The sequence below is a fragment of the Staurois parvus genome, unplaced genomic scaffold (genome assembly GCF_062004578.1).
Source record: "Staurois parvus isolate SC_StPar_1 unplaced genomic scaffold, SC_StPar_1.0 ptg000192l, whole genome shotgun sequence".
In the NCBI taxonomy this organism is placed as follows: Eukaryota; Metazoa; Chordata; class Amphibia; order Anura; family Ranidae; genus Staurois; species Staurois parvus.
In genome coordinates, this window is record NW_028317988.1 from 5,770,616 (window position 1) to 5,914,794 (window position 144,179).

Consider the following 144,179-nt stretch of genomic DNA (forward strand, 5'->3'; position numbering starts at 1 on the left):
GCCTTGAAACATTGCACCCGCACTTATTGTGATGTGTTGTTATTAATCTTGGATGCAAGGGTCTCCTTAGATAGGACCATATGTCCTCCAGCACACCTTGGATCCATAGTCAATAGTCCAAACATCAACCTTCTGTCAGGCATGTGATGATGAGGAGACCTTAAACCCTTTGCACGTGCACTTATCGTGATGTATTGTGATCACCTTGGATCCACAGTCAATAGTCCAAACATTTATTTAATGTGATAACATCACGTCATTCGATACTTGGGGGTACAAATTTCTCCTTCACCCACTGGCTACATATCCTATAATATCAAACCCCTGTTTGCCCTAATTAAACATACCTCTGGAGTCATCTTCCCTTGGGAATTATGGGAAGAATTAACCTAATTAAAATTATTCTGCTCCCAAAAATACTGTATTTGCTTTGGCACACCCCTGTAGTCCCCTTTAAATTCTTTTGCCTTATATACTCCATCCTAATTCCTTCGTTTGAGGATCCAACTGCCATAAACTAGCCTGGCGAGCATTAAAACACAGATTCCCTTGGAAAGGCGGCTATACCTGGCTTTAATTTATTCTATTTAGCCTCCCAGCTTTCCCATTTGTTCTATCTCGACAAGCAGGACAAACAGCGATTCTTGGCATTGGCAAGTTCCTATACGACCTGTTTTGATACCCATCCCTTACAGGTTATAGTTTGGGTAGTGCGCAAACCCTATGACTGACATAGCATGACCTACCACCATATGAAAATTTGCAACCTTAGGGTACGCATAACAAGGGGGCCTGCTGTCCATGCCCATGGACGCTCAACTATCTGAACTCTTAATTATCCTATCTTTGGGTTTCCAGGGGCATCTTATATCTTTCCCAAGTGTTCACAGGAGCTGATCTCAAGTCCTTTCAGGTGTTGAAGGAGGAGTTTTCCCTTCCTAAACCCATGCTTTTCAGATGCCTATAATTACGGCATGCCCTACAAGCCCAGTTGCCAAGTCCCCCTCCTCAACTCTAGACTCTCCCCATACTGACCATGACCTTTGAAGTGTGGTATCCATTGTGATGTGAACACATTAAGTAAATGTTTGGACTGTTGACTATGGATCCAAAAGTGTGCTGGTTCTTATTTTTGGAGACCCTTGCATAAGGTTGTATTTGGGGCCCCAATTTCAATGCTAACTCCTGAGTCCTCCGGGAAATAAGCCCTACCCGAGTCATTCAATCGTACACCACGTCACATTATTGATTCCAATCTGATTAGCTACAGGATCACTATAAACTGTAGGGCAAATACTCACCTGCTTCCACCTTCCGCTTCTTTGCTGGCTGGATGATTCAGACATCACTCCCTTGCTCTGCTGCTGAATAAGTTGCCAGCAAGGAAGCTGAGTCCCACTAATCCAGCAAGTGGGGTAGCTGGAAACAGGTATTTCTCTACCTCTTAGCCCAGTATACCAATCCTGGTGTGATGTTGTCCTAAAATATCACAACTGTGATGGACACTGGAGGCTTTGGCATTCAGCCATTGATGTAGCGGGGAGTGAGTATCATTCTCAACATGGTGAAACGTAGAGGCTGTACAATCGGGTCCAAGAATCCAAAGAGCTCCACAGGGGTCAAATTAAAGTGACACCAGTATTTATAGACATAATAAGGTGCCTCGGCTTCTGTACTGTTATTACCTTAAAGTGTTACTAAACCCACAAAAGTAAAATCAGTCTGTATATGCAGTAAAGCATGCTTGTTATACTATAATGGGTTAATTCTCCTCATTGTGTAAAAGGATGTTTGATCCTGTCTTCTTTGATCCTCCCCTTCTTCTACAGTCCCTAATCCATCTGCTGATAGAACAGAGCCTGGGGGGCAAGATGCACATGCTCAGTTTGGTGTGTATTGCTAGAAAGGTTTTTTTCTTGATCGCCACAGGGCCAATCAGCACTGTTCAGGCAGAGGTCAGGGGTTATGCAGCCTCATCAGGACAATCGGGAGAATAAAAATTCCTCCTGCAAGCTTTAACCAATGCTCTGCTGGACACTGATAGAAGTTACAATACTGCTGTATACTTCTCATGATAGATATTTAGCAGTTTATATTTAATAAAATAATTGCATTTTCATTTTGTGTGTACTGTGGGAGACCAGATATAGTGAATGCAGGGTCCGCGGAGACCAGATATAGTGAATGCAGGGTCCGGGGAGACCGGATATAGTGAATGCAGGGTCCGGGGAGACCAGATATAGTGAATGCAGGGTCCGGGGAGACCGGATATAGTGAATGCAGGGTCCTGGGTTTAGTAACACTTTTAGTAACATTTTAGACCAGGTCAGGTTCACATTAATTGTGCAGCTCCACAAACAGAACATGGAAATTCTCACTATTAACAGTGTCATTGGCTCTCATATACAACATTTTAGCACTTTCTGCAAAGCCTATTACATTCAGTTTAAAAAAATACATAAATAAAATCTGCATTTCAGGACCTGGATCACCTGCTGGTGGCACTGTGCCTCCCAGAGCAAAAGGTTGTAGCTCTGGTGTCCACCAGCAGGTGTCTCCCAGCAGCAAGCATCAGGTGGAAACTGATTACAGGGATCTGCTGGCTGCTGGGAGACATCCTGTGGTGGACACCAGAACTACAACCTTCAGTGCCACCAGCAGGTGATCCAGGTCCTGACACTGCACTTCTGGGTTGTTTTCCAATGTTCATAGTAGCTAAATAATGCTGCAAGCATTGGCAGGTCTTGTTAGCAGGGCATAGGGTTTCTAACCAGGGAAGCATTGTATGCCCCTGCTCTGGAGGTGCAAAGACTCCTATCTGCTACAAACAATACTTTTCGTTCTCTTCATAAAACACTCTAATATTTTTCATCCATTAAAAATGTAATTTGAGCCCCTTTTCTATCCATTAGTTTTTAGTTTGTATTTTTAACTTTTATTTCTTTTTTTCATTCTGCATTACAGCACTGAGGTCTCACTTTGTACACAACAATTTCATTTATTAACCCGGAAAAGTTCTGCTTGTGGATGATTAGCCCGGAGCTCCTCTCCAATATACCAAGCTCTGAGAATTGAGAATGTATTTTATGATAAAATGAGCCTGTTTTGTGGTTGTATTTAATAGTTGTGTTATTTTACAGTGATAAGGTGTAAATATATATATTTTTTACGTTTTTGGACTGTAAATTGTATTGAAACCCGAAATAGCCATATGTATAGTTCTATAAGAAGAAATGTTAATTACTGCCTTTGTAGTGGGATGAATTTTGGTTCTCTTTTGTCGGCCACAACGTGTACAGTTTGTTTTGTGTCATCTTCTTTTTTCTATTGTACAATACAAGCTGTATTTCTACCCAAAGCCTCGCCTGACTTTCAGAAGTGCACTTTGTACAAAGCCAAGCCTTATTAAACTAGATTGACCAGAAGAGGACGGTATTTGTTGTCCGGTTTGTAATGAAAATGTACACAATAAAAGACAATTTTGTTTCTAACAAGACTGATTTTATTTAGATTCGTCATTATTTGGCTTCTCGTGATTATTAAGCTGGTGAAAACTCCAAAGCAAAGCTCTCGATTACATAAACTGGAATGCTTGGTTCAGCCTGGTGTTCATGGCTATATCTTTGCAGGGTTGAGCAGACACAGACACACACACACTCCTGTGTCAGGAGAACAACCAACTCCGAAAAGATTGGAACATACAGTTGTGCTCAAAAATTTGCATACCTTGGCAGAAATCATGAAATTTTGTCATTGATATTGAAACAACCACAACGACTTTTTACAGAGGAGCCTGTATTTCTCCTGAGGTTACCTGTGGGTTTTTTCTTTGTATCCTGAACAATTCTTCTGGCAGTTATTGCTGCAATCTTTCTTGGTCTACATGACCTTGGCTTGGTATCAAGAGATCCCCGAACTTCCCACCTTTTAATTGATTAAAAAGTACTGACTGGCCAGGGGCGGACTGACAACTCATGGGGCCCCCGGGCAATAGGGGATCATGGGGCCCCTGTGTCCTTGCCCAAATTCAAAAAAGCCTATGAAAAAGGTACCTGGGGCATCTCATGGGGCCCCCTACTTATCCTGGGCCCTCGGGCAGTGCCCGAGTTTCCAAATGGTCAGTCCGCCCCTGTGACTGGCATATTCAAGGCTTTGAATACATTTTTAGATTCTTTACCATCTTTATAAATTTCCATTACCTTGTTATTCAGGTCTTTTTTGCTCCCTAGTATCTAGCCTGCTCAGTGCATCCTTGTGAGAGCTAACAAACTCATTGACTACACACAGGCACTAATTTCAATTTAAAAAGCCACAGGTATGGGTAGGAAATTAACCTCTAATTGCCCTTTTAACCCGTGTGTGTCACCTTGTGTGTCTGTACCAAGGCCAAACATTCCAGGGGATGGAAACTTTTTATCAGGGCCATTTGGGTGATTCCTGTTATCATGATTTAAAAAGGAGCCAAACAAATATGTGATGATAAATGGCTTGATATGATCACTATCCCTAAATAAAAGACAGTTTTAGGTATGATCTTTCATATTTTCAATATATACACACATGGTAGAAAAATATATTTGAAATATATTTTAAAAATATTCTTCCCAAATAAATTGACATATATTTGAAATGCTACACTTTTGGCCATATTCAATATATTTCAAAATATATATATTTTAAATATATTCTTCAGATTTTTTTAACATATAACAAAGTAATTTTAACATTTTTACATATATTTATAAACGCATTCCAAAAATGTAGATTTGTATTTTTAAAGACATACAGTATATTTAAAATGTATTCTTTTAAATCTTTTGTAATAAAAATGCATTTCAACATGCAGTGTGTGGGTGTGTGTATATATATATATATATATATATATATATATATATATATATATACACACACACATAATAGAAAAAAAAATATATATATATACATACACACACATATATATTTATTGAAATATATTTTGAAATATATTGAGTATGGCCAAAATTGTAGCATTTCAAAAATATTTGAAAAATAATTTTCAAAATATTCTTCCCAAATATATTGACATATATTTTTCTTCCATACGGCTATATGCCTACATTTCATGATTTCTGCCAGGGAATGCAAACTTTTGAGCACAGCTTTAATCCATTTATGGAAGGGAGATCGCATTGTTGGATTATCCAAGACCCTGGTGCCTACCCAGCGATGCGACCCTTTGGTATGTCTTGTGTGGCCCTTGGACCCCAGGAGCCTGTAGTGGAAAAATTGATCTGTAGGGCACCATTCACAATGGTGTATTACCACGCTACTACAACTAATCTACTGATTCCTGCTGCTGAGATTGACAGCTGCGTGCAGATAGCAGAGGCTGCCAATCCCGTACACTGCAATAGTAGGCTGCTGGTGGCCACAGCTATTTGTACCTGGATCTCGGCTGGATGCACAAAATGAAAAAAAAATAAATGAAAGTTATTTTCTGAATGGTGACAGTGCCAAGCAAGCGATCCCGTGTGGATACTATACAAAAGGGCAGCTGCTCGGCACAGAAGACTGCGATCCCTGTAGTTGCACAGACTACTACAGTGATGTACGGATTCCACAGGAATCAGACAGGTATACCTCAGGCATACATACATTGGTCCAAGCTGAACCTATGTAACTAACCTATAAAAGTCATACCTAACCTTCAGCTATAGGTCCCATGCACACAGGTGTTTCTTAGCTCCAATGTCTTCAGGCATAAAATCCCTTGCACTTTCCCACGCTCGAGCGGCCACAGGTGCCTTGTAAGGACGCCAATACAAGTGAATGACTGTACACAGCCCTACGCATGTAAATGGTGAACGCTCCTGCCTTGGCATTTACCCATGCATGTGCTTATGGTGCACTTCCCCAAACGTGCCATTTAGAGAAGCACCAGGTGTGACAATTTCCTTGTAGCACTATGGTGGCGAGTCACACGGCCATTCATTTTTTATTGGTAAAATATGAAAGTGCAGCGCTAACTTAAACAATGATTACACATAAGATAGATCCCATTTGAATGTGGATCGGCAAAAAAAGACGGCGTCAGTTCATCAGATGTGCTAAATACGTATACAGTCTCCAACACTTGAAGAGCCAGGGATAGTAGATATCAGAAATGATAAAGAAAAGCCAAGTAATGCACTGACCAGATAGCGCAAGTTAAAGCGCATGGGACATTTAAGACCTGTCCCTGGTACTCAGCCACTGTATCACTGGAGCAAGGCGGTGTCATCTATAGGGTGACCACTAGATGTCATCTGTCCGGATGGAAGCTGTGTTCAGCCACTGTGTTGATGGATCAGGTGGGTGTTGTCTGTAGGGTGACCACTAGATGTCATCGGTTCCAGGGGAAACTGTATCACGGATCCAGGGACGTCACTGCAGATGTGTTCTTGTTAGGCACAATCCCAGGACCTACTGGATTTACAGGCTCCCCAGAAATAAAGAGCCCGTGGAAAAAGGCCTCAAATAGTGTGATAACGTTTATTTAAAATTGAACAATCAGAAAAGAACTTACTTAGCAAAGGTACAGCTGCTTATAAACGGCCAGACCGGAGGTACATGTACAGAAGATAAACATAGCTTGGCACTTCCCTAACGCGTATCGTGTAAGTACACATCATCAGAGGGGCCCTCTGATGATGTGTACTTCAATTTTAAATAAACGTTATCACACTATTTGAGGCCTTTTTCCACGGGCTCTTTATTTCTGGGGAGCCTGTAAATCCAGTAGGTCCTGGGATTGTGCCTAACAAGAACACATCTGCAGTGACATCCCTGGATCCGTGATACAGTTTCCCCTGGAACCGATGACATCTAGTGGTCACCCTACAGACAACACCCACCTGATCCATCAACACAGTGGCTGAACACAGCTTCCATCCGGACAGATGACATCTAGTGGTCACCCTATAGATGACACCGCCTTGCTCCAGTGATACAGTGGCTGAGTACCAGGGACAGGTCTTAAATGTCCCATGCGCTTTAACTTGCGCTATCTGGTCAGTGCATTACTTGGCTTTTCTTTATCATTTCTGATATCTACTATCCCTGGCTCTTCAAGTGTTGGAGACTGTATACGTATTTAGCACATCTGATGAACTGACGCCGTCTTTTTTTGCCGATCCACATTCAAATGGGATCTATCTTATGTGTAATCATTGTTTAAGTTAGCGCTGCACTTTCATATTTTACCATTACTCTGGAGGTTCACGAGGTGCCTTTTGTGCCAGCAGCTACCCTATCTACATCCTCATACTGCGCTCGATTTTATATATATATTTATATATAAGTTTATTTTATCTATTCATTTTTTATTACAGTTCATTCCGGGAATTAAATTGTCACACCTCATACACTGCATGTATGCGCAAGCTAACTATGCTGCAGATTCACTCATAATGGTGGCTGTATGCAGCGCCTGCTGTGCCCTGGGTACAAGAAAGAGCTGGGAAATTTAAGTTTGAGGATTTTGAAGGTAATAAATGTCCATGTGCTTGAGGCTTTAAGGTGGGATTATACCCCAAAACAAGATGTAACATTATATATATTACAAGCTTGCCAATTCCTAGATGTGGTGGCAGCATTGGTTTTCTTGCTTTAAGTATTTTTTCCATTTTCATGTGGCGATCAGCCAGTAAGTCTGTTATTTTCCATTTTCCTTTAAAGTGTTACTAAACCCACAACAGTAAAATCTGTTTTTATATGCAGTAAAGCATGCTTGTTATACTTACTGTGGAACCTAAGCAGTTAATCCTCCACATTCTGTAAAAAGGCTGTTTGATCCTGTCATCTTTGATCTTCCCCTTCTTCTACTGTCCCCAATCCATAGGCTGATCGTACAGAGCCCTAGGAGGCACTCTGGACATGCTCTGTTTGGTGAGTATCGCTAAAGAGTTTTTCTTTGTTTGGGAGGGTGCATTTGATCAGCACAGGGCCAATCAGCACTGTCTAGACAGAGAGTAAGGGGTCATGCAGCTTCACAGGACAGTCAGAGGAGAATGAACCCCCCCTTCAAGATTAACCAGTGCTTGGCTGGACACTAATATAAGTCACAAGACTGCTCTTACTGCTGATGAGAAAAGGTATTTAGCAGTTTATGTTTACTAAAATAATTGCATTTCCATGTTGTGTGTACTGTGGGAGACCAGATATTGTAAATGCAGGGTCCTGGGTTTAGTAACACTTTAAAAGACCAAGCTGTCCAGTAAAGGTGGCAGTGAGAGGGTTGAAAAAAAACGTTTACCACTGACAGGGGTGCTTATAATTAGTTACATAGTTAGTCTGGCTGAAAAAGGACAAAAGTCCATCCAGTTCAACCAAAAAAAAAAGTTATAACACACAGTTGACCAGAGCAAAACAAAAAAACCCAGCAAAGCACGATCCAATTGCTCCTGCAGGGGAAAAAATTCCTTCCTGATCCCCAGAGAGGCAATCGGATATTCCCTGGATCAACTTTACCTATAAATGTTATATCCAGTTATATTCTGTGTATCCAAGAAAGAATCCAGGACTTTTTTAAAGCAATCCACTGAGCTGGCCAGAACCAACTCTTGAGGGAATCTATTCCACATTTTCACAGCTCTCGCTGTGAAGAAACCTTTCTGTGTTTGGAAATTAAATTTCTTTTCCTCCAGACATAACGTGTGCCCCCTTGTCCTCTGTGAAGACCTCAGGGGGAATAACTCTACGAGTTCACTATATGAACCACTGATGTATTTATACATGTTGATCATATCCCCCCTTATGTATTATACATGTTGATCATATCCCCCTTAATCTCCTCTTCTCAAGAGAGAATAAATTCAGTTCCTCTTTCCTCATAGCTGAGCTCCTCCATGCCTCTTATCAGTTTAGTTGCCCTTCTCTGTACTTTCTCCAGTTCCCCAATGTTCTTTTTGTGAATTGGTGCCCAAAACTGAACTGCATAGTCTAGATGAGGTATTACTCCAACACTGAACCTTGGGGTACACAAGTGACAACCCTAGACCATTCAGATTATGAATCATTAACCACTACTGAATACGATCTTTTAGGCAGTTTTCTATCCATTTACATTCAGATTTTTCCAAGCCTGTAGACTTTACCTTACACTTTAGCAAAATCCAAGTATACCACGTCCACCACCACCCCTCTTTCCAAGTATACCACATCCACCACCACCCCTCTGTCCAAGGTTTTGCTCACCATCTCATAAAAAGAAATCATATTTATTTGACAACTTCTGTCTTTCATGAATCCATGCTGTCTGTTGCTTAAAATATTTTTTTCCAGCAAGAACTCCTCTATGTGGTCTTTTATTAAACTGTCCAATATCTTCCCAACTATAGAAGTTAAACTAACAGGTCTATAATTTCTTGATAAAGATTTTGACCCCTTTTTAAATATTGGCACCACATTGGCCTTACACCAATTCAGTGGTACTATGCCAGTCATTAAAGAGTTCCTAAAAATTATAAACAATAACTTTGAAATGACAGAGCTCAATTCTTTAAGGACCCGTGGGTGTATGCCATCTGGTCCAGGTGCTTTATTCACCTTTATTCTGTCTAAATATTTTTGGATCATATCAGTTGTGAGCCAATGTGGATCATCTGGAGCTGTGTCAATACCATGCCCATTATGGACAAGAGCTCCCCCATGCTCCTTTGTATACACAGAACTGAAAAGGGATTTAATAAATTTGTCTTCTCTTTGTCCCTAGTCACCCCCTTTTTGTAAAGGGCCTACATACTCGGACCAAACCTTTTTACTATTAATATATTTGAAGAATTTTTGGGGGTTGGTCCTGCTATCTTTTGCAATCTGTTGTTCGTTTTCAATTTTTGCGGCCTTGATTTCACTTTTACATATTCTGTTATATTCTTTGTAATGTTTAAACAATGATAGCGTTCCTTAATTTTTATAATTAATAAAAGCTCTTTTCTTATTATCTATCTTTTTTAACTTTGGCCGTAAGCCACATAGGTTTGATTTTTAGTCTTTTAAACTTGTTGCCCATGGGAATATGTTTTGCAGTGTGGTCACATACAGTCTTTTTGAAGGACTCCCATTTCTGTGTTGTGTTCATTGATGCCAATATTCCCTCCCAGTCTAAATCTTGGAGAGCAGCTCTCAGCCTTGGAAAATTAGCTCTCTTAAAGTTGAGCGGTTTTATTTTTCCCGTATGTGCTTGCTGTTTACAGCTAACAATAAATGAAATCATGTTATGCTCACTGCTGCCCAGATATTCTTTTATATGGACATTTGTAATAAGCTTTGCATGGTTTGAGATTACCAGGTCAAGCAGAGCATCATTCCTAGTTGGGGCCTCTATGAACTGTACCATAAAATTGTCCTGTAGTAGGTTTATACATTTTTGCCCTTTAACTGTTCCTGCAGTACCATTACTCCAGTCAATTTCCGGGTAGTTAAAATCCCCCATTATTATCACTGTCCCAGCCCTTGCAACCCTTTCAATCTGTGCAAGGTGCTGTGTCTCCACCTCATTAACACTGGGAGGCCTACAACAAACTCCAATGATTACCTTTGTAGTACGCACCCCCATGTGCAGCTCCACTCTTAATGCTTCAGCCTCATCACACTCTCCATCAACTAGGTCCTCTTTCACACTCACTCTGAGATCACTTCCCACAAAGAGACAGATGACACCACCTTTCCTATTTACCCTGTATCTCCAAAAGAGAACATAGCCAGGAATATTAATGGCCCAGTCATGTAAAGAATGAAGCCAAGATTCAGCAATACCAATTAAATCATAGTTCTCTTCATGTAACAAAGCTTCTGGCACCAGGGAGACAGCAAACCATTCGTTCGTGGCGATCCTGGCAACAAATTATTCTATCAAATAAAGTCAGAAGTGGTGTTGCGCTCCACTACCAATTGCAAAACTGTGAATAAATATTAAATAAATAACAGTCCAGCTTCGAAAGAGTGCATAATGATATGTCTGCAATTATATTACTGCTGCAAACACATCCTTATTAAATCCTTGACCTTGACACTTCTTCCAGTGCTGTGATACAAAATAATAACTGTGCAGTTCACCAATCATAAAAAATGTTATACACTTTGGTTGTGCTCTCACCTGGTGTACGTATATGACCAGACCATTAAGTGAGGTCATAAAAGGCTTGTGTCCCTTTAATAGGTCTAAGTGGTGAATGGATGGGATCATCCCTTTTCCCTGGGATGGATGGATGGACAGAGTGTTCCCTCTTTCCAGCAAGGGGTCTACTCTCTTCCGTATGGATTTTCCTGGAGCTGGATAGATGGACGGGAATATCCCTCTTCCCACTAGGGGGTCTCCTTGCTTTCTTAAGGATTTTTCTCTATAGGTGTAATGGCCATGGAATGTAATATAGTGCCTTATACTGTTTAAAACATAATTTATTAAATATAGTAGTGCACTCACATGGGTCACGTGGCTGATGAAGCCCCGTGACACGGTGGCGTAACTCATAGGGGAGGGGCTCTGACGTCAGGACGCTTAAAGCAACATACAGCAAGTATTTAACAATATTGGAAAACTTTACTGTGGATTCAAATCTCAACATTTTAATGCGGTTTTAACTTGTAATACATGTGAGTGCACTACTATATTTAATAAATTATATTAAGCCATTTTTGCGTTTTTGTACTTGTGTTTTTGATGCATTGTGCTTTTTTTTTCTTTTGTTTTTTCTTTTTCTTGTTGCTAGGCAGATTTAAAAATGCATCAAAAATGCGGCAAAATGCAATACATGCTTTTCTGCAGCATTTCCATTGAAGTTTATAGAAACAAAAAGGCAACTTTTTGTGTTTAAAAAAATCTCTGATCCGTTCCAAAAAACGCACCAGGTGAAAATGCACAGGTGTGAACATGTCCCATAGGAAATCATGTTAAATGGACTGTACTGCATTTCTGCAAAATGCTGCAGAAAACGCTTAGGTGTGAACCTAGGGTAAGACAAGAAGGGGGAGATTTACTAAAACTGGAGCACTCCGAATCTAGTGCAGCTGTGCATGGTAGCCAATCTGCTTCTAATTGTTCACTTAAGTTTGGTGCTAAAACCTGGAAGCTGATTGGTTTCTCTGCAGAAGCAAACCTGATTTCGCACTCTCTAGCTTTAGTAAATAATCCCTGAAGTGTGTTACTGGCCAGATCACCAGGTGAAAATAAAGAGAAAAAAGCCTAAAAAAAAAAAAGAAACATGCAGCCACCACATCTAAGAATTTGTAAACTGCAATATATTACATGTTTCAAAGTGGTTGTAAACCTCAGACATGCAATTTGAACAAAGCACATGCAGTATTTCTATAGTGCTTACTTGCCTGACATCAAGAGCTAAAAAGGTGATGGGAGTGAGCTCCAGCACACAGCCTGTGACTGACAGCCTTAGCTCTGTTCCTGTGTACTGTATGAAGGGGGGTGTCCCTTTCCTCCAATCAGCTCTCAGAGCTCTTGTACTCTGTGTAACTGCAGCTCCCTGCCCCCTGCTTTGTGAGTCTGTGAAAAACGTTTTTATCTCTGAGTTTTACAAGGATGTACAGGACAAATAGCTACAGATACACAGGTACAACTTACTATATGTAAGAGGAGTTGTTTCATCTCTGTGTATCACAGTCTCTTCACTGGGTATACAGTCAGGTCCATAAATATTGGGACATCGACACAATTCTAACATTTTTGGCTCTATACACCACCACAATGGATTTGAAATGAAGCAAACAAGATGTGCTTTAACTGCAGACTGTCAGCTTTAATTTGAGGGTATTTACATCCAAATCAGGTGAACGGTGTAGGAATTACAACAGTTTGCATATGTGCCTCCCACTTGTTAAGGGACCAAAAGTAGTGGGACAGAATAATAATCATAAATCAAACTTTCACTTTTTAATACTTGGTTGAAAATCCTTTGCAGTCAATTACAGCCTGAAGTCTGGAACGCATAGACATCACCAGACGCTGGGATTCATCCCTGGTGATGCTCTGCCAGGCCTCTACTGCAACTGTCTTCAGTTCCTGCTTGTTCTTGGGGCATTTTCCCTTCAGTTTTGTCTTCAGCAAATGAAATGCATGTTCAATCGGATTCAGGTCAGGTGATTGACTTGGCCATTGCATAACATTCCACTTCTTTCCCTTAAAAAACTCTTTGGTTGCTTTTGCAGTATGCTTTGGGTCATTGTCCATCTGCACTGTGAAGCGGCGTCCAATGAGTTCTGAAGCATTTGGCTGAATATGAGCAGATAATATTGCCCGAAACACTTCAGAATTCATCCTGCTGCTTTTGTCAGCAGTCACATCATCAATAAATACAAGAGAACCAGTTCCATTGGCAGCCATACATGCCCACGCCATGACACTACCACCACCATGCTTCACTGATGAGGTGGTATGCTTAGGATCATGAGCAGTTCCTTTCCTTCTCCATACTCTTCTCTTCCCATCACTCTGGTACAAGTTGATCTTGGTCTCCTCTGTCCATAGGATGTTGTTCCAGAACTGTGAAGGCTTTTTTAGATGTCGTTTGGCAAACTCTAATCTGGCCTTCCTGTTTTTGAGGCTCACCAATGGTTTACATCTTGTGGTGAACCCTCTGTATTCACTCTGGTGAAGTCTTCTCTTGATTGGTGACTTTGACACACATACACCTACCTCCTGGAGAGTGTTCTTGATCTGGCCAACTGTTGTGAAGGGTGTTTTCTTCACCAGGGAAAGAATTCTTCGGTCATCCACCACAGTTGTTTTCCGTGGTCTTGCGGTCTTTTGGTGTTGCTGAGCTCACCGGTGCGTTCCTTCTTTTTAAGAATGTTCCAAACAGTTGTTTTGACCACGCCTAATGTTTTTGCTATCTCTCTGATGTTATTGTTTTGTTTTTTCAGCCTAATGATGGCTTGCTTCACTGATAGTGACAGCTCTTTGGATCTCATCTTGAGAGTTGACAGCAACAGATTCCAAATGCAAATAGCACACTTGAAATGATCTCTGGACCTTTTATCTGCTCATTGTAATTGGGATAATGAGGGAATAACACACACCTGGCCATGGAACAGCTGAGAAGCCAATTGTCCCATTACTTTTGGTCCCTTAACAAGTGGGAGGCACATATGCAAACTGTTGTAATTCCTACACCGTTCACCTGATTTGGATGTAAATACCCTCAAATTAAAGCTGACAGTCTGCAGTTAAAGCACATCTTGTTCATTTCATTTTAAATCCATTGTGGTGGAGTATAGAGCCAAAAATGTTAGAATTGTGTCGATGTCCCAATATTTATGGATCTTGACTGTATGTACTGGTGTACAACTGCTTTAAGCTTGTCAAGCTGTCACCAGTTCTCTTTATAGGTTTCTTCCTCTGGAAATTGCTGAGATTGTCCCTAATGTGATACATAAATGAACCCCAACACAACGCAAACAGCAAAAATACACAAGAGGTCTCTCTGCTCAATCAAGACACACACCATGGAAGAGTTTGCCCAAGTCTTTGGTTGTATTGCAGTGATCATTTTAATGTGTATTTTACAGCCAAACAGCTCTAACCATGGATGTAACAATGTATTTACAACTTGCTTCTTTTAAACACTATTTACTCAACATAACAAAATAAACCGCAATTTGTTATAGGTTTCATGGTGGGTTTTTTTTTATACAAAACATTTTATAAATATTTTTTTTTTTTTATTACAAAATGTGTACACAGCAAGTCATGAAAGAATCTATACAAACAAAGGCCTATCTGTAAAAATGAAAGTCAGTCATATGCAGTAAATAAAAGATACGCAAAGCGTCCGTCTTCTACTTCAGATCTATTGTATTTCTCCAGGTAAAGCTGCTGAGAAAAAAAATGTCAGTTTTAAATGTTTCCTATAAGTAATGGCTATACAGGAGTTTAAAGGGATTTTCCTCCTTCCACCAACAGAGGAGAAACCCCTCTTATCTTCTGGACCACTTAGAACTGATGGGGTATGACATCACTCAGTCCTCAGCCAATCAAATGTTCTCCTCATTTTACAGTTTTTCCTTGAGTGCTTAAAGGATAAGTTCACCTTTATACCAAAAAAAAAAAAATCTAATTTTTTTGCAGGTAAAGGTTTCTGCAGATCTGTCAGTATATCTGCTTGCCCATACGGGATGTACAGGCAAGCAGATATACTGACAGGAAGACTCAATGAACTACTATGACGCTCCACAGCACTGTGGTAGTTCATTGAGAGGTACAAGCTTGTAGTTTCCCATTCACAGAACAGAGTGAATGAGTGACGCGGACGGGCAGGCGGAGCGCCGCACAGCCATACTTTTTTAAAATTTGACAGCAAGCAGGGAGGAGAAAATCCCCAGCTAGCTGTCAAAGTAGGGAAGCGGGGGCCAGTCTGATGATAACATGTTATATGTTACACCCTGAATATGGGTGTAACATATAACATGTTATGAAAGGTGAACTTATCCTTTAAAGCTGGCGGTTTGTTGGCAGAATTCAGCTCTGCCCCAGAAAATGACTTAAAGCAGAATTCCAGGCAATTTTTTTTTTTTGCCCATGCAGTGAGGGCTGTGCCCTGCAAAAGACCGGTGTAGTATGTTATATTAACTCCCAAAAAATATTAACTCCCCAGTCATTTTTATATATGTAATAATACCTCCCAAACAGAAAAAGGCGCAAGTTATCTAAAATAAATTAAATTTTTTAATTAAATGTTTATTATTAAACAGATGAGTGCATCTATAATATTTGGTGCTTTAAAGAATTGATCCTCCAAATAATTAATGATAACTTTCAATAATTAAAACCTGTTAACAGTCTTGCGTATATATTAACAGATAAGGCATATTAATTTAAGCTCTTACTTTCAACTTTTATGTCATTTAGCTTCTTCAAAAATAGGGGAGTTATTATTACATATATAAAAATGACTGGGGAGTTATTATTATTTGGGAGTTAATATAACATACTACACCGGTCCTTTCAGCTCCCGCCCTCCTGCGGTCCAGCAGTCTTGTAAATGGACTGTTCCTTACGTCAGGACGTTCAATGCACGCTCCATAGACATGAACAGTCCACTGCTGGATCACTGGGGAGCGTGGTTTTCCAGAGGATTGGATAGTCAGGTGAGTATGAGCTTTGTCCTTACCCCTAGAAAAAAGTCAGCAGCTAATCCATGCCGTGGGGCTGTGGCAAAAAAATGATAAGAATTCTGCTTAAAGTACTTTGAGAAAAAAAGAAAGGTTACTTCTTATTATATTTGTTGCATTCTGTTCCCTAGGGGACAAATCACATGTAATACTTGGTCCCATCTTCCTATGTGCTGTCTAAGGCTAGCTGTGAGTTTGGACAGGGCACCCCCCTCCAGGGGCAGACTGACCATTTGGAAATTCGGGCACTGCCCGAGGGCCCTGGGTCAGTAGGGGGCCTCATGAGATGCCCCTGGTACCTTTCATAGGCTTTTTTGGGTGTGGTTTGAGTGTGGGCAAGGACACAGGGGCCCCATGAGCCCCTATTGCCCGGGGGCCCCATGAGTTTTCAGTCCGCCCCTGACCCCCTCCATCAATGGCTGTCTAGCAACACCGCTAGCAAGGAGATGGATGCCTTGACAAATGGCTCTTTTCTTCATCTCCAAGCACTTGCCCGAGACAAGCATCTTACAAGGAATGCAAGGAAAGGGGGGGGGGGGGTCATCGGCTACAATGTTCCAGGCAAGCGAGCAAGTGCTTGGAGACAGAGAAGGGTGTCATCTGTTAGAGCAGCAATCTCCTTGCTAGCTCCATTTTCGAACAGCCTTGGGGGTATGAGGGGCGCCATGAGCCCCTATTGCCCGGGGGGCCCCATGCGTTTTCAGTCCGCCCCCCTCCATCAATGGCTGTCTAGCAACGCCGCTAGCAAGGAGATGGATGCCTTGACAAATGGCTCTTTTCTTCATCTCCAAGCACTTGCCTGAGACAAGCATCTTACAAGGAATGCAAGGAAAGGGGGGGGGGGGTCATCGGCTACAATGTTCCAGGCAAGCGAGCAAGTGCTTGGAGACAGAGAAGGGTGTCATCTGTTAGAGCAGCCATCTCCTTGCTAGCTCCGTTTTCGAACAGCCTTGGGGGTATGTGGGGCGCCGTGTCCATGAACAAAGGTAGCCTTTGTCAGCACATAGGAAGATAGAACACTACTAGAAGTACTAAAAGTCCTCTACCTCCTGAGAAATAGAACACGGTAACACAAATCTTTAGGCTACTTTCACACTGCTCCCTTTTTCCGAGTTCCATAGGATTTAATGGTCATGCATTTTTCTTCCGCTTTTTTAATGCAAAAATGGAAGAAGAAAAGATCATTGTGAAAGCAGCCTAAGAGTTCATTCACACCACAATGTGTGCATTGAGTGCAGGTAAACCCATGTGCCTTGACGTGTGTTGGCATCTTGCATTGTGTTATCACAAGCGCTTTTCTCCTCGCTTCGTGGAACACGCGAAGAGTGTATGACATAGCAGAGGAACCAAACATGCGCTGGCCTGCTGTTTTTCATGTGCGTTGCGTTGCACTGAAAAAAGTAGGGCTTGCTCTACTTTTTTCCACTGAAAACCAGAGCAATGCACTAGTATGAATGGCTACCATTCACATAGCTTATTGCAGGGCCTTGTGTTGGCATGCATTGAGCAAATGTGCCTGGTGTGAATGGACCCTAGAACCTTAAGTGGGTAACATTTAATTTTTCAGCTTTTTTGCATCTCAGTGCTGCTGATTTCCTCCAGCCCCTTTCTGCAACTTCCGGTATAAATCACTTTGCTCCGGCATCAGTTGCGCTGGGCTGGATTCCTAATAGTAACAATGGCAGACCATGCATTCAATGTGTGTTGGCAAGACTGTTTGTGGTCTCAAGCAGGGGCAAGTGACATGTGACAACACACACAATTGGCATCCAATACCAGAAAGTGCCTTAAAGCTCTGGGATTTATACAAATTGTAACCTTGCAGAGAGTGTGGGGTAGGAGATCCTCTTTAACATGAAATATAAGAAACATTAAACAAGATAACATTTAATAGGGAAGAAGTACAAAAACACTTTAAAGTTAATTAAACAAATTTCGGAAGACAAAAACAATTATGATCATAGAATTCTGTACTGCTTTATATGAAAACATACATTTGAATAGAAAAGGAACTTGCTTGAAGGGGTTTTACAACTGATGGTAGCATTAAACAGAAAAAAATGGCTGCGCTAATGTAAAAAAAATTACATCACACATAAATCATAATGAATCAATTAAAATATAGAGTCCATATCAAAAAGGTCATAAAAGTTCCAGTGCTGTGCCACCACCTTAGTCACAAAGAGAACTCTTACCAAAATGAATTGACTCTAAATGAAAAAAAGAATTACATGTGCTTGAATTACTATGCTGGATGAGCATGGCAACATCATAAGTGATGGATCCTTCCTACACGTTTCGTCATAATTGATGTCATCGGGAGCACGGAGATGACAACACTTATGATGAAACGCATAGGAAGAAACCATCGCTTGTGACGTCACCATACTCATCATGATCAGGAAGTATTTGAACTGCATCCCGGGACCAGAGTTTTTTTTATAATAACCGCTTTATCTATGTGAGTGGTTAGCACTTTTTATAAACAGTGTTTTTATGGTTTTACGCAATGTGGTTGTCCTTGGCTTTTTTTCCATGTGCCTGTAGGATGTTTTCTCTCGCTGAATGAGATGCCATGGATATTAAACATGCTAATCTGAAATCTGTGGGCACTCTCTAGATAAGTCTTTACAGGCCAGTAATTCAAGCACATGTGACTCTTTTTTTATTATGAGTTCACTCATTTTGGTAAACTCATCCATCCTGCAGGGATCGTCAGCTTGCTTTACAACTTACCTTTTGGTGGAGCGGGTCCAGTGTCAAACCCGTGCGGTCGGTGTCACCCGGTGCCGACCACACCCCCCGCACTTGCCTAGGGACGCCACTGTGTGTCACCAACCATTCACATAAATGGCTTACTAGAGAGATATGACTCCCTGTTAAGAGTGGTCAATCTCGCTTTGTTGTATAACAACCTGGGAGGCTGGAAAGCTGAATCTTCCTCTGGATCCCCAAGGGAGAAATGCCAAAGATCCTCCTACAATGATCCCTAGTTAGGGTAGCTATACCGCTCCGAATGGGACCCAAACACGTGGTATAAAACATGCAAAAGAAGATTGCTCCACATAGTGTAAGATCCTTAGAGTAACATTTATTTCAAATATGGTTGCACGCACATGATAGTAGACATAAATGAGCATATACAAACGAAAGATCAAATTCCTCCAGCATCCAAAATGGTTGCTGGCCGGTTGTGCATGCAAGGTAGCATGAGTATGTGGCTCTGCCCTGCGTGTTTCGTCATAAATGACATCATCAGGGGCATGCCCACATGCCTTTCCACGTTCATTATATAGGACCTGAAGCTCCAGAGGATCACAGTGATTGGCCACAAATTGCAGAAGAGAGCAGGAGATACACCTGCAGGCTAATTAATTATGTCCTACTGTCATCTTTAGGGGTGCAGGGAATCTTAGGAATAAAGTAGCACCAAATGTACAGATCCACCCATTAGGCCAGTATTTTTTACCAACTTGGAGGGTTATCATCTTTGCAGAAAGTGCAAAACTTGCCAAATAAACTCCTTTAGAGGTAGAAAAATGACTGAATTTACTGGCACAACATAGAAGACATGAGCGTTCATATCATGTGCGACTACACATGAAGTTTACATGCTGAAATGTCCATGTGGTTTTCAATATGTAGGGCGTACAACACGCGCCCTCCATGTTTGTTTACATGAACATATCGCTAACATAAAGAAGGGCTTCAAGGAACACAGTGTATCTAAGCACTATGCTTTGAAACATAATAATAACCCTGAGGGTACCACCTTTATTGCCTTAGAGAAATATATCCCAGACTGGCGAGGTAGTAATACAAAAATAACTATTTCTAGAGCTGAAACTAGCTGGATATATTGGCTTAAGAGTTATGCACCGTGGGGTCTTCATACTGAGTAGGACAATAACTGTTTCATTAACAATAGTTGAAGTTCCAGTTTGTTGTACTTTATTATTATCCTTTTTGTCTAACTTTGATCTTTAGTCACAGAGGATTGCTATCTATTTAATGGGTTTTTGAATTTTTTACACATTTATGGTTTTCAATATTGAGTCATCATGATTCATATAGGTGCCAGTGAATGTGGCGCATTTTTTAACCATTAATATATTTATAATTACATATGTTTAATTTTAAATATTTTTTATTAATCATAATAGTTTTTATTTCACAATTTTATTCTATTTTATTTGTTATCATTGAAGTACTTGTTTTTCAACACTATATAGCGCCATCATGTAGTGTTAGTCAGCTTTAGTAGGCCGGCTGATTAGTGAATATACATTTAACACTTGTTCTTTAGTTTGTAACCACTGGGTGGAGCTACAATTTGGTTCTTTATGCCCATAGTTGTTCTTTATATTTTTTATTTGTTTTTTTCAACATTAGATGGCGCTATCTTTGTTTTTTATTGATTGACCAATTAATTAGCTTGCAGATGTATCTCCTGCTCTCTTCTGCAATTTGTGGCCAATCATTGTGATCCTCTGGGGCTTCAGGTCCTATATAATGAATGTGGAAAGGCATGTGGGCATGCCCCTGATGACGTCATTTGTGACAAAACGCATAAGATGGAGCCACTTACACACACTACCGCGCATGCACAACCTGCTGGAGAAATTCGATCTTTCTGCTTGTATACACTCATTTATTTCTACTATCATGTGAGTGCAACCATATTTGAAATAAATGTTACTCTAAGGATTTTACACTATGTGAAGCAATCTTCTTTTGCATGTTTTATACTCTATCTTTGTTTTTTAATTGATTGACCGATTAATTAGCTTGCAGGTGTATCTTCTGCTCTGTTCTGCAATTTGTGGCCAATCATTGTGATCCTCTGGGGCTTCAGGTCCTATATAATAAATGTGGAAAGGCGTGTGGGCGTGTCCCTGGTGATGTCATTTATGCAGAAGGTCATCCTTGGATTTTTCCTGTTTCATCACGGCCTTTGGGGACTTTTCTCTTTATTTGAAATGATATGATGGACATTTTGTTCACTAATTTTTATCATTGCTGTATGCAATTTTGTTAAGTGCTGCACTTTATATGTACACTATTTTGATTGCCTGGTATCGAGGTGTAGTGTTCAGCTGCTATTTATTTGCACTTTATATTTTTAGCGCAGATTTTCTATTTCTTTAATTTATTCACATTAGCGCGGCAATTTTTTCGGTGTAATGTTTACTATACAATTTTGGTTTAATTGTTATTGCTGCACCACCACACCGCAACCACGGTAGTACTGCCAAACACAGCAGGGGGTAGAGTTTTTGCTGCGGCCATGAAGCAAAGCATTTGGTTGCACCATGTGTATAACCCTAAATTGTAACAATATCTCTTCTGCATTAAGATTTAGCTCCAGTCCTAATGAAGAGGCTCTCTCTAAATTCCAGGCATCTCCAACATGCAACCCAGGTCACGGTCCTCTAGTATCCACTTGGCCTTGCTGCCAACCTCTGGTTGGGGGATCCATAAGCACTATACACATTGAAGAACAAAAGAGGGCACACTGGCCTTGGGAATTAACCAAGACACCTTTTATTTGACAAAAAGTATTATACTCACAAAACATGAAGAATCTTAAACCCAATTAAAGTTTCCAACAAGTCAACCAGAACTGGTAGCACTTCTCCAGATGGACCAAAAAGATGCCCCAGAGTTCTGCAGAAATATACATTTCAAGGGTGCCCCTCGTCATCAGAAAGAGTGAAGATGGGGCACTCTCAAAACACATAAGCGTTTGCAGAACTCTGGGTCATCGTTTTGGTCAATCTGAAGGAGTGCTACCAGTTCTGGTTGTCTTGTTGGAAACTTGTGTTGGGCTTGAGGCTCTTCATGTTTTGTGAGTATAATACTTTTTATTGTCAAATAAAAACTTTTTTGTTTAATTGCCAAGGCCAGAGCGCCCACTTTTGTTCTTCAATGTGTATAGTGCTTATGGATCCCACAACCAGAGGTGGACAACAAGGCCAAGTGCATACTAGAAGACTGAGACCTGGGTTGCATGCTGGAGATGCCTGGAATTTAGAGAGAGCCTCTTCATTAGGACTGGAGCTAAATCTTAGTGCATAAGTGATATTGTTACAATTTGTGACATTTAGGGTTATACACATGGTGCAACCAAATGCTTTGCATGTTTTGTGAGTATAATACATCTTATTGTCAAATAAAAAGTTTTTTGTGTAATTGCCAAGGCCAGAGCGCCCTCTTTTGTTCTTCTACGTGTATAACCCCATCCAGCTGCCTTTCCAGCTTAAGGGGGTGGTCGGGAGGGGGATAAAAATGCAGCTCAACCACCTGTTTTTACTGGTCATTGACCACAAGGTAAATGAGCCCTTAGAAACACTAAGGGATCCAGAGCTACCTCCAAGCAATACAGTCGTGTCTGGGGAACTTTTGGGTAATATTGGTTTTGGATAAAGGGGGGAAGTATTTTATCCTCTGTTGGACTGTTATGGTTGTCTCTGTCAAAATTTTCTTTCGGGACCCATTCAGACCAATTTGATGACATGCAATATGCTGTGCATCAAGTTAAAGCAGCCTATTCTAAACAAATGGGCTGCAAACACATCAAAAATGGTGCATGCAACATTTTTGGCAGTGCACCTGTTGCCCTGTTTTGCAATGCACATCCGTGAGCAAGATGAATTGGGGTGCCTTTCAGAATGACTGGCACTATGCACCATTGCAAGTAACATGCATTGCGGTGAGCAACACTATGCAATAGTGTGGATGGACCAAAACTGCTTACATGAAGACATGAAGAGAGTGGAGATCTCTCTAAAGGGAAGATCAGGAAGCTGCATTGTTGGCCACATTCTGAGTATGTTCAATACCTGTCTGTTATGTTGATCCTGTGATTTCCGTACTTAATGGGTCACTGAGCTGGAAAAAGTATGCAGATCAGGAGTTAGGATTTTGATTGTTGCATACTTGTTTGGCCTCATTCACATGGACGTATTTAAGCGTACATCTGTGCAAAGGGACATGTTTTCTCTCATGGGATGTACAGATGTTCCATGCATCTGTGTATGTGCAGGCAGTCCCATTCATGTCTACTGGGACACAGCTGCTGGTGTCAACTTGACAGCCATGCAGGTGCAGGTATGTACCCCAAATGCAGATAGTGTGATGAACTGCAATACACATGCGCTGAAGTGCGTTTCAGGATGTGTTGCAGTAATTGTGCTTGTTGTGATAACACATGGTAACATGCAGTTTTTACCAGGTTATCACAAATTTAAAAATTAATTATTATAATATTTATAGTTTTTTATTATTTTTGTGTAGATTTCTCTTCACTAGAAATACTCACATTAGTACTGTATTGTTGCTTATTGGTCCTATATTGTAATTGTACAAATCCCAACTCTGCTAATAGAGACTAACTACTGCATTAATAAACTCTGAATTCTGACTTTGAAACTCCGAATTCAGACTTTTAATCTCAAAAGTATGAATTTTAATTTCAAAAGTATGAATTTTAATCTCAAAATTCTGACTTTAGCTTCAGAATTCTGACTTTGAAACTCAGAATTCTGATTTTTAATCTCAGAATTCTGACTTTGAAACTCAGAATTCTGACTTTTAGTTTCAAAAGTGTGAATTTTAATCTAAAAAATTCAGATTTTTAATCTCAAAATTCTGACTTCCGCTCCCGAATTCTGACTTTGAAACTCCGAATTCTGACTTTTAATCTCAAAAGTATGAATTTTAATCTCAAAAGTATGAATTTTAATCTCAAAATTCTGACTTCAGCTCCTGAATTCTGACTTTGAAACTCAGAATTCTGACCTTTAATCTCAGAATTCTGACCTTTAATCTCAGAATTCTGACTTTGAAATTCAAAATTCTGACTTTGAAATTCAGAATTCTGACTTTGGAACTCAGAATTCTGATTTAACCCAACAGGTCACATGAATGGACTGAATACGTCTGGCAAAAGGTAAGTATATACAAAAAAGCATAACAAAAAAAAAAGCCTAAGGGTCCGTTCACACCCTCTATTTGCAGTAACACGCTATTTAATTATTTATTGTCAGTAAGATGCATTCATAATAGCACCCCGATGCACCTACAAATCCACAAGTGTTGCAGCTCAAAGCAGTGTGTGGAAACACATTAACATGCATTGTGGTGTGGTGCATGCTAACAAATAGAACACACACTATTTTTTTGACAATGATTCACAGCACATGGTAGCGAGGTCCAAGCATTGCTCTGCAACGTACCTCCCTTGGCAAGTTCAGAATGAATGGCACTGCACTGCACCAACACACCCAATTTGTTAGACCTGAAATAGATGGTATAAATGGCATCCAAATATTTATTGTTCATAACAACCAATCAGCTTCTCCTTTTCACCATTCCAAACTGAACAGGAAACATCAAAGGTGAACCTAGTCACCATCAGGTATACTTTCAATAACATGACACCATCCGCCCTCGTTTTAACCACACACTTCTCCAAGCCCATAGAGATAGTATAGCCCATTGATGTAAGCACAAGAAAGTACAACAATGTAACTTCTTTAAAGTCAATTTAAAACTGACATTTTTACTTAGTTTGGAATGTTGTATTACAATGAGTTTACCGTTTCCTAAAATTGGCACTAAACAAAAAAAAAAACACATGGCAATGAGAATGTACAAACAGAGAGAAAGTATCCCCAAAACGAACAATTACACAGAGTTTTAACGCTTACATTCCTATTGCTGTGGCTGTCCTAGAGCCGTCATTGTAACATCGTTAATGTCTGGTAGAATTGCCAAGGTTTATGCCAATACAAAAAAAGACTGTGAAAGACATTAATTCTCTAAATAAATTATTCTCTATGAAGTATTCAATGCAACTAGAAAAAGGCAGCATATGATTAAAAATAAATGACAGATTAAGGGATTATATGTATAAAGCAATGAATATGACTTTCACCTAACATTCACTGCAGACGAATCTTCCAGGTTATTGTGTTTTAAATTATAGCGATTGATTTGCTACCAGTGAAGGTCACATTCACTGCTTTATAAATATGCTCCTGATATTATGGAGCTGAAGTGCAACCAAAACTGATTTTACGGTTAGGTGGTGCTGATGGGTTTTATGTCCACTATCTTTTATATCCATTAAGGACTCCAACAGCAAGGTCTCCAATGCCCAAATTCCTGTGGCCATAACAAGCTGAGCTTTGCTTGGTTATAACAAACAAAAATACCCTTTGCTGCTGGACTTTCCAGATTTGGTCATACCTTTCTTGGCTATAATAAGCTGAACCTACCCACGATGATGGACTTTCCAGATGTGGCCATCCTTTATTTGGCTATAACAAGCTGAGCCTACCCTTGATGATGGACTTTCCAGATGTGGCCATCCTTTGCTTGGCTATAACAAGCTGAGCCTACCCTTGATGATGGGCTTTCCAGATGTAGCCATCCTTTGCTTGGCTATAACAAGCTGAGCCTACCCTTGATGATGGACTTTCCAGATGTGGACAGCCTTTGTTTGGCTATAACAAACGGAGCCTATGCTTGCTGCTGGAACTCCAGATACTGCTGGAGTTTTAAAATGTGGTCATACTTTGCTTGACTACAGCAATCTGAGCCTTACCTCCTTACCTTGCTGCTGGATTTTCCAGATGAGGTCATCCTTTGCTTGGCTATAACAAGCTGAGCCTACCCTTGCTTCTGAACCTTCCAGGTGTGGTCATCCTTTGCTTGGCTATAACAAGCTGAGCCTACCCTTGCTGATGGACTTTCTAGATGTGGCTCTCCTTTGCTTGGCTATAACAAGCTGAGCCTACCCTAGCTAAAGAATTTTCAAAATGTGGTCATCTTTTGCTTGGCTATAACAAGCCATGCTTACCTTTGGTGACAGACTTTTTAAATTTTGCTATACAGGCTGAGCCTACCCTTGCTGATTGACTTTCTAGATGTGGCTATCCTTTGCTTGACAAAAACAAGCTGAACCTACTTCTGCTAATGGGCTTTCCAGGTGTGGTCATCCTTTGCTTGGCTCTGTAATGGCCACAGTAAAAAGAAGGTGGTGGTATCAGTTTTCTCAGCTTTCTGATGGAGTCCTCAAAAATATAAGCAGAAAGGGACTAATTCTACCCCACTGAGTCCTCACAAAGCTGATATATATATATATATATAGATATACAGATAGATATATATATATATCTATATATATATCTATTAGTTTATCAGGTGTTGCTGGACTCACCATTAAAGGGCCACTAAACCTAAAACACTACTGATGCACTCAGTGTGGGATAATTCACTCGATAATATAATGATCAAGGGGTAACAAAGCCCAAAAAATGTCAGGATCACTGTGTATTAACACCTACCATCATCGGGAGGAACAGTGAATGTCTGTTAATGAGGATGTCCAGGAAAGAGTTAAACTATCTATATGAAGGCTGTTCAGTGATGTACGGATTTTTAAAGGAATATACTTCAGCTTGCCATAGATGGATTGAACAGAGAAAATAAATCGATCCTGCAATCCAGGCTAACAGCATATTGTAATCAGGCAGCAGATGCAGTCACTATTGTGCAGCACCACTGTATTCAGTCAGGTGCCACAGCTTGAATACAATAGCTGGCAGTGTAGATTCCTTTATCCATCGAGCTGTCTATGACCAGTTTTAGACTGTCTCAGCACTGCTGCTTACAGAGTCGTGACTGGACCTTATACAGCCCTCAAGCCACCCATAGAAGGTCTGAGATTTGTAAATCCCTGAACAGCTTCACTTGGACCATTTAAAAGCAATTTATTTTCATACTGGACCAGTTTGCATTTTAGGTTTATTGACCCTTTTTTATATTAGTATATTTTATGCTCATGTAAACAACAGCACTGACAAAGGCAAAATTATGTTTTTTTATACTGACCATCTGCAAACATCGTACACATTACAAGGACAATACAGAACATTTTGGGTGTTAATAGAGGTGGACAAATTAGTGTGACACACAAATCCTTCTTGACACTATGACTCATATCAGCAAAATTGTATATTGACATTTTGTAGGAACTGGCAGATATTGGGATGGGGGGGGGGGGGGTGCAGAGTTTAAAAGTGAATGGCAGTTTGCCTTTAGTAAACACAAACAAAATAGAAAAATGTTTTAGAATCAAATAAATGTTTAAGTGTCTGTAGACAGAAGCTGCAACTGATAAAACAGCCAGGACAGGAGTCAGTTGGACACCTTGGGGGAGATTTACTAAAACTGGAGCACTTAGAATCTGGTGCAGCTGTGTATGGCAGCCAATCAGCTTCTAACTTCAGCTTGTTCAGTTAAGCTTTGACAATAAAACCTGGAAGCTGGTTGGTTTCTATGCACCAGTTTTTGCATTCTCCAGTTTTAGTACATCTTTTTTAATGGTAGCATTGACAGGAGCTAGGGCTGCAGCATCAAAATGGACCAACTTTGTGGTCCCATAAATATTTCATATACTTCGGGAAGTCAAACCAATTTGAGTACAGAACCCATACACCAAGCAGTTGGGAGAATTTGATGTTAACCAGCTCCTTCCTTAGATGCTTTTAATTACAAGATGTTGGCCAAGTAAAAGGTTCATCCACATGTTGACTAATCACATACAGGCTCCTTTCACCTCCACGGAGTATTTAAACCTTTAAAAACGTTTTTTAAACTTCAGGCAAAATATTTCTAATTGCAGGTAATAGGCCAGTTCACTGGAGCAGTTTCAAGAAATACTCTTGTAGTCTAATGCCAGTAGTGACTATAGAAATGCTCATAAAATGAAAATAAGCACTTGGTAGTGCATAGTGTGCTTTTTAAAGAGAGGAGCCATGAAAATTGTTTATCAGCTGAAAAACAATTTCAGCTTGAAGAAAGGAAAAAGTGAAGTCAGAGAAGCAAAGTCAATCATGTAGGAGCTGCTCTAGGCTTAGTTTACATGCAGTGTGTACCAGGGGCGGACTGACAACTCATGGGGCCCCCGGGTAATAGGGGATCATGGGGCCCCAGTGTCCTTGCCCAAACTCAAAAAAGCCTATGAAAAAGGTACCAGGGGCATCTCATGGGGCCCCCTACTGACCCCGGGCCCTCGGGCAGTGCCCGAGTTTCCAAATGGTCAGTCCGCCCCTGGTGTGTACACTCTGAGTTTGTCTCTTTTTCAGTTCACAGTGCATAAACACAAACTAACAATTCTTGTTTTTTGCCAGACCTCCTACATATAATGACTAACTTTCCCTATATAGTATGTGCAATTACAAGCCTACAGACCATATTACATCACAGATTTGTTTAGTTCTGCTGCTGTCCACTAGGGAAAGCAAGTTGTGGACACTTCAGTGATGGGTTCTATTTGGGGATGACCTTGGGTTTGGCTTAGGTTCGGTACGAACCCAAACTCATCTATAGTTCTAATAATAGTAGCCACGAATTCCCTAAATAAGACTTTTTCTTTTCCACAGCAACTCATCAATTTCTTTCTTTCTGCATAGAAATTACAGCCAGGGAACCTGTAGCAAAAGAGGAGCATTCAGTAATATTCATCAATCAGGTTTTACCTTTTAATTCCCCAAGAAACTGTTAGACGCTTGCTGAGGACAATGGCTTCAGTTAGCCATAATATCCAAATGCCATATGGGAGAATGAAAGGGAGAATCTGATTGGATATTGTAGACAAAAAGAAGAGATCATGCCTTTAGATATTTATAAAGTAAGTGTATTGCAAAGATTTAGGACTGTTTAAAGGATATGAGGGCAGAATGGGTATTACCTGGGGAATAATGTAGTATTGATTAACCCTATAGAAATGTTTCTCAGCTAGAATGGTCTAAAAACATCCGATCTTTCACCTACTTAATATATTTGAGTAAATATGACTACCTGAAGGGTTATATTGCTGCCAAACATTTTATTTCTAATAGAGATGTGTCATTTACCTTTGTATACATAGAGCTAAAAAATCCTATGAAGAAAACAGCCCTTGGCCGTAGATTTCTTGGAAATGATATAACATGTAAAAGTTACTGCTCCAGGCAGGTCCCCTTGTGCCCACAAAAAAAGATTTTCTTGGTGCACATTCAGCTTATCACTGAGACATATAGAGCCTACAAATACCAGGTTGATGGAACTTCAAGTGCTCAATGCAAATATCTTTGTTCTATAAAAATCAGGGTATCAAGCAAAAGGAATTACTAACGCACTTCACGCTTACCTGTGCCTAATCATAGAGTTTAGAATTAAACGATTAGGAGTAGCGTTACAGAATCGTGTCCATGTGCCTGCTACCCTGTTATTTATGGAATAAAGGTCTATTGAGATGCATTGAGAGCTCAAAGTGCGGTCAATCTGGTATTTGCACAGTCTATAGGTCTCTTGGCCTAAAGTAAAACCAGCATAAGGCCTGAGTAACACAAAACGAGCATGTGATACAAAAATGCATAAGAGTAGGTTATCTTCAGCGAAACTGCTTACGTAAAAAATTATCTTGGTCCCGCCCCTTCCTGCCTCCCAAGACTCTTGGTTGCTTACCCTAGGGTCGGCAGTCTCATTCCCCCAAGCGAGTGAGCCTGGGAAATTGGCCAAGGCCAAATATAGTTCCCCAGGAAAAGAGTATATACCTCCACTGGTCTAATTCTATGGATCTACTGACCGTTTTTGCAGTTATTTATTTTGGTCATGGCATGCTTGGCCCAAATTGCCCAAATATGACAGGTTTACTCTAAATTCAGAGTACAGAGGAAAACTCCAAATATCCTCTGCTTTCTGCAAACTGACCTGCAAGACACCCTTGCAACATTAAAACGAACATCAAGCCTAATTTGGGCACCCACTGAGGAACAGGAAATGGGTCAGCAGGTTGCTAAAATGGTATTAAAGGGCCACTAAACAGTTAAAAAAGGTAAACAAAGTTAGAAGCTGTGAATAACACTTAAGAGTATTAAACATTATGGGTAAGTAACAGCACAAGTGCTCCAATAAGAAGTTGGTTGTGGTCACTCCCAACTATACCAATTTCTTTGTAAATATCTTATTTTTTTCAACATATCCTGAAACTTTTACATATTCATCAATGAATGTTACTAAAACATCTTTTACTTACATTAACTTTGAAGTTATGTTTAGTGGCCCCTTAAAATACAGACTTAATGGGATCCTGTGCTTTGCCCATGCAGGGCAAAACAGCAAGTTAATGTAACAGACACTACCGCGCCAGCTGCACATACCCTTCTTTCCCTTCCCTGGGAATAGGTATAGTCAGTACTTCCAGATATGGGTGGCATGTTACCTACTGTCCTTCTGCCAATGTAACCTCTCTGGTGCCCAGTAGTCGACATTTCAGCATTGTCACATAGGGGTGAAGAGAGTGTTCTCAGTCCTGTGTAAGCAGCAAGTTGTGACTTGATTGGCAGGGGAGTGGATGGAAGATGACTTTGTGTAGATAGGCTGGGCAGTAGTTAAGCAAACATGTAAATTTGCCCTACATGCACAAAGCACAGGTTCCCTTTAAATCTCTGGTATTCAATTCCTTTACAATTTGGTATAGCAAAGCTGGGCTGCCCATCCACTAGGATGCAATATCTGTGCTGAGCACCCGCAATATGGAAATTTAAACTAACGACTGCAAAAGGAAGTGCTGAGACATGCCCCGAGGTCATCATATAATGCACCGTGGGGTTCCAGGCAATCTATAGAGAAGCCCCCCACAGTATACTGTGGGAGGTGCTGGGCAAAGCTGTTTCACAGCTCCCTCAGTTCTTTAACCAGCAAGTTATTTATTGAAGGCATGCAAGAATTTTGGGGGTAGCAGTGCACTTAAAAAGGTAATACTACCACTCGATAGCTAAATAGGCCTAATTATTTTATTTTTTTTAGCAAGTTTAGTTTTTCAGTATAAGTCTTATGACAGGTCTACTTTAAGCTCAACACCCCCATTCCAGTACATTTGATACAGAGTGTCAAGCCATTTATTGCCCATCTATCGCAAGGCTATTTCAATAAAGATTCAATCAATATATTTGCCCCAGGCCTACCAGAAAAGGGTGCCATATGTCTCATGAAGTCTGGTTATATGCTGTAACTTATATCATCTCCCATAGCATTCTAATAATACACCTTCATTTAAAAAGGGGATTCTACTTTCATACTGATGATTCCAAGTTAACATTCAATAAACACAAAGAAAAGACAAATTAATATTTTAGGGTTCCCAAAGACATGGGGTGAAGTTGAAGGGCCAATCTATCTAACATCCTATGATATAAGCATGCAGGATCGTATCAGTTGTGCATCCATGTTTGCACACTGAGCAGACACCCGCAGCACTGAAAATATCTTTGAGAAACCACTTTCGGACAATATGTTCATCCCACAGACCAGCTGGCCAGGGGGCATCAACAGGGGTCAACGGGCATAGATCATCTTATTCCAAAGGGTAACTTTACATTCATTATAAATGTTGGGACATATTGTAGCTTATATTGTAGCTTGTAAACCTTCTTTCGCCCCTAATTTTAAAAAGCATGGTATTATAGTGCAAACTTTTTTGCTTCACTCAAGAAATGTCATAAATACTTATTCAGAGCTACAATATCTATAGAGTCCAAGGTGTATCCAAACTTTAATACCGGAAGTGCTGTGTTCCCAGGGAAACAAATAAATATTGAACATTTCCCATTCTTCTACAGATTGTACGAAATACTAGAACAAGATAGGTAATAAATGCTTAATAAGCATTCCAGTGTCCTGTTTTACAGTATCAAAATTATTCAAAAAGTGATCCATTTTAAATCACCAAACCTCACCCACAAAATTGCAGTGAGCAGTTTTGAATAGTCATCTTGCAAATGCACATGGGTCACTAAATGGGAGCACTATACTATGATCATTATGATTACATGCTCAGCCCAAATAGACTGGTGTTTTATTTATGGACAAACATTGGAGGGAAGAATCAACTATTATCTCTTTAGATGGTTAAAGGCAGGACCTTTCCAAAATGTCCTGATCCATTAAAGGCAATGCCTCCTGCCACATTCTCTGTAATCTAACATAAAATATCCAGTAGGGTCAGGAATGTTGCTTTATAAAGCTGTAACTGGTGGGCAGAGGTGGAATCAACAGAAGACAGAAGAAGGTAGCTGGTAGTCAAATACTTCTAGGTGGACTACCTCTTTCACGGTTATTTTTTGGGTAACTAGTGTCACAAATGGGCCCATCTGTACTTCAGGTGGCACACTTTTCTGACATGAAATGCTGGTATGTTGTAGATCATCATAAAGATCTGGTTAACAGTGAATAATCCCATTATTATCTAAACCTGGAACAAGCAGTTGTACTGACTGTAGTAGCAATGTTTATGTAACCACTATTGGCTCTTGTTATGTATTGCTAATTGCTGATTCTCCTTTGCATCTTCATGGCATTTCAGAACTTATTCAAAAAGAAAGTGCAAAGAGTAATGGCCGTGTGCACATAGCAACCAATCAGATTTCAACTTATTGTGGTCTGTTCTGATATGATCTCTCATTGGTTGCTATAAATGACTCTGCTTTGTGCTTCCTCGTGGCTCTTTGCACCGCTTTATTGAATAACCTTGCAAATCATCCAAGTTCAAGATCAACATTGCTAGCAAATAAAACACATTTAATGGTACATAGAAGCTGGTTGGTTCCAAACCTAAACAGTTGAGTGGTACATGGAATTGTCTCACGTGTACAATGTTGTTCAGTAAAGCTGCAGTCTTTCATAACATATAGTGCAACAAAACAAAGTATCAGAAGTAAGAACTGTTATCATTGCCTCTACTAGTCAATCACATCCACTCTTTTATGTTCTCGTACAGCATTGGAATGAATTTGACTGGCAGCTATAGGCAAGCAGATGTGTTCTTCCTTCAGATACAAAAATAAGGCTTAATGTAAATATCGCCATCCAAGGCTGAGCTGCTTTAACAATTTTCAGCTCAGCTACTAAGTGGTTTGAGGTTGCCTGTGTGATCTGAAACTGTAATATACATCAGCTAAGCTACCCATGATTTGTTTAACTCCCAGGTCCATATAAACCTTCCATCGTCTGTACTCTTTGGTCCCAGCAAATAAACAAATGCCATAAACATAGTATGGTGGCCTGAAGATAAGTGCTATCAATGTATTATTTTTTTAAAATTTTTGTCAGCTGCAGTGCTTAAATGTGGAGACAAATCATGTTATGTGTTGGTGGCAAGACTGCATCTTTAATGAAACCCACAAAACAAACAAAAAAGTTTTAAAAAACAACATGTTACCATCTATGAATTCAAAAAATGACCTGCCTGTGCAGATCATTCCTGATTGTCTATGGCGGGCTTTCTTGAATCCATCAAGTGTGAAAGCCATCTCATAGCTGATGTTTTTGTATCCATCTCATCACATCTTCTGAGTTAAATCGCTATTGCTCTTCATCCACTTGCATTATGTGCATCCTACACAAATGTTCTGCAGATTGTTTAGCAATCTAAAATACTATTTACAGCTGCTTCTAAAACTGAATCAGTTTCTGCTGCCCCTTCTCTACTATGGGAAACTGGCTTGTCCATGCCATGATCTTCGGAGCATTTTAGGAGTTCCGTTTCTGCGGAAGTGCTACTGGAGACCTCGCTTTTCAAGTGCTTTGCGCTAAGTTTAAGTTCTAGAACGTTTCTGACCGTTGCTTTCACAGTCTCGCTACTCATTATGCTTTTGCTGTTTACCATAATGTTAGTTTGCTTGTCTGTGGTTTCTAGAGAGGGTCCTGCAGTTTTGCACTGGGGGCTTTCTGCATCGTCGGGGTCCATTATTGATCCAGGAACAGGAATGGGCTTTGGAGCGGAGTATACAGCAGCACTTTCTTTTGAGGCTTTACATGACGTGTAGTTATCTGAAGGACAAGAGGTGTACTTACCCTTTAGTTTGCAAAGATTTACAATGAGTTCTTTTGTAGGGGAAAACTTTACGTTCTTCAACACAGAATCTTGTTTAAGGCCTTCATTTTCCTCAGGAGAATTTTGACATTTAAGTTCCAGTAAACTGTCAGTAGGCACTAAACTTGGGGTATCTGGAATCTTAAGCGAGCTTGAATCTGTCTGATCTTTCATATTACTGTCCATTGGAGAGGAACCACCACTGGTTGGCTCTGCCTCCAGGTCATGATTGCTGAGCTGCTTTTCCTCTGAAAGATCTTCGTGAAATTTGCTATAGCAACAGAATTCTGTAAGGTACCCATCTGTGGAAAGAGGACATCTTAGTTTTTTTCAAGTAGGCAAAAAGGAATTAAAACAGCAGCATACTCTTCGCAAATTGTATCCAGTCTTGTCCAGCTATCTGTGCTTTTTTAGCCCAAATTTATTTAAATTGACCCTAAATGGTCAGCACTTCTGCCTGGCAGTACTAGGGTCGTTGGTTTGAATCGAAACCACGCCACCACCTGCCTGACGTTTTCATGTTCTTCCTGTGCCTGCGTGGGTTTCCTCTGGGTGCTCCGGTTTCCTCCCACACTACAAAGACATGCTGGTAGGTTAATTGGATCCTGTCTAAATTGGCCCTAGTATGTGTATGTATGAATGTAAGTTAGGGACCTTAGATTGTGCACCCCTTGAGGGTTAGGGACTGATTTGAATGCACATTAGATATATATTTAAAGCGCTGCATAAATTGCCGGCGCTATATAAGTACCTGTATTAAAAATAAATAAAATAATTCTCAAAGTGATATTAAGGGCAAGTTAATTTTAAAATAACAAACATGTTATACTTACCTGCTCTGTAATAGTTTTGCACAGAGCAGCCCTGATCCTCCTCTTCTCCTGGAACTTCTCTCGAGTGCCCCCATACCAAGCAGCTTGCTATGGGGGCACCAGAGCAGGTTCGCTCTCAAACCGATGCTGTGTGTGTTGATTCACACATGGAGCATGACTCAGTCCTGCCCTCGCTCTCTTCTCACAGTCTGTGAATGACAGTAATGGAAGCCAATACCTCCCACTGCTGTCTCAGCCAATGAGGAGGAAGAAACACGGGAGAGCTGCTGCTCTTGTGCACATCGCTGGATAGAGATGGAGCTCAGGTAAGTAGTAGGGGGGGCTGCTGCACACAGATGGTTTTTTACCTTAATATATAGACTACATGAAGGTAAATAAAACCTAGTGCTTTTACAACCACTTGTCAGGGCAAAATTATTTTTAAAAAACCAAACAATAGCACCATATCTCTGCAATACGTGCACATTTATCCATGCTTTATCCCCTTAAAGACTCGTACAAGTACAGAAAAATAAATGTTGGTCTGGCAGAAATGCATTCAGCTCCAAATTTCCTCTTTTGTAATGACGCCTCCTTCCTTTTTTGTGAACGGAAATTGCAAGAATTGTTGTCAGCCCTGCTCAGTTATCTGTTAATAAAGCCTACCTCCAGGTTTTAATGACTTTAAATAGTTTGTTTAGACCGAGCTGGCCAAACAAACTACTTTACTAACATATACGCCTTTTGGGAGCACTGTATAGAAAGTACATAGCATCAGCTACATGCAGGACACAACGCTGTGTTCTGGTAGCAGAACGTAGACTTCCACACAAAACGAAGTCAGGCGAACACAGTTCAGCCATTCACAAGAAGCCTTGTATTATATGAATAAATATTATTATTATTATATTATACAGGATTTATATAGCGCCAACAGTTTGCTCAGCACTTTACAATATAATGGAAGACAATACAGCAACAGTACAGTTCAATACAAGAGGGATAGGAGGGCCCTGATCCTTGGAGCTTACAATCTAGGAGGGAGGGGCTAGTGGTACAAAAGGTAGTAACTGTGGGGGATAGACTGGTTGGAGTAGAAGATTCCATTATTAGCTGAGGGCAGGATAGGCTTCCCTGAAGAGATAGGTTTTCAGAGATTGCCTAAAAGTGAGCAGAGTAGGCGATAGTCTGATAAATTGGGGTAGAGAGTTCCAGAGGATGGGGGAAGTCCTGGAGATGAGCATGGGAGGAGGAGACAAGGGAGCTAGAGAGTAGGAGGTCTTGCGAGGAGCGAAGAGTACAGCTTGGGTGATATTTGGAGACAAGATTGGTGATGTAATTTGGGGCAGAGTTATAAATGGCTTTATACGTTATTGTTAATGTTTTGAATTTTATCCGTGGGGCAAAGGGAAGCCAGTGGAGGGATTGGCAGAGAGGGGTGGCAGATACAGAACGGTTAGTAAGGTGGATGAGTCTGGCAGCAGTATTCATGATAGACTGAAGAGGGGATAGCCTGCGATGAGGTAGGCCAATGAAGAGGGAGTTACAATAGTCAAGGCGAGATATAACAAGGGAGTGAATAAGTTGCTTAGTGGTTTCCAAGGTTAGGAACGGGCGTATCTTGGAGATGTTGCGGAGGTGAAGTCTACAAGATTTGGACAGTGATTGGATTTGGGGCTGAAAGGACAGATGGGAGTCTAGGATTACACCTAGTACCCTGGCATGAGGGGAGGGACTGATGATTGTGTTATTGATCTTGATGGAGAAGTCAGGGGGGGGGAACGGGCTGGAGGGAATACTAAGAGCTCAGTTTTGGAAAGATTGAGTTTGAGGAAGTGAAGTGACATCCATGCTGATATGTCACTTAGTAGGTTAGTGATGCGAGAGGAGACTGAAGGGGTGAGGTGAGGAGGTGGGTGTCATCAGCATAGAGATGGTACTTAAAGCCGTGGGAGTTTATCAAGTGACCAAGGGAGGAGGTGTAGATGGAGAAGAGAAGGGGTCCAAGGACAGAACCTTGAGGAACCCCTAAAGATAGAGGGAGTGAATAGGAGGAGGCAGCGTTATAGGTAATGCTGAAGGAGCGCTGCGATAGGTAGGAGGAGAACCAGGAGAGAGCAGAGTCTCTGAGGCCAAGAGAATGGAGTTTTTGAGGAGGAGGGGATGGTCAACAGTATCAAAAGCCGCAGAGAGGCCGAGTAGTAAGAGTACGGAGTAGTGGCCATTGGTTTTAGCAGTTAGTAGATCATTAGTGAGTTTTAATATGGCAATTTCAGTGGAGTGTAGTGAGCAAAAGCCAGACTGTAAAGGGTCAAGAAGGTTGTTGTCGGTGAGGTGGGAGCTCAGGCGATTGTAGATTAAGCGTTCTAGGAGTTTAGAGGTAAATGGCAGCAGGGAGATGGGTCTTAAGTTGTTCAGGTTGGTGAGGTCCAGGGAGGGCATTTTAAGTATGGGAGTGATGTGCGCATGCTTTAGAGGGGAGGGGAAGGCACCAGTAGAGAGGGAAAGATTGAAGATGTGAGTGAGGGCGCATAGGATGGAAGAAAAGTGTGACTGTAGTAGTTGTGAGGGGACAGGATCCAGGAGGCAGGTAGTGAGACGGGCTTCTGACTAGATAGAAAATAGAATAAATACAAGGTTTCCTCTTACTGGCTGAGGTAGAGATTGTGATTGCCTGCCACTCTACCCCAGCCAATCAGAGGAAGCATTGTATTTATTCATAAGAAACAATAATACCTGTGAATGGGTGAGCAACACCTAGCCTGATTCAATTTTGTTCTGAGACCGGGGCTGGGAAGTCCCCATCCAGCTGCCAGAACACAGCACTGTATACTGTATGTAACTGATGCTACATACACTTTAGCCAGCCCTCCCAATGGGCACATCTGTTAGTAAAGGACAAAGTTTCTTTGTACCAGCTTGGACCAAATACACTCTTTTAATCCTTAGTAAACTTGGAGTAAGGCTGGTCATACATTATACAACTTTCATTTGAAAATTGCTTTAGATTTACCAAAAACCGTATAATATGAGGTCAAACCTAAACAATACTTTCAATTGTATCCAATTAGGCAGGCCCTTGTACTACATAGTTTTAGATAAATCTAAAACAATTTGGGCAGAAATTGGACAGAAAATTGTATAATGTATGGCCAGCCTTAGGCTTTAAACTAATGAATCCTTAAATTTTCCTCATCTCCAGAGCATAGGGCTCATTGTTCTATGGTGCAAAATAAGGAATGGGAGGACTCACAGCTGTGAATGTCTGACACGATAAAGACGTAATATACTGTATGTACCTAATGAACATACTGTATATAACAAAATGCTTTGAATTTTATATTTATCAGACCAAAAGGGGGCAAATAAGAGAAGTTAATTGTTAGGGGTTACATACACTTTAACCCCCACTTAAAAGTCAGCAGCTACTGTAGGCATTAATGTAAAAAGCCTTCTGGGTGCAGCTCCCCCTCCCCAGCCCCCTCTTATAGTTACCTGAGCCCCATCTCGATCTGGCAATGTGCATGAGAGAAGCACCTTTGGCTCACACAGCATAGAGAGCCATTGGCCCCTGCTGCTGTCAGTCACAGCCAGTGAGTCAATAAGGAGAGAGTGGGGGAGTGGGGTGAGCCGCACTCTGTGAATGGACATACAGAGTGTGCTTGGGAGGGAACCTGCTCAAGTGCCCCCACAGCAAGAGGCGTGCTATTGGAAGCACTTGGCAGGGGGGAGGAGCCAGGTCCATCGGCAGGGGACCCAAAAAGAAGAGGATCGGGGCTGCTCTGTATAATATGTTTGTTATTAAAAGTAAGTATAATATGTTTGTTATTAAAAAATATATATGTTTTTTAGCACTAATTTAACCCTAATTATTAACCCTGATACAATATACAGTGAATATTAGGAAAAATAAGAATAATATATAACATTGAGCAGCACAGTGGCTAATTGGTTAGCACTTCCACCTAACAGCACTAGGATCATTGATTCGGATCCCAACCATGACACCTGCCTGGAGTTTGCACGTTTTCCCTGTGCCCGCAAAGGTTTCCTCCCACACGCTAAAGTAGGAATGCATCGATACCGAGTATTTTTCTGACTCCCATCCCTGCAAGGAGAGGAGAGAAAGCTGTGGGGATTTCAATTCCTCAGACCTGTGAAGTGGCTTTCTCTCCTCTCCTTGCAGGGATGACCGTACGGGCTAGACGGGCTAGCAGATAGGAGAGAAAGCCATGGGGATTTCAAATCCCCAGACCTGTGAAGCAGCTTTTTCTTCTGTGACAGCATGGGATCTGTGCAGGGAGGCTTCCCACAATGCTCCCTTGTGAACTCAGGCTATGACAAGCCTACATTTACACAGGAGCAGTAGGGAAACCGCTTGCGATTTTGACAGGACTGGCATTCCTGTTCAATTCCTATTCTTTGTGGCGCAATTTTCATCCATACATTTTGTATGGACGCAAATCGTACCGTAAAGGATCGGTACTCGGTATCTACTAGTACTTGACCGAACGTATTGGTACTTGTACTCACCGATCAAAAAAGGATGTTGGTGTATCCCAATTCTAAAGACACGCTGGTAGGGTAATTGGCTCCTGTCTAAATTATCCCCGGTATGTGTATGTAAGAATGTTAGTTTGGGACCGTAAACTACAAGCTTCTTGAGGGCAGGGACTGCTGTGAATGTATAATATAAATATGTAAAGCGCTGTGTAAATTGATGGCACTATATAAGCACCTGTAATAAAATAAATATTATATACACGTATTATTTCATACATGATTCATTATATAAGAACATATAATAAATAATATGTTAGTATATACATCTAATAAGTATAAAAATAATATCCAAAAATATATACTTATTTTATTTACTTCTTAATTAATTTAATATAATAATAATAATAGTCAAATTTGATGTATACAATACTTTAAACAACGCATTTAATCGTAATGATACTTCAGTGCAATAATTTATACCCATTTATTTAATATGTAATTAATTTTATCCACCACCATTTAACCATAATGATAGAATATATTCCTAATATATCCTGGTAGTAATTCGTTTTATTACTTAGTTAATTATTTCCATCTGATTGAACTTAAAATTAACTTAACTAAATTGAACTCCCTAACCCCTAATCATAGACTAACCTAAACCCTATTCTAATTCCTTATACTACATTGTCCTCTGCAGTGGCATACTTACCTTACCCTGTGCCTACATTATTTGTAACCAGAAGCTACCAAACCTGCACCATCATCTAACGGCACCAAGATCTCTGTGCTGAGGTCTATCGGCAGCGCATATCATTGTGCCCTGTTAGTAAATACCCTGAAAGTTGGGTTACCAATTGTTAGCACTCACCAGGATCAACCAGTGCTGTTCGTTTCTCACGTGTCAGAGCGGCTCTCTCTTCCTGGTTAAATATTCTGTCCAGCATCACCATCTCTGCAGAAGGAGTGATGCGCTACGGTAGAAACAAAAATGGTCTTCGCATTAATATATATTTGTATTGATTATATATAGTTAGTGAAGCTAAAGTAAGACAACATGCTTATTCTAATATCAACCCAACTGAGTTACCAGAATCTGTTACAGAGCACTTAGGTGTTCACTTATCAGGACAAGTAATGTTTCTGCTGCCAATTACTGTCTGGATCACAATGGAGTAATTCATTCAGTGAGAAAATGAATAGCTATTGTGCTGACTAGTACCCAACCATCATTTAAAGTGGTAGTAAACTTGTTTGCAGAAAAAAAAAAATTCCTGCGGTATACTAGCACTTTATGAAAGACCTACCTTAGAACAAAGTCCTCCAGCGACACACTGTCACTGCTGCAGAAGGCTTCCATCTTCGCCTGGTCTTCTTTCCGAGTTCCCATGCTGCAGCTTCTAGAATTGCCGAGCCACGGATGATGTCACTCTTGCTCATGCGCATGGGGGTTTCAGCCATGGCACACAACTCTGAAGGAATGGCACGGGGATACCGTTCCTTCAGAGCCCATGTGCTGGTACTGTCACCGGCTGCTGCTCCATAGAATATCTCAGAAATGGTGCACATTTAGGAGATATTCATTGTACCTATAGGTAAGCTTTATTAGAAAAAAATGTACTTTACTACCACTCTAATGGGGCACATAAGAGAGCCATGAGTGTGGTAGGGACACCAGGTGAAATGGATGGTGCGCCTCTCAAATTAGGTCTTGAGATTTAGCATTTTTATAATTAATTAACTGAGGCAGAGGTTATTTTAATCGACTGCCTGCAGAGCCCAATCACAGTGAGGTTCTTCCTTTCAATACAGACGTGATTTAAATTAAAAGGAACCAACACTGATTTTCAGCAGCTGATAGCCTGAGGCCCTGTTCACACTGGCAATAAAAGCAGGAGTGTGGGGCGAGTTTTTAACTCCTAGTAAAGCAGTCTGCAATTAATACCATGGAAAGCACACAGTCCTGTTCACATTATCAAAACATGAAGCGTTTGCGTTGTCTTGCTGCACTTCAAAAATGAAGCTTCATGTAGAGTTGAAGCATCTCAACTTCTCCTATTCAAGTCTATGGTAATGCACCATAAACTCCCGGGCATGTGTTTGCAGTGCGTTTGCAATGTGTTTGCGGGAGTTAGGCCTTGTTCACTGCAAACAATAAAAATCCTCGGCATTTGGGGTGTGTATTTAACTTTCAACAAATGCTTGTCAAACACGCATAGGGCATTTGGGGAGAGTTTTTACCTCGCCTTTAACCTCCCTAGAGGTCTGATTATGTCCATATTTCTGTGCTCAAAGCGGTACATTTTTTTGCATGGAAATATGTAGTTTTTTTATTGTAGGCCTGTAATTTTTAGGAATAACTCACTGAAATCTGTCCGAACAAGAGTCTAGTAAACATCCCGGGTATGATAAAATTTGAAACACGAAATCATAAATTATAATTTAATAAATAATCATAAAAATAATAATATAATAATAAATGAAATTCAATAATATAATCAAACCAAAAACACTAAAATTTGAAATAGAGCGCCAAGTTCGCACATCACTGAGCAAAGTCACAAAATCGTTTTCAGTGTCTGATGACGAATTTCCCCCACGAATCATTATCACTCAATTCTGCAAGTGGTTCTAATTTACTATCGCTGTTCTCTAGCCGGTCTAAAACCACTTTTGACCTAAAGGGACGCTTTTTGGACGCCATGGACGTTTCTCAGTTTCCAGGCAGAAAGAACAGTAAAAATGCAGGCAGGGCGCAGGACAAAGCACTCGGGACAAAATGTATGTGAAATGGTTTGATACAGTAATGTTTTACTATGTGATTTTAGTGAATGTCACTTTTTGTCATTTTCAAATTTCTCGCCAGTTCCGTCCTCCGTACATCCGGACGCTTGCAGGGGATGGAACCCAGATGACAGATGCCGGCATCCGCCGGAGGACATTACAGGGGACACTGCAGGAGAGACATCGCGGGAGCGCAGGACAAGGCAAGTGATCGAGGGATCGCGGAGCAGCGCCGCATGGTATTCCCGAGTCTAGCTCGGGGTTACCGCTTGTGGTACTGAATCTTTACCCCGAGCTACACTTGGGAATACCGCCAGGGGGGTTATGTTCCATGCACACTAGCATTTTTTTAAGCTCCTAGAACCCAAGTAGTGTTCTCCTATGTGTCCATGTACACTATTTATATATGTAGAGTCTTTTGGAGCATTTTTCCAGCAGAAAAAATCCGCTAAATGCTTCAAAATGCTGCTAAACCCAACTAAAATGGTCCTAACAGGTTTTCAAGCTTTTTTTTTCCTCTACATGTACTGTAAAAATGCTAATAAAACGCTAATGCTCCTAAATGCTTATGAACGCTACTAAAAACGCTATTAGGAGCATTTTATTCCAGCATTTTTTGAGCTTAATAAAAGCTAGTGTGCATGGAACCCTAATGCACATTAAACATGATGCAAACTCAACAAACAACTCGCATTAACTCTATAGGCATGTTTGTTAGGCGTAAGTATTTTGCACAAGTGTGAACAAGGCCTGACATTGGCAAATGCCTGTTTGAGACATATTAGTTAAACTTCCACTCTGACTCCAAGGCTGTGTGTTAGTTTTGGAATGGTGACATCTCTTGCAATGAAGTGGAACTGTTTCCGGTAAAATTAATAGACTTGGTATGAAACTCAGAGTTAGAACCTGGCTGCTTCCATCAGAGGTCTCATACCCAGGTATTTTGCCTGTATTGTATGAAGTGACATAGTAGCGTACATAGCTTCAAAAAGTTTACACACCTTCGCATCTTCCATTAGCAGCAAACGGTATTTGTTTAGCATTGCTTGGGTCTTCTTTAAGAAATGTGTGGCCATAGCTTCAAATTCGTTGTCCACTAGAATGGAACAAAAATGCTTTTTTAGTGAATTCGTGATAAAGAGAATGCATAGTCCTTTTAAGAAATGTTAGGTAACAAACAACTTGAAAAGGGACTTCACTAAATGCTACTTAAATGCAAGATGGCCAGCATGCTCCAACACTTCAGCAGATGTAGACAAACTCAGTAAAACTAGAAGAGTGTCTAGCCCTGCCCCCCTGCCTTCTACTCAATATGCCATAACTAAACAGGCCTGATTCAGGACAAAAATCAAATCTTGTGTTATATAGGAATTTCCTCTTTGTTTATTGGGTCATCTGGGCTATGAATCAGCATGATGTAGAAGGGTTGGTGGGGACACACACAAAATATTGAGAGGTGTCATGTCCCTGATTTCATATTAGCTGTTCTTTTATTTGACAGGGGGAAAGAAATTAGATAAGGTCTTAATTTGGTAGGATTAGTGATAATTCGTAGATTCATTTTATTTATTTTTTTAGGTTTATCTCATTTTAAACATTTGTTCTCATCTATTTGTACAGTTTTTATAAAAATCTTGGTTGTGGAAAAACAATTGAATAAAAGGTGTCCCCATAGCACACCATGCACTGGGAATTAATTAAAATTAGGAGCAGCCAGAATCTTGAGCAGCTATGAATGGCATCCAGTCAGCTTTGATCTTTCATTTTCAAAACTTAATTGAACAAGGTGAAGATAGAAGCTGATTGCCATGTACAGCCACTCCAGATCCTGTCCCATTTTTGATATATTTCCCCCATGGGTTTTCTAACAGGGCAGCAGCAGCTGCTTGCCTTCAGACTTTCTAATCGATTCTGGGTTAGGAGTGGTCTGTACCAGTAGGAGGGAAGGGGAGGGGTGACCGATCTCATCCATTCAGGTGTGTGTGTAAATTTCAGCTTGGGCTACTGAGCTCTGTAAAAAAAAATAATTAGCAAAACAGGTAAGAGTAGCCTAGCAAACGTGATAAAGAGAGGAGAGCTCAGCCTGCTGGGTGAAAAAAAATTAAAGTATTCATAGCAATATTTTCATATTTACTTGACTGAAAAAACTGGTGTGTATCTATATTTTTTAATGTTTAATTTTAAGCCCTGAGAAAAAAAATGCAAAGGTTATGGTATAGCTGATAGTAATTAGTGACATTGAACTGGACTTGTTTTGTAATTTTGAAAACCTTTCAAAACTCAACAAAATGGCTTTCTCAATTCAAATGAAAGGAACATTCCCCGGGATTTATAACCACATGGTCAACTCAGTCAGCAAAATTCAATCACAATGGAGTTATGAAATGTGTCAAAGTCACCACACTGAAAACCATAGGTCCTGGCCAGACTGTATAAGAAGAAGATCATGTCTTACCTGTCTGCCAGATAGCAAGTCAAATCCTTCTTTTCTTCAATAGAGTGTCAGAAAATGTGGCCCATGATGTGCCCTGTGGTTCCTCCTGCTGTGTCACTTCAAAACACAACAGGCCGGCGGGGGAAACTAGAGCTTGCAGCAGCTGACACACTCATAAATGAGAAGCAGCACTGATATCCCTTAGAAAAAAAAAAGATTTGACTTGCCACCTGCTATACAGGTTAGTATTGATTTTCTTCTTCTTGCCCACTCAAGGCTTATGTCAGGGGTCTCCAAACAGTGGCCTGCGAGCCAGATGTAGCTTGTCTTTATCCGGCCCTTGGGTCAATATTCTTCCACTGATATGAGGCACTATTCCTTCCATTAACACCAAAGATGGAGCACTATTCCTCCCACTGACACCACCAATGCAGTACTATTCTTCCCACCAATACCAGAGATGGGGAACTAATTCTCCCACTGACACCAATGACGGGGCTCTATTACTCCTACTGAAACCAATGATGTAATGTATTTAACCCCCACTGACCACCAACCCCATGGCACTATTTACTCCCACCAATGCCAGGGCATTTTCTACTCCAACTGGCCACAGTCCGGCCTCCCTTAAAGTTTGAAGGGCAGTAAACTGTCCCTTTGTTTTGAAAGTTTGGAGACCCCTGGTCTATGTTATATAAACTTGGGGACAAAGTCACTTTAAGGCAGCTACAGACATTAGATGCCTGTTGCCTGATTCCTGGAATTTCAGCAGGACCTGGAGAACTTTTGAGCACAATAGGCTAGTTAGACACCTGTGGACCACCATTGTTGGGGCAAAGTTATCAAACCTAGCAACAGAGATCTTACAATTTAAAGTATAACTAAAGGAAAAACTGTTCTATTAGGTTTGGATGGAGTGCAGAGGGATTAGAGTGCTTATCAGTTTTTATTGCTGTCTGTACCTCTGTTAAGGAGATCCACTCTCTCTATTTTTGCTGTTTACTATTATCATTGAACGTGAAAGTAGAACAAAATCCCAAATTGTGGGCTATTCCCATAAATCTTCCAATGGGGACCTGAGGGGCCCCAAAGATTTCCCGTAATTTGCAGGGATGTTGTCTCACTTCCTGTTTGGCTATGGGGCAGGAAGTGAAGAAAAATGTACACAATGGGACACAGATGGCGAAAACAAAACCTGACAGGGGTTATAACCTTCCCAAACTCTATCCAAAATGAAAAAAAAAAAAGTTTTGCCTATAGTTCTACTTTAATGTTATTATTATTCATACATTCACACAGTAGAGCCGATTTAGGAAGAAGATGAATAACCTATCTTTTTTTTTTTTTCAAGTAAGGTAGGGAAATTTCCAAGAAAAACCTACACAAGATGGGAATAACACACTACATGCATACAATGTTACTGATGGGAGTTTAACCCATTTAATCAAGGGCATCCAAAGAAGTAATAAATGCCAGCTTCCGACTATAAACCTGTTCCAGTTTTTCTGGTTATAATACAGCACCATCTGACAACAGTCTTGTCAGATGGTGCTGTATCTAAATCAATAAAGTGAGATCAATATCATAGTCGGACTCCAGCATTTTTTACTTCTTTAGATGAACCTGGAGGGTGTAATGAAGCCCAGTTGTTGAGCGGATACTCCATGGGCTTATTGGCGGAGAGGTAGAGCTCTGTTCTGTTGCTTTACGCATTCAACCAAGGGCTACAAAACTGTACTGAAGGACCAAAAGTATCCAAACAACCCTTATTATAGGCACACAAAAATGCAATCTCTAGCAATAAATGCCGACTGTAGAATGTATTGTACTGAAGAACACATTGGCTGATAACTTGGCACTATTGTAGATTGTCAACCTTACAAATCAGTTCAACAGACTTCTGCCCTACTAGAGCCATGGGAGAGGTTGACTGGCCTACACAAAGCCTAGAACTCAACCCAGCTAAACACCTGATGGATGAATTGGAATTAAGGGTCTAACATCAGTGCCACCCTCATTAATGCTATTGGGTATTGAAGTAAAATCCCACCAATAATTTCCCAGCATCTAGCAAAAAGCTTTCTTATATATTTTGCTGTTTCACCTTTCTGCATGTCATCATTGGTGGGCAGTGATCCCTGAAACACATGGTATGGGAGAAGCCTCTGGACAGCATCACCCAGTGACTGGAATGGGCTCTTATTGGGGTCCAGAGCATGTTCTTGGTCTCTATGCACCTGCTGAAGAATTCTAGAGGAATAAAGAACACTAGTTAGGTTTAACAGCTTGAAGCCCACAGAATATACAAAGGGAAATTTATTAAGCAAATTAGCGACAAATGTATAGCAAATCAGGCTGCCTGTCAGGAGATCTATGCTACAGTTTTTATGTGTATTTACAACCCATGCACCTGTACACCTAGGTAGACAACTACAACAGATTTGCATACGTCTGCATTGGGTTTACCACTGAAGATAAGACAGATTTTCACTCAAAACACACAATAGCAGGTAATCAGGGGTAGGCTTTATTCTAGTGCACTGCCAATTTATAGCAGCTGAGAGGGAATTTATGAATAAAGCTCCCTAACTATTATAAATCAAGTCTGTCTCAAATCTTTGTAATTGCTCCTGTTTAGAATTGCCTGGCTGTGCAACTAAATTAATAAATGCCCCCCCCCCCCCCCATTATGTTTAAACCTACAGAGTTTCTTTTGTGAGTTGTTTGGTGGACATCCTCTTCAGTCCTCTGTGATGCCCTTCAACCTAATAACAAAGAAAAATATAATGTTACACTTTTTTATTGCAAGTTATTTTCATCATCAACCTGTAGTACTGAAAAACACAAATCTCTAATCTAACTGTCCTAGATCAATTGTTTTAACACCAAGATTAGCCTCATAAACATAACATAGAAATGGGCATGGTCTCTGGTTTAGATATGAACACACATAATCTTATGATTCTTGTTAATTCCGTTCACAGAATATTGTGGTTCTTTTCCGCTTTCCTTTTTATTCCTTTCCTTTTTTTTCTTTTTTTATTATTGTTGAACTTTTGGTCAGGCATCACGTTTCCCTAGTTTATCATGTGTTCGTCCTTTGGGGAAAAAAAACCTTTTCATCAACATATGATGGCTTCCTCCAGCTCCTGAGCCTCTTTTGGCCGCACATTACACTGAAAGACTAACAAGAAACGTTCTGCACATAATTTTGTATGGATTGACCGATTGCTTTAATGTGAAGTTTACATTGATGGTCACCTCTGTTGATTCAGCCCCTCAATCTGAATTGCCCAGATTAGTAACAAGTTTACTTTACATATTTGAAAAATATATTATTAAGCATACAAAAATATCCACATGCACTAAACCAATTTTTACCTTAACATTCTGTAGCTGTGATAAATGATGTTGTATTTGTTTACTTCCAGAGTTAGGCTCTGCAAATTAAGAAAAGGTAAATCATTCACATATTTAAAGTGAATTTATAACACGTCAAGCTAGCCATAATCCTGTTGAATATTTTGAAGACATGCAAAAATAATTTTTCCTTTTTGCATTCATGCTACCATTGCTCTGCAATCAGCAGTGAAATATTGGCAGCTTTGGTGCCATTTATTATATTTACATCTCCATAGTGGAAAGCAGAAGCTGTGCACTGTGAACACTGCAGAGATAGTAATTATTGAAAATACCATCATCATACCACCAATGAATAACTTTAACATTATGCAAGTAATCTAAACCAGGGGCAGACTGACAACTCATGGGGCCCCCAGGCAATAGGGGATCATGGGGCCCCTGTGTCCTTGCCCAAACTTAAAAAAGCCTATGAAAAAGGTACCAGTGGCATCTCATGGGGCCCCTACTGACCCTGGGCCCTCGGGCAGTGCCCGAGTTTCCAAATGGTCAGTCCGCCCCTGATCCATTGTAAGGCTAGCACATGAAGGATACTGGATCTAGCACATGAAGGATACTGGATCTAGCACATGAAGGATACTGGATCTAGCACATGAAGATACTGAGCAGGGGTGGGCCTCTTGGGGAGAAACAAGGAGTGGAGCAGACACAGATCAATGCTGCTGCCCACTCACCATATTTCAACAAAACAGACATTATATTTAACAAATGCATATATCAAATAGTGTGACAATAATGGATTTGACGAACCCCAAACTGAGTGGGGAGATTAGGGAAGTCATGCTTAATTAGTGACACCCTAATTCCTCCATAATTCTCAAGTCAGGGATGAAAACATATTTAAATTTCTGTGGTGGAGACATAAAACTGATATTTTAAAATTATAAAACTGATTTTCCAAATTCTCTTACCAGAAATGAAAGAATTTAACGCATCTTTGAAGAAACCTACTATATTGCAAACTCTGTTACATTGTTGTCTTGGCATGGCAGCAAGTGATACAGCAGATGCTGTGAACAGTGCATTCTTCTGGTAAAACATGTGGTGGCTTCTACCCAGTGATGTACACTCTAACTCTGCTGTCCCCTAGATTGTTATCCAATGATCTGGAAAATCTCTGGGAAGGGTGAGGTTGAGAATTTAATATCGTCAAAAAGAGAAATCCCTGTAACGGGCCAAAAATTAAAATACTTTTTATTTTTAATGGAGTCTAGTTTATAATAATGCTTGTGCCCCCACTAGAATATTTCTGGAAGGAAGGTTCTGTAAGCTACAATTTCTGTATAACTGATGATATCATCCATCCAGTTATAACAATATCTGCTATATGTACTATATGTCTATATCTATGGCTTTGGCAATAAGGGAGATTTCCTCCCCTCTTTTGAATTTTAGCTCTAAAAGGAAACCTGCAGGAAAGAAATATAGGAACTTTGTGCATAGACACATGCTCCAGGGCTGTTATCTTCATCAGTGCTTTACTATTTAGTGAATCTCTGACCAGTAGTAGACATCAGGGGTGGACTGACCATTTGGAAACTTGGGCACTGCCCAAGGGCCCGGGGTCAGTAGGGGGGCCCATGAGATGAGATTACCATATACTTATAAAGGTGCGCGTGCATGGGTTTCCTCCAAGTACTCCAGTTTCCTCCCACGCTCCAAAGACATGCTGGTAGGTTAATTTGCTCCTGTCTAAATTGGCCCTAGTATGTGTATGTATGAATGTGAGTTAGGGACCTTAGATTGTACACCCCTTGAGGGTTAGGGACTGATGCGAATGTACAATATATATATGTAAAATGCTGCATAAATTGACAGAGCCATATAAGTACCTGCAATAAATAAATAAATAAATAAATAAATAAATAAATAAAGGTACCTGTCAGGGAAGCAATGTGTGTGTGAGATTGTCTCTCCTGGTTTTTCAGACATGAAACTGGAGAGAGGGGATTGGCGAGTTTTTTTGCAGTCTACAAGAAAAAAAAACACATCAAAAAGGCGCATATATGATCTCTTACTTTATTTTTATCTATTTCTATCCATATAAAGTGGTAGTAAACTCTTTTTTAATAATATAACATACAGGTAAGTTTATAATAACGCTTACCTGTAGGTAAAATTAATATCTCCTAAACGTGAGCTGTTTAGGAGATATTAGCCTGTTTTGATATTCGGCGCATGCGCTCTGTAGGAACGGCATACCCTTGATGTTCCTTTAGAGCACTGTGCAGTGGCCTGGGACTCCCGCACACATGCGCAGGGGTGACATAATCTTGGCTCAGCCAGTCAGCTGACCAGAGCTCGCAAACCCAGAACAAATACCGGGTGAAGATGGAAGCCCTGAGGAGCCATGACAGCGCTCTACTGGAGGGCTTTGTTTCAAGGTAAGTCCTTCATAATGTGCTAGTATGCCAAGCATACTAGCACATTATGCTTCACCTTGCAAGTTTTTTTTTTCTTTGGTGCTGTTTACTACCACTTTAAATTACAAATGCAAAGTTAATTTTCTATTTTTTTATTCCGTATTCAGAGATGCTCGTATGCCAAGGACAAGGAGAGGGTGCACACAGGAACAAAACCTCAAATTTCTGCTCATAATCCTGTTAGTAAATTACAAGGGATTATGTAACATTGCTAGATTAGTTACTAATAATAGTGGTGTTCCTCTTAAACAAAAAGTGCATTACTCCAATTTAAGGGAGACAACAAAAATAACAAATAAAACAATTTAAATAAAATAAACAGCAGAAGGTTACAATAAATCATCATTGCCAGTGTTTACTGGGAGTTTCCAAAGACAAAAAAAGAAACAGATTCAGAAACAAATAAGTGTTCCTCTTCCTACCTATGCTAGATTTTTGGTTAAATATCTTCTCAAAAGTTTTACGTTTTTAATACAAAGGCATGAGATAACAGTTGAAAATGGTGAGCAAAAACATGTCATGGATGAGACCCCCCTGAAGCAGAAAAGAGCGGCATACTATACCCATGAAAAAACGGATGTAACAACATGCAATGAGCAGAATAGGTTGTCAACTTCACTGTGTATACGACAATCAGTGGTAACCAATAGTGGCAGTAAGATATAACATGGAAAGAGTGAGGAAGAGGAAAGAAACAAGAGAAACAAGGAAAAAAAAAAAAGGATAACTGAGCACTCTGAGAAACGCACGAAAAATTGATAGAAGTAAAAGGAAATAAGGCCATTCAGGTGGAGATTAGAGCTCAGAAAGCATCTGAATGGCTGTAGGTCCTCCAACACATCCAGGTGGTGTGGACTTTTTTGGGATCGGGGCTGCCTTCCACAACCAATGTCTCCATTTCGTTAGGTATCTGGGCCCAGATGGTACCAACAATGCCACCCACTTTTGTAATCAAGTATTATGGCATGACCTAGAAATACCATTCCATCAAATTCCTTCTCTCTATGCTCTATGATGCTAACTACCCTAACATTCTGCATAAGCTCAAGCTCCTTCTGGCTGGGCAGCATTGTTGCAGTAAAAATGATGTACCTGCCTAAGCCACTATACTTTTTTCTGGTGCTGCCAATCCCTTTTTCAACATATCTTATGTATTATCCAAAATCAGGTTATGCACTACATATGATTCAATTGCAGACTGACGTCCCAGACCAGCATTTTACGTCCTAGACCAGCCTTATTACGTCCCAGACCAGCCTTAATGGTGGCTTGGGTGTTCCAAACCTTTTATGATACTATCATGCTGAGGAAATGGCACAGCTTTCTAAATACCACCCATTCTGGGTCAATTTGGAAGGTGAAGACAGAAAATTACCATTTTTATGGATCAATTTAAAATTATTTAAAACTAAAAACACTTCAGTATAATGATAACATAGAGCTTCACTACACTTTACCTGGTTAAGAGAAAATGCCTGCTGGGAAGCTGTTTTGGGACTTAAACTGCTGCTGGTTTTAGCACTGGAGGACTGAAGATGAGTTTCATTCATTGCAGTTTGTGCTCTGTTCTGTTCCTGCTCTGTTATGTAACTGTCTGTTCCTCTTGGAAATCCTGCTCCTGTTCGCTGAAGTCCAGCTCCAGAACTTACAATAGTGAAGCGGTTTCCAGATGGCATATTTGAGCAACCAGATGGTGCTGATGATATGCCTGATCTTCCTAGAATGGTGGTGCTTTGACCAGGAGACAAATGCAGTAGTGTAGGAGACAGCTGCGCCATCTGCCCTCCCACACTTTGAGATGGTCCATGGTTCAAAATGACTTGACCTCCAGAACTTGTAAATGACTGTCCAGGAACAATTTGCACGGCTGTACCTGGACTATGTAACATTTGTCCCGGGTACTGTTGACTAGGCCTAACCAAACCTGTTGAGTTTCTGCTCATCAACATATGTTCGGCAGGAACCTGTTGAGGACCCAGATGGGATGGCTGTGCCTGTGCAAGCTGGGAGTTAATGGCCTGGATTTGCTGCATTGAATTATTATTTAGGGAAAGGCCAGTGGGAATGATAAATTGGTTTGCATGACAGTGTTGTTGACCAGCTGGAGAATGGATGACAATGCTACCACCACCAGGCTGCTGACTGGAAGGTTTACGAGAACATTGCTGGTTTACTGGCATTTGTTGACTCATAGAAGAACTTTGGGCTGCCGTGACGAACGGGATACCTTGATGCCCATGATGATGTTGTACTCCTACGTGACTAATATTGTAGGGTGCCTGCTGTCCTACTTGCAATGGCTTAGGCTGAATATTTATGGGAGCTTTATTAGAATTTGGTGCTGGTCCTCTGTGAATAATAATATTATGAACAGGTAAAGATGCTTGAAAATTGCCACTACTGAATGGAACAACCGGTTGTCCTGCTGGACTTGTGTTTGGGCTTCCGAAAACGGCATTGCCATTTGGAGTCTGTCTTTGTATTACAAGCCCCCCACTAGCATTGGGAGGTACTTGTTGGCCACTTTTGAGTATAATCTGGGAACCATCAAGATTATTTATAGTCATAACTGGAGATTGGCTATTAATGGAGCCGATTACATGGATCTGTCCAGAACTACCATGGCCACTATTTGGCATTTGCTGGCCAGGGATAATTCCAACATGTTGCATAAAACCATGCTGCACACCCACGGTGTTTCCTGCAAATGATGCACCTAACTGCTGTGGAACTACAGGCACATGGGTCACTCCTATGGGATGTAATGTTTGGCCTGAGTAACTAGGGTCAGTGCTGGCCTGAGTAAACGATGCTGATGAATGAGTGTGAAATGGAACATTAGGAAACTGTTGGCCAGATTCTATGCTGGCATCCAAGTAAGCCTCTTCTGCCAATATCTGTTCCGTGATATTGGCCTCCTGCAGTGACTTCTGTAGGATGTCCTCAGTGAGGTCCGGCATAGGGGATGGTTCAAGATCATCTTCAAAGTATTGAATGTTAGTAGACAATTCCATTCCATCTTTGGATTCCTCTTCCTCTGGGCTGTGTGCAGTTTTAGCAGATGATTTAGCATCAGCAAGCTGAGGAAAAATTATATAGGAGGGTTAAATGGGGTGCAGCAAATAAAAAATATATATTTTCATCAGGAGATGTGTTTTCTGAGCTCCTAGGAATAGTCATTCTATAGTCATTCTAGAAAATGTGAATTTTATTTCTTCACTTTAAGGGTCATACAGCAAAAAAACAAACTCTGGGCGGTTTCATTTCAATACACTTCACCAGAGGATCCTCCATATATAGGAGAACTAAATGTCACTTAATGATTTTCTTACGCTCCATATGTACGATATAAGCAAAGGATTAATGCTGCAAGTTTGTCCAAGTATTGTCTTTGTGTACCAACCAAGCCACAATAGTTCTCTAGACACTAGTCACCTTCTAGCTAACATACAATAGAGAAACCTCCCATATATGCTCATCAGTAATTGCTATGTTAGGAACATAAATAGCAATTCCACTAGGAAGGCATCATGTGTTCTTTGTTTGTGACTAAGTCCACTCTATATTTGCTCTGACTGTGTGCGTCTGCGCTGACTGTGTGCGTGGCCTGAGGACTGAATCACACCAGACTTGCACAGGAACATGTGCAGCATTCCCATACAAATCCCACTTGTTACCGTGTGGTGCAATTTTGCAGCCCATTCATTCGAATGGGCTGCAAATCACATTGGTATGCAGATACAGTAATGCACTGAATGCCACATCAAATCACCTGGTACTGCGATATCATGCGATTTGGTGCCTGCAAATGCACTGGATTTGCAATCTGCATTTTTAAAATAAAATGAAAACTACAGTTTCTGTGACTCCTCTTACAATTTCTATGCTTCCTAGTATAGTTTCTATGACTCCTACTTGTTTGTTAATTGTTGTCAAGACATATATCCTTTTTTTTGTTTTCTCTCATTTATACTTACACTAGCATTGGCAAAAATGGAGTTTGAATTAGAGGCTAAAAAATCTGCATCTGTTAATTCATCAGCAGCCTGTTAAGTAAAACAAAGAACAGTTCATTTAAGTTGAAATTTTTACAACATTTACACGTCTCAAAAGTTGAACGAGAAATATTTCAATGTAATAAAACCGACTTTCTACAAGGATAACTGTGGAGATACATGCACGCTGCGATTGCTGACCTCCTCCTGAACCTTGCTGTGTCCGAGTTCTGTACTATGATCCACTGAACCAGCATGCAGCAAGTGAAATCAAATGAGAATCAGAACTGATAGGCAAGCAACCAGCATTTTTAATGGGGGTGGTCAGTCATAGAAGTCTATGGGATTGTTTTATTAAAACTGGAGAGTGCAAAATCTTGTGCATGGTAGCCAATCAGCTTCTAACTGCAGCTTGTTCAGTTAAATGTTGGCAATAAAACCTGGAAGCTGATTGGTTATTATATATATTAAAATATATTTTTTTAAAATATATTCTTCAGATTTTTTTTAACATATAAAAAAGTCATTTTAACATATATTTTTACATATATTTGTAAATCCATTCCAAAAATGTAGATTTGTATTTTTAAAGACATACAGTATATTTGAAATGTATTTTTAAAAATATTTTTCATATATCCTGTAATAAAAACGCATTTCAACATGCAGTATATATATATATATATATATATATATATACACACATATTTATTGAAATATATTGAATATGACCAAAGTTGTAGTATTTCAAATATATGGAATATATTTGGGAAGAATATTTTTAAAAAATATTTTTCTTCCATATGGGAATGCTTTCCAGGCTCCTATGTAAAAAAAATTATACATGCACATTTTTTAAATTTATTATGAGTGCACTTATTTTTTTTGCAAAAGGTGGACATAGGCTCCATGTACATGAGCAGCTGCTAAACTTGCGTTTAGGAGCTTTTGGCATTTTTTTTGCAAAGCTCCTAATCTCAACTCCATAAAAGCCTGTGTGTCCATGTACACATAGGCTTTTAGCAGAGTTTAAGAGCTGCCACGTTTAGGTGAGTTTAAACCTCCCTCTCCTGAACGTGAAAGAATCGCATTCAGAATAGGAACGTTTTGACCGCCGACCATGGGAAAACGCAAACCACGGCAAACTGCGGTACCACGTTTTTGCCACGATTTGCGTTTCCCAGCAGTCAGCGGTCAGAGTAGGCTCGTGTACATGAAGCCTTAGACTTTAAGACTTTCTCTCAGTAGCTGAGCTCACCTTACTCCCTCCTCCCAGCAGCTGCTCAGCTCACTCCTCCCAACAATGATTTAGAAGCTCAGCTCTCCATGCGCCTCCCTCCTTCCCAGCAGTGACCCAGCTGCTCAGCTCACCCCTCCCAACAATGATTTAGAAGCTCAGCTCTCCATGCGCCTCCCTCCTTCCCAGCAGTGACCCAGCTTCTCAGCTCACCCCTCCCAACAATGATTTAGAAGCTCAGCTCTCCATGCGCCTCCCTCCTTCCCAGCAGTGACCCAGCTTCTCAGCTCACCCCTCCCAACAATGATTTAGAAGCTCAGCTCTCCATGCGCCTCCCTTCTTCCCAGCAGTGACCCAGCTGCTCAGGTCACCCCTCCTAACAATGATTTAGAAGCTCAGCTCTCCATGCGACTCCCTCTTTCCCAGCAGTGACCCGGCTGCTCAGCTGAGCTGCTGAGAGAACTTGAAAGACTTCAATGCTTCTACTGTGAATGTTGAAGATAAATTGCTCCACAGTCACTTTAAGGTGACCTTATATGCCATAGCACAGGGGTGGACAACTGCGACCCTCCAGCTGTTGTGGAACTACATGTCCCATGAGGCATTGCAAGACTGACAGTTACAAGCATGACTCCTAGAGGCAGAGGCATGATGGGAAGACTGAAGTTACTTCAAGAGTCAGAGGCATAATGGGACTTGTAGTTCTGCAACAGATGGAGGACCGCAGTCACCCACCCCTGCAACAGCACATGAAAAGCATAAAGCAAAAACCTAACCTAACTTAATGTTTTTAACTTTTTCAAATCACATAGATATTTTCAATAACTCAAAATGATTGACATTATACCCAAGCGTACCTGTAAAAGTGGCTGTAACCCTCAGACATGAAATATGAGCAATGCATATCCCTCTATAGTGTGTACTTGTCTCAATTAAGAGCACAATGGGGTTGATTTACTAAAGGCAAATAAACTGTGCTCTTTGAAAAGCGCAGATGCACGCTGCAAGTGCAGTTTCTCCAGACATTAGTAAATGACGTAAAGCTTCGTTTTACAAAAAATACCCAATCATATGCAAGGAAAATTAAAAAAAATAGCATTTTTGCTTGCACATGATTGGATGATGGAAGTCAGCAAAGCCTCTGCTCATTTATTAAGTTCTGGACAACTGCCCTTGCAGAGTGCAACTGCACTGGCAAAGTGCATAGTCTATTTGCCTTTAGTAAATCAACCCCTATACGTCTATCTGCTGCTTCCTTCCTCTGCTATCAGCACGAGTTACTTCTGATAAGTTTTCCTGACACCAAGAGATAAATGGTGTCAGGGGAGGGACTTGCAAAAATTGACAGCCTCAACTCTGTTCCTGTGTGGAGGGGGGGGGGTGTCTCATCCCTCCAATCAGCTCTCAGAACTCTCCTCACTGGGGTCTTCAGTGGGTAACTTTAGCTCTCTGCCCCCTTTTTGTGAACATTCAGACAAGCCTTAAAATTCAGCACTTTGAAAGGATGTAGAAAAGAGAAGACTGCAGATAAACAGATACAACTTATGTAGTTTGTTTTATCTCTGTGTATCACCTGAGGCCGGTCACTTCATTGGGTATATATAAAGGTTTACAACCACTTTAACTCCTGCATTCTACATTTACACCTAGTAATGCTTGGGATCAAAATCAAAGCTAGCAAAAACCTCATAAAATATATCTGACACAAGAAAAACACACACCACAGCCAATAGATGTAAAAATAAAGATACTCTAGATTTCATTTGTTTTTATTCGACATGCACAGCATAAAACTTACAGATTTATTTCCCGATCCATGTAGATAATAATTCAATGCCTGAGCGTCCCTTAAAAAAAGATTTGCACATATTTAGAAACACATTCAATTATATAAAGGATTAACTATCATTTTTCAGCTATGGTGGGATGCTGGTGGGCTGAATTATCCACCAGCTTCTTATATCTCCTCTGGACATAAGGCTGCATTCATAACTAGGTGTTTTGAATTGTGGGCAGAATCGCTGCAAATCAAAACGCTCTACTAAAATGGCAAAACACACAATGCAGATTTCAGATGCCATTCATTTGAATGACACCTAAAAATGTGGTGTGGTTCTGTCGCTATTGTTGTGCGATAAATTGTGCTGCAATCGCGGAACACCACAACGCGTGAAGTTTGTCACCCAAAAATGAGTAGGAGCTTTTGCAGCACAATTTATCACACCACAATCGCTGCAGAATCGCACTGCGTTTTTAGGTGCCATTCAAATGAATGGCATCTGAAGCCCGCATTGTGTGTTTTGCCATTTTAGTAGAGCAACTTGAAATTGCGGGCAGAATCGTGGTGATTCTGCCCACAATTCAAAGTGCCGAGGTGTGAATGCAGCCTTAGTAGCAAAGTCATCTTTCCAGAGTTCCCAGCTCTTTCAGATATGTCAAGAGCCCCATCCCCACTGCTGCAAATGAGAACTTTTTTTGAGAAATTTTGAAGATGTAAAATCTGCAATGTAAATTTAATGAAAAGTCCAAGAATGTAACTTGTAATGTCTGCAGCCAAAAACTCAGGAGCAAAGATCTCTTCCTATACAGTAAGGGTCCCTTCACACTTCAGTGGTCAATTATGGTGCATTACCCTATGTGCATTAAGGTGTGGTATTTTCATTATTATTGTGCATTGGCTTACTGCGTGTTACTACAATATACAACTGAGAAAAAAACGGATGTAAATGGATAAAAATGGATGTAAACTGACGAAAACAGATGTAAACAGACGAAAACAGACAAAAAACTGATGAAAAACGAATGTAAACTGATGAAAAATGGATGTAAACTGATGCAAACCGATGAAAAACTGACGTAAACTGATGAAAAAGAAATGTGAACTGATCTGTTTTTTCTTGGAAAAATGTGACTGAAGTGATGAAAAAACAGAACTCTCGTGTGAAAAAGGCCTAAAATCAAAGTTCATTGACAGGTTTATTTGACCTGCAGTTGACTATCTTCTTGCCTGCTTTAAGTAGATTTTTCAATAGACTTGCATATTAAAGTGACCGTAGACCTCTGTAAAGAAAAATGATCAAAGCATATCCTTCTATAGTTTGTACTTGCCTCTATCCAAAGCACCTACTGTGATTTCTGTCTCCTCCCTCATTCCTCTGCTATGTGCATGAGTCACTTCTGACAGCCTATGCCCACACCTGACAATCCCTGGAGATGGCATCGCCCCTCCAGCATTCAGCATGTGACTGGCAGCTTCAGCAGTGCATGTTTCTCTATGAGACTGTATAAAAAAGGGTGTGTCCATTCCCTCCACTCAGATCTCAAATTACAAACATCAGTTCCCTGTCCCCTGCCTTCTGAAGCTAAGGAAAGCTATATCAAATGTGTGCTTTAGAAGGCTGTAGAGGAGGGAGGGCTGCAGATAAACGCAGCTTATGTAGGAGGATTTGTTTCACCTAATTACTTCACATAAGGCCACTGGATATATGTAATAGTTTACAACGACTTTAATGCAAAACCCCCTTGAAGCAAACAAAAGTCCATCGACGCAGACCGTACAGCTCCACCTGTTGGCTGCACATGCTAAATATGAAATATACCTAACTGAAAAATATGAATAAAATACTTACCAGCTTTAATCTTTATTCCTAAACATAATAAATACATACACTATGCAAATTGGCAGCAAAGATACAGTATGCATGTGCAGTGGCATCTTTAGGTATCCGCAGATGTTCGATCAGTTTCAATAAAGTATTCACCTTGGATGAAGTATTGAGCAAAGTACTGGCTTTGCACTTCAGCGAATGCACAAAGTGAGAAGCAGACAATTTCAAATACTAATCAGACTATAGGTGACCATCCAGCTCTTTTAGCTCTTATCCAGTCTGCTTCTTTATCTCACCACTCTGTAACATGCACTCCCTACTCCTCCTTCTCACAGTTGTATCCAGTCTCTTCAAACTCTCTCTCCTTTATCCCTCTTCTCCACCCCACAACTTATTCATATCATCCTCATTCCTGTCTTCACCTTACTACTGTACTCATCAACTCCTTCTAATTCTGAACTCACACATTAATAAAACCTCCATGTCACTGGAACCTGTCCCTTCATAGAAGTCTTACTCCCATATTACATCCCTCACCCTTCATTTCCCCAAATCCCGGGCCGCCATCTTTTTCCTTTTATCAGCATACCCAGCACCCCCTATCCTCTAACTGTACCTTCAATCCACACAATCTAATTACTATTCCTCTTCTTCCTAGAACCAGCCTCCTTTTTTCCTGTGCCCTCTGGAATGCCCACTCTGTCTGTAACAAACTCACCTCTGTCCTTGACCTTTTTATCACAATCTCCTTTAACTTGCTGGCTTCATGAATCTGACTTTCCCTCTCCTGCTGCCCTCTCCTCTGGTGGTCTCCTCTGGACTCACTCTCCCAGGCCTAGTGGACGGAAAGGAGGTGGCGTTGGAATCCTCCTATCCCCTCAAAACACTTTTCAGGGCCTTCATTCACCTCCCTCTCTGTCCCTCTCCTCATTTGAAGTTCACTCTATTCATCTATTTTCTCCAGTTTCTTTAAGAATTGCTGTGATCTATCAGCCTCATGGACCGGTATCAAGCTTCCTTGATGACTTTTCTGCCTGGCTGCCTTACTTTCTCTCTTCTGAAATTCCCACAATCATTCTTGGTGACTTCAACATCCCTGTTAATCTTAACACTCCTGCTACCTCTAAACTTCTGACCCTAACCTCTTCTTTTGACTTAAAACAATGGACACATGCTGATACTCACTCTAATGGTAACTTTCTCAACCTTGTATTCTCCTACCTATGCAGTCCTTGCAACCTCACCAACTTTCCTTTTCCTCTCTCTGATCACTCCCTTATTATCTTCACTCTCTCCTTGGCTTCCTCCTCCTTGGCTTCCAACTACCAAACAGCTACCTGTAGAAACCTTCGCTATCTTAACCCTTCTCTTCTTTTTTCGTCAACAGGTTGTCTCTATGACAAAATCTCAGCCCTGTCCTGCCCCAACCTGGCCACTTCTGTCTACAACAGTTCACTGTCCACCATGGACACATTGCCCCCCCTCACTACACACAGAATTAGGCCACTACAGCCCTGGAAAACAGACAATACCAGATGCCTCAAAAAACATAGCCGTTCTCTTGAGCATTTACGGCGTAAGACTAAGACCCAGCAAGACTTCGATCAATATAAATCTGCCCTGCAAAAATATAATTCTTGTCTACACATTGCCAAACAGATCTATTTTTATCACTCTGATTAACACCCTCTCACGTAATCCCCGTCAACTCTTTTCTTCCTTTAACACTCTACTTCGTCCTTCTTTATCTTCACCCACTAACTCACTTACTGCCCAGGAGATTGCTAATCACTTAAAAAATAGGATTGATACAATTCGTGAGGAGATCTCCACTGTACAGATATCTTCCTCATCCTACACTTCTTGTCCACCAGACATCTCCCTCACCCTACACTCCTTGTCCACCTGCACAATCTATAGTTCCCTTTTTTAACCCAGCTACTATAGAGGAGGTTGGTAAACTTTTTTCTAAAGCCCACCTAACCACCTGTCCCCTGGACCCTGCTTCCTTGCAAATACTACGGTCACCCTCTGGCTCTATCCTTCACTCTTTAACTCATATCTTCAATCTCTCCCTTTCTACTGGCATCTTCCCCAACTCTCTAAAACATGTGCTAGTCACCCCCATACTTAAAAAGGCCTCACTGGATCCCACCAATCTTAGCAACCTAAAACCCATCTTCTTACTCCCTTTTGCCTCCAAACTCCTTGAACGTCTAGTCTACAACCGGCTGAGCTTTCACCCCATTGAGAATAACCTTCTCGATCTCCTTCAGTCTGGATTTTTCCCACAACACTCCACAGAAACTGCTCTCTTAAAACTCACAAACGACTTACTAACCGCTAAAACCAATGGTCGCTATTCTGTACTTTTACTTTTGGACCTCTCCGCTGCCTTTGACACAGTAAACCACTTCCGCTTCCTCAAAAAACTCTACTTGGCCTTCGAGACTGTACTCTCTGTTGGTTCTAATCTTACCTATATGACCTCACCTTCAGTGTCACTTTAAACTCTACTTCCTCCTCTCTTACTCCTCTTATTGTCAGGGTCCCCCAAGGTTCTGTCCTTGGACCTCTTTCTATTCTCGAACTACACTTCTTCGACTCGACTACTGCAACTTCCTCCTCATTGGCTTACCTTTTACATAGGCTATCCCCCTCCAGTCCATCATGAATACTGCTGCAAGGCTCATCCACCTTACCAACCGTTCAGTGTCTGCTGCCCCTCTCTTCCAATCCCTCCACTGGCTTCCTCTCACCCAACGAATAAAATTCAAAATACTAACAACAACTTACAAGGCCAGCCACAACTCTGCCCCCAGCTACATCACCAACCTGGTCTCAAAATATCAACCAAACTGCTCTCTTCGATCCGCCCAAGACCTTATACTCTCTAGTTCCCGTGTCACCCCCTTCCATGCTCGCCTCCAGGACTTCTGCTGAGCTTCTCCAATCCTATGGAACTTCCTACCCCAATCTGTCTGGCTATCTTCTAATCTATCCACCTTTAGACGATCCCTAAAAACCTCTCTTGTTAAAGAAGCCTATCCTGCTTCTACCTAGTAAACGGACATTTATTTCCTCCATCAGCTTATCCCCTCACAGCTATTACCTTTTGTATCACTCAACCCTTCCTCCTAGATTATAAGCTCTAACGAGCAGGCCCTCTGTTTCCTCTTGTACCAAATTGTATTGTAACTGTAATGTCTACCTTCATTTTGTAAAATGCGCTATATAAATCCTGTATTTTAATAATAATAATAGACTTACCCAGTGTGCCCAACTTTCCTATAGAGCGTAAAGCTGAACTCAGACACAGCTGATAATGTACATGCATGAAAAATTTTTATCTGCAGATTCTCTGATCTGTGATCTAAGCACCCATGCCACGGCACAATTTGGTAAAAATCACTTAGATGGTGAAGGAGCAGAGCAGTGATAGGTCAGCATTCTCCTCCTTCTCCACTTTCATCTTCTCATCGGGTTCACCATTGCCCAATTTTCTAACCTAAAGCTGACCTCCAGCTTTGCTTTCAGTCTTGCACAGTTGTGCAGGCTCCTCTACAGTACTGAAAGTGCTTACTCTGATTTCACTGCACACTTTGAGCCTTTTGCAGTGTGCATTAGAAGATGCAGCAAGTCAGATAGACCCCCACTTCCTGGCTGGGGGACATTCAGCATCATCTAATCCTTTCCTCCCTGGCCTGACTGTCCCTGACCCACCCATTTAATTTAATGAATCTCAGTGCTTTCAGCCATCGAGAGAAAACAGGGGGTATTTGGAGCAATGCGTGTTGTGTGTATACTGATGACAAAATGAGCTCAGCAAAAAGTCTATTGCGAACATCTGGAGCGACGTCTTGCTGGACTCAGACACTTGATGCAGCACCTCCTTAGAGACTCCAATAAATATGTTTTATATTACACTTAGATTGTGCTCCTCTATCTTTTAATCATGGAGGCTCATGGAGGAAGAAAAATATATTTGAAATACTACAATTTTGGCCATATTCAATATATTTCAAAATTTATTTGAATAAATATATATTAAAAAATCTGAAGAATACAGGTGAAACTCAAAAAATTAGAATATCGTGCAAAAGTTCATTTATTTCAGTAATGCAACTTAAAAGGTGAAACTAATATATGAGATAGACTCATTACATGCAAAGCAAGATAGTTCAAGCTGTGATTTGTCATAATTGTGATAATTATGGCTTACAGATCATGAAAACCCCAAATCCACAATCTCAGAAAATGAGAATATTGTGAAAAGGTGCAATATTCTAGGCTCAAAGTGTCCCACTCTAATCAGCTAATTAAGCCATAACACCTGCAAAGGGTTCCTGAGCCTTTAAATGGTCTCTCAGTCTGGTTCAGTAGGAATCACAATCATGGGAAAGACTGCTGACCTGACAGTTGTGTAGAAAGCCATCGTTGACACCCTCCATAAGGAGGGAAAGCCTCAAAAAGTAATTGCAAAAGAAGTTGGATGTTCCCAAAGTGCTGTATCAAAGCACATTAATAGAAAGTTATGTGAAAGGGAAAAGTGTGGAAGAAAAAGGTGCACAAGCAGCAGGGATGACCGCAGCCTGGAGAGGATTGTCAGGAAAAGGCCATTCAAAAGTGTTGGGGACTTTCACAAGGAGTGGACTGAGGGTGGAGTCAGTGCATCAAGAGTCACCACACACAGACGGATCCTGGACATGGACTTCAAATGTCGTATTCCTCTTGTCAAGCCGCTCCTGAACAACAAACAACGTCAGAAGCCTCTTACCTGGGCTAAAAAAAAACAGACCTGGCCTGTTGCTCAGTGGTCCAAAGTCCTCTTTTCTGATGAGAGCAACTTTTGCATCTCATTTGGAAACCAAGGACCCAGAGTATGGAGGAAGAATGGAGAGGCACACACTGCAAGATGCTTGAAGTCCAGTGTGAAGTTTCCACAGTCTGTGTTGATTTGGGGAGCCATGTCATCTGCTGGTGTTGGTCCACTGTGCTTCATTAAGTCCAGGGTCAACGCAGCCGTCTACCAGGAGATTTTGGAGCACTTCATGCTTCCTTCCGCAGACGAGCTTTATGGGGATGCTGACTTCATTTTCCAGCAGGACTTGGCACCTGCCCACACTGCCAAAAGCAACAAAACCTGGTTCGATGACCGTGGGATCACTGTGCTTGATTGGCCAGCAAATTTGCCTGACCTGAACCCCAAAGAGAATCTATAGGGCATTGCCAAGAGAAAGATGAGAGACATGAGACCGAACAATGCAGAAGAGCTGAAGGCCGCTATTGAAGCCTCCTGGTCTTCCATAACACCTCAGCAGTGCCACAGGCTGATAGCTTCCATGCCACGCCGCATTGAGGCAGTAATTGCTGCAAAAGGGGCCCAAACCAAGTACTGAGTACATATGCATGCTTATACATTTCAGAGATCCGATATTGTTCTATGTACAATCCTTGTTTTATTGATTGCATGTAATATTCTAATTTTCTGAGATTGTGGATTTGGGGTTTTCATGAGCTGTAAGCCATAATCATCACAATTATGACAAATCACGGCTTGAACTATCTTGCTTTGCATGTAATGAGTCTGTCTCATATATCAGTTTCACCTTTTAAGTTGCATTACTGAAATAAATGAACTTTTTCACGATATTCTAATTTTTCGAGTTTTACCTGTATATTTAAAAAATATATATTTTTAAAATATTATTCAGATTTTATTTAACATATAAAGAAATAATTTTTAACATATATTTTTACACATACTTGTAAATGCATTAAAAAAATGTAGAATTGATTCTTTACAGACATACTGTATATTTGAAAATGTATTTTTAAAAATATTTTTCATATATTTTGTAATAAAAATGCATTTCAACATACAGTATATATATATATATATATATACACACTGCATGTTGAAATGCATTTTTATTTCAAAATATATGAAAAATTGTTTTAAAAATACATTTTCAAATATACTGTATGTCTTTAAAAATACAAATCTACATTTTTGGAATGCATTTACAAATATATGTAAAAATATATGTTAAAATGACTTTTATATATGTTAATATATGTTATATTTTTTAAAATATATTCTTCAGATTTTTTTTATATATATTTATTGAAATATATTTTGAAATATATTGAATATGGCCAAAATTGTAGTATTTCAAATAAATGTCAATATATTTGGGAAGAATTATTTTAAAATATATTTCAAATATATTTTTTTTCCATGTGGGAGCACCCTATGTAGGCATTGAATAGATGGGCTGACATGCAAATGCAGCCTGCCTAAGAATGCCCACTATTGAGGAATGATATCTACCTATCAAGGCATTTAGATACAGTATTTGCATAACTTCTCTCAGTAGCCAGTCCACTGCTTATATTAGGTCTGATGGCCCTTGAGAGGAGTAGTGGCTGAGGCAGGGTATTGTAATGTTTTCAGAAAGCATCAGCCAGGAACTGCTTACATTGCATAGAGAAGCAAAGAGATGTAGTTATGACATCACTGAATAAAATGTTCATGAAAACAGGAAGGTTTAATTTAAAAATGTCATTACCATGCAATTGAGAAAAGGGAGAAAGTAACAGAAAACTGACATGACATTACAACGATGATATGCATATAGTAAATAGTACACTTACCCAATAAAATCGAGAAGCCCAGCGTCATCATCATCGTCCATGTCAGCTACATAAAAAAATGCACTTTCCTTTAATGCATGCATATTTATGGCAAGATTTGTTCTGTGATAAAACTGGATGTAGACAATTATGTTCAACTGTAAACTCGTTTATAATCTTGGTAGATGTTCTAATATTGAGAATAGTAAGATGCAACGTATAACAAACAATTATGTCAGAGAGAGCTCAGGCGGCTGCCAATCCTTAAACACAGGTCAGAAGAGTCACCATTGGACAGCTTAATTGGTAATGTAAATAAAGACAAACATTTTTTACTTCATTAATTGCAGAAAGTACCTCGTGTTCCAAAGCTTTACCACATCTTTTCCACATGCCAATCATATGAGACTCCATTTAGAAATGAAGTCAGCACGTTCATTGTAACAAATAAAGACTCCTCTGCCTCTTTAGAATATTGTCTTGCATGTCAAGAAACCTGTAAAAAAAATGGAAAAGTTACAAAATAGTTTTTTAAAAGTGGAAGTCTAGTTTTTAAAAAATTTTCCAATCTCCCCTTTTTTAATGACATCACCCAGGGGACGGGTTTTATATATATATATATATATATATATATATATATACAGTGAGGAACAGAAGTATTTGAACACCCTGCGATTTTGCAAGTTCTCCCACTTAGAAATCATGGAGACAAATACATTCTTTAAAAATCATACAATGTGATTTCCTGAATTTGTTTTTAAATTCTGTCTCTCAGAGTGGGAATGCACCTACAATGTGAATTTCAGACTCCTCCAAGATTTCTAAGTGGGAGAACTTGCAAAATCGCAGGGTGTTCAAATACTTCTGTTCCTCACTGGATCTGTATATAGATATGATATATACTATATTGCCAAAAGTATTGGGATACCTGTCTTTATTTACACACACATGGACTTTAATGATATCCCAGTCAATATTGAGTTGGCCCACCCTTTGCAGCTATAACAGCTTCAACTCTTCTGGGAAGGCCGTCTACAAGGTTTAGGAGTGTGTCTATGGGAAGGTTTGACCATTCTTCCAAAAGCACATTTGTGACGACAGGCACAGATGTCGGGGGAGGAGGCCTGGCTTCGCAGTCTCTGCTCTAATTCATCCCAAAGGTGTTCTATGGGGTTGAGGTCAGGACTCTGTGCAGGCCAGTCAAGTTCCTCCACCCCAAACTCATCCATGTCTTTATGGAGCTTGCTTTGTACACTGGTGCGCAGTCATGTTGGAACAGGAAGGGGCCATTCGCAAACTCTTCCCAAAGTTGGGAACATGAAATTGTCCAAAATGTCTTGGTAAGCTTGTGCCTTAAGAGTTCCCTTCATTGGAACGAAGGGCCAAGCCCAAACCCTGAAAGACAACCCCACACCATAATACCACCTCCACCAAACTTTACACTTGGCACAATGCAGTCAGGCAAGTACTGTTCTTCTGGCAACCGCCAAACCCAGACATGTCCATTGGATTGCCAGTCAGAGAAGAGTGATTCATCACTCCAGAGAACATGTCTCCACTGCTCTAGAGTCCAGTGGCGGTGTGCTTTACACCACTGCATCCGACGCTTTGCATTGCACTGGGTGATATAAGGTTTGGATGCAGCTGCTCAGCCATGGAAACCCATTCCATGAAGCTCTCTACACACTGTTGTTGTGCTGATCTGAAGGCCACACAAAGTTTGGAGGTCAGGGAAATGTCAGGGATGGACTTATTGCACAGGTGGTGACCTATCACGGTACCACGCTTGAAATCAGTGATCTCCTGAGAGCGACCCATTCTTTCACAAATATTTGTAGAAGCAGTCTGCATGCCTAAGTGCTCTATTGTATACACCTATAGCCATGGAGGTGATTGGAACACCTGAATCCAATGGTTTGGAGGGGTGTCCCAAGTCCCAATACTTTTGGCAACATAGTATATATATATATATATATATATATATATATATATATTTACACTATTGTTATAACATGCTATTGTTAAACCAATAAGTGTCTGTAGAAGGCTAGTTTTGCTGTCCTTTAATACAATGGGGGAACAAAACTCTTGTGGTGTACAATATGTGGGCAAGGTAAACTATAGGCCAGGAAAGTATTCATTTTCGGCTTTACCCATTGATTTACAGGAGCTTTAGTCAAACACTGGGCTTAATTTTAGTTCTCTCAATAAGAATCAACAATAGCCTGACTCTTTGACATACTTGAGCTTTTACATATATGGTACTATGCTTTAGCTTGAAGTTTAAGGCAGAAATGTATTCCTCACTGAAACTGATGTAGGAACTAAATTTAAAAGTGATATGCCCATGTGTGAATGGCTACCAAACTTTCCAAGATAAAAAAGCAAGCTACACAAGCTGAAAGCAGGACTCCAGCCATACTGCAAGACTTAGAACACAGCCCACACCAAGAAACCATTTTTCTGAAAAATGCCATGAAATGGCCTGGAGTTCTGTTTGCTATAGAAATCATAGACCAGCTATAATGGAACGTAACTGACTTTTAGTTCATGACTATGGCGTAGACTGGTGTATTTGCTAGGAAAGGATAGGTAGTGTGTGCATATGTGTATGTATGCAGATTTATAGTACTCTGTTTGTCTTGTATTGTTTTCCTGTAACTGTAAATAATTTGTTAACGCAACATTCTTGTTTAGTAAAGACACATAAATATACTGCTGTGTAGTTTTCTTGGCTTTATTTCATTTATGGAAAAAACAGCAAGAATCAGTAAAACAGCAGGTCCACAATAACTTAGGCTGAGAAGAAGTGATGTGAAAAAGTCCTGAGGGCCCATTCATACCTGCATTAGCTTCCTTGGAGGACAGGTGAGACATTAGGGGTCTTTTAGACCCCTGATGTCTCATAAAAGAACTTGTCACCAAAAAAATAAAACATCACATAGGAGATTTTTTTTCCCCTAAGTCATGAAAAAAAGGTTTAGTGAAAAATATTGTTAAGAAAGTGTAAACAAAATTAGTTCCATCCAAGCACTTAAAATCCGCCCCATAAAATGTTAGGCCCCACACACACATAAATGCACATGTTAAGTGCGCCTACGTATGAAAACATTTATTGCACTACACACGTTACATATCTCCATGCAAGCAGGAGTGAGAGCAATAACTCTAGACCCATTATCCATGAATAACTCTGAAGCTTTCAAAGCGCCTATGGAAAATATAGGGTGCCAAAGTGTGTCACCATTTTCACATGCAATCTTAAGGCTTGACATGTTGGGTATCTATTTCCTTGACACAACCTCATCCTTTGTATTTTGCCAAAAATGTAGATATTACAATGCGTTTATGTGACCTAAAATTAACTTTTGTGTACTTGTTACTGAAATTTTATTTTTCAGAAACTGTTGCGCTAATACCGTTCATTCTCTAGGGGGTCTGCTTTCAGAAAATATTTTTTTTTGGGGGGGGGAGGGATTATATAATCATATTTTAAACATGTGTGCAAAAAAAGGCCAAAATGGCTCTGACAGCGAAAGGGTTGAATCTTTAATATTTTTTTTCTTAGATCTTGCCATAAAGGTCCTTGTTCAGGCATTTCTTGTTATGGAATGATAACTGTCCTCCAGCTGTTCTCCTGCGTAGTCATCCTTTCACATGCACCCCTCACTGTCACTAAGAAGCAGCAGCACCGGCACACAATGCTCCGGTATGGTCCACCTTTCTCACTATCAGTAAACCACTCCAGAGTAATAATGTGCAGTTGATACAAACGTGAGTGCATATAGGTAGTACGTGGATGCAAAAAGCTGTGGAAGATCAGAAATGCCGCAAACAATGGATGAAGAAAAAGATGAAAGACATTTTTTTAATGGAAGAAAATATGACAGATACTTAGGGTACAGAGAGCTAGAGCAAACCTAATGTCATCTAGTAAGGAATGAAATCTACTATAAAGCTGAACTAAATCCTCCTATACTTTACAGCCAAGGAAGCTGCCATATTAGCCTCTGTTTGATCTGAAGATGCCATGGTGCTGCACATGTGCTCAGTTATGACACCAGCCATTTGATAGTTTGACAGTTCTAACATGAGCACTCTAATCCCTTTAACAGTTGCCATTTTAGGTAAGCCTTGAATGTAACTGTTCCTCTTTAGGCTTTCACACAAGCGTTTTTGTGTTAAAAAAAAAGCATCTGAAAAGCTCAAGAAAAATGCTTCCTTGTGTATGTGAATGTATATCTATGTATGTTTTCACACTGGGGTTTTGCGCTTGTGGTGTGGTGTAAAAACTCCTGCTTGCAGCATCTTTGGGGCATGTTTGGGGAGTTAACAAATACAAAACCCAAAAACGCCTCTTCCCATTGAAATCAATGGAAAATACCTGAAAAACACCTCAAAAAAACCTCTGAGAAGCATTTATGGTGCAGATTTTAAGTCACGTGTTCTTTAAAAATGCTCAGAAAGCACAGTAAAAATGCATATGCGTTTTTGCAGCAGATCAGTGTGAAAGTAGCCTTAAGGTAATAAACGGATGTTTTTTTTAATCTATTATACTATTCATATAAAGTTTTTATTTTACAGGATTTACCTATAACACTGCATTCACACAGTCAAGTTTTTTCTAAAAAAAAAAAAAAAGAAAAAAAAAAGAAAGCATAGCAAAAACTGTTTGAATTCAGACACTCTGCAACATAAACATCAACAGAAAGGCTGAGAGAATGACTTGAATAGCTTTAATGCTTCTGCTGTGACCCTTTAGGATGAATGGTTCCACAGTGCCTGCAGCTACAGAAGTTAGTGAAGGATTGTTATAAAGCTCCTTTACTGGTTATAATAATTTTGAAATATTTCCATATACAGTACATATAGTCTGGTCACAGTTTCATTTTAAAGCTACCTGAAGATTCAAATAATTGTATCTGTAATTTGTATCTATATTTGTATCTGTTTCCCAAATTGACAGCCTATGCAAGGCAGCAAGGGAATTACTTGGCTCACGGTGCATATAAGCTTCTTTTAAATGAATGCAGCCACAGACACATCCCTATCTCTTCTCCACAACAACTTTCAATTTGCCGAGTGTTAATGAGTGGGTAGAGAATGTGTTTCTGAATCCCTACCACATGCTGGTACACTATATATTGTATTCTCCAAGGACAAATGTGTAGTATAACAACAATTACAATCCCTTATGTGCATGAACTTGTTTGACAAAGTTAAATACATGGCTAGAAGCCTGTAGCAAACAGATTAGTGCTGTATTTTATAGTGGCTGCTGCAACATCATCCATCCTCAGGCCCCCAAAACAGAAGATATATATATATATATATATATATATACACACACACACACGCACATATATATGTGGGTGTATGTGTGTATTGCGACAGGATAGTGCTGTGTCACAGTGAAAAAAATATAATTTGGCATGCAAAGGATCCCTAATAAGGTGTGAGACTGGCTGGCAGGGTTGTGCACTGTAGTTGTCTCATGTAGGCTTGTCACCCACACAGGGAAAGGGACTCTAGGATGTGGGTCTTTTATGAACAATACCAGCCTTCTGGTTTTCTTAGAGCTTGGTAAATTCTGGTTGGGGTCCTGAAGCCCAGAGGCTTTGTAGAGTTTTAGTTGGGATCAGGACTTCAAACCAAAGAGCACACTTATACAGTAACCAGGTCCAACTGATTGTGCAGCATGTCTTTTGTGTGTGAGATAACTAACTCAGGCCATACATGGGTCGAATTGCAAACAAATTTTCTTTAGAGAATAGGAAATTTTGTGCATTTTGTAATCCGATGGTGCCACCATTGATTTTCGAAATTGGACCAACTAAGCATTCAATTATCATCTCATGTTTCTACAGAAAATAATTTTTGTGGCCAATAATTTTCTTTTCTTTCCAGGTCACAGCTCATACTCATTTCTTTTTCAGTTAATTTCTCACGTTAGTCTCCCATTTTTTATTAGAAATTCGTTCATTTTGTCAGAAAGTTTCCAACGTCCCCGATCACTCAGATTCGACGATCGCTCAAAAATCGGCCATTGCTGTGGCTCACTAATGGTGCGAAATTCGAACAAAAATTCTTAGAAAAGATTTTCGAAAGAAAGTTCTTTCAGAATTCGACCCAAGTATGGCTGGCTCAAGGCTCAAGACTCCACCCTCCCCAGGAGACCGTTCTGCTGCTAGGGAACAGCAGGTTCACAGACACACTGGAAGTAAGTGTGTCTATCTCTTGGCCTGTCTGTCATGAAAGACAGGTGACCCCACCAGACCAAAGCCTGAGAGGAAATAAAAATTAAAAATAATGAAAAAATAAATAAAAAATACTAATGATCAGACCCTCTAAGAGTCATTTTATTACTTAAAATAATATTAATATACCCAGGTATACATATACATATAAAAACAATACCAACCCCATAATCTAATGGGAGATCTGTAAAATTGTTTTTTTACTGATAGTATTGCCCTAAAATTTTATTAAAATTGGGGCATGGAGTGACAGCCTCAGCCCCTCTGACACACCTGGTTGAATGAAAGTTACTGCAAGCACATAACAGGACACAAGTATAGATTCCTTTAACTTTGCTATGAATTAGCACCAGGGAATAGACACAAGCCTATTTAGTGTATTTGTGTGGGTTAGAATGAATGGTTTGAGGATAAATGAACACACAGAAGGTAGGTTCAGACACAGTCCCCTAGACAGTATAATCACTATACCAAGGTAACTTAGAAAAGAGTTCTGTGTCACTAGACTGGGATTGACCTATGAATCAGCAAAGTCAGCAATAAACATTGCATATAAGCATGAACTGCAATGTGAGTAATAATACTAAAACTAGTCTAGAGTGCATTGTAGGAGAATGGCTGGCATATGGTACAGTGTCCCCTAGGAGGTACCTCTTAGAATATGCAAAAGGTGAAAGTCTCTAGCAGGTGTGAAGGGACAGTCTTTAGTTCTAATTCTTCAGCCAGCTAGCATTGTGGCCCAGTTGTTCCGTTGGTGCACATATGAATAATCCAAATCAAGCAGCAATAAGGCTAGATGGCTGCATGGTCAGTTCCTAAAGGGCTCAGTCCCTCTAGCAGCAGGTAGTAAATGCCCACAGCAGCAGCTCACCAATCCCAGCGATATTGCAGCTCACTATCCAATCATACACAGTGATTAGTCCATTCTCTGCTCTGCACCCAGGTGACTCTGCCTGTTGGCACCCCTGGACTCAGCACTTTGGATCCTGCTCAGGCCGCAATTATGCAGCAGTGGTGGTACAGACTGGACAGCAATGTGCACTCTCTCATGGCAAGAGGAGGCTGTGTCCTGTACAGCCTGAGAAAATGCAGCTCTTCCCCTCCTCCTGGCAATTTCTCTTTAGAAAATGCAGAGTCTCTCTCCTCTGGATTACCAGTTTCCACAGTGCAGCCCTGCCTGACTCAATCTATTGAGCTATTCCTGCTCAGCAGCTCCCTTCTCTTGTTGATATAGCAGTTAACCAGTTCAGCACTACAGGGAAGCAGCTACAGAGAGCAGCTGCAGTCAGTGTTTCACTCTTCATTCTTAGGCAAGCAATTGGCTACACAATGCATCACTGATAAGCTCTGGATTATTTCATGCAGGCATAGAGCACCTTCCAATAAGGTGTATGTAGAAATCACAATTTCATCTGTTTGCAGTAATAATCATCTAGGCAGTCAAAGACTATACCAACTCTTCAAGTGATAGAGGTACCATATTGCTGTTTGTAAGCCTATAAAAACTGGACTTTGAAGTCTACTATTAACGTTGATTGCAAATAGCTGAGCACATCTTTCATGTATTTTATATCTCCATTCTTCCACAGGGTAAATCACAATACTCAAAAATGTTGTATACACATAGGGATCTATGTATACAATAATCTTTCTGTAATTTTTTTTTATTATTTTGATTATTTGTTATTTTGTTTTGAAATACTAGTCCATTGCAGTCTTAAGCAAGTTGTTTCTTCCCCTTTTTTTTTGGTTGTATATGGATGTATACTGCAGAGTCCAGTCGATTTGTAGTGGGGTTTGTAGGTCATGTTTTTCTTTTTCTTGTCAGCCTGTGCAGAGACAGATTGAAGGTTGAAGTTGACCAAAATAGCCAGGAGGCGTAAGCATTTACGCTGCTTGCTGTTTAATGCTAGAACCCCTGCGGGAGCAAGGCTTTAACTACTAAATGTTTTCTGTTGAATAAAAGTGAGCCAGAAAGCCTTCAATACCAGGCCATTTTTTAGTTTCCAGTGAAGTGCTAGTTTGACTGACAATTACTCTATCATGTGATAATGTACAAAAATAAATTTTATATAATTTTTGCGATAGATAGAGCTCTCATTTAGTGGTATGTATAACCACTTGGTCTATATATATATATATATATATATATATATATATATATATATATATATATATATATAGGAATACAAAACAAAATACTGAAAAAAATCCTGTTTTCTTTACTTACCCAGTGCAAACACAACAAAAATGACCCTTTTTGGAAAGTAGTTCCTCCAGGGGATTTTATTTTTTGCAACAATATTATAGAAATGAATAAACATGCTGGTATTGAGGAGATTTTGAGCTTGATACGGGTGTTCGATATACAGCACGTAACGGTCATACACATAAGGAGGAGGTAGTGAAAAGGTTCATGTACAGGTACCGATCACATACAATGGGAGGAAATGAAGGGGTTAATGTGCAGATCTGTAGAATAAGGGAGGTGAATGGTTAATAAGTAGGTCACATAGAGAAAAACTATGGAGATAAGTAGTGTAGGAGAGGAGGGTGATGAAAGGGTTCAACTTTACTTACAAATGTTGTTGCCATTTTTTTACCATGTTCAGGAACTAATCAATGAGTCATTCATTCAATAGTTCCTGTTTACTACCTATTCTCCCTTTAAAGAGAGCTCACAGATGTACATATACACAATTTACATCATGTAATTGCTGTGACTGGTTTTACTATGACCAATCACATCGAACTTAAGGTACAGAGACACTCAGATTGGCTTTGTACACTGTGTCTGTGAGTCAATCGAGGATGGCCGAGTTCAAAGACCTTAGAAGGCACAATAGCTACCTGATAGTGCTTTATCCATTGTCATTTTTAGAAAGCACAGGGTAAATAACTGTCCACCACTTGCCATTGTTGGCAAGAGGGCTGGCTCATTAAAGCTCTACCTCTGACTCTTATCTTCACAACTGATGGAAGATGTGAGCAACAAAAGTAAAGTCTACTGATCCTTGTTGAAAAGCAGGCTTGTTTGTGAATTTTTTAGCTTCATGAAAAAGAAAGCCATTGAAAAAAACATCAGATATTCTGTGTCAGCAAGGGTTAATGTGACAAAAAACCCATAAAGTGGCAGTGCACCTTTTTTACTGGTTCTGTAAAAGTTAGGGTGGACTTTGTAAGCAATGTGTCTGCAACATGGACAGCTCAGAAGAGGAATGGTATGTCACTGGGCAAGCCCCTTAAGGGTCCACAGCAGAATCTGCCAGTTTGGGAGTCTGCTGTGGACTGAATGGGGTGTTTTACAAGGTGAGGGTCTACATATACTTTAATACAGAAGGGAAAGGGAAAGGAAGACATAAAAAGGGAATGGACTTTGAATTTTGCCACAGTTTATAACACCCACAATTTGGCTATTATGAAAAAATACTGCCCTATTTTATTCGGGGACAAGGTGTTAAGGTGTGACCTCTTCTCCCAAAAACACCAGAAATTACATACAGGCGAGAGCCTACAATGAGACAAAAATTGGCTCATAATGTTAATTCCCCTATGTCACAAACGTGCGCAACACACAGTGAAGGACGCACACTCCATTTTGTTAAGAGTATCCATTTTCTCCCCTCACTCCCTCCCCCTCCCTGAGAGGAGACATTTGGCCAGTGTGTGTGTGTGTGTGTGTGTGTGTGTATCACTGGCAGGCCAAGGCATCTTTGAGCTAGGTGCCTAGCTGTCTCAGAAAGCTGTACCATTTCACTCCTCGGAGGAGATAAGGCAAGCTTTCTCCGGAGATGAGAGAGATTACAATCTCATAAAACTTAACTCAGCGTAGGTGACAGAATCAGATAACCTCAGTTAAAACCATTTTTATGATTTATGAATTATCATGCCTATGATAGGTGGTGGCTGGATTCTGGAAAACCCAGGGAGAGCTCACCGTGCGGTTAAGGAGGCGCACGGCAGAATGCATGCCTCGCTTCTGCCCTCCGTGAACCTTATCTCCCAGGAGGTGCAGGCTGAATGGGCCAAAGAGACGAAGAGACAAAGAGAATGGCGCAGTCCGGAATCCAGGGGTCAGCTAGAGTCTGGGCATCCCCGGTAGTCTCAGTCCTCAAACAGGATCAGATGACGAGGCTTTTTGAGGACCTTGGAAAACTGATGCCAGCCCTGTGGTAGTGGCCTACCCCATGCCCAGGAGCCATGAGGTAATGGAGCTTCTGCGGTCTAACCATCATGGACCTGAGCAGGGGTTATGGGCCACCATCTCTAACCCCGGAGGCTCAGGACGAGCCAGCCTTCACCACCCCATGTGGCTTGCCTGAATTTACGGTAAAGCTAGTTGGGGTTGAGAACGCATCAACCACCTCTCCAGGGGTCAGGAATGACCTGCCATGCGGAGTGGAACCTGGTGCAGTTGCCCACTTTAGGGGTCTTGCGGTGTTTGGCCCTGTCTAGGAAGAGCAACTTGGGCCCCTGTCACTAGTCAGGAACAAACGGCCCGTGCCTAGTCTGACAGTCGAGAATGGTAACTATCAGAGGGGCATGTCAGTGGTTCAGTTTTGGGAACCACCGGTAGGAAGAGACCCCCAGAGGTCTGGGCATGGGGAGACTGAGGCAGTGGTGGCCTGGTCTGCTCCCCAGGCCAAAAAGCAGGTTACGTTAGTCGTGGGTGCAACTGGCTACGGTAAGACGCCTGGGTGCAACCATCATGGCTCAGCCGGACCAGTGACTGACCTAGCAGACAGGAAACTGGAGGAACTGGTGTCTTGGATGCTAGCAGGTAACGAGGACTGTTCATCTTGGATGAAGGTACCTGTGGACACATCTGGGAGGCGAGTTCCCAATTTCGCCTGTCCGGTTCCAGTGCACACAGACACCACTATCTTCGGGTCAGATGTAGTCCTAGGCCTGAGGAAGAAGATGGGAGAGGGAAATCTCCTTCTCTTCCTTTGACAAGACGCTACATATTAATATGCTACCAGGTGACACCCCTGAGCCGAAGTGTTTTGTGAACAGGTGGGCACCCCGGCAGTCGCCACGGTATTTGAATAGCCACGGCCGACTGGTGCCCACCCGTGACCACTCACTTGGTTGGCACAACAGTGTTACCGGGGAGAAAAGATTCCCTTTCAGACGGAACTTGGTCCTCCCGCAGTGCAGCGGTACCAGGTTGACCCAAGGTGAACCTCTGGGCAGAGGTCGGTTGCGTCAGGAGGGAAATTGTAGTTCCCTCCCATGCAACTACCTAAGGGGGAGGTGTCGCAAACGTGCGCAACACACAGTAAAGGACGCAGACTCCATTTTGTTAAGAGTATCCATTTTCTCCCCTCACTCCCTCCCCCTCCCTCTCTGAGAGGAGACATTTGGCCAGCATGTGTGTGTGTGCTGGTTGTGGGTCACTGGTAGGCCAAGGCATCTCTGAGCTAGGTGCCTAGCTGTCTCGGAAAGCTGTACCATTTAACACCTTGGAAGAGATAAGGCAAGCTTTCTCTGGAGTTGAGAGAGATTACAACCTCATAAAACTTAACTCAGCGTAGGTGACAGAATCAGATAACCTCAGTTAAAACCATTTTTCCCCTATGTCTCATATCTTGGAATATGAGAGACTTACATAAAAACCGAACATATCGTCAGATGGACAATGAGCAGGCGAACAGTTTGATGGGTCACTCGCCTTGTCTCGGACACACAGGAAAGCAGAAAAATAGATCTCGTGAACCGTTTAGTGTACACTTTCATAATTCATCTAATCAATCCTCAGACTTGTCTGCATAATAATCTACCCGCGGGTCGAATGTCACTTGTGCAGATGAAAGGTTATGGGCCAAATATAAGTTATGGGAGATTTTTGCTCTAGTTGAGGCATCCCCCATCTCTCCATGCCCTAAGCGGAGATTGGGCCTCGACTTAAGAGACACCCCCTGCTGGGGACTACAAAATAGGCTGTCAGACCTAAGATTAGAAAAGTTGAAGACGTCTCCCATTTTTAACATCAATACCACCTGGGGAGACACATGCCCTCTTGCTCTGAAACTTGGATCTGCTAACCCAGGACTTTGGAAGGTACCTTAACCCTTTCACCTCTCTCTGATATCTCTTTGCTGTGCTATGGTTCTTTGTATATGTATATATATATATCTTAGTTACATCTTGTTTCTGTAAATATTTTTATTGCACCCGTTTGACCTTTTAGTAATAAATCTTCCTTTCGGAAAGCGTTGAACTGTTTCTATAGCTCTGTATTGCAATTTACGAATCCCTGCCTCTAATGAGAACGCTACTGTTTGTTTAACCCTCTGTATAACAGGCCTGTGTTATGACCATTTTATACAGACGATTATCTCAATCATTATAGTGTTATAGCTGATAACGCCGAGTTTCCTCTTTCTCTGTACAAAAAGGAGGTGGTGGCAGTGTGAAGGGTTAATTGCGTAATTAACCTGACCAAGTAACAATCGCCCAGGCTGCCGGTACATTGATTGTGGTCCGTTAGCTGGAAAATTATTGTGCAGGGTGCAGCTGGGTGTGGCATTGTTACGCACGTCACATCGCGGTTTTAGTTTGGCTAGTCCTTCGGTCACGAGTTTAGTGAGAAGGTCTGGGGTCTGACGCCGCGATCATGACACCCTATACAAGGAAGAAAGGTACATTATTTTTTTGCAGGGTTTAGGATATAAGTTGAAGTAGAGTGCAGAGTAAGCGCAATGAAAGCTGTGGTATTGGACAGGGTACTGGATTAGGGTAATTTAGTACAAATGCATACACAGCTGATCGGAGGTAAATGGGGACATAACCAGTGAATCACAGACATTTGTTAAAGGTGGAATAGGAGTTCCATGACTGGACAGTGTATGTGAGAGGCGGATATACTTAAATCGGTGGATCAAATGCTGTTACCTGGGCTGGGAATAGGGACAGGGAGGTTCAGAAGGGGCACATGCCTCAGGCGCAGCATCTCTATGTAGTATCAGGAGCATGCTGGGAGCTCCAGCAATTCCTTTCTCCTCTACTAACAGGAGTGACTGCAGTGTCACTCTTGTCATCAGGGCTTACCCAGTACCACCATTTCCACCACTATACCTGTGCTTACTGCTATCATATGTTCTAAACACAGAAGCCAACTTCCTGTGCCAGCTTCTGTGTTTGCAAGTGACAACACACCTCTCCTCACACAGAGCGCTCCCAGCAGGACAGCCCAGCCTCCTGGCAGTTGCTCCACCTACACTGAGGACTAAGTAAGTAGCTGGGGTGGGGTGGCTGGAAGAGCTCTGTACTAGGGGAGTACTCTTTACTGAGGAGGATTGGGGAAGAGCTTTGTTGTGGTGGGGGGGTGGGAGGGGGTTGAGGGAAGAGCTCTGTACTGTGGAAGGAGGAATGTAGTTTTGTGGTGGTGTTTCTTCCACCACCAACTCAGGGACATTATTTCCTTCCAGTGACACCAAAGATATAGGGTCAAATTACCTTTCATGGACAACGCAGATGCAGGGACACTGTTCCTTCCAGTGACACCACCAATAGTTTTTCATACCTGTCACAGCAAACTCAGGGACATTTTACTTTTCAGAGACACCACTGCCCCAGAGATATTTTTCATTCCAGTCACACCACCAACCCAGGGACATTTTTTCTTTTGCTTGTTGCGCCCATATTTGTGCACCAATTTTAGATGTTTCAGTTTGTTGCAGTGTGACACAAACATGGGTACTATTTAATTGCGTTTAAAACAGAGGGTTTTGTTTGCACACATTTGCAAATACATGCATAAGCCATAGTCAAGGGTCCAAACAACCAATTTGGCCCTGTCCAATAGTACTTCGAATAGTGTTTTACCTCTTAAAAACTTGTATTAAAATAAAATAATCTCACTCATTTTATTTGGTGCTGTAACAGCCAGTGCTGGGATAAGGACATCCAGTGCCCAGGGCAAAGATGAGAAACTGCACCCCCCAGCACCCCACCATACCACAACCCCCTCACCCATCAACCCATCCCCCCTCCACCCCCGTTGAGTGGAAAAGGGGACAGGGTCAATATCGGCATGCGTAAAAATGTTTGCAATGTCTGTGGCATGCAATTAGTCAACTACACAAAAAATGGCAACCGTCCAAACCTATAACCAGCCTTAGCAGTAAGGTGCACATGGAAGGGCAATGCACATTGCAATCAAACAAAAGATTTCCCAGCAACACTTACCAGCCAGCGAAACAACCAATTTGGCCCTGCCTAACAGTTTGCTTTAAAAACAGAGGGTTTTGTTTGCACACATTTGCAAATACATGCGTATGCTGCAGTACCACGTCAAGGGTCTTCTGTATACTGTGGACCTAACTAAAATTTTCAAAGTCTCCATAGTAAGAGCACATGTATCAATGGATAGGTTAAGGACAGGTGTGCCTGGAGGAGCCCATCCCTCCTTAAAGGCTGGTTATAGGTGAGATTATTTTATTTTAATACAAGTTTTTAAGAGGTAAAACACTATTCGGAGTACTTTTATCTTTTTAGAATTTCGGGGAAATGTGGATATATCTGTGTAGAGATGGACCAAGGTCATCTTTTTGATATATAACAAGTGTGTCCAGACCTTACCAAGATGAAAGTCAATCAACTCCAGTGAGTGATATAGGAGAGCAGGACTGATTTGGAGCGGATTAACAGCAGTGACAAACACTTTGAGACATTCACAGTTAATGTTGTTTAAAGATACATTGTATATACACAAAATGATACATTAGCAAGTTGAATGGTGTGAGTTACATAGTTACATAGTAAAAGCAGAACTTCATTCTCTCAATAAACATTGACTATTTTTAACCACTTGCCCTCCAGATGATTCCCCCCCTGACCAGGCCATTTTTTGCATTACAGCACTGCCTTACTTTAACGGACAATTGCGTAGTCATGCAATGCTGCACGAAAATGAAATTTACATCCTTTTTTTCCCACAAATAGAGCTTTCTTTCAGTGGTATTTGATTGCTTGTGTGGTTTTTATTTTTTGCGCCATAAAGAAACAAATCCCGACAATTTTGAGAAAAAAAAACAATATTTTTTACTTTTTGCTATTAACTTCTTGCCGACCGCGCATAGCCGAATGACGGCTTCACCGCGGCCGGCCAGTTCTGAGTGGACGTCATATGACGTCCTCCCAGAACGCGCTCTCCTGCGCGCCCCAGGGGGCGCGCACCCGGCGATCTCCGTGATCGCTGTGTCCTACGGACACAGCTGATCACGTGATGTGGTGAAAGGCCGATCCCACCGGCCTTTTACCACGTGATCAGCGGTGTCCAATGACACGCTGATCACAGGGAAATGCAAGTGCCGGTTCTCGGCTGCACTTTCCTCACGCTGTCAGATCGTGAGGAAAGTACTGCCGAGAACCGGCAGTTGTCAGAGCGGGGATCGGCACCGATCATCAGGGCACTGATGATCAGTGCCCTGATGATCGGTGCCCAGCAGTGACACCCGCATGTTCCGCCCAGCAGTGCGCCCACTAGCCCCGCCCACCCGTTCCCAGCAGTGCCCCCACCTGTGCCCAGCAGTGCCCCCACCTGTGCCCAGCAGTGCCCCCACCTGTGCCACTCTGCAGTGCCACCTACCTGTGCCCAGAAGTGCCACCTACATGTGCCCAGAAGTGCCACCTACATGTGCCCAGCAGTGCCACCCACCAGTGCCACCCACCTGTGCCCACCAGTGCCACCCACCTGTGCCCACCCACCAGTGCTGCCCACCAGTGCCACCCACCAGTGCAGCCCAGCAGTGCTGCCAGTCAGTGCCACCAGTCAGTGCCCAGGGGTTGTGCCAGTCAGTGCCGCCAGTCAGTGCCCAGAAGTGATGCCAGTCAGTGCCGTCTATCAGTACCCATCATCAGTGTCACCTATCAGTGCCGCCTATCAGTGCTGCATATCAGTGCCGCCTATCCGTGACCCCTAATTAGTGCTGTCTATCAGTGCCGCCTATCCGTGCCACCTCATTAGTACTGCCTATCAGTGCCCTTTAGTGCTGCCTATCAGTGCCCATCAGTGCTGCCTCATCAACGCAAATCAGCGAAGGAGAAAAAATACCTGTTTGAAAAATTTTATAAAAGAAACAAATAAACTTTTTTTTTTTTTTCAAATTTTTTGCACATTTTTAATTTATAGCGCAAAAAGTAAAGCGCCCAGTGGCGATTAAATACCACCAAAAGAAAGCTCTATTTGTGAGAAAAAAATGATCAAAATTTCATATGGGTACAATGTTGCATGACCGCGCAATTGTTAATCAAAGTGCGGCAGCGCTGAAAGCTGAAAATTGGCCTGGTAAGGAAGGGGGTATAAGTGCCTGGTAGGCAAGTGGTTAAACATGTCCAGTAAAAAAATTTTAAAAATCAAATTTCGTCATAAATTTAGGGCAAAATGCATTCTGCTACATGTCTTTGCTAGAAAAAAAAAACCAATACGTATAAATTAATTGGTTTACATGAAAGTTATAGCATTTACAAATGGCAGTATATATATATGTGTGTGCACCCCCTAACCGGAAATGCAAAATCACATATATATAAGTGATTTTGCGCACCCCTACCACCCTGTAGCATTATTTCTGCTATAGGGCAGCGGGAAAGCAGAAATGTTATAATTATCTGCTCTTTGTAATAGTTTTGCACATAGCAGCCCCAATCCTCCTCTTTCCTTGCCCCTCCCCTCTGCTGAGTGCCCTCAAAGCAAGCCGCTTGCTATGGGAGCACTCGTGTGTGCTCGCTCAAGAACCAGCCTTGTGTGTTTATAAGACACACAGAGCATGGCTCATCTCCAACCACTATTCCTTTCTCGCTGGCTGTGATTAACAGCAGCAGGAGCCAATGGAGAGAGAGACTCGGGAGAGCTGAGGCTCCCGTGCACAATGCTGGATTGAGTTCGGGTTCAGGTGAGTATAAGGGGGGGCTGGGGGAAGCAGCACACAGAAGGTCTACTTACCTTCACACATAGAATACATTAAGGTAAAAAAAACCTTCAGCATTTACAACCACTTTAATCCTTATGCTACTAGCATTAGTAAATAGATAGGAAAGTATATTATATTTACTTGTTTTAAACTTTTTTGTTACATTTCTTCAGTTACTGGAGAGGAGGGGACTTCTCAGTGAAGAACACTCTCCTGCCTGCATGCCTGAGCTAAGGGCAGATGGATTCCAGGAAATGCTACATGAATCATTTGCTCTTACTCAAGATGGCCATGGAAATGTTAGGGCGGTGTATTCAAAGTGATTTCGCAGCAAATAAAGCATGGAGACATGGATGGGTGAGTTTGCCTATAATATTAAATATGACTTAAATTGCGTTCTTGGTTTGTGGTGCTCAGATGCAGTGTAGTTATGCTTTAAGCTATACATATATACTTTTTTATCATTCAGCCGTCGGCTGAACAAAAGCGAGGTGGATGGAAGAATCCTCCCCACTGCTATTGTATTGTGAAAGCAGGACTCCTTCGCTATATGAATACACTGATCAACACTTCAGCTGCATTTCACAAAGATAGATAAGACTGGAACTCTGGTACAATGTTTATTAAAGCTGATGAAAGAAGTCTTGCAGTCCACTGCTGGGTTGTTACCAAGTAGCTTTGTTTATGGAGTGCACCCCAGAGGACTGTTAGACAGGTTCAGGGAATCAGAGATGTCAGAGGCCATTTCATGCAATAGTGTGACAGATAGAATTTCTGCTATTCAGGTCTGAGGCCTCCAACCAGCTGATAGTCAAGAATGCGCTCGCTGCAGCAGCAGATAACCCGTGCGAGAAGGAAGGGACAAGAAATGACAAGGTAATAGTAGAGATTGTGTTGGTAACCCAAGAAAGGTTCAAATAATCTCCATTGAAAAACAAAGAGTATTAGTGGAAGTGTCTGAATGCACAAATATGGTTATCCAATTCCTGCCCGGCCACTGCATAAAAACTGCTGGATTGGACAAACGTTGATCTGGGGGGGATGTAGAGATCTGAGTACCATATGGTGGTGCTCTGCTCTGGTACCATGTGATTGGTGTGACTAATCACAGCAATCACATGTCCAGTAGTAAACATAGTTGCCATTCACACAGCCAATGATCACATGGTACAGAGCGAAGCACTGTTTCCCTGTACCATGTGATAGCTGCAGCCAATCACAGCTTTCACAGTAGTTCTCAATGGCTCCAGGAATGCAGCCAAAAACTGTCAGAAAAAAATTGCTTATACAGCCATCATGTCAGCAATCATAGTGCAAAAAAAAAGTTCCAATCACTTCTCTAGAGTACCGACCTGCATTGCTCTGGTGACAGGATGCAATAAAAAAAAATGTAAAAACCCAAAACTATATATATATATATATATATATACACCAGTCATATTGCCCATGATCACCGCCACACAAGTAATATTGTCCCTAATTACCACAACACCAGCTACAGTGTCTCTGATCATCGCCACACCAGTCATATTATCTCTGATCACCATCACACCAGTTACTGTGTTCTTGATCACCTCCACACCAATCATATTATCCCTAATCACTGCCACACCAGTTCAGGGGCGGACTGATCATTTGGAAACTCGGGCACTGCCCGAGGGCCCGGGGTCAGTAGGGGGCCCCATGAGATGCCCCTGGTACCTTTTTCATAGGCTTTTTTGAGTTTGGGCATGGACACAGGGGCCCCATGATCCCCTATTGCCCGGGGGCCCCATGAGTTGTCAGTCTGCCCCTGCACCAGTTACAGTGTTCCTGATCACAGCCACACCATTCATAGTGTCCCTAAGTATACCCAAGCTGTGTGTAAAAAATATCTTATTAAATTGACAACTTTGTGTAAAAAAAAAAAAAAAAGATTTTCTTTCAGCGTTTTCCAAAAGCTTGCAAAAGTCTTCAAAAGACTCACCATGCCTCTTAAAAAATACCTTGGGGTGTCTGCTTTCCTAAATCTGGTTCCCCAAAGCCTTCACAAATGTGATAGGTAGTCAGGAAATCATCTTAATTTATGCTCTTTGAAAACCCAAAGGTGCTCCTTGGATTTTGGGTCCCTCTATGTATCTAGGCTGTGAAAAGTCTCACACGTGTGGTATATCCATACTCCGGAGACATAGCAGAATGTGTTTTGGGGTGTATTTATCAGTATTCCTGCACTGTGTGTGAGAAATAACTTGTTAAAATGATAACTTTGTGAAGAAAACAAACACATTTTGTTTCATTTCTTCATTTTCCAAACATTTTGACAAAAAAAAAATAACAACTTAAAAAAAAAACTCATCATGCCTCTTAATATCTTGGACTATCCACTTTCCAAAAAGGGGTTATTTGGGGGGGGGGGGGGATTTGTACTGTCCTGGCATTTTAGAGCCTCATGAAATTAGGCAGTTAGTACACTATGACTGAACAATTTTCAAATATATATACCATAGTACTAACAGACTAAATAACATATACTGATTTGGGTTATTTTTACCAAAGAAATGTAGCAGAATACATTTTTTTCCAAAGTTTAATAAGAATAATTATTTATTTACAATATTTTATAACAGAAACTAAGTAAACCATGTTTTTTTTTTTTTTTTTTTTTTTTTTTACTTTCAGTATTCTGCTGCTTATATACAAAAAAGAACCCCCAGTGGTGACTAAATACCATCAAAGGAAAGCTCTATCTGTCTCAAAACATTATACAAATATCATTTGAGTACAGTGTTGCATGACTGAATAATTGTCATTCAAAGTGTGAGAGCATTGAAAATTGGCCTGGGCAGGAAGGGGGTGAAGGTGTCAGGTGTTGAAGTGGTTAAAGAGATTGGGATCGACAACCCAAAAGCAGGATTGTGTGCTAAACCTGCTAAAACCCCTGAATTGCAGGGAGAAATGTTAAATGCTGAATAGGAGGACTGGAACATTGTGCCAGAGGGGTTCACCGAGTAAAGCTTATGATAGGAGCCTGGTTGCCTATAATAAATGCCAGATGTCAAGGCGGTTGCCTGCAGAGTATCTGATAACAGATGAGACAATTTGTCACAAGATGGCAGTGGGAGATATTCACTCATCTGTGTGTATTCCCTCTACAGCACGGGTGTCAAATTTGCGGCCCTCCAGCTGTTGCCAAACTAGAAGTCCCATGAGGCATTGCAAGACTGACAGTTACGAGCATGACTCCCAAAGGCAGAGGAATGATGGGAGTTGCAGTTTCACAACAGTTGGAAGGCCGCCAGTTTGACAGCCCTGCTCTACAGGCACTGAAAAACAAATTGTGGCTCCTGACATTGGTAAAAAAATTAAATCAATTGCTGGTTTTTGATAATCTGGTTACCATGAGAAACAACAAAACAAAGGTGCTTGTGATTCTGACCATTAGTCTCAGATGACAGCAATGGCTGACATTTGCAATTCATTGGATATAGATATACACTCACCGGCCACTTTATTAGGTACACCTGTTCAATTGCTTGGTAACACAAATTGCTAATCAGCAAATCACATGGCAGCAACTCAATGCATTTAGGCATCTAGACGTGGTGACGACAACTTGCTGAAGTTCAGACTAAGCATCAAAATGGGGAAGAAAGGGGATTTAAGTGACTCTGAATGTGGCATGGTTGTTGGTGTCAGACAGGCTGATCTGAATATTTCAAAACCTGCTGATCTACTGGGATTTTCACACACAACAATCTCTACAGTTTACATAGAATGGTCCGGAAAAGAGAAAATATCCAGTGAGCGGCAGTTGTGTGGATGAAAATGCCTTGTTGATGTCAGAGGGGAGTGGGCAGATTGGTTCGAGATGATAGAAAGGCAACAGTAACTCAAAAAACTACTTGTTACAACCAAGGTATGCAGAATACTATCTCTAAATGCACAACACGTTGAACCTTGAAGCAGATGGACTACAGCAGGAGAAGACCACACCAAGCACCTCTCCTGTCAGCTAAGAATAGGAAACGGTGGCTACAATTTGCACAGGCTTAGCAAAATTGGACAATAGAAGACTGGAAAAACGTTGCCTGGTCTGATGAGTCTCAATTTCAGCTGCAACATTCAGATAGCAGGGTCAGAATTTGTCATACAACATGAAAGCATGGATCCAACAGTTAAGGATGGTGGTGTAATGGTGTTCAGGATATTTTCTTGGCACACTTTGGGCTCCTTAGTACCAATTGAGCATTGTTTCAATGCCATGGCCTACCTGAGTATTGTTGCTGACCATGTTCTTCCCTGTATGACTACAGTGCACACATCTTCTGATGGCTACATCCAGCAAGATAATGGAACCATGTCTCAAAGCTCAAATCATCTCAAACTGGTTTCTTGAACATAACAATGAGTTCACTGTACTGCAACGGCCACCATAGTCATCAGATCTCAATCCAATAGAGCACCTTTGAGATGTGGTGGAATGGCAGATTTGCATCATAGATGTGCAGCCGACAAATCTGCAGCAACTGCATGATGCTATCATGTCAATATGGACCCAAATCTCTGAGGAATGTTTCCAACACCTTGTTGACCTAATAAAGTGGTGGTAAGTGTATATAGGATTGCTCCTCAGTATAAGTGGATATAGAAACCCCAGGTAGTAGAATGCCATGTGTAATGGGTGTAAATCCTTTACTAGTACAAAATGTTAGTTTGGAGAGGGATGTACAACAATTTTGGAAATTCCAGGAAAGTAAAGCTGAGGCCAGTGAACAGAAGGCTGCCTAGTGCACATTAAGGTGGCACTAAAGGAAAGTATTGTGTCTCTTCTCTTCTCAATGTTGCTAATAGCATCAGATAAAACAGGGTTGTTTAATCACTTCCTGGCTGCCCTATAGCAGTTTTACTGCTACAGGGCAGCCACTCTGCGCAAAATCATGTATATATACGTGATTTCGCATTTCTCGGGTAGGTGGTGCGCGTGTGCCGTCCTGACCGCACTGTCGTTGACACTCGTAGGTATCAATCACTAAGTCCCGGCCAGCGATTCATGGCTGGCACTTAGTGATCAATGGAACAGCTGACAGGGGAAAGATCTGTGAGTGTAAACAACACAGATCTCTCTCCTGTCAGCAGGAACATGCTGGTTTTTATTTCTCTGCAAAGCAGGGAGATAAAAGCCAGCATGTCCCCTAGTAAAACACAACACAGTACCCAGTTTAATCACTCCCTAACACACTGTTAACCCTTTGATCACCCCAGATGTTAACCCCTTCCTGCCCAGTATCATTAGTACAGTGTCAGTGCTTTTTATTAACACTGATCACTGTATTAGTGTCACTGGAGATGTCAGTTGTAGTTAGACAGTTCCCACCAAGTGTCAGTTAGTGTCAGAATGCTCGCCGTACTATCGCAGCCCTATAAGCCGCTGATCACTGCCATTACTAGTATAAAAAAAAAATAAATTCCAGTATATATACCACCATTTGTGGATGCTATAACTTTCTCGCAAACCAATAAATACACTCTTATTGGAATTTCTTTAAGAAAGACGTAGCAAAATACATTTTGTCCTAAATTTATGAAGAAATAGTATTTTTAAAAATTTCTTATATGGGTTTTGTTTTATAGCAAAAAGTTAAAAATATTGGTTTTTTTATTTGGATTCAGACTTTTTTTTATTTATAGCGCAAACTATAAAAAACCCAGTGATGATCAAATACCACCAAAAGAAAGCTTTATTTCTCTGAAATTTTTTTTTAATAAATTTCATTTGTGTTATATTATTGTCAAAGCTTAACTGAACTGAAGTCAGAAGCTGATTGGCTACCATACACAGCTGCACCAGATTAAGAGTGCACCAGTTTTAGTAAATCTCCCCCACAGTGTCTTTGTCACCATGCAGACTGACCTATCTATCATAATTGAGCAAGCTGAAGTTAGAAGCTGATTGGTTATTATGCGGTGCATCTGTAAAGTAACCAATGAGCTTCTACTTTAAGCTTGTTTAATTAGGCTTTAACAATAAAATCTGGAAGCTGATTGGTTACTATGCAGAGATGCACCAGATTCTGTGTGCACAAATTTTAGTAAATCTATCCCATAGAACATGTAAAAAATACTAAAATACCACCCAAACCAAATCTACTAGAGGCCCCTTAGTGCATGAATCTACATCCTTTAGTGTACTGATATCCCAGTTATAGGATAACATAATACAGTAATACCTTTGTTTACAAACGCCTGGGTTAACGTAATTTTCAGTTTACGAATGAAAATCCATTGAAAATAATGCCTCAATTTACTAATTTTTTTGCAATATGAACGTATTAATTGGTTTTCAATGCATTTACAAATTTTTTTTTAATCATGTCCCTGCACAGTATTTATGCCTTTAAAGTGCACTTTATAAAGAGTTTAGAACAGATAAGACTTTTCTTGACTTTTTTCTGACCTCCGGAACGGATTAATTGGTTTTCAATGCATTTACGAATTAATTTTTAATCATGTCCCTGTACAGTATTTAAAGTGCACTTTATAAAGAGTTTTGAACAGATAAGACTTTTCTTGACTTTTTTCTGACCTCTGGAACGGATTAATTGGTTTTCAATGCTTTCCTATGGGAAACTACGTTTCGGTTTATGAATGTTTTGCAATATGAAAAGTCCCGCAGAACGCATTAAATTTGTAAACTGAGGTACGCCTGCATTATAATATACAAATGGATGGATGAGATTGGCCAAGCTCGCAGCATATCCTCCTCCAAGCTTCAGAATCACACACAGAGTGTGCACCTCCTGATTTTCCGCCACATGATGTTTTAATCAGAGGCGGACTGACCATTTGGAAACTCGGGCACTGCCCGAGGGCCCGGGGTCAGTAAGGGGCCCCATGAGATGCCCCTGGTACCTTTTTCATAGACTTTTTTGCGTTTGGGCAAGGACACAGGGGCCCCATGATCCCCTATTGCCCAGGGGCCCCATTAGTTGTCAGCCAGCCCCTGGTTTTAATGTACTGATATTCTTCATTTGTTATTTCACACTTATCTAAAACATATTATAATATTATTTAATCTTATAACTTGGATATAACAATGCACTACAGGGTGTACGTTCATGCACTGAGGGGTGTTTAGATGATTTTTACTGTATGTGCTGACATTCACTCATTTGGTTTGAATGGTATTTTTTACATGTATATTTCTTTCCACACCTTTTTATTGTTTATATTTAAGTGATTTAGCACCGTAAGAATAAGGGATAGCCCTATACATGTAAACTGCCACGTTTCCCTTAAAGGTAGTAGAAGTTGTGCAAGGCAGTAGTGTGCCCATGTGGGTTGTAGCTGGCACGCATGCGGTGAATAATGGGGTTCTTGCTGGTGTCTTCTGACAGGGGGGCGGGGATATATGTCAGGATAGTGCTCTGCCATGATGAGGAAAGGTGGTTTGATTAGTTTGCCATGCCAGGAATCCCTAACTAGGTGTGACATTGGCAGGCAGGGTTGTGGAGAGTAGTTGTGTCATCTAGGTTTCTCACCCATGCAAGGTGAGGAGCTCCAGGATGTAGGTCTCTTACGAGAAATCTTTGTGCTTTCTCCGAGCTTGGTACGGTCTGGTGTGGGTGCTGAAACCCAGAGGTTTTGTAGAGTTTTGGGTGGGATAAAACCTCCATACCAAGGTCCACATTTCACATTGTAACATTTTCTTACTAATTGTGCAGCTGTACCTATGTCTTTTTGTTTGCGAGCAGAGCTCAAGGATCCACCCTCCGCAGGAGACTTTGCTGCCAGGGAGCCGCGGGTTCATAGATACATTGGGAATGTGTATATCTGGCTCCCGGGATATCTTGCATGAAAAACAGATGACCTAAACACAACGAAGCCTGAGAGGAACAGACTGAAGGTCAGAGCTGACCAAAATGTACTGTATACTGCTGGAACCCTTCTCTTAAAGTAGAACTATAGGCAAAGCTTATAAAAGTGGTAATTGAGCGCTGGGAACAATAGTATCAAGCTGCTAGCATAAAGGCAACCTCTAGGACCCAGTATAAGAAATATAAAATAAGTATGCAGCGCTAATAAAAATATAAAATCAGGTGAAGAATCAAATAAATCAGAAATTGCACAATATCATAATTCAGCAACTCAGAAGACTCCCTCTGAGGAAGTGTTTTCACACGAAACGCGTTAGGGAGGTGCCCCTGACCTTTGTACATATACCGTAAGGCCATCCTGATTGACTCCTTGGTGGCCATATCAGATCCGGATGTAAGTTTTGTTTTCACTCTGTATATGCTGGAATTTTGTTAAAGACCTACTACACTATTGGAAGTTTTCCCTGGGCTCATCATTTCCATGGGAGCCCACTTTTGAAGGTTCCTGATGACCTGGATTGGTGTGTGACCTCTCCCTCCCCCGCTGATGATTGGCATGGTGGAAGGTCTAAGAGTACACCTAGACTGATGACATCTAGTGGCCTACACGCCGATGACGTCCTCCTGGTATTACAAGTCCAGAGCACCAGGAGCAGGTCTTAATTGCTCCACGCGCAGCTAATGCGCTATCTGGTTAGTGCAATGTTTGTACACTCTCAAGAGCACAAGAGTCATGGTTATCCTTCTATTACGGATTTATGAACACTTGCACATAATCACTTCACTTTACCACTATGTATGGACTGAGTTGCTGAATTATGATATTGTGCAATTTCTGATTTATTTGATTCTTCACCTGATTTTATATTTTTATTAGCGTTGCATACTTATTTTATATATAGCAAAGCTTGTTTTTTCATTTTGGATAGAGTAAGGAAGGGCTATCACCCCTGTAAAGTTTTTGTTTGCCATATTTATCCCTATGGGGAGATTTACCTTCACTTCCTGTCCCATAGCCAAACAGGAAGTGGGAGGAAATCCATGCAAATTAAGGGAATTCCTTAGGGATCCCCAGGTCTCCAGAACTAGTGTCCCCATTGGAAGATTTACTAACTATTACTTTTTTGGGGACAGCCCAAGATTTGGGATTTTCTTTACTTTCACTTTCAATGATAATAGTAAACTACTCCCTCTCCATTCTATCCATAGCTAATAGAAAAGTTATGCCTTTAGTTGTACTTTAAGGATTTTTTTCTTTAATTCCCATATCTCCTGCACTAAGGTTAAACTGCGAATAAATACATAAATTACCAATAAGATGATAACAAACTGCCTACATGTCATCCACGTATACTATATATACCATATGTGTCATTTTTTTAAATAACCAGAAATTTTACAGATCCATATACTAATAAAGTGCTATTCCTCAAGTGCACAAATACCGTCTATTTCCATAAAGTGCGTTTATGGAAATATTTGGTGCATAATCAAAGGATTTAACCTTTTACTTGTATGAATGTAAAGTTTACATCAGAACAAACTGTTGCAGCAGGCAGCTCATTAGGCACTTCAGCAGGCCATGAACTTATACTCAATTGGAACCTAAAACTTTTACTGAATGGGTGTAATCCAAGCTGCCGATCACATCCAAGCAGAATATAAACTTGGCGGCTCCTGAACACAGCTTTGTGAATGTGATCAGGCAACCAAATGGCTACAGTATTCTTCTTCAGTCAGTGCACTTACCTGAGTCCTGTATGTGTCCAGACCTATGCCCAGCCATGCTCATAGACTTGGCTGAGGGCAGCAAGAGTGGCTCCTCTCAGTCAAATCATGAAAAGAGGGAGTAAGGGGTGGGGTCCAGCCACACTGTGTGTGTCTATGGACACACACAGCCTGGATCAGAAGTGAGCCTGCAAGTCTACCCCCTAGGAGGAAAAACAGAAGAGGAGACATGAACAGTGCCAATGGGGGGACCCCAGGACCCCATAAGAGGAGGTTCGGGCTTGCTCTGTTCACTGCACAGAGCAGGCAAATATAATATATTTGTTATTTTAACAAAAAACAATAATTACCTTTACAATGGCTTTAAAGTGATATTAAAGAAAACATATTATACTTACCTGCTCTGTGCAGTGGTTTTGCACAGATCAATCCCAATCCTCCTCTTCTTGGGTCCCCCAAGGGCACTCCTGGCCCCTCCCTCCTGCCTAGTGCCCCCAAAACAAGCAGTTTGCTATGGGGCACCCAAGCAGGCTAGCTCTAGAGCTGCTGCTCTGCGTGTCCATTCAGACTTGGACACGCACCTTCGATCTCCTCATTGGCTCATTGGTTGTGATTGATAGCAGGAGGAGGCAATGGCTTTTGCTGCTGTCTCAGCCAATGAGGAGAGAGAGTCCCCAGAGAGCCGAGGCACTTGTACACATCGCTGAATTGCAGTGGGGCTCAGGTAAGTATTAGAGGGGGCTTCTGCACACAGGTTTTTTCACCTTCAATGTATGAAGGTAAAAAACCTTGAGTCTTTGATACCACTTTATTTCACTTATTTACAGTTATCTGTTCATTAAATCTTCTCCATTCTGCAAAAAAAAGCCAAATTTATGAGGTTTTTTTTTTACTAACAGTTTTTTTTTTTAGATTTATGAAGAATTTTGGAAGTTATGTTATATTTGCGTGAGCCAATAATCATTTTAAAATATTTATTTAAAAATAAAGTTTTGATAAACATTTGCACAACCATCATGGGTTGTACAAAATCAGTAGCAATATCTTAATTTTATGGGCTTTGCACATTCAGTAAATATTTGGCTTGAAGGGTATCTTACTAATTTTTAAAGCTTTAGGTTAAAAAAATAGTACAAAAAAAAAAAAAATTGAATAAACCACAAAAATGGTTTGGTCACCTGAGGTTCAGCCTATCAGTAAAATGGTTGAAGACTTCTCCCCATCCCCCCTGAGTGCAGCTCACACCCAGTCTAACACTTACCTTGGCCTCTCATCGAGAAAACATTACTTGTGCTGCTCTAAGCAGAAGCTGGCCCTGCCAGCTCCTCTTCTTTCTGTGTATGCATGCCGCATCTCCATTCATTGCCGAGAGCTGTACTCCGCAGGACTGCTGGAGTCTGCCATAAGGCTCCCCGTAGGAATGATTGGGGCTGCCAGAGGCATGCACAAAAAAATCAGGAGGAACTGGCAGGGACAGGTTAGATAGAGAGTCTATGTAGCTCTGCATGGAGCCACACAGTAAAGATTACTGTAACAAGGTAAAGTGTTTAGGTAGGCTACACTAAGATGGGTACCAAAGGTACAATTACCTTTTAGCCTCCCTAAACTGGAACTGAATGGTTCTTAAATAGCCAAACTTGGTTTTACATCACTTAAATATAACCTTGGCTGTGTTTCTGGCCACTGTCCTACTGGAAGGTCAACCTCCACTTCAGTCTGGATTTGATACTGACCAGAATGATGTGTGTAGAACTTCCTGTATTTCGCTCCATCTATCGCGATCTGATTTTCCCAATGAATAACATTCCCATAACATAAATCTTCCAATACCATGTTCCACCAAGGGTGACGTGCTCCACCAAGGGTGACGTGCTCCACCAAGGGTGATGTTCTACCATACAGTGTGGAAGAATGATGTGTGTAGAACTTCCTGTATTTCGCTCCATTTATCCCGATCTGATTTTCCCAATGAATAACATTCCCATAACATAAATCTTCCACTACCATGTTCCACCAAGGGTGACGTACTCCACCAAGGGTGACGTGCTCCACCAAGGGTGATGTTCTACCATACTATTATTATTATTATTATTATACAGTATTTATAAAGCGCCAATAGTTCACTCAGCGCTGTACATTACAAAGGGGGACAGAACATGTGACAGAACAATACCAATACAATGCAAAACATGAGGGGATCGAGGGCCCTGCTCTTTCGAGCTTACTATCACTTAGACAAGGCAGATGTTTGGTTTCAGTTCCATGAGGCCACACAACCTTCTTCCACACTGTATGCATCTCCCTGGTGCCTTCTGGCAAACTCCAGTAGGATCTGATGTTTGTTTTTCACATGGACACTTTCCTATACATCAGCTGTGTATCAATGTAAAAAAAGAATACCAATGGGCTCTTGGATGCTTATATAAAGTCTTTATCTGGTTACTGACTTTTGGTTCACAGCCTTCACTGGGCACAATCATAATACTTGTTTTGAAGGAAATCATAGCGAGAAATGCAAGGACTGCTAGAGCTGACTTTACTTTAATGTGGCTCTAAAGGCCAAAGGTTTTTTACCTTCATGCACTCTATGCATGAAGGTAAAAAACCTTCTGTGTACAGTAGTCTGCACAAATCTTTACCTGAACCCCCTCCGATCCAGCAATGTTCTCGACAACCTCTGCTGTCTGAGGACTCTTCCTGTCCATTGACTGAGACAGCAAAGGGAGCCCATTGGCTCCCACTGCTCTCAATCACAGCCAATGAGGAGATAGTGAGGGGTAGGGCCAAGCTATAGCTCTATGTGTCTTATGGATGCATAGAGCAGCAGCTCGGGGACAAGCACACAGAGGTGCCCCCAGGGCGAGCAGCTTTCCCTGGGAGCACTGCTCAAGGAGGAAGAGCCAGGAGCACCAGAGATGACCCAAAAAGAAGAGGATAGGGGCTGCTCTGTGCAAAATCACTGCACAGAACAGGTAAGTAGAGACATATTTGTTATTTTAGAAAAAAAAAAACAAGCTATAGTGTCACTTTAAAGTTATTTGTTCTGCATGTCCCATTTGTACATTTTTAACTGCACTTGTAAGTGACTTTGCACAATTAAAGTGGTTGTAAACCTCTGACATAAGATATGAACAGAGCACACCCCTCTATAGTGTGTACTTGTCTCAATCCAGAGCAATGAGTGTAATTTCTGTCTGTTAACTTGTTCATCTTCTATCAGTATGAGTCAATTCTGACAAAAGGTGAAAGGAGAAGGACTCCGCACACAGCCTGTAATTGACAGCCTCAGTTCTGTTCCGGTGTGAAGGGAGGATGTGTCCCTTCCCTCCAATCAGCTCTCAGAGCTCTCTTCAATGAGAGTAACATCAGCTCCCTATCCTCTGCTTTCGGAAATCTCAGATTGTCTAAATTCTACATTTTGAATGGCTGTAAAGATCAGAGAGGGCTGCAGATAAGCAGGTACAACTTATGTAGGAGTGTTTCATCTCTATGTATTACCTGAGACTAGACACTTCACTGGGTATACAAAAAGGTTTACAACTATTTTAAAGTTGTCTGCTTGCAATGGCTTCAGTATTTCCCGACTGCCTGGCCCACCACAAGAAAACAGATCTGAAGCATTGGCTTATCTTGCTGCATGCTTGTTCTAGGGACAAGACCCAAACTATTGACTCAAACCACCGACATCCTTCTGCATTCCCAGAAGGTGGACTTCCATATCTCAGCAGGTGCAAAAGGGCCCTCAATCTGCCCCAGCAGGACACTGTAAAGGAAAGCCTTTTGGAGGTTTGCCACTGCTGACCTTTAAAAATCCTAGTTGCCTAGATCTGTGGTAATACTTTCCAGATCCCTGATCAGCACCAAACACACAAGTAGTGTATACTGAACGTCTGATCTGCCAGGTATACTGGTTTCAGGTTACAGCACAAAAGTGCTGAAGCCACAGGGGCAATATGACAGTCAGACAATTGTCATTATAATAACAGACTGTGTTCTTCTGAGTAGTGGGGTTCAAGAAAACCTATAATAGTCTATTCTTCAAACCTTACCCACTAGCCTACAGGGCACTTATACCCCCTTCCTGCCCAGGCCAATTTTCAGCTTTCAGCGCTGTCACACTTTGACTGACAATTGCGCGGTCATGCAACACTGTACCCATATGAAATTTTTATAATTTTTTGAGACAGATAGAGCTTTCTTTTGGTAGTATTTAATCACCTCTGGGTTTTTCTTTTTGCTAAACAAACCAAAAACAACTGAAAAGTTTGAAAAAAAAAAGTTTTTTCTTAGTTTTTGTTATAAAATGTTGTAAATAAGTGATTTTTCTCCGTCACTGATGTGCACTAATGAGGCTGCAGTCATGGGCACTGATAGGTGGCACTGATGAGGAGGCACTGATGGGCATTGACAGGCATCACTGATGGGCACTGAAAGGCAGCACTCATATATGGCACTGATAGATGGGCACTGATATGTGGCATTGATGTGCACTGGTAGGCACTGATATGTAGCATTGATGTAGCACTGACAGCTGGCACTGCTGGAGCTACACTGATCAACTGTGCCCTGATGATCAGTGTACAGACATAGCGCACCACCGATTGACACGCTGCGCGCCCCCGGAGCCACGCACGCGCGGTTAGAGTGGGAGGATGCCGTATGATGTCTTGCCCGTCATTTCCTTATATGGCGGGCAGGAGGCGGTTAAAGTGGAATTCCAGCTTACATCTAACTAGGCTAAAAACTGTCCCCTCCTAACACCTGTGCTAACTAACCTGCGTAAGAAAGATGTCCATATTTACCTATCTTCAGGCTGCTCCAGCCAGGTCACATGATCTCCCCTGTGTCAGTCAGCAGCAGCTGCAGGGGAGAGGGTGCTCCAACAACAGCTAGTAAAGCCAGAAGCAGTCACATTATCCATAGGCTTCAATAGCCTACCTGTTGCAGGTGGTCTCTCCTCTCCCCCTAAGCAACACTGGCTGACGTAGCGGGGCTGGATCATGTGAGCAGATCAAAGCAGCCTGAAAATAAGTATATACATCTTTTGTACACAGATTAGTTAGCATAGTTGTTAGGAGGGGGACGGCACAGTTTTTTAAAGTGTTATTAAACCCACAACAGTACAATCAGTCTGTATATGCAGTAAGCATGTTAGTTATTCTCACTGTGCAACCTAAGGGGTTAATCTTCTGTAAAAAGATTGTTTGATCCTTTCTTCTCTGTTCTTCCCCTTTTTCAAGTGACCACCTCTTATTTCCTGATAAAACAGACTGAACCATAGACATTTTGCACATGCTCAATTTGGTGTATTGCTAGAGGTTATTTTCTTGGGAGAGTGCATGTGATCAGCACAAGGCCAATCAGCACTGGTCAGACAGAGGTCAGGGGTTTTGTATCCTCCTAGAGCAGAAAGAAAACTCCTCCTGCAGGCTTTAAGCAGTGCTGGACTGGACACTGATAGAAGTCACAAGACTGTTCTATCTGCTGATGAGAAAAGGTATTTAGCAGTTTATATTTACTAAAATAATAGAATTTCCATGTTCTTTGTGTTGTGGGAGACCAGATATAGTGAATGGAGGGTCCTGGGAGACCAGATATAGTGAATGGAGGGTCTCGGGAGACCGGATATAGTGAATGCAGGGTCCGGGGAGACCGGATATAATGGATGCAGGGTCCGGGGAGACCAGATATAGTGAATGAAGGGTCCTGGGAGACCAGATATAGTGAATGCAGGGTCTGGGGAGACCAGATATAGTGAATGAAGGGTCCGGGGAGACCAGATATAATGGATGCAGGGTCCGGGGAGACCAGATATAGTAGATGCAGGGTCCGGGGAGACCAGATATAGTAGATGCAGGGTCCGGGGAGACCAGATATAGTAGATGCAGGGTCCGGAGAGACCAGATATAGTAGATGCAGGGTCCGGGGAGACCAGATATAGTAGATGCAGGGTCCGGGGAGACCAGATATAGTAGATGCAGGGTCCGGGGAGACCAGATATAGTAGATGCAGGGTCCGGGGAGACCAGATATAGTGAATGCAGGGTCCGGGGAGACCAGATATAGTGAATGCAGGGTCCGGGGAGACCAGATATAGTGGATGCAGGGTCCGGGGAGACCAGATATAGTGAATGCAGGGTCTGGGGAGACCGGATATAGTGAATGCAGGGTCCGGGGAGACCAGATATAGTGAATGCAGGGTCCGGGGAGACCAGATATAGTGGATGCACAGTCCAGGGTTTAGTAACACTTTGAGGCTAGCTAGGTGTAAACTGCAATTTGACATGAACTATTATCAACATTCAACTTCTGATGGAGGTGGATATCGTGTGTACTCTCCAGCGCTCCAGGAAATGAATTGCGAAAGGGAATCCAAGGGGACCAGGACAGTGGTGGCCTAAAGATAATGCTTCAAGGGTGCAGCCCCCCTCAGACGGGGGAATCAACCACTGGAAAATGAGCAGACAGGTGGTGCACACACCTAGTGCATTATCCAATATTTATTCAATGATATAAAAGACAAATGCATACTCACAAAGCATGTATAAAAAGCTTTTACATAATGGAGATGGCCACAACAGCGGGCAAGGTGTTCCGACTGTCAGTGCAGTCAGGAGTCGGATGCGTTTCGGGGACAAGTCCCTTTCCTCAGAGCTGCTCATGGGCACCTCTGATGGAGGTGCCAGGGCAGTAGAGTCTTGGGTAATTTCCAACCACTACTGCTATTCAGACACGTCATTATACAAAGATCCTGGATCCTCTACAGCAGTATCATGTTCTGTAATGTCCACCCTTGATCTTCCCCAATATGATTAGCAGTATGGTGAATCTGGTCTGAAGGACACTGACATCTGTAGTGGGGTGCTGCATTATTGCCAAGCACCATTCCCCCCTCTAACGTGTGACCTCCAGCCTTTGCACCTCTTACTCCCTCCTCAATGTGTGTATTACTCCTCTATACTCTCACTCAAGTGTGGTCTCTTTTTCTGCCCCACTCCCTTCCTCTTCACTCATCTCTTACCTGCCACCCAGCACCATTGGTTGCCAAAAAGCAGGCATCTAGGCCACACAGCGACATGAGCTTCCATTAAGTGGGTAGGCAGGCCAACACATAACCAATGTCGCCTGTTGGCCAGGCTACTCACACCATAGAAATGAAAGACACTGTATGGCCTGGCTGAGTAGCCTGTGGCTATGACTGAATTATAGCATACCCCCTGTTGGGAAACACTTGTAAATATCACACTTTGGGGTTGATTTACTAAATCTGGAGAGTGTAAAATCTGATGCAGCTCTGGATGATAGCCAATCGGCTTGTTCAAGTAAGCTTTGACAATAAAACTTGTAAGCTGACTGGTCTGTATGCAGAACTGCACCAGATTTTGCACTCTCCAGATTTAGTAACTCAACCCCAGTGAGCCTTGTACACATTTCCTGGGCTTGTCCCTGTTCAAATCCTCAATTTCATGTCACACGGTTTAGGTTTTGACTGTTCAAATCTCTCTCAAGTCAGCACATACATCATACTACTGCTATCAAAAGAGAGCTAAAGGCCAGCACCAAGCACGGATATTCTGCCTGTACAAGTCCAACAGTTAGCAAGGAATTTCAGGCATCTCATTGTACAATAAATAGGTGAAAAAAGGAAGAATGTTCTCAGTATGGTACAGGATCCAGTTACAAAAAGAAAAGAGCAAGAACCCACTGACACCACTCTTACACTTCAACCCAACTGTACATATAGATTGGGATCCCCAAATGTGTGTAAAATAGCAGAGCTTTACACAACACCGCAGAGCATTGCCAGCAACCCCAAACGTCAGTCTTAGTCTGCCCATTAATTATACCATTTTCTTCTTCCTTATATTTTTATTAAAGTGCATTTTTTTCTTTTTTCTTTACATTAAAAGTTTAGCCACCCAGGTTTAATCTTCACTCTGTTATATTTGTTGCCCATTGGAATGGATGACACCTCTGTTATGAGATACATATGAAACAGAACAAGAATTATACCACCTCTTCCAGTCCCCAATAACATGAGGCTGATTTACTAAAGGAGATGAGAATACTCACACAATGACTTAACTATTCACTTTGATTACCCAACCATGTGCAGAGGGAATACACCGATTATAAGAACTGTACTGAAGAGACAAATGTTATCAGCTCCTTCAGTAACTCAGCATTCTATGGTACATACATCACCAACTGTCCGAGCTACAGAGATCCTGTATAATAATCATCACATAATATACATATAAAACATAATAATTATAATAGACCCCTTCAGGGTGCTAAGTGTGATAGGAGTAATGTGTGACAGAAGTGTGCCCAGCTCTAGGCTCCAGCCCCAGCCAGACTCCCAGCCATAGACTCCCAGATCTAGCTCCAGCCACAGACTCCTAGCTCTAGACTCCAGCCTCAGCCATAGATTCCCATCTCCATCCATAGATTCCCAACTCTAGCTCCAGCCCGACTCCCAGTTCTAGGCTCCAGCCAGAGACTGCCAACCCCAGCCTCCCAGCTCTAAGCTCCAGCCCCCCAGTTCTAGGCTCCAGACCCAGACTCCCACCTCTAGGCTCCAGCTCGACTTCAGCCCCAGTATCCCAGCTCTAGGCTTCAGTGCCAGCCATAGACTCCCAGCTCTAGGCTCCAGCCCCAGCCATAGACTCCCAAGCTCTAGGCCCAGCCATAGACTCCCAAGCTCTAGGCTCCAGCCATAGACTCCCAAGCTCTAGGCTCCAGCCATAGACTCCCAAGCTCTAGGCTCCAGCCATAGACTCCCAAGCTCTAGGCTCCAGCCATAGACTCCCAAGCTCTAGGCTCCAGCCTTCCGGCTCTAGGCTCCTGCCATAGACTCCCATGTCTAAGCTCCAGCCTTCCGGCTCTAGGCTCCAGCCCCTGCCATAGACACCCAGCCACAGACTCCCGACTCTAGCCCCTGCCATAGACTCCTGGTTCTAGGCTCCAGCCCCTGCCATAGACTCCCAGCCACAGACTCCCGGCTCTAGCCCCTGCCATAGACTCCTGGCTCTAGCCCCTGCCATAGACACCCAGCCACAGACTCCCGACTCTAGCCCCTGCCATAGACTCCTGGTTCTAGGCTTCAGCCCCTGCCATAGACTCCCAGCCACAGACTCCCGGCTCTAGCCCCTGCCATAGACTCCTGGTTCTAGGCTCCAGCCCCTGCCATAGACTCCCAGCCACAGACTCCCGGCTCTAGCCCCTGCCATAGACTCCTGGTTCTAGGCTCCAGCCCCTGCCATAGACTCCCAACCACAGACTCCCGGCTCTAGCCCCTACCATAGTCTCCCAGCCATACACTCGTGGCTCTAGCCCCTGCCATAGACTCCCGGCTCTAGGCTCCAGCCATAGACTCCCAGCCGCAGACTTCCAGCTCTAGGCTCCAGCCCCTGCCATAGACTCCCAGCCACAGACTCCCGGCTCTAGCCCCTGCCATAGACTCCTGGTTCTAGGCTCCAGCCCCTGCCATAGACTCCCAGCCACAGACTCCCGGCTCTACCCCCTGCCATAGACTCCCGGCTCTAGGCTCCAGCCCCTACCATAGTCTCCCAGCCACACACTCGTGGCTCTAGCCCCTGCCACAGACTCCAGGCTCCAGCCATAGACTCCCAGCCGCAGACTTCCAGCTCTAGGCTCCAGCCCCTGCCATAGACTCCTGGCTCTAGGCTCCAGCCCCTACCATAGTCTCCCAGCCACACACTCGTGGCTCTAGCCATAGACTCCCAGCCGCAGACTTCCAGCTCTAGGCTCCAGCCCCTGCTATGGACTCCCAGCCACAGACTCCTGGCTCCAGCCATAGTCTTCAAGCTCCCCAGCCCCAGTCTCCCAGCCCCTGCCATAGACTCCCAGCTCCAGCCTCCCCTTCCCTGGACTCCGGAGTCCTGCCAGCTACATTATACAACATAAACATTGTACACAACCTATGGCCAAAACATAATAACACAGCTGACTAGATACAAGTAACAAAGCAGCTTTAATACATGCCAACATGAGGTAACACACAGTGCTGAGCACAACTGGCAGTCCATCCCCCTGCAGAGGAATGAGGAGAGCTCAGTCAGTCCCGGGCTCTAATGGCCGCCGTGTGAAGTGCGCCATCTCCCCTGGCCCTCCGCCAACGGCCGCCGCCATCTTCCCTCCCTCCTCCAACACCTCACTAGAATTCCGCAGAAACGCAATTTAATCCGCAAATTACGTCAGAAAACCCGCAAATCCTTGATAAAAGCCTCTCAAAAACACAGTTCCCCTATGCAAATTCTCAGACCACCGACAAGGCAATAGCAGTCGGTAACATTATACAAATACAACGTCGCCATGATTTAAAAAAAAAAAAATCGAACGATAATTGACCGCCGAAAAAAAAACAAGGTGGAAGGGGAACGGCGCTGGAATGCTGGAGACAGGAGGCGGCGCGGGAGCGGGGTGTGAGGAGATACAAAGGAGCGGGCAGTAGAAGGTGAGCGGAGAGTGGCGCGCGGAGAGGACGGTGCTGAGAGGACAGGGCGCGCGGATAGCCCGGTGCTGAGAGGACGGGGCTCGCGGATAGAATGTGAGGAGAAACAATGTGGCGCGGAAAACGTCTGAGGAGATACACGGGAAACGTCTGAGGAGATACACGGGAAACGTCTGAGGAGATACAATGTAACGCGGGAATAGACAGTAAAGAGATAGGAGTGTAGCGCGCGGGAACAAATGTGAGGAGATGGGATGCAGCGGTCGGATGGAGTGTGAGGAGAAGGCGGGTGGAAGGTCGCTACGGAGAAGGCGCGCTCTCGCTCGGCCGGACCCCTCAGCGCCTTTCCCCCTCCGGGACCGACTGTTTCTCCATCACCGGGCGCCTCCGCCGTACTCCCACAAAAGGGTGAAAAAAAATAATAACGTCTCCACCGAACGAGAGCTTGAGGTGAACCATCCAGCACGCCGGGGACGTCGTCTTTCAGTCCCTTCAGGCCGAGCTTGAGAGGGAAAAGTGCGACTCCGTCCTCCACCGAAACAGGAAATAAATAGGAGCGGAGAGGCGCGAGGAGCCCGGCCCCGCCGGTGGTTCTTCCATGAGGCAGGCCCGGGGCTGGAGGAGCTAGGAAGACGACAGCCGACGTCGGTCCCCCGAAGAAGAGCCGTCCATTTGTCTCCACAGCTCTATAGACAACCGCCAAATAAAAAAAAAAAACCGGCGATGCAGCTTAACGCCAGTAACAGGAGAGAGGAAAAAGAAGGGGGAGGGGATTGGTAAAGATTATTTTTCTTTTTCTATTTTTCCCCCCTCTTATGGTGGAGATCCAGGGATGGGAGGAGGGGGGGGGAGGTGGGAGGAAAAAAAAAAAAAAAGGAGAGAGAGAAAAACTAATTTTAAACCGGCTCAAATCAATGAGTCATTGAAAGAAGAGTTTCTCTTTCCCCCCTTCTTCAATTTGCATCGAGAAGAAAAAAAAAACCCACAAACTACCCCTCCCTTGTTACACTGTCACCTTTTTTGGCTACTTTCTTTCCACCTCCAGCTAGAAAACAAGCCTTCCCCTCCCCCCAGGATGATAATCATCATCCACCCCCCCTCCCCCCCCTACTTGCACAAGGAAATATAGAAACATAAATATTTTATTCTTTCCCTGTTTTATATCTGCCAAATTAAAAAAAAAAGAGAGAAGGGGGGATATAAGACGCTAGCCAATCGCTCTTTAGGCTGAAACCTAATCTGCTGCCTTTTTGGCCACTGTATTTTTTTTTTTATTAATATTATTTGCTCTTCTTTTTTTTTTTCTCCTTGTCTGTCTGGAGATAGATTTCCCCGTCTCTTTTTTTTTTTTCTCCCTCCCCGAAGGAAGGGAGGAAGGAGGTTGTGTGTTTTTTTTTTTCCTTGAAATTTTTATCACAAAATTATAATACACTCAAAGGGAAACTCACCGTCATGAAAAAGCAGTGCCTTGTCAACGGGGTTTCTTCGCCATCACATCAGGGGCTGGCAGTGTAGAGAGAAAGAGAGAGAGCAACATGAACCTCGCTCAGCCACAAGGAGCAGACAGAGAGAGAGAGAGAGAGAGAGCGCACACACGCAGAGAGAGGGGACACACGCACACACACACACTCACACATGCAAAAAAAAAAAAAAAAAAAAAAAGAAAAACAATGCGATAACAATATATTTGTATAGTTTTGCATATTTTACGCTTTGATTCTTTATCGTGTGGGTAAGATTAGTCTGTTTCCTACTTTTTTTTTAATTTTATCTTTTCATTTTTTTCTTTCCTAGATTGATGTGGTAGAAGTAGAAACTTTACAAGGAGTCATGGAGCTTTAAAGGGTAACTCCACGATGATATTCTGTTTGGGGTAAATCGGTCATCTGAGCCAGGGCAGAGAAATAATCTGTTTTGTGAATTGTCTTTTTCTGCATATTTTTTTTTCTTTCTGTTAGTATTTTCAATATTTCATTTGAGAATTGGACATGTGCGGTTTGTTTCCTTCTGAATCTAAATTCGGTCAAAAAACAAAATAAAGTTCGTACTATGAACATGTTGCTGACTTTTGCTGATTTCCTTCAAAGACTGTGTGTATTAGTTTTAGAATATTATTATTATACAGTATTTATAAAGCGCCAATAGTTCGCTCAGCGCTGTACATTACAAAGGGGGACAGAACATGTGACAGAACAATACCAATACAATGCAAAACATGAGGGGATCGAGGGCCCTGCTCTTTCGAGCTTACAATCTAGGAGGGAGGGGATGGTGGCACAGGAGGAGATAGCTGTGGGGGATGGAGTGGTAGGAAGAGTGGAGGAGGTCGGCAAGTTAGCAGGGGGTGGGGTAGGCTTCCCTGAAGAGATGGGTTTTCGGGGTGCGCCTAAAGGAGAGGAGAGTAGGTGATAATCTGATGGGTTGGGGCAGGGAGTTCCAGAAGATGGGTGACACCCTGGAGAAGTCCTGGAGGCAGGCATGGGAGGAGGAGACCAGGGAACTAGAGAGAAGGAGGTCTTGTGAGGAGTGGAGTGTGCGTGCTGGGTGGTACTTGGATATTAGGTCAGTGATGTAGTTCGGGGCAGTATGGTGGACGGCTTTGTACGTCAGTGTTAGGATTTTGAATTTGATCCGTTGCGCAATCGGAAGCCAGTGGAGGGATTGGCAGAGGTGGGTGGCGGAGATGGAGCGGTTGGAAAGGTGAATGAGTCTGGCAGCCGTATTCAGGATCGACTGACGCGGGGATAGCCAGCGGCGAGGCAGGCCAGTGAGGAGGGAGTTGCAGTAGTCGAGTCGTGATATGATGAGGGAGTGGAATATAGCTGTCTTTTGAATTTCGAATAGAATAGTATAGAACAAAGTAGAAAATAAAAGAATAGAATAAAGTAGAATAGAAAATAAAAGAGTAGAGTATATAGAATACAATAGAATAGAAAATAATAGCATTAATAATATAAAATAATAATAATATAAAATTTCGTTTTAGAAAAAAATAGAATGAAATAGACTCAAAAAGATTAGGGTTAGAACAGAATATAAAAGAATAGAATAGAAAAAAATAGTTTAGAGAAGAATTTTTGATTCAAGTCCATTGGAAAAAATTTGAATCCGATCGAAATTGAATAAACAAAACTAAATAAAAAGAATTTATTTAGGATTGCAACGAAACAAAATTAGTATCTTAACGAATCAATTCGAAACAAAACAGATTTTTTTGTTGTGCACATGTCAAGAATGATCATATTTTTTTTTGGTTGCCTTATGAGCATCGCAGAAACGTTGTGAAGTTTCATATATGCAAATATTTCAGACAGCTAGAGTTAATCTTGGAACAGGGGCGAACCACCAGAAATGTTCTCTCGCAGAGAACATAGTTGTAAAAAATGTGCATTTATTATTTTTTTTTCTAAGACACATGCAGAGCATTGCACCCACGTTCAGCAGATCGCAAGTGCAATGTCAGGCTCCTGCAGGCTCTCAGGATAGGTGTCTGCGCATACCTCTGCCACAGGCAGGCAGTTACTTGAGAGCAGGAAGATCAATGAACTACGAGAGCGCTCACCAGCGCGCTCTTAGTTCATTGAGGACTACAAGCTGTCAGCAGCAGTGACTATATCTACCGCCATTTGTAAACGCTATAACTTTCACGTAAACCAATTAATTTACATGTATTGGGATTTTTTTTTCGCAACGACATGGAGCAGAATACATTTTGGCATAAATTTATGTAACAATTTGAGTTTTCAAATTTTTTTACTGGACATGTTTAATGCAAAATGTCAAAAATATTGTTTTTTTTCTCAAAATTGTCTGTCTTTTTTTTTTTTTATAGTGCAAAAATAAAAAACGCACAGGCAATCAAATACCACCAAAAGAAAGCCCAATCTATGGGAAAAAGAAGATGTAAATTTCATTTCGGTGCAGCGTTGCATGACTGCGCAATTGTCAGTTAAAGTAACGCAAAACATGGCCTGGTCAGGAAGGGGGGTAAATCCTCAGGAGGGCAAGTGGTTAAAGTGATACTAAAGGTAAAAAATAAATAAATAAAATAACAAACGTCATACTTACCTATTTTGTGCAATGGTTTTGCACAGAGCAGCTCTCATCCTCTTCTCGGGTCTCCTGCCAGTGCTCCTAGCTCCTCCCTCCTGCTGAATGCCCCCAGAGCAAGCCACTTGCTATGGGGGCACTCATAGGTGTTTGCTCTGTGTGTTCATTGACACACAGAGCACAGCTCGGCCCTTACCTCTGCTTCCTCCTCACTGGCTGTGATTGAGAGCAGTGGGAGACAATGGCTCCTGCAGCTGTCTCTGAGCCAGTGAGGACGGAGAGAGCCGCTGCCCTTGTGCACATTGTTGGATCGAGATCGGGCTCAGGTAAGGGAGGGCTGCACACGGAATTTTTTTTATCTAAATACATAGAATGCACGAAGGTAGAAAAAGCCTAAGTTTTTAGAACATGGCCGGATCTAGGGGGTGCTGGGGTCCCAGATTTCAGGTGCGCCCTCCCACAGCCATCAGTCCCCTCTCCCGCCTTAGTCTTGTTTGTGGGAGGGTGCTGTAGGGAGGCTGTACATAAGGGTTGCCACTCCCCTCCTTTAATATGAGATTGTTCTCAATATAATAGCTGTCATCCTTGCCTGCCCACAAAAGTAAGCTACCCGACCGGGCTGGGACTCGGAAGATCCCGGGTGATGTCAAGAGGGAGGGACTTCGGAGAGAAGAGGGCATTAGCTACCCATTGGCTGAGGAGGCAGCAGGAGGTGGGCTGCACTGCCTCCCACTACCCCCTGAGCCAATGGGTACACAAGGTGTGCTGTCAATCACTGTAAGCAAGTTATGCCTTGGGCTTCCTGTGTTGGTGGATCAGCTCTGCAAGCTGCAGCAGTGATTGAGGGAGAGAGAAGCGGGCAAAAGAGTGTTTTGCCTGAGCAGTAAATAAATGGGAAACTGCTAGAAGAGCCAGTGGAATACATTGCCTGTGCCCCCCCCCCCCTTTAACAGACATTGTAATGCCACCTATATTGCTGTCCTTTTAACAGGATGAAAGTAACCTTAGACCTGTGCAGCACGAGGAGTAAGCTTACCGTGTCACCATGTTAAAAGGACAGCAATATACAGTAGGGGGCATTACAATGACTGTTATTAGGCTAGATTCAAACTAACCAATGCTCTGAAAAGCAATCTACAGTGGATTGCTTTTTAGAGTGTGGCTACGTAGCCAAGGTCTGGCATTCAGGAGGCGATCCTGCCACATCCTGAATGCCTGTGTGTGTGTGTATGTGTTGTTTTGTTTTTTACCAAACGGCAGTTTATAATAGGGGTAATGCGCCGCAACTGCAGGCCAAGAGTTTTTGTTCACAGTTGCAGCGCGGCCCTATTTGAATGACTAGTTTTGTAGGCGATGTTACCTGTGAAACCCAACAATGCCACCTTGTATTTGCTGCAGCATTTGAAAAGTCTCCTTCAGCTGTATTTTAGACTTTAGGTGGGAGGCCAGAGTGCCGGGAAAATGCAGCTCAGCCACCCATTTTTATCACCCACTGGCTGACTGTAAATAAAGCTTTAACCTCCTGAGCGGTATTCCCGAGTGTAGCTCGGGGTAAAATTCAATACCAAGAGCGGTAACCCCGAGCTACACTCGGGCTTACCATGCGGCGCTGCTCTGGGGGTCCCTGCAGCACTTACCTTGTCCTTCGCTCCCGCGATGTGTCCCCTGCAGCGTCCCCGGCCATCTCCTCCGGCCGATGCCGGCATCCGGCTTCTGTGTTCTGGTCCCTGTGACGTCGGGACGTACGGGCGCCGGAATTTTAAAAAAACTTAATTTTTGCTGTCATTGCTGTTTCAATGCATTTCACATGTATATTTGTCCTTAGTGCTTTGTCCTGTGCCCTGCCTGCATTTTGACTGTTCTTTCTGCCTGGAAACTTAGAAAAGTCCATGGCGTCCAAAAAGCGTCCCTTTACGTCAAAAGCGTTTTTAGAACAGCGATAGTAAATCAGAACCACTTGCAGAATTGAGTGATAATGATTCGTGGGGAAATTCGTCATCAGACACTGAAAACGATTTTGCGGCTTTGCTCAGCGATGTGTGAATTTGCTTCTGTATTTCAAATTTCAGTATTTTTGGTTTGATTATATTATTGAATTAAATGTATTATTATTATATTATTATTTTTTATGATTATTTATTAAATTATAATTTATGATTTCGTGTTTCAAGTTTTATCATATCCGGAATGTTTACTAGACTCTTGTTCAGACAGATTTCAGTGAGTTATTTCTAAAAATTACAGCCTACAATAAAAAACTACATATTTCCATGCAAAAAAATGGTACTGCTTTCAGCACAAAAAATCGGAAAGAATCAGACCGCCGGGGAGGTTAAGGGCCAGTTCACACCTGTGTGCAGTGTGGGAAACCCAGGTTCTGCGCGCTCTTCCCACACTGCAGTTGCGTTGTGCAGCGGGTGTCAGTGTTAACATAACAACACCCCAAGCACAGGTCACCAACAGTGCATTTGCCTGCACTGGATCACACGGTACATTATTACCATGCAATCCAGTTACTGTGTGTTTTTATCAAATATTTAATTCACTATGTTTGCTGCGGTCCAGTGCGATTTCAGGCCATTCAAATAATTGGACTGAAATTGCAGTGTACCTGGGTCACATGTAAATCACAAAGATATGCACAGCACTTTCCTGTGTGATTCACGCTGCGCTCCGTTTCCGCCACCCCCCTCTGCCAATCCCTCCACTGGCTTCCGATTGCGCAACGGATTAAATTCAAAATCCTAACACTGACGTACAAAGCTGTCCACCATACTGCCCCGAACTACATCACCGACCTAATATCCAAGTACCACCCAGCAGGCACACTCCGCTCCTCACAAGACCTCCTTCTCTCTAGTTCCCTGGTCTCTTCCTCCCATGCCCGCCTCCAGGACTTCTCCAGGGTGTCACCCATCCTCTGGATCTCCCTGCCCCAACCCATTTGATTATCACCTACTCTCCTCTCCTTTAGGCGCACCCTGAAAACCCACCTCTTCAGGGAAGCCTACCCCACCCCCTGCTAACTTGCCGCCCTCCTCCACTCTTCCTACCACTCCATCCCCCACAGCTTTCTCCTCCTGTGCCACCATCCCCTCCCTCCTAGATTGTAACATGTTTTGCATTGTATTGTTATTGTTCTGTCAGATGTTCTGTCCCCCTTTGTAATGTACAGCGCTGAGCGAACTATTGGCGCTTTATAAATACTGTATAATAATAATAATAATGGTGCGAACTGGTCCTAAAGAGGAAAAATTGTCTGCAATTGCTGACCCTTTAAAGACAAATAGATGACAATGTATTTTGTGCTCTGCACACCCCTGCACTCTCTACACTACATATTCCTGACCTCTGCACTCTGTGCATTACCCACTCATGAGCCCTGCCCTTCTATACAGGTAACATTGAATTATGCGTACAGTTCAGCTTTTGGGAAGTGATAAGTGTGACGATTGTACGCATAGAGACATGGATGCTGTACATGACAGCCATCTTGTTAAGTCTCAGCCAAGTTTTCTCTCCTGTCCTCCCTCCTCCCTTTTGAATGGAATTTATAGTTGAACGGAGGTCAAAAGGGCCTCTTATCCTAAACACAGCTAGATAAAGCTCCAGGGCTGTAAACTGCTAATTAGTCTGGTTCAAGGGGTCTGCTTTGAAAACCACTTTCCTCTACCCATCGATCGTAAAAGAATAACTCAGTCAGTCATTATCTGTTAGGCAATTAGGGCTAGAGCGTGCCATAAAACGTACATTCCACATGAGACATTTTTCATAGCATTCATGAAGTTCAGCAGGGACTGGGCACAATAATATTAGGTATATATTTGGATAGATAATTTTAATATGAGTCACACAAGACCTTACATCACTATATTAGTACCTACAAGAGAGGAAAGCAGTCTCTTTCCTCCTGGGTAACAAGGGTACGCTGTGTTTGGTATCCTTGCATTTGAAATATAATTCTGAATATTAATCTGCCAGTTGCTAGGATGCTACCTGTACCTATTGGAGGTTATTAAACTTAGTATGAAATTGCAAGGCGGCTTGGTCATAACCTTGGTTACCGCCTAACACCCATCCCCAAACTGGATGATTGGTCATTTGTTCTCAGGCAACAGCCCTTTAATATGATAGAAAAAGACTGACAGGCCTGGAGAAGACAGCTCTCGTTTAACATCAATCAGGAAACATCTAACGGACTTGAGAGCCAAGGCAACCTTTTTGTTTAGACAATTGGACTCTGCTCAAACCAAGGACATTGCAAGTATTCTGACTTCTGAACTCCTTTCTTTTATTTCTCCGTTGTTTTATTGCTCTCTTTATATCTTTGTTACATATTTTTCTGTAAATATTTTAATTGCACCATTTTGACCTTTTTAGTAATAAATCCTATTTTGAAAAGTGTTGAAACTGTCTCTAAAGCTTTTAATGCAAACTAAAGAATCCTTGTCTCTTGAAGAGTGCTACTGTATATAATAATCCTCTGAATATACCTGTGTGTGGTGACAGTGTGTATTACAGACACTTATACTAATTTCGTAGTGTTACTGCTAAGATTTGTGAGTTTCCACCTTCTCTGTAAAAAGGTGGTGGTGGCAGTGTGAAAGGTTAATTGCGTAATTAACCTAACCCAGTAACAATCGCTCTCAGGCTGCTGGCACATAGATTGTAGTCCCACAAGCTGGAAAATCTTTGTGCAGGGCGCAGCTGAGAGTGGCGTTGTTATGCAAGTGACAGCGCAGTGCGAGATTGGCTGGTCCTTCGGTCATAAGTTGGTAAGAAGGGCGGGGGTCGGACGCCACGTTCCATCACAATAAGGACAAAACATTTTTTGGCAAGATCAACAGGGATTTTCTGTACTTGCTGAAAATACAGACACCTGGCACTTGCAATATGTACATTACATACATCTGATTCCTGCACTTTGTATTTAGGGTTAAGTTTTAGGCCCCTCCCAGTGTTTTACCACAATTGTACAGAAAAGAATATTTGATGGAAATATTTAAAAATGATTTTTCATTCTGAGGTTTATGTGTATCTGGGACTGTCACTGATGTAGTAAGTAATCATATTTTTGTGGGTACTACTGACCTCTGAACTTTGACTCACCTACTAGCGACCCCTGAACTCTGCCCCACCTACTACTGACCCCTGTTGTCTGCCCTGCTGTCCCCTGTACACTTCCCCGCTGACCTCCGATCCTCCGCCCCCCTGACATTTTTGAATGTACCCCCACATCAGACAGGCTAGATCCGGCTTCGTTTTAGAACCACTTTAAACTGGGAACAGAGGCAAACCACCAAAAATGCTGAAATGTATCAACAGACCAACCTCCAGAGAGAAAGGATAAACCCCCCTATCAATTTTTTGTCCTGCAGGGAAGACTTTCATTCACTTCCTGTCCTGAAAATTCAACAGGAAATGAAAGGAAATCGTTCTAAAGGTGGGGCGGAATATGATCCAAGGATACAAGTATCCTGCAGATTGAGTGGGACTGAAAAATAAATGTAGACTTGGTGGTGGGGGGAACAAAAAAACCTCCATTTCCTCCAGACATTGTGGCTACACTGGAGCCAGACATGGTCCTGTGGTCCACAACAACCAAGCATAAGCTGTGGAACTGACCGTACTGTGGGAAGATGGTGTTGAACAAGCTTACAAGAGAATGAAGACCAAGTACAAGTAATTGACAACTGAAGTTGCTCAGAATTGCTGTAAAATCCAGATTTTCATTGTAGTAGTGGGGTGCAGGGGTATTGTTGCTACATCCACACGCATCTCCTGAAGAAGATGGGAGTGTGGGGTCCTTCTCTCCAACAATCAAGTCCTAATAAAATGCAGCACCAAAAAAAAAAAGTTGGTTCAGTTGGCTTTGTGTTGAAAGGAATGACAATTTGGCTGCAAGGTAAGATATGGGGGGGTCTACAATTCAGAGGAGTGTACCTGAGACCCCACCCCTCCTTTTTTACCACACCAATCCCAACGTCTAAAGTACCAACTTACCATAGGGACTGAAACAAAGTGGTTGTAGCACTTTTTTTTTTAAATTAAAATAACAAACATGTCACACTCCTGTCCCTTCCATCCCTGCCACGTGCCTCCAGAGCAAGCTGCTTGCTCTGGGGGCACTCATGCGTGCTCGCACCCTAGCCGGCCCTGTACGTCCATATGACATACAGAGCTCAGCCCTGCCCCACTCTCCTTCCTCACTGACTGTGATTGACAGTAGCAGGGGCCAATCAGCCAGTGAAGGGGGAGAGACCTGGGACAGGTGCTTCTCTGGATTGCTATCAGGCTCAGGTAAGTATCGGGGGAGCTGCACACTGAGGCTGCATTCACACCTGATTGTAGCGATTTATTGGCGTTTTTATTTGATAGTTTTTAGACGTGTGTTACAAGTGGTTTAGAAGTGTATTACAAGCATTTTACAGCTTCAGGCATTTTTGTTTGGCCAATAGAAAGCTCTAGAGGAAGGAGAGGGGGAGGGAATTAGGGGTGTAGAGCAGCTGTTTGAACAGAAAACGTGCACCGAAACACTTGTAAAACGCTCAAGTCGCACGGTTTCAGGAGTTTCAATTGAAGTCTATGAGGCTAAAAACACTTGTAATCTGCCAAAAAGAAGCTCATGTACTTTTTTGAGCAACATACGTTTTGCTTCAGGCGACAAAATGCTCATATGTGGACAGGGGACATTGAAATGAATGGGATTTGGCTTGTTGAATGCTTTAGAGCTACAAGCCTCATGCAGAAAATCGCTGAAGTGTGAATGTAGCCTGAATGTTTTACCTTCATGCATATAATGCAAGAAGCTAAATAAAACCTTCAGCCTTTAGAACCACTTTAATTCTACTCTATCTAATTAATTTTGAGAGAGAGGAACTAGTCCCTGTCGCATGAAACAAAATTTGAAGGCTCTGTTCACACTGTCTGCTCTGTTTTGCTTTAATGTGCACACCTTGCATTAGGGAAGCCCATTCTTTTTGAGAAGGCTGTTAATACACGAGATTGGACAGAAAATCATACCTACATTGGTTTTTATCCCCTGGACGTAGCACGCCACAATGCACAGTAGTGTGCTGCCATGTGTTGGGATGCACTGCACTAAAGATACCTTTGGATGCAATTCAAAATGAATAGTTCCAACATGCATAATATGCACCACAATGTTGTGACTTGAACTTTTGTAAAAGGGTCCAGAAAGATGCTTTTAAAAAGCTGGGTGGGGTTAATGTGACCCTGTATTTTGCTCAGTAAAGTAAAGGGTACACTTGATGGCTTAGTCCAGCAATGGGCAAACTACGGCCCGGCGGACCTTTTAATCCGGCCCGCGGAGCGTGCTAAAAAAAAACACAGCCAGGGCAGGCAAACATTGGCTGTCAGGATGTGTGTAGGCGGGGCAGCGTGACGAACGTGAAGGGAGCTAGGCTCCTCTCACAGTCTGCCCTGAAGACCGGAATGGCGTGGGAACACGGCGAGAGGAACGCGCGGAGCAAAGGTAAGTGAATTGACACAGGGAGGACTTGGCTTACTACTTGGGGGGGAATAGTACTGTGGGGGATGAAATACTATATGGGGGATGAATTAATATGGGGAATGAATTACTATAGGGGGGATGAATTACTATGGGGGATGAATTACTATATGGGGGATGAATTACTATATGGGGGATGAATTACTATGGGGGATGAATTACTATATGGGGGATGAATTACTATGGGGGATGAATTACTATGGGGGATGAATTACTATATGGGGGATGAATTACTATGGGGGATGAATTACTATATGGGGGATGAATTACTATGGGGGATGAATTACTATATGGGGGATTAATTACTATGGGGGATGAATTACTATGGGGGATGAATTACTATGGGGGATGAATTACTATATGGGGGATGAATTACTATGGGGGATGAATTACTATATGGGGGATTAATTACTATGGGGGATGAATTACTATGGGGGATGAATTACTATATGGGGGATTAATTACTATGGGGGATGAATTACTATGGGGGATGAATTACTATGGGGGATGAATTACTATATGGGGGATAAATTACTATGGGGGATGAATTACTATCTACTCTTGGTCCGGCCCATTGCGGCCCTCAAGTCAAAAAGTTTGCCCACCCCTGGCTTAGCCCCTCCACTGCTGATATTCCCTGCTCTCTCCTGTCATCTTATAAAATACACAGTATGTTTGGGTATGTGACTTTCTCCTTGTGCCCACCACTGGAAAGATTTTGTAAGAGGCTGTGTGGCTCCAGACAAGGCAAATGGTAAAGATCTCCAAAGGAAATCATCACCTAGCTGTTCCAAAAAAAAAAAAACACTCTGTGTCCTTTTCAGCTCCCTCCATGTGACACCACCCACTTTGCTGCTCATTACTTAATTTCTCTGAGTGCTGTGGTCTCCTGCACACTAACATCTCCTGTCTGTAGTTTGGCTGTTAAAAATCTAGTGGTGGGCTTTCCATGTTTGCACACTAACATCCCATAGACTTGAATGGGACATACAGTTGCAAGAAAAAGTATGTGAACCCCTTGGGATTACGTGGAGTTTTGCATGAATTGGGCATAAAATGTGCTCTGAACGTCATCTAAGTCACAACAATAGAAGAACACAGTCTGCTGAACATAATACTACACAAACATTAGATGTTGCCATGGTTTAATTGCACATAATATGTAAACATTCACAGTGCAGGGAGGAAAATTATGTGAACCTTTGGACTTAATAACTGGTTGACCCTCCTTTGGCAGCAATAACCTCAACCAAACGTTTCCTGTAGTTGCAAATCAGACCTGCACAACGATCTAGAGTAATTTTGGACCACTCCTCTTCACAAAACTCTTTCAATGTAGCAATATTCTTGGGATGTCTGGTGTGATTCGCTCTCTTAAGGTCATGCCACAGCATTTCAATCGGGTTGAGGTCAGGACTCTGACTGGGCCACTCCAGAAGGCATATTAAGTGCTGTTGCAGCCATTGTTTTGTTGAATTACTTGTATGCTTTGGGTCATTATCCTGTTGCATCACCCATCCTCTGCGGAGCTTCAGTTGGCGGACAGATGGTCATACGTTTTCCTGCAAAATGTCTTGATAAACTCTGGAATTCATTTTCCCATCAATGACAACAATCCATCCAGGCCCTGAGGCAGCAAAGCAACCCCAAACCATGATGCTCCCTCCGCCATGTTTTACAGTGGGGATGAGGTTTTGATGTTGGTGTGCTGTGCCTTTTTTTCTCCACACATAGTGTTGTGTGTTCTTCCCAAACAACTCAATCTTGGTTTCATCTGTCCACAGTATATTCTGCCAGTAGTGCTGTGGAACATCCAGGTGCTCTTTTGCAAACTTCAAACGAGCTGCAATATTCTTTTTGGACAGCAATGGCTTCCTCCGTGGTGTCCTCCCATGTACTCCATTCTTGTTTAATGTTTTCCTTATTGTAGATGTGTCAACAAAAATGTTAGCATGTGCCAGAGATTTCTGTAGGTCTTTAGCTGACACTCTGGGATTCTTCTTTACCTCATGCAGCATTCTGCGCTGTGCTCTTGCAGTCATTTTTACAGGACGACCACGCCAAGGGAGAGTAGCAACAGTGCTAAACTTTCTCCATTTGTAGACAGTCTGTCTTACCGTGGACACGTGAACATCAAGGCTTTTGGAGATACTTTTGTAACTCTTTCCAGCTTCATGCAAGTCAACAATTCTTGATCGTAGGTCTTCTGAGAGCTCTTTTCTGCGAGGCATGGTTCATATCAGACAGTGCTTCTTGAAACCAGTAAACCCAAAACAGGTGTGTGTTTTTTCAGGGCAGGACAGCTGTCAGCAACACATCCAATATCATCACACTGATTGGAGTCAAGGTTGGCTCACTCCTGGCTCCAGTTAGCTCTAGGAGAAGTCATTAAGCTAGGGCCTCACATACTTTTTCCTCCCTGCACTGTGAATGTTTACATGTTATGTGCAATTAAACCATGGCAACATCTAATGTTTGTGTAGTATTATGTTCAGCAGACTGTGTTCTTCTATTGTGACTTAGATGACATTCAGAGCACATTTTATGCCCAATTCATGCAAAACTCCACGTAATCCCAAGGGGTTCACATACTTTTTCTTGAAACTGTACCTTTTCTACAGGAGCGATGTCCTATTTGAGTCTATGGAATGTTATTGCACAAGAGTGGGCAGCCTGATACTAGACTTTTACTGGGACAAAAACATGACAATAAAAGCATTGAGCTTTAAAATATAATTTAAAGTTTCATAAGAGGTGCACTACTGTGAAACGTGGGGATAATAATGGCGTTCTTTGCTACAGATAGGCTGACAGTGGATTCAGTTCTAGTAATATGGTCCCCTAAGCAGCAGTGACTTGATAATACGTATGCAAAAAATGGTAATCCTGGAAATACATGGTATTTCACACTACAAATGGACAATATACAATATTCAGGCAACAGACAGTGGTATTAACCCCCCCCCCCCCCCAAAAAAAAAAAATATTGTAAGACCATGCTGTTCAGCAAAAGTTGAAGTTAGTTTTGAGACAAATCATTTAACACTGACAGGGTTACACTAGTTAGCTTTTATTATTTTAAAAATGTTATCTTAAAGTTGTAAAAAATGTTACCATACCTACTTAAAAAGTGTTCACAGGAGTTTGGCTCTAATTCGTTAGTTAAAGCGCAGTTCCAGCTGAAAAAAAAAAAAATTCAGCAGCTACAAAAACTGTAGCTGCTGACTTTTAAAATACAGCCACTTACCTGTCCCTCGGTCTAGCGGTGTCCTCACCACTGCTGGTTTCACCGGCCGTCTTCTCTCCCTGGTGGCATCTTTAGTGTGGGCACCCGGCTGTGACAGCTTGCAGTTTCACAGCCAGGTGCCCACTGCGCATGTATGAGAAGCGCTGCGCTTTGTGAATAGCCCCGTAGTCTTCTGGGACCTGTCATGTGTCCCAAAAGACTAAGGGGAGGGAGGACAACTTCCATTTCCGATCGCCTGTCAAATTCGGGTACCCACTCCCCAAAGGTGCCAATCCTTAATGGGGAGTGGGGGACAAAGCATTAAAGCGGAACTTCCCGTTCTGGGTGGAACTACGCTTTAAAGTGCTTGTAAAGGCTCAAGGATTTTTTACCTTCATGCATTCTGTTCATGAAGGTAAAAAAATGTACAGCAGCGCCCTCGGTCCCCCCTAAAACTTACCTGAGCCCCATCTAGATCCAGCGATGTGCACAAGAGCCTCTGCTGTCCCGGGTCTCTCTCTCTCCTCATTGGCTGACACAGCAGTGGTAGCCATTGACTTCCGCTACTGTCAATCACAGCCAGTGAGCCAATAAGGAGAGAGCAGGGGTGGGGCTGAGCCACTTTCCATGTGTGAAAGGACACACAGAGCAGCTTGCTCGGGTGAGCATTAGGCAGGAGGGAGAGGCCATGGGGGTTCTGAGAATAGGAGGACTGGGGCTGTTCTGTGCAAAACCATTACACAAAGCAGATAAGCATGACATATGTTATTTTTAAACAAAAAAAAAATTCTGCCTTTACAACCACTTTAAATCCATCTAAATCTGCTAGTGCATCTAACACTACCTTCTCTCCAAACTGACATTATCGCTGTCCTAAGGTGTCTCTTTTGTTCCTCCATCCAGAGTGTAACACTCAAAAGCTTGTTAGCAGGTACAGCTTGCTTGCCACTAGATGGCTCTGTTCCCAATATAGTCTGGTGGTAATTGGGTGCTAGGCCCCTTTTAGAGAGATCCCTCCTCTATTGATGTCAGGGGTGTACTGAGTGCTCATATAAAGGCCAGCTGTGGGAGGGGCCCAGTAGTCGAGGGAATGGGAACAGGACACCCCAGAGTTAATAATGTGTAGTCCTATACACACTTATCCTAAACGGCCCTTTGCAGATCTGAGGTCTCAGGCGACGTGGCATTGAACTCAGAAGGAAGGCTGTAGTTGCCCTGACTTTTACAGTCTGCTGTGGGCCATGAGCAGGATACAAAAGGCCTTTTAAGCCAGACCTGAGTCTTGATTTGAGTAGTGGTGGAGCCTGGTATGAGAGTATCATCTGGGTGCTTGCCCAGCTGGGCAGAGCTATGGAAGGTGCATACTCACAGGGTAGGCTGCATCCATTGAGTGGAGAACCCCTAAGAGCATTAATACTGCCAGGGAATGAGGATTAACCTGATCTGATTCGACCAGACCCATTCTGTGATGACATCTGGATGACCAGAGGCTTGCTACTATTTATTCGCATTTAGAATGCGTATCTGGTGAGTGCACATTCTTATTATTTACCACCAGATTCATGGTCTGTATCACTGGACATCCCGAGATCATTGGGAATCTCAAGAGCACCTCTTCTTTCTGGACTGTTTAAATTGAGTTTACACTCTTTAGCAATTTTGACCACCATACAGTGGCCTATGTATTTGCACTTTGTCACTTTATATATGGATTTGTATTGATACTTTAATACTGCTGAATCTATTAGCGCTCCACCCTCTCTTTGTATGTGTAGATGTTATGGAATGGCACAATGGATCAACTTTATGGAAGAGCTTGGCAATAATACCCGCAATATTAAATTGACATATACAGTTGATCCCTATGAGATTGCATTCCTTGACCTTTCCATTAGAATTGATAATGGTAGATTAAAAACTAAAACCTTCAGGAAAAAAATGGCAGCAAATACTCTTTTACACTCTACAAGCCATCACCCGAATTCTCTGATTCGGGGAATACCAGTAGGTCAGTTTATGAGAATTTGTAGAAATTGCTCTGAAGATGAGGATTACAGATATGAAGCTAACGACCTATATAAAAGATTTAAAGAAAGAGGTTATTCACATTGTGTTTTAAGAGACGCTAAAAAGAAGGTGGGGGTTAGGGATATGTATGACTTAAAAAAATCTAGAGAAACCATAGACAATGAGGCAACCTTAGGTGAAGGTCCAATAGGAATTATTACCCAATTTGGGACGCAGTGGAATGTGGTTAAAGAAATTCTTGAGAGACATTGCCATATCTTGACACGATCAAACAAATTACAATTTATTCTAGGCCCTAGACCATTAATGGTAGCATGGAGAGCTAAAAATTTGAATGATCTACTTGTACAATCTGAGTTCATTAGAACTACTAGTCGAACATGGCTGACAGACCTTCCTGAGTTAAAAGGAATGTTTCCCTGTGGCCATTGTAACATATGTAGATTTGTGGATAAAACAGAAATTTTTACAGATTCAGATAGGAAAAGAGAATACCAGATAAGACAATTTATAAACTGTGCTACAACTAGGGTCCTTTATATTATTGAGTGTCCTTGTAAAAAATACTATGTAGGGAAAACAAAGCGACAACTTCGTGTCAGGGTAGGTGAACACCTGAAAAGTATTAGACTAAATGAAGATACACCCCTGGCCCAACATTTTGCTGAATATCATGAAGGTCAAACAACTGGCCTGAGAGTGAAAGGTTTTTTTGCTTTTAAATTGTCATCTAGGAGAGGCGATTTTAATACAGTTTTATTGAAGAAAGAGAAAAGTTGGATTTTAAAATTAAAAACTCTGGCACCATTTGGGTTAAATAATGAAATGAGCCTTAAGGTTTTCTTGGAATCTTAATTTTTGAGATTTACCTCCTCCTTAGTATTAGTGAAAGCTTGCCTTCCTCTTATCAATAGTGACTCTTTGCTATGAATCCCAATGTGGATGCCATTGATGATTGTATGGGAATTCTCCTAAGATTTGGGAGGTTCAGGGACTTTTTCCATATGTAATGAATTAATATACAACCATACAATCATATTGGATGTCTAAAAGATTTTTTTGAAACTAATTGAGAATATATAGATTGGTCTTGTGTCAAAACCCAGTTACTATCTTTTAAAGTAACGATTTTGCGAATATACAAGTGTTTCCCTTTAAATAAGGGACCGCCCCTGGCCCTTCTGATTGCTTGAGCGGGATTCCCATCCCGACAAAAGGCTGGGTACAGGAACGTCCCGACGTCCTGACGAAGCACGCGGTCACGTGTGCGAAACGTGTTGACGTAGGCAGCGTCAGCCAGATCCTGGGCCACACCTACGGGAATGGGCGTGTGCTGATCTGCCTCACGCCGCTCCGAGCGGAACGGTAAATGTGCACACCACCTCAGTTACACTACTGGGAATACCTCTGTGAGCAGCTACCAATACTATTACCTATATGGGGTCACTGTCCAGCTCGGTTCGTCCGTTTGGAGGACATGGATGATCTGAATATCCAGATGTACGCTAAGTCATCACAATCTTACTACATGAAATCTGCCATGCTGACACTATATGCCTAACATTTCCCTGGAGTGGTGAGAGTCTGAGGGCACAATTTTTTCAGTGGCATTGGCCGTATCAGCAATTTAATGAGCACTTCTCTACACAAAGGCTGATTTTTCACTCTGACATATAGGGGTTTATTTACTAAAGCTGGAGAGTCCAAAATCAGACTCCCTTCTGCATAGAAACCAATCTGCTTCTAACCTCAGCTTGTTCAATGAAGCTTTGGCAATGACACCTGGAAGCTGATTGCTTTCTATGCAGAAGGGAGTCTGATTTTGGACTCTCCAGCTTTAATAAATAAACCCCATAGTGACCCCATAATGGTCAATGTTGACTTTGGGCGCTATTTTTGTTGCAATGGTGATTTAACTGGACTGAGTTTATTATACTGGATCACATATCCTTTAACTCTTCTATATTATGCTATCTGAGCCTCTATTCTAACTGGAATTCCATAACATCAATATATCTAGGGCTGAACGGGACTTATTGTTCTCATCATCTTGGAGCTATTAATCTTCCACTTTCATTGTCACCAAGCTATTTGCCTTTACTTCAAGTGGGGAATCAATGTCATCTATGTCAACACAGTGATTAGGAGATAATCTAATCACCTATACCTGGGCTCAGGTAAAGGGGCATTGGCCCTTACTGTTTCATCATACAATATTGACATTACTACTCATTGATGTCTATTGAAGCTGGAAGCTTTATTTGTCTTTAATCCACTTGTGGCCACATGAAGTGGATTGTTTTTGAATGAACATACCACCAAATCACTCTATGTGTAATATTCAACTGTGAGGTCAACGTTTACAATTTTTGTGACTGCCATTCCCTATAGAAAAAGTTAATGAGTCAACCTATATAGTAATTACTGTGAGGTGTCATATTGATGTGGCTAATACTAACAATTTTTGTGACTGCCATTTTATATGGGAGGTAAACTGTTAACCTGCTGGTTCAATATTGGGTCAACTCAATGAGTAAATTGCCCCTATTTTTTGTTCATTTACAAGTGTCCTGGATCCATGGTGGACCTTATCCTTGTTGGAGAGTGGTTTCAGAGTCTTGGGTTTTGATACACTGACTGAGTGGCTAGTTCACTATGCAAGACTCTGACCTATTGATCCCCATATTATGCTCACATAAGGCCTAAAGTAGTAGTACTATGTTATATTCTGAGTAAGTGTGGCCCGGGCCATTTTAAAGTGATAACGTTATCCATTTTATTGATGTGAATGGAGGATCCTTTGACCTAATTAGGTCCATTACCAAATTTTTGTGAAGTATAATAAAGCTATTGATTTTATTTACACCGCTGTTGGTTCTCTTTTAAACTACTGGTTTCTGAGGGTATTCTATGCCCTCTACTGTTTTTCAATGTGTGTTGGGTTTCTTGAGGACCCCACCTTATTTGCTCAAGGTGAGTTGGTGAATACCATAGCATTGAACTTGAGGGCTCCCTAATTAGGGAGTGGTAATAATAGTAAAACATATAATATGTAGATTTTATCTTTTGAGTATTCTTATCTGTGTATGGCCAACTTAAGACAGCAACTATGTTAATGTTTGGATAGCCAGCTGAAAATAAAGGAGCAAAAACAAAAAAAATTTAAAGCAGCCACCAAATGTAAGTATTGAAAAGCTGCAATATATTACATTTTTGTTTTGAGGTTTAATACCACTTCAAGTGTTATAATAGGACGACAACTAATGGTCAAACATGACAACGTGGAAATGAGGCAGGTGTGACAATAGGTTCACAAAAAAATTGGCATTTGTGACTATATGTGGTCAACACAAGAGAAATTGTGACAATATGCATGCAAGACATGGGCAATCATGGCAATATGCAAACAACAAGTAGTCAATATGTGGACCTATTTCTCTTTTATTATTATTATTATTATTATTATTACTTGATCAAAAAGTCTTAATCATGTGTAATGTGGAATAGTTTATTCTTCTACATTAAAGTAGATCTATAGTCAAAACTTTGTTTTTCATTTTGGATAGAGTAAAGAGGGGTTATAACCCCTGTCAGATTTTTTTGCCATCTGTGTCCCATTGGGGAGACATATCTTCACTTCAGATAGTCAGAACAGGAAGTGAGAAATTTAAGGGAATCCCTTGGGGACCCCCAAGTCCCCAGAACTAGTGTCCCCATTGGTAGATTTCCCCTCTACTATTGTTCTGGGGATACCACAAAATTTGGGATTTTCTTTTACTTTTACTTTCAATGGTATTGGTAAACAGTACAAATAGAGAGGGTCCCTAATGGGGACAGCCAGCAATAAAAACTGACAGGGTTCTAATCCATCTCCACTCTATCCAAAACTAAAAAAAAAAAAGCTTTGCCTTTAGTTATACTTTAAGTTTAAGTGCTGGCTCACTTACAGTATATGTGGATTGGATGCCGTTTGAACCGCATCCAATCCGCATGACATGTGAAAAAACATTGCTTCCTATAGTGTCTTTTCACATGTGTCCCTTGCACTGGAGGTGCGGATTCAGTGTGGTTTGAAAAGTAGTCATGTATGATTTCTGAGCAGTCAGGTCCGGTTCAGGTGCAGATTACAGGCTATTGACTTCTATGGGAACTGTTTATAAACCGTACAGTATATGTGTGAACAGGATCAGGGGCGGACTGACCATTTGGAAACTCGGGTACTGCCCGAGGGCCTGGGGTCAGTAGGGGGCCCCATGAGATGCCCCTGGTACCTTTCTCATAGGCTTTTTTGAGTTTGGGCAAGGACACAGGGGCCCCATGGTCCCCTATTGCCCGGGGGCCCCATGAGTTGTCAGTCCGCCCCTGAACAGGATAATCCTGAAAGCTAATCCTGTCCTGAACCTGATGTAAACCTGACATGAACCAGTGAACAACTACTGTATCAATTAGCTGTGAAACCTGCGCTTCTACCCGTACCGCACATGTGGGAATCAGCTCTCAGAAATAATACTGTGATGTAATAATGGTAGCCTCTGTGTGCAAGCTGTAGAAACATCAATAGACACACAAACAGCACATATAGAGGTGCTGAAATCTGAACAATGGTTTCATCACATGCCTGATGAAAGGGTGCTACATGGCCACAAAACATTGCACTGTGATGTGATCTCTCTAATAAAAGTTAGGATTTATAACAAAGATCCATGGTGTGTGTCAGCTTTATGTGTCTAAAGCAGGGGTGGGCAAACTTTTTGACTTGAGGGCCGCAATGGGTTCATATATTGGACCCGGGGGCCGGACCAAGAGTAGATGAATGATGTGTATGTGTCATCCATAGTAAGTATAGTAATATTCTCCCATAGTAAGCATAGTAATTAATCCCCCATATAGTAATTCATCCCCCATAGTAATTCATCCCCCATATAGTAATTCATCCCCCATAGTAATTCATCCCCCATAGTAATTCATCCCCCATATAGTAATTCATCCCCCATAGTAATTCATCCCCCATATAGTAATTCATCCCCCATATAGTAATTCATCCCCCATAGTAATTCATCCCCCATATAGTAATTCATCCCCCATAGTAATTCATCCCCCATATAGTAATTCATCCCCCATAGTAATTCATCCCCCATATAGTAATTCATCCCCCATAGTAATTCATCACCCATAGTAATTAATCCCCCATATAGTAATTAATCCCCCATATAGTAATTCATCCCCCATAGTAATTCATCCCCCATAGTAATTCATCCCCCATAGTAATTCATCCCCCCTATAGTAATTCATCCCCCATATAGTAATTCATCCCCCATAGTAATTCATCCCCCATAGTAATTCACTCCCCATATAGTAATTCATCCCCCATAGTAATTCATCCCCCTTATAGTAATTCATCCCCCATATAGTAATTAATCCCCCATATAGTAATTAATCCACCATAGTAATTCATCCCCCCTATAGTAATTAATCCCCCATATAGTAATTCATCCCCCATAGTAATTCATCCCCCCTATAGTAATTAATCCCCCATATAGTAATTCATCCCCCATAGTAATTCATCCCCCCTATAGTAATTCATCCCCCATAGTAATTCATCCCCCATATAGTAATTCATCCCCCATATAATAATTCATCCCCCATATAGTAATTAATCCCCCATATAGTAATTCATCCCCCATAGTAATTCATCCCCCCTATAGTAATTCATCCCCCCTATAGTAATTCATCCCCCATATAGTAATTCACCCCCCCATAGTAATTCATCCCCCATATAGTAATTCACCCCCCCCTATAGTAATTCATTCCCCATATTAATTCATCCCCCATATTAAGTCCCCAAGTCCCCCCTGTGTCAATTCACTTACCTTTGCTCCGCGCGTTCCTCTCGCCGTGTTCCCCGCCGTTCCATGAAAATCTGTCTCCTATGAGGATCTGTCCCCCTCGACGTATCTGCGCATGTGCCAGTTTCAGGCATTAGCAGCCGATCGGCGATCTCCGGCACATGTGCAGATACGTCGAGGGGGACAGATCCTCATAGGAGACAGATTTTCATGCTACACCGATCTTCAGGGCGGACTGTGAGAGGAGCCTAGCTCCCCTCAAGTTCGTCACGCTGCCCTGCCTACACACTTCCTGACAGCCATCCTGACAGTATCACGCTCCGCGGGCCGGATTAAAAGGTCCGCCGGGCCGTATACGGCCCGCGGGCCGTAGTTTGCCCATTGCTGGTCTAAAGAATGGACAATAAAAGTTCTATACTATATTTGAAAATGAAGAGTCAGAAGCAGGGGCGGACTGACCATTTGGAAACTCGGACACTGCCCTAGGGCCCGGGGTCAGTAAGGGGCCCCATGAGATGCCCCTGGTACCTTTTTCATAGGCTTTTTTTTACTTTGGGCAAGGACACAGGGGCCCCATGATCCCCTATTGCCCGGGGGCCCCATGAGTTGTCAGTCCACCCCTGGTCAAAAGCCTGGAGCTGGAATTACATTTTAACTGTTACGTAGAACAGACCATCATGGCAGTGGTAGCACACTGCACTTTCTTGCTAGCGCCTATTCATGTCAGAGACTCACTGGCCAATGGACTTGATGCTGTTAAGGAATACGTTCACTTTTTAACAAAATAAAATGCAAATTTGTTTGCATGTAAAAAATGTGCATTTACTATTTCTTGTTTTGGGAGCCTGGAAAGCATTGCACAAACAATCAGCAGATTGCTGGTGCCATGCAGGACTCCTGCAGACCTGTAAAAAAAAAAATGTTAATCTCACCATCTGATTTTGCCATCGAGTCAACAACTTTTATATGAAAGTTCTTAAACTTTCATCTAGAACAGCTACTTGAATGGAATCCTAGACATATTAAACAGATTTCTTTTATGCCAATAACATTACATTATGTACAATTTCTGAACAAAAACCACATTCACAGAGTTTTGTTCATTTCAGAAAAAAGTTCAATGCTACCACTTCAAATTTTCTCCTCATTATGGTCGAAAACAGTTGTTGATTTGAGCCCATCAACCATTAGAAAATCGCATGAACGTTCTGAAAATGTGAACATTTTAGAACAAAATTCTACTGGTATATGGCTAGCTTTACAGTGTTGTTAGCAGGATAAGAAGTGAAGGGGAATCTGGTGTCAACTGTCAGAATACGCTGCAGATTCATCCATCCACGCTGTTTGCATTGTACAAGAGAACACTAAAGGCCTGAGAGTCAGACAGTAGAGGAGAGCGCCAGCTGCCAGGGAAGTGAGGAATAAGGCAAGAATATCATTTTTTGAAATCTTTCTCTAGGCAACGAGGGGGAGATGTACTTGGCATACAATATATTCCCTGTGTATTTGTATGAAGGCCTAAAGTCCATTATTGGTAAAGGCAAACAGGGTTTGGTAGTCAGTGGCTGACATGGCAGGGGATGCAGGGGTTTAGTTACCCATGAGCTGGAAATAAAAGCTGAACTTCTTTCCTGCATCAATCCCCTCCCATCACCCCTCTTCTGTGCCGCCATCTTCAAAAATCCAGAATGTATGCAGATGTGCTGCAGGTATTTGAAACCTGCTCAAGCACAAAAGATGTATTCATGTTGGAAGGTGTTACTGTAGGCACTGTATTTATGTCTGAACTAATACCTGCTACAAGGTGACTTCCCCTTTGTGAGGGTATATAGGGGCGTGTCCCGGGGCATAGAGTCTTTTGGTCTTATGGGAAAGCAAAGGAAGCCACACATTCTGCAATGTGATTGTTAGATAGTGGAGGAAGGAGACTACCCGTGATGGTACCCAGAGTTGGGAAAGTGCAGGATTGCTAGCCATGTGTTCAGGAAGTGTGTAAGCCAAACGTATGTGCAGCCTAACCACTTCTGGACTGGATCACATACATATACATGGTCTAGGTCTTCTGGCCATAGGGTGCGTGCATGTGCCCCCCCCCCCCAGCCTCATCTGTGCTGTGATTCACTACAGCACAAGTTTAGCAGCAGGTCCGGCCAACAATTTATGGCTGGGATCTGCTGATCAGGTTTGTCCAATCACAGCACAGTGCCCTGTGTTTACTAACAACACAGAGCTCTGTACCCAGAGCAGTAATGTGGCTGTTAAAACAGCTACATCTGTTGGTAAAAGCAGCACATATTACACACATTACACATTGTTAGGCATACAGTTAACCCTTTGATTGCCTCTAGATGGGATCCCTCCTTTGGTGGCCCCTTAACGCAACATGCAGATGTAGGCAAATGATGCTTGTTTCTGATATATGGGGCACTTTATTGACCCTAGACATTGGTGTGCAAAACCAGACCAGTCACATGTCATTTCTCAATGATTGCAAACCATTTCCTAATTGTACTAGGTGGAGAGGTGGGGTCGTGAAGTCATTATGTCCACCTTGTCCAATTTATTGTGAAAAATGCAAGATGTTCTGAGAATGACTCCCTGTTGTTACTATGCAGCAGTGCAGCCGCTTGGCATGGGATCCAGAAGACAGCGGCAATCACTGTAGTAGTGCCAACTACTACAGTGATTTCCAGCTTCCACTTACATTGGACGGATATAGCAAACGCATATTTACATTGGTCCAAGCTGAACCAAGATAACTATGCAATACAATCCATACCTGGAATTCAGCTTTGAAGCAACATAGGTGACAATGCTGCCACATGTACAGCGCTGTGAAAAAGTATTTGCCCCCTTACTGACTTTATTTTACTGTTTTGCATATTTGTCACACTTGAATTATTTAAATCATTAAACAAATTGTAATATTACACAAACATAATCTGAGTAAATACAAAATGCAGTTTTTAAATGATGATTTCGTTTATAAAGGGGAAAAGCTGTCTAAACCTGCCAGGCCCTATAAGAAAAAGTAATTGCCCCCTAAACCTAAACCTGGTTGTGCCACCCTTGGCGCCAACAACTGCAATCAAGGATTTTTGGCTCACTCTTCTTTGCAGAATTGTTTTAATTCAGCCACGTTGGAGGGTTTTTTTTTTTTGAGCCATTCAGAGGTGGACTTGTTGGTGTGTTTCGGATCTTTGTCCTGCCGCATAACCCAGGTGCGCTTGAGCTTGAGGTCACAAACTGATGGTGGGACATTCTCCTTCAGGATTTTCTGCTAGAGCGCAAAATTCATGGTTCCATTCATTAAGGCAAGTCATACAGGTCCTGAAGCTGCAAAGCAGCCCCAGACCATCACATTATCATCACAATGTTTGACTGTTGATATGATGTTGTTTTTTTTAAATGCTGTGTTAGTTTTACACCAGATGTAATGGGACGCACTCCTTTCAAAAAGTTCAACTTTTGTCTCAGTTCTAGAACATTTGCCCAAAAGTCTTGGGGATAATCAAGATGTATTTTTGGCAAATGTTAAACAAGTCTTTGTGTTCTTTTTGCTCAGCAGTGGCTTTCGCCTTGGAATTCTCCCATGGATGCCATTTTTGCCAAATCTCTTTCTTATTGTTGAATCATGAACACTGACCTTACCTGAGGCAAGTGAGGACTGTGGTTCTTTAGATGTTGTTCTGGGTTCTTTTATGACCTCCTAGATGAGTCGTCGTGCTCTTGGAGTAATGTTGGTAGGTCAGCCACTCCTGAGAAGGTTCACCACTTGTCCATGTTTTCTCCATTTGTGGATAATGTCTCTCATCGTGGTTTGCTGGAGTCCCAAAGCCTTAGAAATGGCTTTGTAACCCTTTCCACACTGATAAATGTCAAATTCTGTGTTTCTTATCTGTTCTTGAATTTATTTAGATGTTTTTTTAGATCTTTTACCGTGCTTTACATTGTCAGACAGCTTCTATTTAAGTGATTTCTTGATTCAACAGGCAGTAATCAGGACTGGGTGTGGCAAGTGAAATTTAACTCAGTTTTCCAAAAACTGGCGTTACCCCCCGGTCACATCAAGCCCGACTTTGAAATTGTGCGACTTACAGTGCAGTTGCATGATTTCAAAGTCGGGTGAGATGCTAATTTCAGGTGCAATTTACAAGACATTTGACACAGATGTCTCTGCAAATCGCACCAAAAGTAGTACATGTACTGCTTTAGAAACCATTGTGGCTCCAACCAAGTTGGAAACGCCCCGATTTGAATTCTCTAATTGCGACAATAGGGTGCAACTTGGCATAGGATTTGCAATTTGCATGCCAAGTTGCACCTGATGTGACCGGGGTGTTAATCACAGTTCATTCATGATTTAGCAAGGGGGAGGGGGCAGCAATTACTTTTTCACATATGGCCAGACAGATTTGGACAGCTTTTTTTTCCCTTAATAAATAAAATCATCATTTAAAAACGTCATTTTGTATTTACTCGAGTTATGTTTGTGTAATATTAAAATTTGTATGATAATCTGAATCACTTAAGTGTGACAAATATGCAAAACAAAAACCAGGGCAAATCAGGGGGCAAATACTTTTTCACAGCACTGTATCTGTTAACTAACTCCATGCTGCACCTATGGTTTCCAGGATGAAGTAAACCTGATTAGCCTGAAGAGTAAAAAATGGAATGCCACAAAACCACATATATCTCAGCTGCAGATTCACAATTTGCCACATACGACACATCGCTTCCTAAGGTTCCATCACTATTTGATGCTTCCGGTATGCAATTCAGTAGTTTCAAGGTCCACATTTCAGTTTTGACAGGAGATTGCCTTGAAAGCAAAATGGTTCTTGAATGAGCTATTTTATCTAGATGTCAGAGAATGTGTAACAAAGAGTAATTAACTTAATTATTCTTGTATAGAATGGCCATCTGTTTCAGAATCTGTCAATATTAAGTGTCCAGTTCAATTGGCTTGTTCTGTCGTGTCCTGGAAAGCAGAAAACACATGTCACAACGCCATGTAAGTATTAACACTGGCAGTTCACAGAAGAATTACTATGATAGGCATTTGGCAAGCTAAACTGTAGTGGGAAAAGTTAAATAGTTAATTAATATATATTTGTAAAATCCTGCTGCAGAGACAGCAGTCCTGAAAAAATAATGACTAAAGCTAAGAAGTAACAGTATATGTGAGTGATAATTGTTTATTCAAGGTGAACTCCTGGTGGTCCTGTGCTGAATGCTAAAATCCGTTTCCTGTAGCTAGGTAAACTTGTGATCAAATGCATTGTAAATGTTCCCACTTCGCATCAGAGTACATTTTCTGCAGATAATTAAATACCTACAAATTCACATGGATGTGCTCTTAGGGTACGTATATTTTTTGTACATATTTTCTTTATTAGGTTCAAGAATGAATAATCAGATTTTTCACCTTTCTCTGCCTGTCTGTGGTGTTCACATGGCACCATACAAAGTTTCAGATGGAGAGAGGCTGAAGGCAAACATCTGTTGTACTGGCTTTAAAAAAACACTGACACAGAAGAACGAAAACAGAAAAAGACCAACTAAGCCATAAAGACTGATTTTTCTAACTTTCTCTGAGAATAGACCTACAGTATGTTTATCTCAGTCATGTTTAAAGTCCACCTCCAGACACTATAAACCTACCAAGGTATCCCAACCACGGCACCACCTGCCTGGAGTTTGCATGTTCTCTCTGTGTCTGCGTGGGTTTCCTCTGGGTATTCTGGTTTCCTCGCACACTCCAAAGACATGCTGGCAGGTGAATTGGCTCCTGTCTAAATTGTCCCTAGTATGTGTATGTATGAATGTGAGTTAGGGACCTTAGATTGTACGCCCCTTGAGGGTTAAGGACTGTTGTGAATATACAATATATATGTAAAGTGCTGCATAAATTGACAGCGCTATATAAGTACCTGAAATAAATAAATAATAAGGTAAAGTAGTTATTCTTTTTTTAATCAATCATTAAGGGACACAGGGTGTAAGTAATTCTGAGACACTGTGCTACGCTGCTGCCTACAGGAAACTAAACACTGACAAACAAAGCTTCCCAATTCCCATTATGTTCTAAGTTTTCTATTTTTGTTGCTGTTGTCCAAGGAGGATGGACGTCTTCTCTCTTCGGAGAAAAGCATGCCCAATTTTTTGTTTGCATTTCATGAAGATTCCTTTTTTCTGTAATCAGCATTGTCCAGCTGCTGCAGAGCTGGAGAAGCTAACTTTGCAGCTTTTCAGACCAGCTGATCCTCGGCATAGTCATGAAGGCTGTACCTGGGCCACACTGTGAGGAAGTCTTGGGAGTAGCCTCTAATGTGACTTACAGGCAATGAGCTCCTCAGACAGTTTACTGACTGAGCTAGCAGAAAAGAGATTGACAGAGCCATGATACACCAGTCTGGTTTAATAGTGGTCGTAAAGACTTCCTTGGGTGTATGCCCAGGGAAGAGTATGAGGAGCATAGACTGCCTAATATGTGCATACTACGAAGCCTGGAATTTTGTTGACCACCAAGACCATCACTTGGTGAGTAACAGGGCTTGTCCTTGCTGAAAAGGAGCCTGCACTTGTAGCATGTGTGTGTTCCCACATTCCCTTCAGAGCTAATGGCTATGTGCTGAAACACATTTAATGTCTTGCAGGCAGTGCAACTCTTTTTAAAATTGTCATGCATCCTCACCATGACTCTGACACACTCTGGGCTGTAACCATAACCGTGCTACGTGTCAAGACACACATGCTGTTGTACATGTGTGAGAACTTCTGTGTCTCCCGTGTTCTGCCTGTAAGATCCAGCCAGCTCCTCACAAGGTTCAGGAAGTGTCGTCCTGGCTGCTGCTTACAGTGGCTTACACGGATTCCTTTTAAACCTTCCTGCAGTTGGTTTGTAAGCAGGGGCGGACTGGGGCCCCCAGGCAATATGGGATCATGGGGCCCCTGTGTCCTTGCCCACACTCAAAGCACACCAAAAAAAGCCTATAAAAGGTACCAGGGGCATTTCATGGGGCCCCCTACTGACCCCGGGCAGTGCCCGAGTGCTCGAATGGTCAGTCCGCCCCTGGTTGTAAGTAACCATTATTGGGAATCTTGTCAATTTACATACTAATAGTATGGCAAACAGTATCATAAGTGCAAGGGTACCAGTCCTGCTTGCCTTTCAAGCTTACCATCCATTGACTGCTAGCAGCAACGTTCAATGTACTTCCTACAGGACCTGACACTGATAGCCCGGATCACTGTCCCCTACTCACACTAAGTCCACACACTATTCTGAGTCCTCTTAACTCCTTCAGGCATGGCTCCCCCCTGACTGCATTGCATACAAAGGAAATTTCTGCAACTATGTCTGTTTGTAGGAAAATTTTCAGTTCATCTTTGATTTCCATGTGGCTGCAGATGCTTCTGCACATTCAGCTGAGCATGTTGTGGAGCGTGTCTTCCTTTTGGTTGAGTTACTACACAAGAAGGTTGCTGACATAAGTCCTAAGCATAAGGGTACCATCTTGGTCCTTATTGATGCAGTATGCACATTTCTAGGCCTAGAGCAACCACCATCCACTATCTCTAAAGTCACCAACCTGCAGTGGTGTACTTAAGGGGGTGCAGTGTGCACCAAGTGCCATCTGGCCACCTGATGTTTCTTTTTTTTTTTTGCATTGTGTAACTGCTGCTTTCAGACAGGCGGACAAGAAGAAACAATGCTAAAGTATTAGTATCATAGGCACTGCAGTGCAATGTTTTACAGGAACAGTTCAGATTCAAGGGGAGCATCCTCCTTGGCTCCAGTTACATGACACAGCCAAAAGGAGGACTTACCCTACTCTGAACTGCCTCTGCATCTGTTACGGAGATGTGCAGTAAAGGGAAGTCTATACTGAGAGGGGTCTGTATTGAGGGGTTTGGCTGGGAGGGAGGGATCTGTGTTGATTGGATCGATACTGGCGGACATGCAATGAGGGATGTTTGTACTGGAGGGGTCTGTACTAGAGGGGTGGGGGGTCTATACTGGGGGATTAGGTTGAGAGAGGGGTCTGTACCGGGGACTGTACTGAGGGGTTAGGATGAGAAGGGTGTCTGTACTGATGGATTCGACTGGAAGGAAGGATCTATACTGAAGGGTTAGGCTGGGAGGGGTGGACAGTACTGGAGGTGTCTGTACTGGGGGTTTGTACAGAGGACTTAAAGTGACTCTAAAGGTTATTCAAAAACAACTAACACATTATACTTACATGATCTGTGCAATGGATTTGCACAGAACAGCCCTGATCCTCTTTTTTTTGGGGTCCCCCAACCAGCGGTCCTGACTTCTCCCCTCTGCCAAGTGCTCCCATGGTAAGCATCTTGCTATGGGAGGCACTCAAGCAGGCTTGCTCTTGAGCCGTGCTCCTGTGACTGGACATTGTCCATTCACAGACAAATCCCAGCTCTGCCCTGCCCCCATGTTCTCCTCATTGGCTTACTGGCTGCGACTGACAGCAGCAGGAGCCAATGGCCTACTGGAGAAAGTCCTATACTGAAGGGTGAGTCTTGGTAAGGGGGGCGGGTCTGTTGGCATTAAAAAATAGTCAGTTCTCAGGTGCCAAATATGTTAGGTACACCAATGCCAACCTTGATTTCTCTTAAAAGTTCAAAGCCTTTTATAACTTTTCCAGTTCATTAACTACTGAAACCCGTTTTGTATAGTGATTGGCCTAATCCAGATAAAGATTTGCTCCTCCTAAATACTTTGCTCACTCTTTGGAGGAGGAGTTCCTTCAGAAATGGGCTGTTCCTGTAGTTTATCTCAAGAGTCAAGATTCTGACTGCTTCTTTGAAGGATATCCCAGTGTTTAAAAATCCTGTGGATAAAAGACTAGGGATCCTTTTAAGATCTTATGCCCCGCTGGTGGGCTCTGCCCTGGGACCTGTCATTGCTGTCATGTCCATCAGCCAGATCTTGGATCTATCTTAGCGGACCCTTCAGTCCTGCAACAAATGGAGCTCATGCTTGTGGCCTTACACTTCTGCATTGCTGAGCTCAGTGGTGTATTTAGTTTTTGTGCTGCCCTAGGCAACACAAAAAATGTCTGCCCCTACGGACACCGACCAACACCACCTCCCTTCCCCCTGCCACGGAGAGAGCCTGACATTGCTGATATTGACCAACAACCCCCCTGCCCCCCACTCGGGAGAGCCTTCCACTACCCCCCCTTCCCCAACCATCCAAACCCCCCCCCCCTCCCGGCGATAGAGAAAAAGACACTCATTGTCACAGCTCCGGACATCTCCAGGAATGAGAGTCAGGCTCTACACACACCATCAAGCAGCTTGCAGCCTCTCTCAGATCCCACCTGGTTCCCATAGTGTGCGTGTCCCATCTTTCATCCCTTCTTCTGGGGGAAGGTGCAGCCCCCCTGAAAACTGCCGCCCTAGGCAAGTGCCTTGTTTGCCTTGTGGTAAATACACCTCTGGCTAAGCTAGTGAATATTTCATACCTAATATCCAGAGCAAGTCTCCTATCTGTACACATGCACAGGACACATTAGCTCAAATGTTGCTCTGTGGAACATCAGTGCACAAAATGCTTATTGCGACAACTTTTATCAAGGACATCATAAAAGGGAAGAACATCCTGAGGTTAAGAGGAGTTCTTTTTGGTTCTCCCAACCCTTCAATACCCTCAGTTCTAGCTCAAATCTTAGACTACCAAATCCTCCAATACTATGAACAAGTTCTCCTCACAATGAGGTGATTCCTCCACTTATGAGAGTGGGGAATGGGCGAACATCTGTTAACACTTTGCAGCCCTCTGGATTCACAGACATTTCAGCACTTGGGTCCAGAACATGGTATACAGGGGCTACAAGCTAGAATCACAAACGCTGCCTCCACCCAGCTTCACATTGTCAAACCTGTCAACATCTCTGCAAAGACTAGCAGATCTCTGAACTGCAATGGCACAGCTCTGCTCTCAAGGGGTCATAGCTATTGTTCCAGAGCAAGCAATGTTTTATGGATTCTACTCAAACCTGTTCATCATTATCAAAGTTAAAGGGGGAATTCACAACATATTGGGTTTAAGGGCACTTAACACTTCCCTTCAGGTACATAAATTATGCCTGAACCCACAAGGTCAGTCATTGCTTCTCTACATCAAGGGCACTTTCTGGCCCCCATGGACTTAAAGGAGAAATACAGCCAAAGCTTGTTCTGCAATCCTGTGACCCATTCCCAGCTGACAGCGGACTGAAGTCTGTTGTCGGCTGACATCACTCAGCCGGTCCAGGCTGAGGAAAGATACCATAGTCTGAAGCTGCACCTAGCTCAGCAGACAGCTGTGACTGACAGTTCTGCTGTGTGCTTAGAGCAGCCGTGAGAACTAAGTGATCATTGGATCGCTGAGTTCTCACACTTAGAGCCAGCGGGGGACAGATGCAGCATAAACCTAGGTAAGTATGATTGGGGAATAAAACACAAAGCCATACTTCTCTTTTAAGGAGGCTTACTTGCATCTTTTTGGTGCATTGATGCTACCTCTATTTTGTGGTGTGCATGCAATTTTTCCCATTTGTTGCCCTTTCTTTTGGGCTGTCTACTGCACTTCAAGTGCTGGCCCCCTGTACATGCTTTGCTTTGCTCTCCGGACATTCCCACAATGGGATACCTAAATGACCTTCTACTGAGGGAACAGTCAGCACAGGCTTTGTATGTCTTTGGCCAGCAAACAGTTCATATGAAGGGATCCTGAACCCTTGAGTAGTCAGCAGTGGAATGGACTTATTTCTTGGAGTATAAAGAAAAAATAAATATAGAAAACCATTTGGGAGTTTTTAGGTGATGATTTTTCTCACATCATCAATAAACTGTTAAAATTAATATGTCTGTTTTATTTGTTTTTTTTAAAAGCTGGTCAGTTACATTTGGTCCACACATTTTTACATCAGAAATCCCCATGTGTTCTATCACATAGCATTCACTCCCAACCTTCATCCCTACTCAGCATAAAACATAACATGTTCAGAGTACTGCTGATCTCATATCCATATATGAGTGGTTGATGGGGGAACCTTTTCCCCCTCCATAATCTGCTTCTTCAAGAGTAACACAAAGGGGCAAGCATCTGTAATGCAAGTCATAGCTGAAATACAAGTCTTTCCATTCATTTGTTTTCATGTTTATATCTCCAACACAGGGGCAGACTGACCATTTGGAAACTCAGGCTCTGCCCAAGGGCCCGGGTCAGTAGGGGGCCCCATGAGATGCCCCTGGTACCTTTTTCATAGGATTTTTTTTAGTTTGGGCAAGGACACAGTGGCCCTATGATCCTCTATTGCCGGGGGCCCCATGAGTTGTCAGTCCGCCCCTGCTCCAACATAATACTTACTAAGAACAGCAATAATGGCTATATAGCAATATGGTTAAAAACTCAGTCAGCATTCACCCTGGCCAGCATCTCTCATCTGCAAGCTGAAAGAGGTGCAAGAAGGAATATTGCTTATATAGTCAATTGTTGTAAAAAAAATTACATATGTAATGGTAACGTGTACTGGGCCCCTTACAGAGCTGTGTGAAACGGCAAAGACACTATGTTGTTCAAAATTCAGCCATGACAGTTTTTAACACAAGGAAACCTAATAGCAGCAGTAGTCCCTTTTTACATCCCCAGGAAGTCATCTTGTACAATACACAAACTGTTAACTGATACCAAGATCTTATTAGTCCATTGATGGGACACACACAGACCTTGTCCATTAACCAATACACAATTCAGTCTAGGTACCCTCATAAAACTGTCAAATTCACAAGCTTGAGCAACCTGGAAAACAAACAGAGGTCTTGCCAGATGATCCCCATCAGAAAAAAATACCTCAGGTGGAGTCTGTAGAAATACAAATTTCTGTCTCTTCCTCTTGGTAGAATCCATAATCCCAGTGTATTTCATAACTTCTGAAATAATAACAGCACAATCAGAATAAGGACATATTTAACTTCCTCAGTTAATTAGTAGCTTTTTGAGCCAAACACCTCTACCCTAGGAGTACCAGAATCAGAACCGGCCCAGTTCCTCTCCTAGGTGAACTGGGCATCTGAAACCTGTCATATTTATATTCATTCCAAAGGTAATTCAATGCTGGACAATATTATGCATGTTAGCAGACTGTAACATGTAGGTATTCAAATATATTAATACCTATAGAAAACTGGATCTGTGGTATGATCATAAACACAGTGACATCCCATTGCCACCTCTCAGCATCCTGATTTGTCAAGTCTGGGGACTGCAACCACTTGTGAGCTCTCATTTAACATCAAACCAAGGAACACCCAACAGAGCCACTGTACCATCCTGCTTGTTCATTGGACTCTGCAAACCAGGACGTGCAAGTATTTAAAATTTTCACCCCTTTTGTCTTGCTGTTGCATTACTGTCTCTTTGTTTCCTTTGTAATACCTTTTTTCTGTAAATACTTTATTTGCACTGTTTTTTTTAACCTTTTTATTATTAAAACATATTTTGAAAAGTGTTAAGATTGATTCTAATGTACTAATGCAGAACTAAAAGAATCCCTGTCTCTTTGGACAGCGTCACTGTAGTTTAAATCTCTGGATATACCTGTCTCTGGTGACAGTGTGTACACACGTTTATTTAGAGTCATAAGTTGCTATTGCTAATCTTGTGAAAACTTCCTACTTTTCTATAAAAGTAGTTGGTTGCAGTTTAAAGAGTTAATTGCTTTGTTAACTAACCCAGTGACAATTACTCTCAGTCTGTTGGCACTCAGATTGTGGACCCACAAGCTGAAAAATCTTTGTGTATGGTGAGGCTGAGAGTGCCATTGTTGCACATCAGTGACAGCTTAGTGTGAAGTTGATCATTCACAAGCTGGTGAAGGTGACAGTGGTCCGACGCACGTTTGCCGCAATATATATTTAATATCTAAGGTGCCCAATTTGGGATAATATATACTGTATACCTACCCCTAAGTAGTATTATTGTATATAACCCTTGTGGAGTTATAAAGACAGTCAGTATACAATATATCTTGTGTCTCCCCTGTATGACATTTCCATAAATCCCTAGTCTTTATAATTTTAACACTCACTGCCCCCATATAATAAGCTTTAATAACTTCTTTCCTTTACCTGCCATTACCTACCTCATCACATAGGCGCTCATCCACTTTAGGATTTTTCAGATGGTCTCATTTATCTACAAAATTCACAATAACTTTCCAATTCCAATATTTCTATATAACTCGTATACCTGCACAAATAACATGAATGGATAGTGGATGTGAGGGGCTGTTTTTGGGCCCCTTATGAGGAATACCCAACACAAATTATTTTTTATTATTTTGATGTGAGAACAGGATATGCCCTTTTTTTTTTTACTAATGTCATGGGAGGTTGGATGACTCCTCCATTGTTACTGGGGACATTTTCCTTTTATCCCTATAGGGAAACAAATCCAGCAACCTAGATCTTGGAACTCCTATTACTATAGGTTCATCCTTTTTCAAATCTTCCATAGCCACACACACTGTAAGACTGAGATCCCCATGTGTCCACAAGACCCATAGGGGGAGATTTACTAAGACAGGAGAGTACAAAATCTTGTGTGGCTCTGTTTAGAAATCAATCTGCATCCATGTTTTATTGTCAAAGCTTAACTGAAAAAGCTGAAGGTAGAAGCTGATTGGCTACCATGCACATCTGCACCAGATTCTGAATGCTCCAGTTTTAGTAAATTAGCCCCATAATATCCATTTTTTTTAATCGGCCTGTGTACAATTAATGGAACAGTCTACTTACAGAGGCTCTAAGCAAACTCCAGCACCATCCACAACAGAATCTAATTCTGGCCCTTTTGGGTCCTCACCTCTATGTGTGCCCAGGGCCCTGTTATTATCTCTGACTTAGTTTCAAAGGCCTCATAGTGTACTCTTGTAGAGACTGTATTTGAAATGGTTCAATAAAATTTACAAAGTTTTGTTTCTAGTGTGATTAACTGATTCTGTATTTTCTACTCTGCAGTTGGAGGATCAATCTGCTTCATAAGGCTTTTATGTGCTCTTTTGGCTGAAAAGACATTTCCAGTCTACATGGTATTTGAAACTTCACTCTGTGAGCACTGCCCACAACCTACGGGAATAGAGTCATGGCTCCCTCCTGAGAATGTGAACAAGCTTTTTCTCTTTGAAAAAGCTTTGAAAAAATTGATAAGTGGACATTCCAGTCATCAACCTTAATACATACACCATCCAACAGGCTGATTTCTTAACTTTAGGAATATTACTGTCACTTATACTCCCTATTGACAAGACTAGTGCCCCTTCGCCAACTTGTGATAAATGGCTGGTCAACTCACACCGTGCTGTCAATGATATGCAACAATGACACTCTCCACCTCACCTTGCACAAAACGTTTACAGCTTGTGGGACCACAATCTAAGTGTCAACAGACTGACATCAATTGTCACTGGGATTCCTTAACTAAGCAATTAACTCTTTACTCTGCCACCAGATAGGGGGTCTATCACCCAATCACTATATTACCAATAGCAATTTATGACATTAAATAACCATCTGTACATGCACTGTCACCACAGACAAGTATATCCAGAGATTTACTATGTAGTAGCACTCTTCCAAGAGACAGGGAATTCTTTAAGATTCTTTAAGTTCTGAGTTAGTGTATATTTCCACACGTTTCAAAATATTGTTTAACTGCTTCCCGACTGCCCTATAGTAGAAATACTGCTACAGGGTGGCACGGGTGCGCAAAATCACGCATATATATATGTGATGTAGCATTTCCGGGTAGGGGGAGCGTGCGAGGCGTGTGCCCTACCAGCTCCGCCATTAGTGGCCGCAGATGTCAATCACCGGGTCCAGGACAGTTATTACCAAAGATCTCTGACGGGGAGGAGAACAGTTTTGCTTACTAACAGTTCTCCTCCCTGTTAGCTCAGGCACACTGCTTTGGATGGCTGTGCTCTCATAAGACTTGACAGATGTTCCTTGTTTTGTTGGTAGAGGAGAGCAGTCAAATGTGGATGTAGCCCCCTTACCTGGACCTTGAGGGGGGTGTTAACAGAAATGATCTGAGCAATTAAGTTGCTTGAAAAGTGGCTGATGGAATGTCACTGTGTTTATGATCATGCCACAGATCAAGTTTTCTATAGGTATTAATATATTTGAATACCTACAGGTTACAGTTTGCTAACTTGGATATTATTGTCTAGCGTGAAATTCCCACCAACTTTCTGAAATTAAAAACCTGACAGACCAGGAGCTCAAGACTGATCCTAATGGTAACACCTATTGAATGACAGCTCCCCAAGCTCTCATTAGCTATATAAGGGAAGAGGCAGGGATAGTAGTGACATCATTGACCCAATATGGCCAGTGACCATATTTGAGTAGTGATTCCCAGCTATGTGATAGCGGCAGTTGCTGAGGACGGGAAGATATTTTATATTTATATATATATATATATATATATATATATACAGTGGGGATCGAAAGTTTGGGCACCCCAGCTAAACATTTGTATTAATGTGCATAAAGAAGCCAAGGAAAGATGGAAAAATCTCCAAAAGGCATCAAATTACAGATTAGACATTCTTATAATATGTCAACAAAAGTTAGATTTTATTTCCATCATTTACACTTTCAAAATAACAGAAAACAAAAAAATGGCATCTGCAAAAGTTTGGGCACCCTGCAGAGTTAATATCTTGTACTGCCCCCTTTGGCAAGTATCACAGCTTGTAAACGCTTTTTGTAGCCAGCCAAGAGTCTTTCAATTCTTGTTTGAGGTATCTTTGCCCATTCTTCCTTACAAAAGTCTTCCAGTTCTTTGAGATTTCTGGGCTGTCTGTCACGCACTGCTCTTTTAAGGTCTATCCATAGATTTTCAATTATGTTGAGGTCAGGAGATTGTGAAGGCCATGGCAAAACCTTCAGTTTACGCCTCTTGATATAATCCCCCGTGGATTTTGAGGTGTGTTTAGGATCATTATCCATTTGTAGAAGCCATCCTCTCTTTAACTTCAGCTTTTTCACAGATGGCATCAAGTTACCATCCAAAATTTGCTGAAATTTTATTGAATCCATTTTTCCTTCTACTCGTGAGATGTTCCCTGTGCCACTGGCTGCAACACAACCCCAAAGCATGATTGATCCAACCCCATGCTTAACAGTTGGACAGAGGTTCTTTTCATTAAATTCTGTGCCCCTTCTTCTCCAAACGTACCTTTGCTCATTCCAGCCAAAAAGTTCAATTTTAACCTCATCGGTCCACAGAACTTGTTTCCAAAATGCATCAGGCTTGTCTATATGTTCATTTGCAAAGTTCAAACGATGATTTTTGTGGTGAGGACGTAGAAGAGGTTTTCTTCTGATGACTCTTCCATGAAGACCATATTTGTACAAGTATCTCCTTATAGTGGAATAGTGTACCACAACTCCAGTGTCTGCCAGATCTTTCTGGAGGGATCGTGCAGTCAAACGTGGGTTTTGAATTGTTTTTCTCACAATCCTGCGAGCTGTTCTGTCTGATATTTTTCTTGGTCTTCCAGATCTTGCTTTAACTTCCACTGTTCCTGATGACTGCCATTTCTTAATTACATTCCAAACAGAGGATATTGACATCTGAAAACGCTTTGCTATCTTCTTATAGCCTTCTCCAGCTTTGTGAGCGTCAACTATTTTCAGTTTCAGTTTTCTAGACAACTGCTTAGAAGAACCCATGGTGCTGATTGTTGGGGCAAGGTCAGATGAGTCTGGGCATTTAAAACCTTTGAGATTGACATCACCTGGTCTTCCCAGACGATGATTGAGAACAATCCATGACACTGGCAGGTCTCAGCTTTTCAAAGGGGGCAGTGCATGCTATAAATTCTGCAGGGTGCCCAAACTTTTGCAGATGCCATTTTTTTTGTTTTCTGTTATTTTGAAAGTGTAAATGATGGAAATAAAATCTAACTTTTGTTGACATATTATAAGAATGTCTAATCTGTAATTCGATGCCTTTTGGAGATTTTTCCATCTTTCCTTGGCTTCTTTATGCACATTAATACAAATTTTTAGCTGGGGTGCCCAAACTTTCGATCCCCACTGTATATATACAGCAGGTAAAATGAGTTTTGAACATGTCACCATTTTCTAGGTAAATATATTTCTAAAGGTGCTATTGACATGAAATTCTCACCACATGTCAGTAACAACCCATGCAATCCATACATACAAAGAAACCAAAACAAATAAGTCCAGAAATTAAGTTATGTGTAATACAATAGAATGACACAGGGAAAAAGTTTTGAGCACGCTAACTGAAATGTATTTAATACTTTGCACAAAATGCTTTGTTGGTAATGACAGCTTCAAGATGCCTCCTGTATAGAGAAACTAGTTGCAAGCATTGTTCAGGTGTGATGTTGGCCCATTCTTCCACACAAAGTCTTCAAATCTCAAAGGTACTGTGGGCTTCTTCTATGAACCCTGATCTCTAGTTATTTTTATAGATTTTCTATTGGATTCAAGTCAGGTGATTGGCCAAACCATTCTAGTAGCTTTATTTTCTTTTTTTAAAACCAATTGAGAGTTTCCTTGGCTTTGTGTTTGGGATCATTGTCTTGCTGAAATTTAAAAAAAATTAAAAATTAGATTTTTATCAAGAGTGTCTTGGTATATTTTTCCATTCATCCTTCCTTCAATCATATGAGGTTTGTCAGTACTGTACTGACCAGACTATATCCTCCCAGTATTTCACAGGCTTGTCTAAATGTGTCCAGATGACACATCTGTGAGTTCCAGATGTGGTGAGCGATTGAAGCCAGCACTATTCACTACTGTCTGACAACACTTTATTCACGAGATGAGTTTTTAACATTTTACCTTTGTGAGTGGCATTTTAAAAAAAGTGGTTGTTGATGATTTTACTACACCATTGGAGGCTGTTTCTTTTTCTCTGTCTCCTTTTCTTCCAGTGCCTTAAAAAAGTATTCATACCCCTTGAAAGGAAAATGATAAATGGTTTTCAAACTTTTTTACAAATAAATATCTGAAAAGTGTGGCATGCATTTGTATTCAGCCCCCCAAGTTAATACTATATTGAACCCCCTTTCACTGCAATTACAGCTGCAAGTCTTTTTGGGGATGTCTCTACCAGCTTTGCACATCTAGAGAGTGAAATGTTTGCCCATTTTTCTTTGCAAAATAGCTCAAGCTCTGTCAGATTGGATGGAGAGTGTCTGTGAACAGTAATTTTCAAGTCTTGCCACAGATTCTCAATTGGATTTAGGTCTGGACTTTGACTGGGCCATTCTAACACATGAATATGCTTT

The 144,179-nt window shown here is 41.8% G+C and overlaps 2 protein-coding genes and 1 long non-coding RNA gene across 4 annotated transcripts in view; 2 read left to right on the forward strand and 1 right to left on the reverse strand.

Annotated features, from left to right (window-relative positions):
• The window catches only part of TRERF1 (transcriptional regulating factor 1), a 197,145-nt gene extending 193,649 nt beyond the window's left edge, over positions 1-3,496 (forward strand). For both annotated transcript variants that reach the window (XM_089677823.1, XM_089677822.1), the window contains exon 15: positions 1-3,496. This exon is cut by the window's left edge and continues 5,064 nt beyond it. The gene's annotated coding sequence lies outside the window, so the exon portion shown is untranslated.
• A 21,170-nt stretch (positions 3,497-24,666) lies between these two features.
• On the reverse strand, positions 24,667-104,814 carry BICRAL (BICRA like chromatin remodeling complex associated protein). Its single transcript, XM_089677824.1, has 13 exons — positions 104,597-104,814; positions 66,273-66,411; positions 65,937-65,982; positions 57,470-57,518; positions 54,417-54,485; positions 51,897-53,519; positions 49,896-49,986; positions 47,978-48,036; positions 47,300-47,361; positions 46,701-46,846; positions 43,164-43,258; positions 40,250-40,352; positions 24,667-34,365 (listed from the first exon to the last, which is right to left on the reverse strand). Exons 3-13 carry the CDS (start codon positions 65,975-65,977, stop codon positions 33,611-33,613), a joined length of 3,093 nt encoding a protein of 1,030 aa, XP_089533950.1. The 5' UTR covers positions 65,978-65,982; positions 66,273-66,411; positions 104,597-104,814; the 3' UTR covers positions 24,667-33,610.
• LOC149461785 (uncharacterized) lies at positions 102,644-105,206 on the forward strand. Its single transcript, XR_016312766.1, has 2 exons — positions 102,644-103,924; positions 104,943-105,206. It is a non-coding gene; the product is annotated as an uncharacterized LOC149461785 (long non-coding RNA).
• The last annotated feature ends 38,973 nt before the right edge of the window (positions 105,207-144,179 follow it).

What these genes read in the sequence shown, in the direction of transcription:
- BICRAL (XM_089677824.1), bottom strand. Translation starts at nt 65,977, where the DNA reads ATGGACGATGATGATGACGCTGGGCTTCTCGATTTTATTGG. An exon ending in GGGCTTCTCGATTTTATTGG is followed by an intron (nt 57,519 to 65,936) that starts GTAAGTGTACTA and finishes TCTTTTTTTAAG; the next exon opens with GGACGCTCAGGCATTGAATT. An exon ending in TGCTAATGGAAGATGCGAAG is followed by an intron (nt 40,353 to 43,163) that starts GTGTGTAAACTT and finishes TTTCTACCGTAG; the next exon opens with CGCATCACTCCTTCTGCAGA.